At 43.1% G+C, this 122,760-nt stretch overlaps 2 protein-coding genes across 4 annotated transcripts; one reads left to right on the plus strand and one right to left on the minus strand.

The window, feature by feature from the left end:
- Positions 1–31,038: 31,038 nt before the first annotated feature.
- SUPT7L (SPT7 like, STAGA complex subunit gamma) lies at positions 31,039–82,332 on the minus strand. 3 transcript variants are annotated; one of them, XM_065058170.1, is made up of 7 exons: positions 82,044–82,181; positions 81,058–81,711; positions 73,853–74,177; positions 71,735–71,972; positions 68,142–68,270; positions 31,924–31,996; positions 31,039–31,183 (listed from the first exon to the last, which is right to left on the minus strand). In XM_065058170.1, the coding sequence occupies exons 2-6, from the start codon at positions 81,468–81,470 to the stop codon at positions 31,953–31,955; spliced, it is 1,149 nt and encodes a 382-aa protein (XP_064914242.1). In that variant the 5' UTR covers positions 81,471–81,711; positions 82,044–82,181; the 3' UTR covers positions 31,039–31,183; positions 31,924–31,952. The 3 variants fall into 3 exon arrangements, with proteins under 3 accessions (XP_064914242.1, XP_064914241.1, XP_064914240.1); XM_065058169.1 differs by lacking the exons at positions 31,039–31,183; positions 31,924–31,996; positions 82,044–82,181 and adding an exon at positions 82,201–82,332 and having other exon boundaries at positions 63,065–68,270; XM_065058168.1 differs by lacking the exons at positions 31,039–31,183; positions 31,924–31,996 and having other exon boundaries at positions 63,065–68,270; positions 82,044–82,265.
- Positions 82,333–82,338: 6 nt separating this feature from the next.
- On the plus strand, positions 82,339–99,896 carry SLC4A1AP (solute carrier family 4 member 1 adaptor protein). Its single transcript, XM_013367415.3, has 14 exons — positions 82,339–82,887; positions 83,996–84,182; positions 84,883–85,005; positions 85,949–86,009; positions 86,879–87,018; positions 87,155–87,315; positions 88,446–88,515; positions 92,189–92,378; positions 93,208–93,313; positions 93,883–94,120; positions 94,823–94,897; positions 95,922–95,992; positions 98,170–98,242; positions 99,447–99,896. Exons 1-14 carry the CDS (start codon positions 82,351–82,353, stop codon positions 99,494–99,496), a joined length of 2,082 nt encoding a protein of 693 aa, XP_013222869.2. The 5' UTR covers positions 82,339–82,350; the 3' UTR covers positions 99,497–99,896.
- The last annotated feature ends 22,864 nt before the right edge of the window (positions 99,897–122,760 follow it).

A 122,760-nucleotide genomic window follows, 5' to 3' on the forward strand; every position in this document is an offset into this window, starting at 1 on the left:
TGATGTAAAGTAAAAGCTACAAGAATTAAATAAAATGGCCAAAAAGCAGAGCTGATACTTCCAAAACCAGTGGCTCTTCCTATAACAAAGCAAGTTCCTGTTGATGACAAGCTGTACACAAGTGCAGGTTCAGTGGAGTCAGGAGAGAATCAGGAGAGCCTAAAACAGCTCAGCGTGGCTGTGGAAGAAGAAGATTGCACAAGACCGGAGGAGATGCTGTCACATGCCTCCTGAACGGTGTTCCTGCAGGGACTGGGACACTTCACTGCCACTGGAGGTTTCTTCACTCCTTCTAAGACAGTCTAGTTTTGCTTGACCTCATTTTTCTGAAACCAGTCTGAAATCCATACTCTTCAGCCAGGACAGAGGCTTCTGATCATAGGAAAATCAGATGGTTCCCTTGTCTGTTCTATCTTTTCAGAGCCTTTTATAAACATTAAGCTGGGAAATGAAATGGTCAAGTGATCCAACACAAAGAGTGGTCATTACCTTTGCAGTTGTTTGAGGTGGCACAGCCCTGAAAGGATTGAACGGTTAACAACAGATTTGGCCTTGTGTGGTTTTCATTTCAGTAACACCATAACAAATGGCTTTGTAACACCCAAACAATAATTTGCATCCTGGCTTGAAGCAGAAGATTTAGGAGCTCCTTCTCCTTCAGCTGCCATTGCAGCCATCTGATTGGCACATCGTATAATTTATTTACTTTACTGATAGAACCTAATTGGGTATAATTGCTGAAGCATCTTAAATAATTCTAAATACAGGAATTGATTTGGGGATTAAATGGAATATGATAATTGCGTAATTGAACAAAGTAGCTCCAGTCCTCACCCAGCTAAGTGGATTTTGTGATTGTGGCTGATTGCATCAGAATATAAATCAGCCTGATTTGCATGGCTGACATCAGCTCCCCCTCCTCCTCTCTGGAGCTGGCTTTAAGTAGGTCACATCCAGCAGAGCAGAGAGAGGGAGTAGAGACCTTGGAGAGAAGCCCCTTGGATTTGGTGCTAGATGATGGAGCACCCTGCTCAGCAGGAACTGATGTTCCTCTGGGGGCAGGTGCTTTTCCCAAGGGTTTTGGGTGTTCTGTCACTGGCCAAGCACTGTTCAAGCCCCACCTGGACCTGGGGGAATTTATGATGCTGCTTTTCTAATCCTTAAATCTCTTGATAGTTTTGACCATGTTTTCCTGGGGTATTTGTCTTGAGATCACTCTGCCAAGGTAATTTTTAACAGAAGTGATGGAATTTAACCAACTTGACCCCAAGGGAAGTTAACAGTTAGTAAAGCACTTCATGAAAGAGTCTCTGTCTCTCTGATGTGCTTCTAGTCCCAGCTGAGTTAATCCGCAACTTGGATCTGTTACCCTTCTTGTTTTGTTGGAGGACTCCTATTTTCCAATGGGAGTTGGCCAAAAAGCTGACTGAGGCTGGAGTAGGGCTTTTCAGGAGGATTAGCTCTGTGGACATATGCCAGTCTAATTAGGAAGGCTGTAATTTGTGCAGTCCTTAAAAGTGACTCAACATGAGCTGCTGGTACTTTGTGGATTTTTTAAATTTAGGGAAAACACACTTAGTTCTAGGATAGGTGCTTTACATTGTCGACATCATCATTTACATTTTATAAGTAATAACATATGCACACTAACATTAATTCTATTTGGAGAAGCAATATAATTCCCAACTCTTTTATTTTTCATTTTGTTTTTGTGTCTGTGTGTAACTTTGGCTCCAGCTACTGATTCACTATCTTTTCATGGCAGTTTATGTCTATAACATTCCACATCAATGTTTATAACCACATTACTGTATGACTGCACTGGCTGTTAATCGTTTGTTAGCATCATAAAATCAGGCATATCAGTTGTGTACCTGTGTTAGAACGAACATGAGGAATAGAATGTCATCTCTATAAATAAGTTGTTTCTAATATTAAGAATGACACTAAATTCTATTAACTTTATTAATTATGGGCATGCATATCACTTTGTTCTCAATGAAGTAAGACAACATTTAGAGGAAGATGGAAGTTTCTTCTGTTGGATCAATCAGTCTGAACTTGTCATCATTCATTCCTAAGTCTTTTTGAAAGGAAAATTGTCCTTCTTTTCCCTTCAAACCAGCATATTGATTGCTTCAGTGAAATGAAGACGTTAATCAAAGGAAATGAAAAGAAGTCTGAGGCTCTGAAGTACTCCTGGCCTTCTCTTTGAAACATTTCTGTTCTCCTTTGTGTTCACACATGACTTCAATCTGGACGTGCCAAAGCTGTATTAGGAGAAAAAGAACACCTTCCTGGGACCATCAGACCTGGTTTCAAATGACAGGAAGGACCTGTTGCCCTTCACTCTGCAGGATCTTCCACTCCATGGGGCAGGGTATTAAGTCCCTATGCTGCTCCCTGCTGTTCGAAGCTAGAAGTCAGCAAAGTGCAATAGTACACCCCTGCAAAATTAATAGATTACAAAATCTCAGCCAAGCTAAAAACAGGAACATCAGTGTGTGCACAAATTAGAAAGAAAAGGGGGAAAATAAAGTAAAATAAAATAAAATAAAATAAAATAAAATAAAATAAAATAAAATAAAATAAAATAAAATAAAATAAAATAAAATAAAATAAAATAAAATAAATTTTAAAAAGACAAAAACCAGACAAACATTTTGATGCAGCTACTAGCTATTTTTAAGCTGCATTGTAGTTTGGACTTTGAAACAAGGTTTTGAAAAAGAAGAGGAAATGATGGCTAATTGAAGATCTCATGGTATGCTGAGCTACAAGGAGTAATGATGTCAGCAGGGATGTTCACCATGTTTACCTTTGTCACGGGTGCTTGTAACCTATTTGTAGTTACAGCATAAGCAAGGAATGAACTGCATGGTAGGTGCCCAAAAAGCAAGCTCAGGCTTCAACTCGCACTTCAGAAATTGATAACTTGAAGTAGGGATTGCTGTCAGCAATGATTAGTAATTTCCATTTGGTGAAGGCATCAGTCATTTACTTTCAGCCATTGCTAAACCTAGAGACCATCTTGGAATTTGCAGAAAGTCTCTTCCTGCTAGGCAGGCTACCTCTCAATGTTTCTTAACATCTTGGAACATTTCCATACGTATGCATGCAATGGAGTATAATGTTTCTATTAAAAATTTTTACTCGCTGAATTCCATAGCTAACATTTTGACTAAAGGTCTTTCAGAATTTTTTTTTTTTATTTGGAGTGTTTGTGTTGGAGGATAAAATTTATCTTACTTCTCTAAGTTCAAAATTCATTCAGTGAAGGTATCAGCAACTGAGGTATCATTTTTAGGTTTAATTAAGGGTGGGGATTGGAGGAGGAGACAGAAGGGTAAATAAGCCCAAAAACATAGGTTTATTGTCAGATTTTCTGTGGTGCCTACTGTTATCCATTGAACATCATTAATTACACATTTTATTTATTGTAAGACACTATACAGCAGTTAGGATCACGAGTTTTATACTTTCAGCTCACATAAAAGGACAGAAAAATAAGGTTCAAGGGATTCCAGATTTCTTTTTGTTAGCCTGTGGTACACATAACCATTGTTAGTAAGAGCTTAAGGATTACTAAATTTCACCTGACTGTACCGATGCTACTGTTATATCCAAGACTGTAGTTAGTGTAGAAATTAAGTCTATAGTTTGAAAATGGAAGAGCAATTACTTTGGTTTATTGATGGGTCTTCTTGATTCCAATGGATTAGGATGAACGTTTTTGCCTGAAGGGCCTAAGTGATGCTTTGCAATTTTCATGCTTATTCTGAAATTATAAATCCTGGGCTAAGGACTGAAGCTGTGAAAACTATAAAACAAGGAGTCCAGTTTCATGTTTCATCCTCTTCAGAACATGCACTGAGAGTAAGGGCTGATGTTTGCAAAGGCTAAAAGTTTTCATCTTTCTATTGTTCTCTGCTGTTAAGTAAACCTTCAATCTAATCTACACCTTCATTTAAAATGTATTGATGGTCAGATGATTAATATGAACAAACCAAAAAATTTTCCTTGATGGATGAAATGTCCTAAACTTCAGCCTGTTGGATTCTAAAATCCAGCAAGTAAATAGCATTTCTTAACCTTCTACTTAACACCAAGTTGAAACAGTATATAGCCACAGTGAAAATTGATGTAGGTTCCTTCCTATCTTCTAACATGCTCCTGGTCTTGCTGGAGCATTGCTAAGTCCCTGCATTGCTCAGATAAAGGCCTTGCTAAGGCATTAAACACTACAGACCTTCAAGAAGCTTTAATGATAGATAACTGTTTATACGAGCTTAAATATCTTAATATCATAAAGTGGAGTTTAAACCTACAAAAGCACAAGATGCAGGATGATTGATGGTGCATATAAAAGGTTGTACTAACTTTTTTGAATAACATAACTTGCTTTTATCACTTTATGGAACAAGTAAGCAATTGTATAGTTTTGTGTTGATCTGTGAGATGCAGTTTTGAGCTAACACCTTAATGGGGGCATTCGTGTATTGCCGTCTCAAAAGACTAAGCATACTCATATCATTATTGAGGTTTTCGAGGCTACAACACACATTCAGATTAAGGCTTTAGAAACCTGGACTTAAAAAGGCTTGCTTATGATCACAGATTGGGTCATTCTTACAATTAGAGTACTGCAAATGAATGACGGAAGACATATTATTGCTCCATCTGTAAGGATCCCTGGGCTACTATGAAGGCATCTGAGAGCTAAACACAGCTCAGAAATAGATGGCAACTTCTTTCATGCTTACAGATTTCCAGGGCAGTTCCAGCCCCCTTGTGGCAGTTACACTTCACCCCCCTCCCCCGCTCTGAGAACTGCTATGGCAGTTGCACTCCCCCTCTCCTTCAATGTGGCAGTTAATGGCTCTTTTGTGGGATCCGGAGTTGGTTGAACAGGGTTGTTAGCAGAGGAGGAGGGGCCCAGAGAAGCCGAGAAGCTTCTGGAATGCCCACGGCTAGATCTGATCAGACTATAAAACTGGGCTCCTGCTGAAGATTCCCTTTGTGTGGTCCTCTCGGAGCAGCAGGTCTGCTGAGCCGGAGTCCTCCCCTTAGACTGGGACGCCGTCTAAGGAAACTTCCCGGGATTGGAAGTGCCTCACCTCCTCGTTTGGGTGAGTGATAATTTAAGACCTTGCCAAGCAAGCAAGTGTAAGTCCTTGCCAGATCAGGCAAGTGTATCCCCTGCCTAGCCAGGAAAGTGTAGTATCCTGGAGTCAGAGGGCTCTGGCTTTGTTTCTTGTGAGGGCATGCATGCATGCATGCTGTGGATCCTCATTATTCTCATTTGCTGCACCCCAATATTCTCCTCAACTGATATCTGAACCTTTTTCTTAGGTTATCGGAGGGCTAACTAATTGTATAAACCCTGTTTTGTTTAGTTCATTGACTGTACTTTTCCGGCCAGAATAAAGTCTGTTTTGGAACTTGTTTTGCTGCCTAAAACTGACTTTGGGGTCTCCCCATGACACCCCTGTTGGAGCATTTTTAGTCTCAGACAATGTCATAAGCAATTAATTTACAGTCCTGCAACAAGGAGCACAGCATCTTATGCATGAAAGTTGTAAAGCAAGTCCTGAGAGCTTGGGCTGGAGGTTTCTATGCACTGGATTTTGACAATTTTTCCTACACACAAGTCCTGTTGGGGAGATACCTTCTTTTTCTAAATAGAGGTGACCTTCAGAGTTTTAAGAATTATACTGCTTTTGGCACCAGGAGCTGTCGAGACTGAAAACACCACTCCAGTCTTCAGTCAGTGATGTCTAAAGCCTGGCCACTGTATTTTTGAAGGAAATATTTAACCATGTGTTTTCTCTGTCCACACAAACACTCGGGTAGACATTGTGCATATATGTAAGCAAAGCTAACATTCATTTATGGCGTTCTTATTCCTTGATGGCTTTTATATCATTCATTTAGGTCTTGCCCTAAGGAATATTTAGAGGCCACCGAACCCAGAGTGGATGCCTCCCCTTTCCCACCCAGCAGAAACATGTCTCTAAGCTCCAGCAGGGTCAAGAATTGGAAATAATACTCAGATTGCCACTGGGATAGCCATTGGTGGGAAAGTGCTCATTCTGCATCGATATCTGTTCTCGTGACAACTCCCCTAAGTCTCAAGCTGAGAAGAGCGCCTAATGAGGAGAGATCAGGCTTTGAGATTTTGTGACAACTCATTTTCTTCACAACGACAGCAACAAAAATGGGAAACAACGCAGCCCTAATCTCATCCTCTGACAGCTTTAAGGCTGTAATGACAACAGACAAGTGCAGAAAATGTTCCCCTTTGCTTCTGAAACTGAAGTCTTGTGTCCCTGATATGGAGAACTGGTGGTAAGCAAGAAGAAAGACAATATTAGTGCCAAAACCATCACTGGCCTAAGCCCTTCATGAAGAAGGTCACTAGAGCTTCTTCATTATGTATAGCCTAAGCATAGGTTTAGTACTCAAATAGTAAAGCTAGAGTCCCTGCCTTCAGATGTATGTTCCCCATTCCTTGTGTCTCAGCTGATTCACAAGTGTTTTTCTGCCAAGAGCACTTGCCAGGTCAGGGAAGACAATGAAGCCACAAGTAGCTGCATCAGCATAGATAAGATCCAATATGTCTTGCACTTTTGTAGCCTGTGAATGTAATATTAACAGAGAAAGAGGCTCACAAAGAGCACACTAAAGTAGGCAAGTTAAATATCTACAACAGATGGTGTTAGGCAGGATGATAAAAGACAAAGAAGCTAAAATATTTGGTAAAATGATTGGCAGATAGACAGGTTCTTTGAGGAAAAGAAGTGTGCAAATAAGAGCCTGATTTGGAAGCATACTTAACCCTGGAAAGCAGGGGAGTGTTCAAGAGAAAGGATTTGATCTGGGAGGAGAAGGCTGAAATAACACAGTATGATAGCACATGCATGAAGGGACTCTGGGTAACAAAGAGCTTGTCTGGGATTTATGAGGAAGCAGTTTTGCACCAGGCTTTTATTTTTTTTTTTTTTTGCACATCTTCAGGATAAGACCATTTATACAACAAGAAGAGCAAAAGAGACTTTGTATGTATATACATAAAAAAATACTTATATATATATTCAGATATGTGTACACACGCAGTTTGTAATAAATAATTCAATACAGTATTCTGAAAGCTTCTTGCATGGAGAGTGGACTTTTTTCCAGGCTATCCAAGACAACAAACAATGGGTCAAGCCCAAGTGAGCACAAGGAAGTACTGAGGTAATACAGGTCAGTATGAGAGGTGGAAGACCCCTGCAAATCTGGCAGCCTAACCTTTTGTAGGCTGCACAAAGGGGAGATATAATGAGAGTCCTAGCAGAGGATAATGAGATATTTGAGGATGTTTACATGCAGTTCTCCGAGAACGCTAAGAATAATATGGAAAAAAGGGCTTGCTGAGCACCTTAACCAGCAACAGGAGAGACTGTCTTTGAGGGCTGATCAGAGACAAGATGAAAATTCTCAGCCTGAAAGAGGAGACAAGCTCATGTTTGATGCAAGAGGGAGGGGGTACCATTGCTGCCCTGTCATTCTCTGGTGACTTCCAGTGTCTAGACCCTGCTCTTTTCTTTCACACACAGAGTGACATTTTTATCAGATTTGATTTTTGTTCTTGTGACTTATCAGCGCTCTGACCTGTGAGCAGGATTTCTTGCAGTTTTGATGATTTGAACTGTTATTGCACATTTCTCCAAGTCAGATTCTGTATTTAAGCCTACGTGCATACATGATTCCATACAGGAGGAAAGCACAAAGAGACAATAAAAAAACGTGTATTCCCTCAAGTCTGAAGTTGCTGGGGCATGACATGTCTCCCAACATGCATGAGAATCTAATTCATGTCAACTCCCAAAATACAAAAAAAAATTTCCCAGTCCCATCCACTGTTTTTTGCAAACACATTCAGACAGTCCATACTGCTGCATCGTTTCTTACTATTATTTGCTATTTTCTGACCCATGTAGTTTTGGTGGGAAGTCATGCAAATTTAGGTGGTTACTGAGTGTAGCTTTGAGGTTTGGGGTCTTTTCACAGAAACTAATAGCACAAGGACTCATTTGGCCTGAAAGCTCCATCCAAATAATCTAAGATGACCTCTTATTTACCACCAACCAGAGGACATATTCAGATTCACTGTTCTTTGGATAGATTCAGCACTGAAAGATAAATATCTTGCCTAGATTTTACAGTCTACAATGGAGCAGAATTCACCATATGCCATTTACATAATTCTAATTTTTAATTACTCTTATGGTAATAAACCTGCTTAATATTCCCAGGATAAAAGAGACCAGCTTTAATTCCCAGTCATTGACTTTTTTTGTTTTGTGGACTGAACACCCAACTGATGGTGGACCAGATCACGAGTGTGCATCTGTTTGAGCCACCTTTATGGTCAGGATGACAAACGGGCCCTTTCAGCATGGTTCAGCTCAGAGATAGACACTTGCGTGGACATCTGAACTGCAGAGACTGAAAATTAAATGAATGCCATGATCAGACTGCTCGAGCCAAACTTTAATCTTCTCTCTTGAAAACTGAAGCAGCTTAAACTCCTAGGGCTCTTCTCTAATCATCCCTTCAGCTCTTCTCAGAACCCTTTCCTAACTTTTATCCCTATGTTATCTGAATACCTTTCTTACAAATCACATTGTTCACAGCATGCACACTCTCAAAATTTATGCAATCTGGTTCCTCTCCTTCTGGGCAACATAGGTACCTCACTAAGAGACAGTTTTTAAAGTTAAGGCCAAAAAAAAAAATAATATTACTGTAGCAAAAGCAATTGTGGTGAGAGGTCTTGGCATGACTGAAGAAATAACATGGAAGCCAGCAAGGAACCTGAGCCAGGCTCCATGTGCTCAGAGCAATTATTGTTGTACTGTATGTGATACATTCTGCATCAACAGATTTTTATGCCAAAAAAACAAACGAACAAAAAAACCCAACCAAAGAAACAAAAAAATGGGGGGGAAGGGAAACAGGCAGGGTTGGGCTAGCACTTGTTCAGCTTTCCTTCCAACTGCCCCCTCTTCTGTGCCACTTTCAGCACAATGGTCTAGCTGCAAATGAAAAAAGGCAGTGAAGATCAAAGGGAAACAGTAAGACTTCAAACATCTACGTTTGCAGAGATAACACAATTATTCTTTCATTTTAAAAAATTAAATCTCACTTCCAAGAAAACACCATGCGCATCCCCCATGGGCTCCCCATCTGCTCCACTGGAGGAGCACAGGATCACTGTCCATACCAATCTCAACAGCAGGGGTGAAGGATGGAGCACCAGCCATCTGGAGCATTCCCCTGGGACCTGGCTTGTATCAGTTAATTATAAGATGTAGCAGGTTTCCTCTTCAAAGCACTTTACAAATATTTATTAATTAGACCACACTGCTCCCCCCTTAGGGACAGAATTGATGCAGTCTCTGTATGTACAGAAGAAAGTAACAGATGTAGATTAGCTGACTTTCTCAAGACCTTCTGAGGAGTCAGTAACAGGGCATGTGTTTGCTCCAGTCCTGTGTTTTCTCATGTCCAAAAAGTCCATTCAACCTACATGTTGTAGTCCCTACTCCACAATAAAGGGGACAGGCAGGTTTTGCTCTACTGCATGAACAATACAAAACATGTTGCAGTAACCCCAAACCTGACTTTATGCTACAAACACAGCAACGGCAGCAAACCTGCATGTTCAGTAGCAAATATATTTTTAGTTAATCGAGCAGAAAGAGTGCCATTTGCTTCACAGAGAAGTAAGAGAAGACCCTCAAGTCCTGAAGGCATCTATCAATATCTAGTACAGGGTAGTGTCATGGTTAAACCTGAGCCAGCAATATAACCAGCTGTTTGCTCACTCCCTCCACACACACACCTGAATACGGGAGAGAATCAAAAGAGGAGGGAGAAACTTGTGGATTGAGATAAACACACTTGGATAAAATAACAAAATAACACTAATACGCTACTACTACTAATAATATATATATATAAAATGAAAACACCATATAAAATAAAAGATGCCCAATGCAATTCCTCATGAACTCCATCTGCACTGAGCATCCAGTCCCAGGAAGCAGCACCCTGGTCTCGAACAGCCAACACCAGAGAGAGAAGAGAGGAAAAGGCAGAAAGGCCCAGAGGCCTCTGCAAATGGCAGGATTGCAAGAGGCTGAAGTAAAGAAACTCCTGAACAGAACACCCCAAAATGGAGCAGAACCAGAACTGGGCTCTAACCCCATCTGTCTCAACCCCGTTCAATCCCGACTCTCCCTAAATATGAAGCACGACACTAGTGCCATGGATTATTCTTATTGATCAGCATGGATGTCAGTCAAGGTCTGCCCCATCTATGCCCCCTTCCCAGCTGCCTTGCAGAGAACTCTGGAAGACCTTGGCTCCCAGACAACAACAATTAAAAAAATTAACTTTGTCCCAGGGCATTATCTTCTTGTTCTCAAACTAAATCCAGACAATGACCATGCTAGCTACAAAAAAGAAAGGTTTCTAACTGCATGAAGAAAATTCACATGCTTTCAGTCAAACCAGCACAGGCTGTTTCCACACAAGCAGCACCACAAGTAGGGGTTACCAAGGAGTGGCTGAAGGACTTGGTGAGTGTATCAAGGCAATAGCTCTCTGAAGTGCCCTGGTCAGCACGGTGAATCTCCATCTCGTTTATATTCTACTTAGCAGCAACAGAGTGGTGTCATTCACCACTGAGTACATCTCTGGGGAGGGAGCAGGACCTGCAGGAACCTGGGAAGAATTATAATGGAGGGTTTGAAAAGAAAACCTGTTGGCCTGAAATCTTTGGAGGCAATATAATGGCTGGAGACCAGATTCTCAGGAAAGTAAATCAGATTGCACAAGCACATGCTGACTGACAGTCTGTAGATAACTGTAAGAGTCCTACATCTGCATTAAAATGCAGCTGCCTCAGTCAATTTGCTGTACAAACAGCATTATGCACTGGCACATTTTCAGAGGAAGAACTAAGGATAACAAATTTTTTTAAAAAAGTACAGGTGAAATTTTAAGTAAGAAGAGGATATGATTAATCAGCTTGCAGCTTGAAAATAACCTGAGTTATGTACAATATTAATAAAAAGTGAAATTTCATACTCAGCCAGTCACAGTTTCATTTTGCTATTGCACCTGTCAGATGGCAGCACCAGTGCCACAGCAGTTTCTGGTCATTTCCTCAGTCGTCTTTTCCACCCTGAGAAGGCATCATCCTTGCAACCAGACCTCAACTCTGCAACGCCCCTTGGAAGGCTTTTATTCATGAACTCACCTGGCACCTCCCTAGGTTGGCAGCACCAGTTGGATCACCCCTCTGATGGTGGTGCAACAAAAAGCAGCAACAGGTGTGATCCTAGCGGTGCCTCAGAAGGGCTCCACTTTGAGGCAGGACCACAAACATGGGCATGAGAGTAGGACCAGTGGGACCAGAGGTCCAAAGAGTCTCCCCTCCTTTCCACTCAATGAAATGTCACAGGTGATTTGAGGAGTAAAAGAAGCTGCACTATCATCATGATGTTTTCAAAGCTGTGCCCATTCTCTCGACTGATCCCTGACTTTGGCACAGATCATGAGCAATGAGGTTACACCTCAAAGAGAAGATTTTTCACTGACACATGAGACAGTATTGGGTGATCAGCTGCCTCTGAAACAATCAGACAAAATGACTGAAGTGTAATTCTGAAAAAAAAAAAAAATCCCAAAATGTTTTGAACATACACAGTACAGACAACTTGCGGTAACTAGCAGAAGGCTCATCAACTGACCTATCTATTAGACTGAATTAATCGAATTATACAATAAAACAAGATTTATCCCTGCCATCCAGACTCAATTTTTTTACACTAGTATTATTAAGAAGGAAAAATCTGAATTTCTTTGTGTCCTTTGTTCAGTCATGGTTGTAATACAGAAAAAAACACAGTCCCTAGATTTAAATAGTGTGTGTCTGTGCATGTGTTATTTTTTTTTAATTATACTAAGTAGCTTTTAGATCCATTCAGAATCTCTCCCCACACAATGGCTTTTTCTGAGGCACCTGAAAATGTTTCCTCTCAAGAGCTGTACCAAAAGAAATGTCAGACTCACCCCATTATTGCATTTACCAAAAAAAAATTTAAAAAAATAAAAAAAATGCATACATCATCCAAGACTATCCTTCTGATCCTAAGAAAACCTCACTCTCAAATGTTTTTCCTGAATCTTCAATTACAAGGTCAAGTAATAATACTCTGAAATAACCATGTCACTGCAGAAAACTGACTTGCTCCACTAACGTGCTATATACACAAGAGAGTGAAAGACAGCTGCATAGGCTATAAAGAGCAGCAGCCTGCAGACGAATCGTGTGCTTGTGATCCTCTCAAATCCATTGGAGGAAAGGAAGGAATAGTCACCCTGTGCTGCGCTCTCTGAACTGTTTGAACAGCTGAAGTATCTCCTTCAGTGCAGTGTGGGTCTCGTTTCCCTTTCCCCTACACCACTGTCATGCCCTTGGTATTAAAATCACTGCAACAGTTAGTAAATCAAAATTGTTATATTCAAGTTAATGCTTTGCAACTTGTGGATCTTGGCATAATAGCTCTAACACATGAACACCCATTGACTGGCAGAGCCCACAGTTCAGAGGTTGATTTCATTTAAGAGAACATTTTATATTTTATTTTACATTTTCCATTAAACTATATTTTCAGTTCAGCTCACAAGTGTCTTTGCTTTAAGAACAACAATACTAAATGGTCAGTTGATGTTCTCCCCACAAAGGTCTTCCTCTACAGAGGAAGCTTGTTTCAAATGTCCTTATGCCAATCACACATGTGGTCAGACTCTGCAAAGCCACAGTTGTTTGAAGGGACATCATCATGTAAACACAAACATAGTGGCACAGGTTTCAGTGTTAGCCACTAAGTGAAACAGTTCATTTCCCTTCACAAAGAGTCCCACTAAGGCTTCTACTAAAGCAAAAGCATCTTTAGGGAGTTTGCTTTGTGCCATTTTAACCTTCACGCCCTCAATAAAATTACTTGTGGTTTACACCTATAAAAGCTATAGTGGAATTCCAGAGTAAGATGCTTGGATTGATGTTTATTGGAAAATCTGAAGTGTAAATCACTTTTACCTGTTTCTTTAGCCTTGACACTACACACAGATTTCCTGCAATTAACTGCAATTGTTTGCACACAAAGCTGCCACCATAATACAAGCTTCTGTAAAATCATAGTCAGTGTTCAACCTTGAAGTATGCCACTTTTGAAAATATATAGATGCTATTACTAGGTGGAAAAGCCAGCTTTTTTGAAATATTAGGTTTAATAACCACTCCTTGTAACAGACTTTTTTTGCTCCTCACAAGGGAGAAGAATCGGACTGACTGCAGTGAAGGCCAAGAGTAGGTTTCTTAGCTGGCACACATCAAATTATCACTCCCAAGTTTGGTTTGGAGATGAGCTGATTTGTACCAGAGGTGTCCTTCTTGTTTTTCTTTTTTTTTATTATTATTGTTCTTCCCTCATCCTGTAGAACTTGCTGCCTTTGCAATGAAAACACAACCTTCCCGAAGCTCCTTAGTTAAAAAGTATAAAAGGATACCTTATGATTAAGACTTGGACTGAGATCTCCTATTCCCTTTTGCTTTGCCTCATGTCCTTTTGCCCAGGACATTAGCAGCCTAACTTGGAAGAGTTCCATGATCAAAGTGTTGAATAAATCTTGAGGGTGCCAGTTTGAGGAATTCAAAAACCAGAAGCCAGTTACCCAAGAATCACAATTGTAAAAACAATGAGACTTTTGAATCAATGCTGGTCTCTTTTTGTCTCCCTTCTGAATTGTGAGAATTAGCATGTGGCTTTATCAGACTTTCAAGCTTACTGTTACAACCTGAGAATTTTAGACCTTAAATTTATTTTTGAGGAGAGCAGAGGTTCTCATGTAATGGCTTCTTTCCAGGAGCTGTGGCTTGGAGAGACACCCTGCTGATCACAAGACCCCCAGTAAGCTCACCAGTGATTTAAAAATTAATCCATGAAGCAACCCAGTTCCTGTAAAATTATCATTAATTAATTAGGTAGCAGGTGGTGAGTTCCAAGGGTTTTATTAGTATTAATTCAAACTGGAAATTAGAAATAAAAATGAAGAGTCAAAATAACTACAAATCCATAAGAGAGGTTTTTATTAATCCTTTCAGTTCAGTGCCATGGAAGATTAATGAGTTCTGCTCATCCCATACAGAACCTTCCAAAATATGTATCTCAGAGCTAGGCTGGGGAGAAACATCTGACAGAAAAAAGGGAAAAACCTCAACTCGAACTCAAAGAAAATTTAAAATTAGACTAATGCTGCTTCAAATGTGCACCTGTATTTTTATATGCATATCCAGAGATTATCATTAAAATTGTAGAAAGAAGATTCCTGTCACCATGATTCAGTATCATTGTGGGTTATGTATGTGTAGAGGAAACACTTGGGAAGTTCAGCTCAAAGTTCACCAATAGCATCCTCTCTTTTCTTTAATTTCTAGAATTTAAAATGTTTTATTGCGCTTTTTTTCAAAAAGTGCAATTTATCTGCAGGTAAGAGTTACCTAAGGATTTGTTTCAAGTACTAGTATTTTAAAGAAGTGGAAGCTGACTGAAATATGTGTATGCAAATACAGCATTTTCTTTCTTTACTTTAGATGTGTCCAAAACAGCTCACTGTAATTTGTAAAGCAAACTGTCCTTTGTTCACAGTTCAACAGCTTTGTCAGATTTAGGATACAGTAGGCAACTTCTGCAAAATCCAGCTGTTCAAGACTCAGGTTCAACACAGTACAAACATCTGAAACTTGATTTATGTTAGATATTCATAAATTGGTGGTCTCAACCTTACACAGAGAACTTCAGCTAGATATATGGAGAGGCATGACTTCCCTGAGGTTACCTTATCATGTGCTTAAAGCCAGGGTCAGCTCAGCAGCCAGGTGAGGTTGTCAGGCTTGCTCTAAAGCACAAAGGAGGCTTTGGATGCTCTTTCCAACCAAATTTCAAAACTCTCTTGGTGAAAATGAGAAAATTCTTTGCACCTTTGCTTTCCCCAATGAGCACATCTCTAAGAAACAGAAGATACCTAATGGGATTCACAAACCAGGAAATAATTTAAGTCTGAAACAGCTGAGACAGAGTGAAGACGGAGTAAACAGGAAGACAAAGTCTGGTGTTTTGCAATGTTGACAGCTGTTCACAAGAAGAACTTGGGTGACCTCAGGCAAAAAAAATACCTGAGAACTCATCCTAAGACAGGAAGATGATTTATTTAATACCATGCAGCAATCCTCCTGGCATCAAACAATGCTGTCCTCATCTCCATAGGCAACAGTTTTTCCATAATGAAGCGAAGATATGAACAGATAAAGAGCCCTTGTTTACATTTCTGCTCAAGCCTCCTGCCATGTACTAATTCAGTCCCTTTCTCACTTACCATACTTCTCTTATTTGTGATGCTATCTCAGTGATTTGATCGTGCACACTTCTTGCAACTGCCCTATGTCGTTGTTACCCAACCTCTGTGTGTATGTCCTCTAAGCAGCAGCTGTTTCCTTGGTCAAATATGCTCTTTCGGTGATACCTCCTAGAAGATAACAAGCACTCCTCCAGGAGCAAGTGAAGTGACCAGGAAGTCCCAATGCTTGTGTCCTTGTCCTCTCACTTTTTTGTACTTCCTTCTATCTCTCCAGCTCCATAACTAGACTTTCAGCTCCAGTTGCCATTACTTCTGTACAGAACTAAGAGTAGCCTCCAACCTGTCATAAAAATAACTAATAAAAACTGAGACACATAAAGGGGACAGGCAAAAGGCAGGAAATTATTCCAGAATCATCCTCAGTGAAGCTTCTACTCTTCCCTTGAAAACATCTAACACCCATGAAAATCGATTAGTACACTAATCATAATGTAGCCCTGACAAAGTCTGGCAACTTCTGTTTTACCTGATGAAAAGATTAGATTATTTGAGAAGCTCACTCACAAACACTTCATTGTTAAATATCCCTTAATGTTTTCATCAAGATGCAGGTCCCAGTCCCCCTTCTCTAGCAAGGACTGGAAAGCAGGGCTGGGGTCACAAGTTTTCAGACTCCCCTTGCATTGTAACATGTGCTTCAGAGGATTCACTAATTCACTGTCAAGTATTATGAAAAATAAGTTGAACAAAAATCTTTTCAAATCAATTCCAAATATAATAAATCCGCTTCAGGTACAGTTTTCCTTATGGGTCACTGTATTTTTTTCTGTATATATTTGGTTAACTAGTTCACGAATGAATCAATCTACCCTGGGATTTTGGGTCATTAGTGCAATTTAATGAGGCTCTTCTGTGTACAAAACTAACATTCAAGCCTGCAACAATATGTATTTAAATCAAACCTCCAGTGCTCTTATGTTTTTAACAAATATTCAGCAAGTCCCACACTGAGATAAAGAAGTTGAAATGACAGATCCCTTGCCACATTCAGCTACACTTAGAAAATTCCTGTTGAATGTTCATGTATTTTCTGTCTTTCCTATTGGCTTGTTTCGACTTTCTTTCCTTTTTCCTGCCATGGCAGATGAAGTGGATGTAACAAATTCTGTCCTTCACTGGCAGAAGACTTTGCACCCAGGAGAACAGCTGACCTTGAGAACCATAAAGAGAAGCCCGTGCTCCTGACTGTCACTAGTCTCTTGCTGAAGGCAAGGATCTGCAAATAGATGTTGGCAAAGCAGGTGTCTCTTCTCCCCACACAGAGAATTAAAGCTGATGATGACATTCTTCTGCTACAATAAATTCCTTTAACCCAGAGGGCGGAGGTCCATGCTGTGTAACTGAAATGTTCCAAACCTTCTGATGGTTTATACCCAGTGTTGTATTGCTACATGATGGAAATCTTGTTTTCAGCTAGAATATCACATATATACATTCATGCACACGTGCACACCTACTTGCAAAGAACATTCTTGTCATTTCAAATTCAGCAAAAGCAAGCAAAGGAAAGAAATGTTAGAATTGAAGATGCATATGCAATGCTTATGTGTGACTTCAATATAGTCCCTAGCTGGCTAATTTAATTTGATTTTTTCAGCTCCCTGAGGAGTTCTCTGATGCTACTTCATTCTTAATTTTTATGCTAGAATTTTCCCTTAAAAAAAAAAATAAATTCAAAGATTTGCAGAGAATGAAGACAACTATTGCAAACACAAAAATGTTGTTGAACGTTGCACAAGCAACCTAAAATAGTCTTTACTCATGTGGTTATTTTCTGGCTCCCTGATATGTTATCTGAGGGTCTGGTTGGCAGAACTACACAAAAGCAGCTGCAGACAACAGTGGCACCACACTGCAAACAGAGCATTTATCACATTACTTGTTGTTCTCAGTATTACATATGGGCATCCAAAACTAGCAGCCCCTTTCGACTCTCTTCCTTCATCAGCTTCCTTGCTCCAAAGAATGGAAAACAGCACCCCAGTTCAGTCTACCACATCATCTGAAGACGAAATAAAGCGGGAAGTGTTCGGATACATCAGTGGCATCAACTCAGGAAAAAAAAAGTGGAAATGATTCATGCAGTTCTCAAAGCAGGGTTTGATTAGCTCCCAGTAATAAGGAAAGGGGATGTATCTTCACCAGTGGTGGTAAAACAAAATATTGAACAGCTGCTCATTAAATGGACTCTGTGTATCCTGAGCCCTGAAAGGAAGCATAAAACATAAAAGATAATGTAATTAAAGACTGTCAGAGCACAGGTGCACAAAGCACTAAAGGAAGTTGCCTGGACAGTGTTAATTCAGGAATGACTTCCATTTTGAATGCCTGCTTTTGTGACCCTGTTAATATTCTCCGATCATAGGTATGACTGTGCATAGGCACACATTTGTGTGCGTAGCTCTTATTTACAAACGTAGTGCTAATGCCATCTTCATAATGACGTTCTTTGACATGGTCCTAATGACAGGCAAATGATAAAACGAGTTAAGACACAGTTTCATAGCTTCCACATCCAAGTGGGGCAATTATGCTCATTCACCAAATAAAAGAGACCAAAGAGTTTTACTTAAATGAATGTGATTATGAGCAATTGCAGTCATCCCCTCTCTATCCTTGACTAGGGGCTTTGTGGTTTTTGTTGCTGCAGCTTAGATGGCTGCTAGTTAAACCAGTTCATATGCTGCTTGGTACCTTTCAAAGAGGAGCAGCACAGTCCCATGAGACTGGAAGCCAGAGGCTCAGACTTCAAATCTTCTACACACACACTCCAGAATCACCTTTTCCAAAGCCAAAATTCAGCTTCCCTACTTGCTGCTATCTAACCAGATTATCATTCCTCCAGACACTAAATTAAATCATAAAGCACTTCCCACTGCAGCACGAGGCTCACGCTAGTTCACTGTCACAGCTGCATAATGCAAACGATTTCCTCTTCTCCGGCTCACTGACTCTCATTGCAGGCAGCGAGAAATCGAGGCTGTCTGAACGTCAAAGTGAATTTACACGGCTGTAACACATAGCTGAGATCCATGATGCCTCTCAGGGCTGTTTCTCTAATTAGTTGGTGGAGAGATCAGAAGAAATTACTTGAAAGAGAGCACAGCAGCAAGGGCAGGTAAGGGACTATGTCACAAAAGGAGGGAAGATGATGCAGGGAGAAATGCAAATAAGGTTTTTTGGATGCCATGCTTCAGTTAGATGCTAAATACACAATTGCAAGTCATTGGGCTGTTTTATTAGGTAAAGATTTTTTATTTTACCTTTAGGGAGCCCCAGACTTTGATGTAACAGGGAAAGTATGTTTTCAAATAACAGGTAAAAGGAGATCTCATTACATGGAGTATCACAGGTTTGCAGTTATCCAGCTTGTACCCACAGATAGCCACTTTCCAACATGGTAAATATTGTGGGGACTAATGCAGGCATACACTTTGTGTAGTCATTTAAGTCAGGTAGCAAGCTACCAGCTCAGAGCATCAGTACCTGATTCACACTGTGCCCTGTTGCAAACCACTGCACAACATATTAAGTCGTTCAACTAGGTCATTCATCGAAGCCTAACTATCAAGTCTGCAGGAAAATGAGGAAAACTCATTACTCCTGACTCCACATTTAACGAATACAGAAAGATTTTGAGATTTCCTTGCTGAGAGTAGGGTCCATGTTTACAGACATTAAAGCTGATAAGTTGGTGACAAACCAGGTGGGAGGAAAATTGTACTCTGGCAGCTGGCTTGCCAGCCCCAGGGCCCTCCTCTTCCCTTGCACAGCTTCTGCAGCTGCTGTTTCTGTCACGAACTGAAGAGAAAGTTGGGCTTGCACCCCATTTTTCAAACTCCTTGTACCATCATCCAGGTTCCTACTTATCTGCTCTGGTTCTCTGGAGAAGCGAGAGTGTTATGAGTTATACATCTAGTACTAAATCGAGGCTGCCTTTGGGGATAAACAATGGTTTAACACATGAAGTAGGTCCCATATTCCCTGGTCGACACTTATCAATTTAAGTTGGCAAGCCCAGAGGAGGTAGCAGCAGCCAGCGGTGCTGTAGGACCATTTATTGACATTTCAATGCATCTGGCATGCACCAGTAATGTGCTCTAGGGATGGGGGATGTTTAGAACCAAAGTTTAAAACTAAAACCATAATGACAATAAAAGACAGTGGGTAAAAGGAGAAATAGGAAGAAATGCTGAGGAAAAAGGTCAGGGGCACCTAATAAATCTGCTTTCCTATCAGAGAAATTGCAATGTGAACACCTGTTCCAAGATGTTACCTCCTCTATGTTGCACCAGTGAGAAGGGCACCTGTAGAGTTAAAGGGTTGTTGGGACCAGCTGGGTTTCCCTCCTGACACCCTGCACATCTGGCCACTCCCAACAGCTCACTGCAATGCACATTAACTCTCTGACCCTTTCTTCCTCTGCCCTTTTTGCACCATGGGGAGTAGCTCACCAGGAACACAAGTGAGAAGTGCCTCTTACTGGAATGAAATACAAAATGATCCCACGAAAGCCCAGCCCACAGCTGATGAAAGCACCTTGTGCTGACATCAGCTGCTGCAGAGGGAAATGTCGATGGGACTATTACCAGTGATTTCACTTGGCTGATGGCAACCTTGACCTTTGCTGTGCCCACAGGCAATTTGTTTTCCTGGCTGCTGGAAAGCTGGTAAGTCCCAAGAGACATTACAAAAGTGAAGCATGCCCTGACCCTGTGTCATCATCGTTTGCTATCAGAGGGCTCTTTCCTGAAGGCTGTAGCTGCCAGCAGTTGTGGCACAGCTTCCCACTGCCTCCATATGGTGACTCACGATATGGTGCGTGGTGGGGGTTGTTCCTGTTGGACCATCTCACTACTGAGCAAGGAGCAGGGGGACAGCAGGCAGCAGGTTTCACAAATCTCCACTGTTCCCTTGCTGTTAGATAATGCAACTTTTCTTTAAGCTCTGGATACAATTGCAGTAATAAACAGTGAAACATCACTTCTAAATAGCAGCTTAGAGACACTTGCAGCAGACAAAGTGATAGCCACAGGAAATAAATTTCAGTTCCCCGGAGCAATCTTTTCAAAATCAATCTGAATACCCATTCAAGTCACATGCCTCCAAGACATCCACGCAAATATCCTTGCAGATAATCAAATCCAGTTCAAGATCCAGGGCAACACACAGTCCAGAGGACAGCTTCTGAAGCCCTGTTGTTTTGACTGTTGAAATCTTCATGTACCTAGGAATCTGAGCATAAAAATACACATAGACAAAAATCAACACCTTGACCTGAACTGACCACCCATGTAATCTGGGCACCTCAGAGAGCTCTCACTATCTGGGCAAACAGATAGACAAACACCTCCCTTCTGCTGTTCCCAGAGAGCTGGAAGTATCTTCACTGTAGTCACCCAGTGAGGGGATTACATAGATGTGGGTCAGTGGGAAGATCCTGCATTTCATGAAAAATACAACTCCTGGCAGACCAGATGAACAGGCATGAGCCAATGATGTGGCAGAGGAAAGGGAGAGGTTCTAGTTGTCCCATGTTGTTCGCTCAGAAAGAGGCTCCCACCCATGCACCACTCCAGCAACACCAGAAAGCCATGAATTAATTGCAGTGAAACGCAGGAAATTCTCCTAGATAAGGAGCATCATGGACTGAAACAAGGGCTCTGTGGCCCCTGGCAAGGTGCAGAGCAGGGAGGGTAATAGGAGTATGACGAGACATCGGGAAACAGGGGCACATGGCCGCACCACTCAACACTATGTCTGTCGTCCACCATAAGACTGCCCTGGTCTGTAGAGGAAAGACTTTGCCTCTTGGCAAAAAACCCTTTACCAGAAGACCTCTCACTGTTGTCCAAGAAGGATCATTACAATGGAGCCAGCTTACAGCTCACAGGCATTAGGTCTTCAGGATCATCATGCTACAGAGTGTTTCTGGAAAGCAGAGGCTCCTCCCTGACCCAGTTGCCACCATCAGCCCCAGTCTCATGTTCCGTGTCAGCGTGCAAAGATTGCGTGAGAATAGTCACGTTAAAAGTTTGCCTAACAGAAGAGATCTAAGAGTGAAGTAAGGTGAGTTTGACCAAGGTCAACTTTTTCTTCTGTCTTCCCATGAAAGATACATAGGGTTTATTTGTTCCATCTTTGGAAATCTTCATATTCTGTATTTATTACAAGAAAATTTCCCTTCCTCAATTCCTTCTGCCTACACAAATGTCACTAAAGACAACAAGAACTGAATAAATAAAACTTTTACTGGGCTTTTGAGAATCCAAGCTCCTACATTAGCACTGTCTCAAGTTTTCTACAGCAGTCACAGATCTTCCTTAGGAGACTAATTCAGATGCCTCAAGCAGCAGAGGAAACTATTGTTATGTTTAATTTTATTATGGATGTGACATATAATGAACATAGCCTTTCCATCCTCTGGGTTGCCACAGAAAAATTCTTGCATTTTTTTTCCCAATAGCTGCATTTAGAGGATAGGATGACTAGACTACCATTCAGATGTCTGGTTTTATTTCCAACTATGTCTTCACTGTTTCACTTTTCCAGGTCTCTTCATCTTTGCGGGGATGTAGGCAATCAGCTTTGTAAAGTGGAAGTCTTCTTGCTATGCACACAGGCAGCAGCTAGTACAAAGGGACTGGGATCCCAACTGCAATCTCTGATTCTAATATAAATGTAATTAATTCAGTGTCAGTATATTTTACTATTGATACTGTTTCATGAAAGAAAACAGTCAACTCCTTTTGGGTTCTTGGTATGTCTTGGGTCTCTGAACCATCAGAGATTTCATGACAATCCTCATTATCTTAAAAAAAAAGAAGAAACTGATAGACTCCTTTGCCTCTGAGTCCAGTGACCACGGTAGGCACCTACCCTCAGAAAAGCTGCCAGGTTTGCACTCAAGTCCAGATTTGTCCAGAATTACATTCAGGCAGGAATTATACAAAAATTATATGAGAGGTTGGCCCTTTCAGTGGCATAAATCAGGAACATTAGGTCTGACTTAAAGGCACTACATCATTTATAGTTGTTGAAGAGAAGGGTCCTTCATATTCAGCTCTAGCTTCTAAACTATGGATGTGGAACAAAGCTGTAGAAGCAGCAGGTCTGCCTTGGCAGGCAGAAGCACCAATGGCCACAACCACAGTTAGAGAAATATTTGGTTAAACTTCAAGTCTGAGTTCCTAAAGTCTCTTTTCAAAGGCATTTTTCAGGTTCATCAGTTTTGGTCGCAGGTATTGGACAGACTGCTTAGCTGCCAGATCTATGTCAATCAGACCTTCCATGCTAAGTCAGCCTTCGTCCCACTTACTGAGGAGAAATACAATTCTGCTGGAACTACTTTTATAGTGTTTTTGCTTTTTGGAGCAGGACTGCAGCAGTATATGAACAGCAAATGCTGCAAACACTTCCTTTCTGTTCTGCTGATGCCCTTCAGTCCATGTTGTGCAGTGACCATTACTACATCTGAGTCTACTCAGCACCCTCCCAACTCATGAGCTGGATTAGCCTCTGTCAGGTCATACTCCTTTTCTCTGTGACCAAGGTAGCTTTTGAAATGAGGTCTCCAGAGAAAAATATGTAGAACCTTCCCTTGCCACTCTCATATCATCCCACTGTTGTATTGCATTCAGAGAGGGCAGAGGAGAATCCTTTCACAGGAACTCAACTAGATTTATACATCCTAAGAACTATTAAAAGACACTCTAGATTTACACATCTAAGAAGAATCACAGGCCATTTCCTAAGAGATAGAAGTTCATCCTCTGGAGCAGCTGGAGAAAAAAAAAAAAAAAAAAAAAAGGTGAAAGGGTGGAAGAAAAGCCTGAAAAATGAGCTTGTTTAGGGTTATTTGTTCACATGCCACCCCTCATCCCCTCTGACAGTGGGGTCTCTCCTAGTGAACAGGTCTCACAGCTTCCTCTGACAGGGGTCAGTAGGACTCTTCTGTTGCCCAAACCTTTCCTCACAGACCCTTCTCCCTGCAGCAACAAGAGAGATAACACCACCTCCCTCCACACAGCTTTGTAAGAGGACATTAAAATTTCTCAGGCAGAGCTGAGGTGGACTCACTATTTTCCCCTTGGGATTGGGAGCTGGAAGCTGCCCAGAATGGAGTAGTCTTTTGTCATTAAGCTATCTCACTCATTGCACAGTAGATCCAGACAAATCAAGCAGCATCTGCATTTACAGAGGGCACTGGCTCACCTCTTATGTCTGCTATCAAAGTGAATTCTCTGTGGCCTTTTTTTGCTTAGACATCATCTAGGGAAGAACATGATTGCTTTAAACAGGGGTACAGATAATGGAAAAGTCTTACATCATTTTCTCCTATTTACATTCTTTTACAGAAAGAAGTGAAAGAGGTGGTTTTTGGGAGGGTGGATATGTCACATTTTCTCGGACCTTTAGCAAATGTCAACACTAATCTTGGTGATGTTTAAAAAAAATACAGTCTGCTACCCCTTGCTGATGATGGCCTTTTCACCTGGGGAGAGCAGAGCAAGTGGAACAGGCATCTGTATTGATCCACTCTGTGATTAAGTACTTGAGTGCTACAGAATACAGAAACAGAAAATAGGGCTGCTGTTTAATTGTTTCTAACAGTGGTGCCTCTTGGGATGAGGAAAAGGGTAAGGAGTGACAGGTGAGAAAATATATATTAAATTAAAAAATAATGCCTGCAATGTGGCATACCAGGATGAGAGTCACAAACTTTGGACCTAAGATGGAACCAACAAGACATAAATTCAAGCCCAGAGAAATGAACTCCTGAGCTATTCTGATAAGAAACATTTATTACCTTCCCATCAGGGAGATTTTTTTAAATGTGTTGTGTTCAAGACTGCCTGTTGCTTGACAAGCCCTGCAATGGCAATGATCCCTGTACCACCCCTTTCAAAGGATCCTGAGGGTCTCCCTGCATCACAGTGTGCCCTGCGATACATGACCAAGGCACAGCTCAGTCTCCAACATCAAGGCAAAGAAATTACACTGGGGAAGGCAATTTCTAAATTTCTATGTGTGAATGGAGCCATATATATTTACAAAATAGCTGAGGCACAGCATAACAACATAGTAACTCCTACAGCAAGTGTGGTAAGAGTATGTGTCTTCAAGCCTCAGGAGAAGAACATGAGCAGGCTCAGATACTCATCTAACATTGAAGTGCATTGGGCTTCCACTGAAGCTAATAGAAGCCTGCTATCAATATTATTGTGTTTTTCACTGGTGGAGAGGAGCATACCTGCTAGAGGTCCTTTAAAAAAAAAAAAAAAAAAAGAAACAGATAAAATATCAAAAAAAAAAAAATCAGGTTTCTGATACTTAGAGTTTGGCTCTCTCAGTGGTGATTTCAGTGCAACCCACATGAGAAAAGAAAATCTCCTCTATCTGGCAGCCTAAGGGCCAGCGATTCTACACAAACACTTTATTCTTCCCTGAGAACAAGATTGTCACGCAAACACAACTGCCTCCTGGAGGCTCCCAGAGCTGAGAGGGGATAAGTATTCAGCAAATAAGTACACATCTATACATAACAAATCTGCATCTGTTCAAGATGAAGGCAGGCTGCTGGCTGCCCACATAATCCAGCATTCATGCCTACACAAACCATTGTCATATTCCTGGCACTTCTATGCAATCTCAGAACCACGTACAACTAAATCTGTATAAAATCAGATAATCCATTCCAAAGGAAAAACATAGAAATTGAATGCAGCTTGGTGGGAGAAGGGAAAAGAAGGTTGCAGAAAAAAATGAACAGAAAACAAATGTAAGCATATTCAAACAACTGTGGCATTTTTGTGGACTTGTAGCAGGAAAATAGGAAGAACTAACACCATCCTATTTACAGTGTCTAGCCATCTATGGTAACTTAAACTGCCTGTCACCATTTCTTCTTGCTCAGTTAAATGCTGCTTCATATCCCCATCAGACCTACATCAAAGTGGGACTGCTCTCTGTACTGATTTCTTCAATATTTTGACCCGCTTGCTCCTGGGGACACTTAGTTATGTTTATCTGCCCACTGTGCAGGGCAGCTCCCACTTAAGTAACGAGGTTCCCTCAGTGATCCAGTGCTTTGCCCTGACACAAACAGCTACGACCATGTGGACGCCTGCAGCTTAGCTTCTTATTTTTTCAATGTCTGATCAATCTGCAAGTTGTTTCTTCAGGAAAGGGGCATGGGATACTTTAATTGGGCCTCAGAGATTTATATTTCATATATCATTTCACCGAGAGCTTCAGACTTTCCTGAGCCAGCAGCAGGTGCAAAAATGGCTATTCTAAGTCAGGCCAAAGATAAAAATGCTCCAGTGTCTTGTCTCTAATAACTGTCAATAACTAAAACCGAGGTGAACAGCATAAGAAGAGGATGAAAACAGAGTGACCCTTTCCCAGTTATATTCTCCTTCCTTCTGGCAATCTGCTGTTCAGAAGTTTTCTGTAACATTATCCTCTGTGCTTAAAAATAGCCTATGACAAATTCTTCTATAACTTTTTCTAGCAGCATTTTATCATTTGACTGTATGCTCTGCATGCAATGTAGTAGCTGGTTAGACAGACAGTGGTAGATGCAGCAAGAGGCTGTGTCTGTACTTGAAATTTTGTTCTGCATGAGCAGTGCATGACACATGTGTTGGCATTGGGCGTTTTGGGGGTGAGTAGTTACCAGACAACATCTAAGTGAGGCAGAAACTGAAATTCAGATGAAGTACCCAGACTGCAGACACATTCAATTAATTTCATTAGACAAGGGATCTTCCCCAGGCTAAAAGGCTTCAAAGTGGAGGAGGAGATAAATTATCCTTCCAATTCAGACTCATGGCCATTCACCACCTGGGAAAATGCTTGGATTATTATTAATTTCCGCCTCCCCCCTCCACCCAATAGCAGTGGAAAATATCTGTAAATAGATTCAGGAAAAGGGGACATTTCCAGAATATAAACTTGAGCTTTCCCTTGATTGCTTTCAAACTTGACTCTTGCAACATTCTCAGTTCCCCCTTCCCTGTCCAAGCCTATCAGGTTTTTTTACTGTTTCTGAGGACTTGTTTAAAAAGAATGCCAGACATAATACAACCTCATCATTTCCTCCACTAGATAGATTACTTTTTGGGGGGGCAGAGTACAGTGATTTTCACTGACCTTACAAAGAGACAGAGATAAATAGCCTGTAAGGGGAGAGGTTAGCATTCTGTCATAAGATGACATCAAAGAGCCTGGTAAAGCACAAATCGATCTTAAGTTAGTAGGATAGCATAGATGTGGAATGACAATCAATAGCTGCAGGAAAGTATTGTTCCATTTTCCAAGACACAGAAAAATTCACCTGCACAGATGTACAAGCTATTTCCAAACATATTTCTTCTGCAGATGGTTCAAGATCAAAACATTGGAAAGGAAAAAACAAGAGAGGGAGGTATTTTTTCAGAAGCTTCATAAACTTCTTCCCATATATTTCATGATGAGACAGATCTTGGAGAAAAAGAAGGTGAAATTCTCATCCTATTCTGGCTCACCAACCTAAGATAAAAGGCCAGGCTAGAGCTAAGTGGCCTCACATGTTTACACCTACACCCAGCAGTGCACCAGACAGCAAGAGACTGTTCCTTGTAAGAGGCATGTGAAGAAAGAAATAAAGAACAGGAGATGGAGAGAGGGCTGCATCCTTGGCCTCTGTAGGACTGCAATGACCACAGCAAGTGCTGGAGCCCAGAACGCAGCCTGAGATGGTAACTGCGTCTTACAAAACTGCTGATATTCCACTGCAGAGGAGCCCTGGTCCCAAATCAGTAGAGGACAAGAAGGCAAAGTATTGACGTTAGGGTTCATACTGTAGTGCAGAAACCCCCAAGGTGCTGGTCAGGACTGGAGTACCCTGGTGCTGCTCAGCATCATACAAAAACTGTATGGGAGTGTTTTGCTGTTAAACATCTTGCAAATTAGGCAGGTACAGAGGAAGAGAAGGGCGTCTGTATAGACAAAGTGCTCTGGGGACAGCAGATGTGTTCCACCTTTCCCCTCCCTTGCTGCATAAATCTAAAGAGTGTCCAGATACTGGAGAGGTGAGAAGGCCGGACACACACACATTTCTGATGTTTGCCTCACCGGGTGTTTAAAGACTCCAATCAGAGAGAGGGCTTACTTAGAGGTAGGGCTACTGCAAGCCCTGCCTTAGGTAAGCAAAACCAAAGCAGCCACCATCCCTTCCCTTCAGCACTGGTGATAAGTCACTTACCTGCTGGGCAGGAGCTGCTCCATGTTGCTGGGCTGCAGGAGGTGAGCAGGGCAGCCAGCCCTTGGGCTGTCTGAGCCACCCATCCTGCCCACTCAGCACCTGGGAGGAGATTAGCAATGTCCCTACCTTCCCTAGGGGAACTGACACAAAACGCAAGTGTTTTGGCTTGCACTCTCCCTAATCCCATGTCTCCCTCCTTCTCAAGGCCGCATGTGTATGATCTCCAGGGAACCTTGGAACAGAGATCGATTTTGCACTAGTCACATTTGTGTCATACCAGTGTCTTACAGAAAATACAGAATGTTAGGGATTGGAAGGGAACTCAAAAGATCATCTAGTCCAATCCCCTGCCGGAGCAGGAACACCTAGATGAGGTTACACAGGAATGTGTCCAGGCAATTTTTGAATGTCTCCAGAGTAGGAGACTCCACAACGCCCCTGGGCAGCCTGTTCCAGTGCTCTGTCACCCTCACTGAGAATAAGTTTCTTCTCAAATTTAAGTGGAACATCTTGTGTTCCAGTTTGCACCTGTTACTCCTTGTCTTACTATTTATTGTCACTGAGAAGAGCCTGGCTCCGTCCTCGTGGCACTCACCCTTTATATATTTATAAACATTAATGAGGTCACCCCTCAGTCTCATTTTCCCCCAGCTAAAGAGACCCAGCTCCCTCAGCCTTTCCTCATACGTTCCTCTCCCTTCATCATCTTTGTTGCCCTGCACTGGACTCTCTCCAGCAGCTCCCTGTCCTTCTTGAACTGAGGGGCCCAGAACTGGACACAATATTCCAGGTGTGGTCTCGCTAGGGCAGAGTAGAGGGGCAGGCGAACCTCTCTCGATCTACTAACCACCCCCCTTCTAATACACGCCAGGATGCCATTGGCCGTCTTGGCCACAAGGGCCCAGTGCTGGCTCATGGTCATCCTGCTGTCCACCAGGACCCCCAGGTCCCTTTCCCCTACACTGCTCTTTAATAAGTCACTCCCCAACTTATACTGGAACCTGGGGTTGTTCCTACCCAGAGAGCTAAATTGCTGCTGAGGTCATGGGAAAGCGAAGCATTTTCACCCTCCATTATTTGGTCAGCCCTGTACCACTGTTTTAGACTATGCCTGGAAGGAAGTCTAACACATAGGCGGGTTTCAGAAACTGAATTGTTTGGCTGCAGACAAAAGTGTAAAGACCAGGAGAGAAGGAAGAGGAGCAGAGCTGAAGTAAGGATGAATGACAGGAGGGAACAGGAATCAGTTTCCCAAGTCACACCGAGACTGCACAGAAGCTAAGGCTGCCACAGCATCAGAGGTGACCATCTTTCCCATTAACTGACTTCACTCACATTTCTGCTCCCAGGAGAGGCAGAACCAGGTCTTCCCCTGCCAGACTCACTGCCGCTGTTGGTGTGGTCTCCCCACAGGAGGTAGGGAGAGGTGACAGCAGTGGCAGCCACATTCTGCCAACAGATTTGTTGTCTTCCTCCCTACGTCCCACTGGGTATCCATGTATACCCACACATACACGCACGCACACACTTGCACAAATTACAAGGATAAGCTGCCATACATTAATAGCACTATTAGTAATATGTAATGGAATTGTCAAAGCTACCGAATGCTGACATAATAGGTAATTCTTCATCATTAACAAAAACTGCCAGAACAGCTACCAGCATCCAAATGTTTAATTTTCAGACTGAGGAAGCAAAAAGCTCTCCCTGGGGCTGCTCGACAGGGAGGTGACCCTGTGGCTGGCATGTCTCAGAGGTATTAAGGAAGTGTCATTGGCAGAGACAATGGCAAGCTGATATTGATCAGATCAGAGCTAATCACCAGACCCCAAAATGAGACTTTGCTAACCTATGAAGAAATTATGCCTGCAATAAAAATGAAAAATTATAATTTCATTGTCACATCTGTGGCCCCTCGTCCCAGTGAGGACAGTAACATGGCAGCACTGGGACACCTGCAGTGTCTTGAATTCTCTATGCACTTCCAAGGCTGTGCTCCCTGCAGTTATTGTTAATATTGCAACTGCAATTCGGGCCCTGGCCAGGGCCTCTTTCTGCTCATTTCATGAACAGCATCTCAAACATTATGCTGGAGACTCATCCAGAAGCCTCAGCAACAAAACCACAGGCTGCTTCTGCCTGAGCTCACACAAGAGGCTGCTCCCAGGCTGCAGCATGATAGCCCAGTCCATGGGGCACCTGATGTGCAGGGTGGCTCCCTGTTGCAGTGTGTCCTGTGGCAAACACTGTGGTGAAGCCTGTCAAAAGGATGTCTGTTTGGCCATCAGGCATGGGGATTATCCTTACTGAAGACGGATCTGATGTACCCAACAGTGTCAGATTTGGGGCAGGACTGCTGTCAGGCAACAGCTGGCAGATGGTATCAGAGTCAAAAAAGGACCTCTTAGCAAGATGGGCAGCAATCTCAGTGAATGCAGGTATATGGCTCTGAAAATTGAGATAATCAGTCAACACAAATGGATGGAGTCCCTTAGCTGCCTGTGAAAAATGCAGTTGTGGTTCGTGCTAAGATGTTTAATGTTTACAGATATAACCAAATGAGGCACGGGCTCTGAACCTGGAAAAAGGTGGTTAAGTTCTATGTAAAAAGTTATGAAACTTGCTTATGAAGTTATATTGACAGAGGGAACTAACATTTTAAGGGTTAACTAAACTTATAATGGGTGCCTACTAACGAACTAACACTTTAAGGCTTGGTCACACAATAAATGCTTAGTTTAGAGCTTTATGTTAAGAAGAACAGAACCCCATCGAATGCCAAGATAAGAAGTTTTACTGCACCTAGCTGTAAACTTGAGGAGACAAGATAACGAAGATTTACAGCAAAAGGGGGCGCCAGTCTGGTTTCATTCAACTTGGCAGCTTGGGTCCCAGTCAATTCAACATGATGAGCCAAAGGTAAAAAGTTCACTGTGATGAAGCTGAAGGAGCCTTCATCCAAAGACCCCCAAAGACCCCTTCTCAAATTCACCAAGTGGCACTGCGCAGGCGCAACAGGGGAGCGTCTATGGAAATGGTTATCTGAGACTCATTTTAATCAGAAGCAGGGAAAGGTTATCAATACGTATAGGTGTTCCTGGGGTCATTATGAATATGTAATACCTTACTGTATTTAAGCACACTTCTTATTGTTTAAAGGTGTGCGTGTTGGGCGGAGCGAATCCCCCGCGCACCCAGCGCTGTTTTGCTTATGCTCTAGTGAACACGTGTTTAAGGAATACAAGGAATTGGATTAAATGTTGTTTATTCATAGAAAAAAGTAAGTTATTTATTTCATGCCCAACAGACAGTCACAGAATTGTTTCCAGTGCCCAGCTGGTGCTGTGTCATCAATCCACCATGATACATCACAGGATTGTCTCTCTTTCTTGTCTGAAAAACATCTAGGAGTTAGGTTATCCAGCAGCATGTAATACACAACAGGATGCACTTTCTCCAGTGTTTCCCAATGAACAGCAGTCCAGCACAACAGCATGACTCCTTTCTCTGTCCTGCCCTCCTCCAGCCTCTCTAACAGCTGTACCACCACTGCAGACATTTCTCGTATGAAATCAGAAATCAGTCCCTGAGCCTTTGCTCCTCTCTTCCTGAACTGCTTTCTGTCTGTGATCTTCTCAGACACCTTCTTACCCTCAGCCACACAGCCTGAGACAAAGCACAAGTGCCGTGTTTCTTCCAGTGTCTTCTCCTCTTTCCTCAGACTGCTTGGCAAGTTCATTCTTTCTCTCTTTGGGGCTCCACTTCACACCTTTTCCTCATCCTACCCCTCTCTGCTTGCTTTCTTCTCACTTTCTATGCTTTTTTCCTCTCCTTTGCCCTCATTTTTCAACCTTTCTATCTTCCTCTTCACCCCACTTCCTTCTCTTCCTTCTCATTTTTCACCTGGGAAGACAGTGGATCTCCTCTACCCTGTTTAAATCTCTCCTGGATATGCACCAGGAAGACAGGAGGCAAGGAAAGTAATGCCTCTGCTTAGCAGGGTTTTTCTGGAATGGATTTTTTTTTCTTCTTTTTTCAGTTCCCTCCTCTCACCCTCAGATAAATAGAACTGCTCATATTAATACAAGCAGGGGTAGAATTAAATTAAGAATGAAAAGGGCAAATATATTTACCTGACTTTTTGTAAATGCAGCTGATAGCATCACAGGGTCTGCAGGATGGATTTCCAGAACCTTCTGGAGAAGACTGAGAGAGAAGATTGAAAAAAAAAAGAAGAGACAAGGTTGTACTTAGCAGAAGGAAATCACTAAATTATAGAGTTGGCTAAAAACTTTCTATGAAAACCATTATACAGAAAAATAGACATTTGTCCAGAGAAATATCCTTTTCTTTATATTTTAAGGATGTTATTAAAAACAAAAACATCTAAAACTAAACCAAAAAGCACTATGATATGACAACAACACCACCACCAAAAAAATAAAAATACCGGACAATTTCCAGAAGAGAAGTAAAAATAAAAAGGAGAAAGTGCTTGTTTTGTAAACCAAAGCATTTTCAGTTTATTGGAAAACAGTAAATTTAATGGCAGACACTAAAATGCTGGGGACTTTTTGTATTGTATGTAAAAAGCACTTAACAGTTTTGACTCAGATGCTGTCCTTTAACTACCTACAGGACCTGCTTTTGCTCCTGAGACCATGCAGGCAGCTGCAGGAAGGGTACATCCAGTGGGCAGCCTCAAAAGCACGCTCTCATATGCTCACCTGCCTGCCTCTGGGTGCCCATGGCTTTTTGTTGAGCTGATAAGAAATAGGATCAAAACCTACATGCAAGGAAAAGGAGGAGAACCTGACGTTTCACATCTTCCATGCAGCAGATGAGGGAGGCAGGAGGGCAGCCCACAGGGCAGGTGAGTGGCCTGGATGTGCTCGGGGAGGGTAAGCGATAGCGAGGAAGAATGGGAGCTCCTAGTGGCCAGTGACACCACAGGTGATGAGGTACCGCCAGGTTGTTGGGATGGGAAAGTACAGTCTGGCCAGGAAAAGTCCAGCAGAATGAAAACAGATGGAGGATTGCACATGGCCTGATTCTGAAGTTAAAAAAAAAAAAAATGCTTCAAGTGAAGCAAAGACAAGATGAAGGCTAAGATCAAGAGACAATGCTTCTGCACCCCATCTCACCAAGGAGAAGCTGAAGCTTGGTTTTCTTGTGTTTACAGATTAACAGAGGCAGCAAAAGGGTGAACCGTGGCTGGCAGCAGGCAACAATATTAATCTGGCACAACAAACATTAGAAAAGGAGTAGAACAGGGACAGACAATATGCTGGGTTGTTCAAATGCTTGGGGCATTTGTTTCAGTGAAGGAAGATGCTGGTGGAGCAACTTTTCTAGGCCTGATTGCAATCAGCAGGTAGCTACTAGTTAAAAATCTCAGCTGGGAAGTCATTTGGGTGCAGTCATTCTGACTTGCTGGCTCCCTCTGGTCTTTGAAAGAGGCAATATTAGCAGAAGCACAAGGGAAATGCAGACTCTCCCTCTCAGACTCCAACAAACTCAGCAACATGGCAGATAAGGTCTCCTGAGAAGGGAATTTAAACACAGAGGAGAGCAAAAAAAAAAGGCCATGTTAAAATACAATGGCAACCTATCTTATTGTGATAGAAAGATAGGAAGCAGAATAGGAAACCATTATAAGCTGTATCAAAAGCTCCTTAGGGACCTGATAATCAAAAAGAAATTACAGAAAAAGTGGAAACTAGACCACAAAGCTAAGGGCAAGCATAAAAGAGTGGCATAGAAATCAGAAATGCTAAAGAACAAAATTAATTACAATTAGTAACGGGCATAAAGCTGCAAGTAAAAGTGCTAGAGTATCAGCAGAAGCAGAAAAAGAGAACATACAGGCTATTATTTAATGGGAAAATAGGAAACAATGGCTGATATAGAGAAGGATGAAGTAGCCAAATCCATCTCTGCTTCAGGCTTCATAACATACTTCAAAAATTAATTTGAACAAGGGGACAGAAATGCAAGCCAGAAAGAAAAAAAAAAAATCTTGAGATAAATGAGATAGGGTCAAATTATCAGGGCCTTCTGAAATCCACCCCCAAGCACTGAAGGCACCAGCTGTAGAAATCTCTGATCTGTTCAGAAATCATCCCTGAAACTCATGGTATGGGAGAGATCCAAGGAGACACAGGGAGGGCAAATATAAAATCTTTAGTTAAAATAAGGGAAAAGGAGAACATGGAAAAAATTAGACTAGTCAGTCTCCCTGGAAAAAAGACTAGCACAGTCCTTTACCTGATCAATATATAAAAACCCAAAAGAAAACCAGTTGATAAAAAACAGCTCAACATAATGAATTTATCAAGAAAAAAAAGTCATTTCAGTTGCTCATTTCAACTGAAAAGATGTTAAATCAGTTGTGCATTCCAAAGAAAATTAATTTTCCTCTTTGAAAAGGTAACTAGCTTTATGGGCAAGAAGGAAGCAGTTTAAATATATGTTTCAGCAAAGCTCTCGATATTGTCCCCCATGGCCATAAGCAAACCCAGGAAGTACAGTCTAGCTTAGCAGTACTTCAGCTTTTTGGACCCTTGAGCATAACTGGACATAAATTTGGTTGCAAATACTGTATGGCCTTAGCATCATACTCCAAATAGGAAAACATTCATAAGGAAGAATGCTTCCTTGGGTCAACTGCAGACCACGTGCTACGGCTATGCAGCTCATCAATTCACAGATGATAGTGTGGGAGTCACGGGCCTACATGAAATTGCCTATCAGTGCAACTAGGTAGGAAAAAAAAAAAGACAAAGTGTCAGTGATTAACTAGCAGTCTGAGACTTCATCTGGAACCCAAAAGAATCTGTTCCAGCCCTGGATCTGTTCCAGATCTTCATCAGTAACTTGAGCAACAGAAGACAGTGTGGATTAAAAAACCTGCAGATCACTACGACTTAAAAGTATATTTGTAGAACAGGACCTGAATTCAAAATAATCTCAATAAATTGGAGAAATTATCTGGAAGCAACAAACCACAATTCAATAAAGCCATCAACAAAATATGAAACTAGGAAAAAAGAAAGCAAGTGCTGAGACACCAGACAGGGAATAACTGTTATGTTAGAAGTGTGTATTTCAGGATACAGTGAAATACAACTTAAGTTAAATCTGCCACACTATCCCACCTAAGTGAGGGCTGGGTTGGTGTCTCGTATCCAGGGCTGTGCACCAGATGTGAAGATAGAAGCAGATGAAAATGTAGAAGACAGCTGCAAGAAAGACAAAAGCTAAGGAAGTATGGCATGGAGATGGTGAAGCATTATTTCACCTGGAAAATGGGAAAAGTATTTTTAGAAGAAGTTGTTAGAAAAAGGTTTCCAATTGAAATTGACCTTTTTACCTTTTAGGGGTTTTGATGTTTAAAAAATAAATTTAAAAAATACACATTCTTTCATCATATGTGCTTTAGAGCTTAGTGGAGAGTTGGATTCATTCCTCTATTATTTTCCCTTCACTCTACTGAGGAAAAAAACAGGATGATGAAAATGAAAAGAGCAGGTGAACAGGAGAGAGAAAAGTCAAAAAGTTAGAACTAAAATCTTGCTGTCTTGTCAGTTTTCAAAGATGGTCATTAAGCAATAAAAGACAAAAATCAAAATAATTAATGTTATTTCCCCTTTCTTTAAATATATATATATATATATATATATATATAAAAAAAAAAAAAAGAAAGAAATAAATGGAAATACTTCATCCTATTTTCTGTGAAACCATAACTGGATATTTTTCACCAACTCTGGATGTTTTAGCCCTTCAGCTGTCTCAAGAGCTGAGACCTCTGCCACCAAAGACAAGTGCAGATATCACAGGACCCTCTCCATGACACTTTCCTCTCTGCTTCCTCCCAGTGCAGGTGCAGTCTGAGACTTTATTGGCAGTACCACAGTAGTGATTTTTTTCTGTTTTGCTGTATTGGTTGGGCCACCCTATTAACAATATAGTTCCTCATCAGAGCTAATCCATCATCTTTGATCATCCTCCTAGTTTACATTTCTCATGTCTTTTATTCACATCTCACTACCCTCATTATTATACACATTTCCAAACTTCCATCTCCCAAAGGGCAGAGGGGGAGTAACGGGGAAGTTGGAATTTAACAAGATTTGGCACTAAGCTTTGATTTACTGAATCACAAGCCAGGGGGAAGGAACAGAGAAAGGAAAGGGCAGGAGAGGAGTAGTGCACAACAATTATTTGCAAAGACCTTATGTGCCACCAAAACCTTGACTGGTAATGACCGACTACTTTCTGCAATGCTGATGGTGAGGCGAAACCTCTTCAGCCTTCTGGCTCTACAACTTCCACCAGCACACGGAGTCAGGCAGGTGGCTGAGATGGAGTCCAGCCAGCGGCTCCAGGGCTGTCACCCTCCCCATATGCAGATACAGACACCCCCTGGGAAGGTGTCCCCCTGGGTTCAGCAAGGCTGGGCTATTGCCCATCCCACCACTACCACTCTCTGAGGGCAGAGATTCACAGGCATATCTCAGCTTGCCCTCTCCCTACTCAGCTGTTTGGGAAAATTACTGAGCTCCTTCCATGTCCCCCCTCTGCCTAACAAAGCAGCTCCACTCATCAGAGAGAGCAAGGTCAGCTCAAGGGGAGGGAGCCCTGGTGCGCCCCAACACCAACTGCATGACTGCAGCAGCAAAATGGGGATGCACTAGGGGTGCTTGGATGGGGCCAGAGAGGGTAGCAGCTCTACACCACCCTCCCACTGCCCAGCAAGGTTCCTGCTGGCCTTGAACAGCTAAACATGGTGGTTTTGATGCAAGTCCAGCCTCCAAAAGTGTGCAGCAATGTTTAAGGCCCCATGCAAAACTCCTGCTCCTCCCCTGACAGGAGATGCTGCTCCCCATAAAACCTTATCTCCAGTCACCCCTTCCACAGATTAAGGATGCAAAAACTGAGCTGCCTGCTCCAGCTAAACGAACAGCAAAACGGCCCAACATTTTGCAACTGTCAGGACAGAGGGGGCAGCTACCGGGAGCCCACTGTGGGGTCACGGAGGGAGACATTGATGTTGCTCCCTCTTTGCACAGCTATTTGCCACCTAAAAATAATAACGGCTCCACCTGCAGGAGCCCTCTAGCTGTTGACACCTGCAGATACACAAACGCTTCGCTAAAGACAGACAGACACATTTCTCAATTTTCATATAATTTCCCAAGACACTGGAGGTATAGGGAGCCAGTCTGCACAGTCGGAGAAGGCAGAAGTCAGCATAAATTTATCAGAAGCGTTGAGATCCTCTGTGCAAATATACTAACCATGTGCAAAACAGAAAGATTAGACTGAGCATGGGAAGAGATGGCATTAACACCACTTGTGTTGTCCCTGTTTACTGGATAAACAAACACTTCTGTAGATAAACAAAAGACTGTGAGCCTAGCATTTTTCACACTGTCAGATTTAGAGATGAACACAACAGTGAGAAGTGTTTCTTAGAATAAACTGGACTGGTTTGGGCTTTTGGCACTGGAAATGACAGAGATTTGTGTCAGTGGGACTCCAGAGTACATTAATCCTTTATAAATGTTTTTTTAAATAATACATGTGCCCTGAAAGAACATGGGAGGACTGCCTTATTAAACTGAGATCTAAATTTAAAGGCATATTTGGGAAAAGACATCATTTATTAAACTGTTGCAAACATCTTCCAGTCTTGCAAGAAGCTCACAGCACAAACGCCCCCTTCCTGCCCTCCTGGATCACTCGCCAGCCCCAGTGAAGCCTGCACTACCCTGCCGAAGCAGAAGGGCAAGGAGCTGCATGGCCCCTGGGCACTGGGATGGTCTTCCCATGGCCACTGCCAGATTAGACCAGTGTCCCCAGCACGGGGAGTCCATGCCAAGCCAAGCTGCTGTGCCCACAGGCTTGGTGCGGAGCCCAGCAGCAAGGGAGACAATGAGCAGCAACCTGTGAAGTGCTCGTTTCCCTCAACAGAAAACAAATAAATAATGAAATGTATATTAAGACATCCCTGTGACTTTTGCCATGGCTTTTATGTGCATTAGCTTTGGCTTCTGAACTTCTGAGGTAGAATACTCTGTAAAATACACTTGTTGAAAGCACCTGGACAATTTTCATGCTTAAGGCAAAGTTCCCAGAAAGTGTTTTACTCTCTCAGGGACCTGTTGATCTACCTTCAGAAGCAGAGTATATGTCCAGAAGCTGAGTTCTCCAGACAGACCCTGCCATCCATCCCAGGCCCCAGATAGATGCTGGGCTGGTCTCTTGTAGTTAACTCCAAACCCAAAGTTTGGTTCTGACAGCACTGTGCTGCCCAGATTGGTTCCTTGATGCCTGACTTCATGACTTCCAGGGTACATATATGAACACCTGGAGTTGTGTCTGTGCACCTCAGGTTTGATCTGCAACAGTGTCTGCTTTTCATGTATGGAGTCATCCTCTCCCTCTCTTTGGTTGCAGGGTGCTGTAGCAGTGGGCAAGTGAGAATGAGGACAACCTGTAAACACCTTTGATCCACTTGTGCTTTACAGAAGCTCTAGACCAGCAAAGATTAAGATCTGGTACCTCTGGGAACTGATCTAGATGGAGACATAGCATGGATGGATCTTCTAGCCACCAATAAGCCACAGTGGTGATTCTCCTTTAGTTCTGGCATGATCAGCAGGAACACCAGTCTCCTATTCGAGGGTGCACTGAGAGATCCCCAAGTGCTTTGGCTTTAACATCACTGTACTGGAGGAAGCATAATCCCCATTTTATTCTCCAAAGGAGAGCAGAGCAATTAGCACCCAGCCTCCTGCCATGAGGCCATGGCATGGTGGGGAGCAGAGCATCAGAGATGTGAACTGCAGGCCTGAGCCCCTTTCTCGTCCCCTTAGACCAACACAGGGTCCACCTGGCCTGGGGTTTGCTGACAGCACCAGCCGCCCTAGTTTACCTGCTCAGTGACAGCAGTTTTGACAGCATTTATTATCAGGTGAACAATAATGCCCAAAAAAATCATCAAAAAATAGAGACAGAAAAAGAGAAATTTCTCACATGGCTGAGGTCTAACACCAAGCAGGGCTGCAATAAATTGGAAATTTTCTTCACACAGCAGAGATCAATAAATGTAATTATTTGGACTTAAACCTCATGAATTCTGAAGAGCTTCTCGGATTACTTGGAGAATAAGTGCTATTTTATATGATGTCAAAGCTGATCAGAATAACAAAGCTCACAGCAAAGACCCCATCAGTGGGAATGAAACCTTACAGTATCTCGCTGTGCCTCGCTTTTCTTAAAGGAACATTACTAGGGCAGAAATCACGTTAAAAGAATTGATGTCTCATGTCTTGAGCTATTAACAAAGTCAGCTGGGCTTGTAAAGCTCTCATCACTCCAGTCTCCATCTCTGATCTTAAACTTGACACATTCTTCAGATTTCATTTGTTTTCCTTGGTGGAACCAGCTGTCCAGGCTTATGCTTGGTTTAAGATGGATGGTAAAGTTAGACAGGACTGTATGTCAGAGATGGGGCCCAAATCCAAACCATATTTCCACAGACCTGTGTTCTGGGATTTGAGAGAAAATAGGATTGGCATCCAAGTCACCCTTCATATTGAAAAATTAAAACGTGAACAGCAAGCTAAGTCAGACAGAAAACCCACCCTGGTTTGGCCTGTTTCTAGGACATTTACGTACACTGGTATGAATCAGGGGTAATTCCACTAAAGTCAAGGTACTGCTCCGCTGGAAAACCGGCATTAGAGGAGAATTTCTCAGGCCCTAAGGTTGAATCACTTTCACTTCCCATTAATCCTCCCCTGTTTTCCAGCAGTGCACAACGTGGCTGCACTGAGCTCACAGCAGTACAGGACAAAGTCTGAAATAAATTCACTTCCAGCAGCAGCCTACCAGCCCAGAAGTCTATGCATTTTAACCAAGGCTATGTGCAGGAGCTGAAATGCCATCTGAAATGTCTGAGTGTTCAGGCTGCATTTGCCTTGGTTGCAGTAAAAGGAATTTTAACAAATTTAGGTGGTGCATAACCTTGTCTAAGCAGAAAAAAACAGGTCAGACTCTCCTGTTGAGCTGTCCATTCCTTGCTCCCAAACCCACGTGTCTGTCTCTGTGCACCACTCCTGGGCTCTGGCACCCACAACCTGCCTGAACACAATCTGATGGTCACTGTTAGGTCTCTAGTGTAGGTTTAGGTATATTCCAAGTTACCATTTGAAACACTCAAGCAGAGACAGACCCCAGATCCCTGGCTTTTATAGTTCCTGCAAGACAGGCTTCGTGCCATGCTATGTGCAGAAAAGACTGTTCTTTTCCACTTAACTAAAACGTGGGGGGAAATCGCATCCCAGTCCTTTGACTAGAGCCTGAAGAAGCTGCCACTCTACGTGTTCGAAAGCTCCATGTACAATGAAAGGGGCTGTTCATTATACACACATAGCTGTAATTATCCCAGCAAGTCTTCCTGAAAGAAATACAGATTATCTTTGTTTTTATCAACCTGGTTCAGAGCAGTTCCCAAACTAAAATAAGCAGCAAAGTCCAGAAAACAACTATTTAAACTGTTAGAACAGCATCATTGGCTTGATTCAGCCAAACCACCAGGGTGCAAGGACAGACCCAATAGGCAAAGAGCAGGTCCCTGTGAGACAATGAAAAAGGATGAAAGCCCCTGCAATTCCCCACATTTGAGGAAAAAAGCAGGAAAAATCTTCAAAGCAAGAATAAACTTGAAGGAGAAGTAAACTAAGCAGTGTCCTTCCTTTGCATTTCCAGCCACTGCGGGACAAGCTGCTACTGGAGGTGAACCCATATTGGGATGTGAATCCTGACACTATACAGTGTCATTGAGAGATTTTACAGAAGCAGGAATTAAAACTGAGCAGGACCAAGTCAGGTGGAGGAAAGGGAATTGATTTACTTTGTGCCAGAGCCTTTATCTACCCCAAGAAGTCCAAAGAAGATAAAATATTGAAGTAGCTGGCGGTCACCCAAACTTCCTTTCCTTGGGGCTGGACATATCTGTGCATCTGTTGTTTACTTCTTGGAGATGGCTCCCAAGACATCACCCACTGTTTGTAAAGTACCGAGGCTGTACCCAGACTGCCAGTGCACAGAGACCTAGCCAGCAGCTCCAGGCAATGGGCTCTGTGAAGTGCCCGTTGTTCTCTGACACTCAGATGTGGGACACCTGGCACTACATTCCATTCATCTCAGGTTTCTCATCCGAGAAGTGGAGCAGGAAGTGCCTTATGGGGCTAACAGAAAGACCGCTGTTGCCCTTGTCCCTGGGCACACATACAACACGGACACTCTCAGCACAGGTGAGGACAGCCCCTCCATGGAGAGACACAATAGAGTAGTGAGATGGATTGCAAACTGGCTTAAGGAGAGAAGCCAGAGAGTGGTAGTCAATGCTGCGGAGTCTAGTTGGAGGCCAGTATCTAGTGGAGTGCCTCAGGGGTCAGTACTGGGGCCAATATTATTCAATATATTCATTAACGATTTAGATGAGGGAATAGAGTGTACTATCAGCAAGTTTGCTGATGACACCAAGCTGGGAGGAGTGGCTGACACGCCAGAAGGCTGTGCTGCCATCCAGAGACCTGGACAGGCTGGAGAGTTGGGTGGGGAATAACCTGAGGAAATTTAACAAAGGAAAGTGTAGAGTCCTGCATCTGCGCAGGAACAACCCCAGGTTCCAGTATATGCTGGGGAATGACCTATTAGAAAGCAGTGTAGGGGAAAGGGACCTGGGGGTCCTGGTGGACAGCAAAATGACCATGAGCCAGCACTGTGCCCTTGTGGCCAAGAAGGCCAATGGCATCCTGGCATGTATTAGAAGGGGGGTGGTTAGTAGGTCGAGAGATGTTCTCCTTCCCCTCTACTCCGCCCTGGTGAGACCACATCTGGAATATTGTGTCCAGTTCTGGGCCTCTCAGTTCAAGAAGGACAGGAAACTGCTGGAGAGAGTCCAGTGCAGGGCAACAAAGATGATTAAGGGAGTGGAGCATCTCCCTTATGAGGAAAGGCTGAGGGAGCTGGGGCTCTTTAGTTTGGAGGAGACTAAGGGGGGACCTTATTAATGTCTGTAAGTATATAAAAGGTGAGTGCCATGAGGATGGAGCCAGGCTCTCCTCAGTGGCAAACAATGATAGGACAAGGGGTAATGGGATCAAGCTGGAACACTAGAGGTTCCACTTAAATTTGAGAAGAAACTTATTCTCAGTGAGGGCGACAGAACACTGGAACAGGCTGCCCAGGGGTGTTGTGGAGTCTCCTTCCCTGGAGACATTCAAAACCCACCTGGACATGTTCCTGTGTGACCTCATCTGGGTGTTCCTGCTCTGGCAGGGGGATTGGACTAGATGATCTTCTGAGGTCCCTTCCAATCCTAAACATACTGTGATACTGTGATACCAGGATAAGGGGTTTTAGAAACAAAGCAAAACAAAAAACAAACAAACCAAAAATACTAGTAGAAGTGTTAAAGCAAACTCAGGAAAGACCAGTGTCTAAGTAGATAACATTTCTCCATAAAACACTCTGGCAAAACCACACTGTGCCTGGTGCCTCTGCTGGTTGCACTAATTGCTCTTGTAAGTCAAGAGCTTATCACCTACAACTGCATCTGATAAGACAAACAGCCTGTATGGCTTGGTTACGAAAGCACTCAGGAAGCAGGAAAACAAATAGGATAAGGCTAAATTAGTAGAGAGGATAAGGTTGCTGGTTTTGTTTGTTTTTAAAACAGGAGCCAAAAATGTCACAGGTGACCAAACAAGGAACCTCCAACCTTCTGCATTGCACCAATTTTACCACACTGATCATATTCCCTCAAGGCATGGGCAAATGTTTCCTGCAATCAGACAAATGGGAAAGATGATAGATGACCTGACTGCTCAAAGTGAACATGTTCCATCCTTGGCAGCCCCAGGGAAGATGCAAAGCAAGGGCCTGGCTTCACCGGTCTAACAGAGATGGGAGTCAGGTCTAAGAGCTGACAAAAACAGTAATATCAACATCCTGATAAAATGAAAAAATACCAGCTTCTACCTGTTGTTAGGAGTTATATGTAGTTAGATACCCACAAGGATGTCCAGCTGTGTGAAAGGGATCAGCTTTCCAAAAACCTTGGAGATGGTGGAAGGAAAGAAAAAAAAAAAAAAAGCCAAACAGTTATTTGTTTAGGTTTTGGGGTTTTTGTTCATTTTGGTTTTTGTTTTTCTTTTCCTTTAATTTTTTTTCAAGTAAATAGAGTTTTTCAGCAAATAATGATGGAGGATCTTTGGGGGATAGATGTCAGAAGTATCTCTGTATGTGTGTGTCATGCTCTCGTTTCTATTATTCTTCTTCTATTATACATCTTCTGTTTCAACCTGTCTGCATTACAGACAGATATTGCTTTCTGTTCTGCGGAGATCATTACATTTCTAATTGGAAACCTCAACAAATTTTTCTTCCCTCATGCCCTCTCAAGAACAGCTGACAATAGAAACTTTGGTGTCAGATTGTCATTCAGATTATGGGAAAGGAAATATAGCTATGGAAATGACCTAGAATCTTTTTCCCCTTCACTCTCTTCCTTCAGGTACAGTTAAGAGCCAAGAAAGAGGTTGCATTAAAAGCCCCGAGTAACTAGGAACAGGGTGAGCATAGCAATGGTAGATAGAGATAGATGGTCTCATCAAGTGTGATGCAGTTCTAAATTCAGATGACTTTATATCCAGCTAATTTTCTCTTCCAGTCCATTACAGGCTGATTCTCCTCCAGTTTGGAGCTCAGAAGGAGAAATGTCCTTCCTTGGGGAATCGCTCTTTCCTGCCATGATGAAACCATGCTTAACATATCTGCTTCATCATGCCACCCCTATCTGTGTTGAACCACATAGTATAAACTGAGACTTTTTGCATCTGGGAGCAATAACTGCCATTTTGTCTTCTGTCTCTGCAAAGCTTGGCCAAAGTGACCTTGGTCACAGACAGGGTCTCCTGGATGCTCTTGCTCTGCCAACAGCTGTATTTCATCATCCTAAGAAATTGCAATAACCATTAATAATAGCAATGGATATTTGACACTCCTCCTTCTACTGGTTCCACCACCTTATGCTTGAAGTCTCTGAGGCTGTGAGTGGAAAAATGGAGCAAGAGTGAAGCCTGGAGTGGATAATAGGGGAGTTGGCCCAAGCGGAGGGACAGCAAAGAAATTTTCCTGGGTAGAAAGAAGGAAAAGATGAAGTGGAAACAAAGGTATAAGAAGGGTTTCCACTTCTGCAAAAGAAAATTTAAAAAATAAAAAAATATATTAAATTTGGGTTTAAATGCCTGGTTATAGGCAATCGCCATCAGTAACTGAGGCAAAAGAGCTTTCTGTCTAGCTGTGGTAGAAGAGCCGTGGAAATACTTGAAGACCTTTTTTATATATAGCTGAAATGTAGCATAAGGACTGAATTAAGTAAGTGAGGAAAGCATTATGTAACAATGGAGAATTTTCTAATGGGAAAACAAATATGAGAGTTTCATCAGAAATGAGACAGGAGAAGTGAGAAAATCTCCCTACATCACTAGCCAGCTTAGAAATCTCCTGCAGTACCTTTTGTATTGATAATTTCTCATTAAAAGTTTTGTCTGCTTAAAAGATAATGAGCCTTGAGCTGCACACTGTGTCCACTGTCTCTTCAAGTCAGTCTGAAGCCCAAGCTGCAACCTGTCATGCTGTACTTATCACGTGTCTATAGCAGGCTGACACACATGATGAGCTGTTTCAGAACGCTGAAGAAGGATGGAGCCCGATCTCAAGATCTCATCCTCTGAGAAAATATGACAGAGGTTAATAAAAGAACAACAATTTGCAATTTAGGTTTAAGGCTCATTCTACACTGAGGCCAGTTTTCCTCGCTTTAGCAATATAAAGAAGACTTCACATGGTAAAATGTGCAATTTATGATATGTCTTCTTTACATTTTCAAGATAGCATAAAGAATCTTTGTATAATACATATAAAAATCAATCTCCGATGTACAGATCTGAGTAAACAACCCAGGAGAAACAAACGTCTAAAAGGATGCTACAAGTAGAAAGAGAAATGCTGCCATACAGCCAATGTTTCCACACACCTTTGGCTTTTTCTGCCTTCAGGCAGCTGGAATTTTCTGGCAAAGCCAAGACACTACCTCTCTGCTCAGCATCTGCACTGTATGTCACTCTCTCCAGGATCAGCACTCAGAGAGCTCAAGCCCTAAGCAGGGGAATGATCTGCACTATGCGTGCAACCTGCTGTGGGCAGTGGGTTCCCGTGGTGATCAAAAACTTGCTCTGAGGACAAAAGGACCCTAACATGAGCATGCAGGGTGATATCTGTTTGTACACCCTGGGAGACAAGCTCTGGGCAGCACCTGGAGCCTGTCGGAGGAGGCAGGCCTGCAGAGCCTCACCTCCGGCTGCTGGGAAGTCTGAATGGACCCTGTTCATTTTCCCATGTGAAACATTGGGAAAACATTTTTCTATCCAATTACCCATGCAGATCTGGTGATTAGGAGGCATTCTTTTACACAGCTGACAACCCTGGACATCGCGGGATCCCCTGTGTAATGTGAGTCTCTCCTAACTTCTCCCCCCACACCTTGCCCCATCCTTCCGTCCCAGAAAGAACACACCGGCAATATGTAGCCAAGCCATGCTCTATCCTCACAAATATGGTACTTACTTCATGGCTCTGCAAGCTGTGCAGAGTGAGGTTTAACACTGATTTGTGAGACTATCACACCGCGGCCCAGATTCCCATCACCTAGTTTGTATATCTATGTAACCAAGCCCTATCTCTGAGCATTTTTCAGCATATGTTGCTCTACTAGATGCAGTTGTCAGCAAAGGATCCTTGATACTAAACAAAAAAAATTTTACTGGGTTCTCTAATGCAGTGATTCATCTTTTTTTTCAGGTTTCATCTGTTATTGTTATTATTGTTTTTATAATTTGTTAAGCACATACAGCATATTTTCCCAGACACAAGACTAAATTATGGTCCTAATCTCTGAGAGGCTGTAATTTAAGTGGACAGATTTTTCCCACAAACTGCTGTCAGCTCATCATAACTTCTGCAATATTTACAGTATGTCTTAAAGGCCCACCCCCTATATTTTCAGCTTTCGTTATTTTCATGGATGTTTCTTCTCCTGTTTGCAATGAGATAAATGACACTTAGAAACCTAACAGGTCTTAACAAAAACACAAACACACAAAAACAAACCAACAAAAAGCTTTAGTCTTTTATTATTAATCATATGATTTCCCAGCCAATCTCAGGAATTTTCAAGAACTACAGAAGACTCATGAGAAAACACAGTGAAAGCCGATGGTGACAAAATTACACTCTCCAAGCACAACGAAAAGAAATATCCCATGTTTTACATACGTGATCATGTTTCCTATACTATGGCTTGTGCTACATGAGGGTATACAGAGGAAACGCACTTTGATCTCTTCTGGACTATACATGTGGTTCACATGTGCTAAGTAGTCTCTGATCTGGGAGTCCAAGCTTGGTGTGGTTCCCACTCATCCTCTCCATCTGACCACAGTATATCAGGGCACATGTACTCTCCGTGCACTGGAAAGTGAAAAACAATCCAAACTTCAAGGCAAGGACTATGCTCACTAGGTGGTTTTACCTATTGCCTTCATGGGCCTTGCACCAAGCATTAGAGTTTCTAGTTCAGAGCCTTCTTTTAGACATAACAAATACAGGAAATCATTTCCACGGCTGTGGACTGAGGCAGTGAGTACTGGGACCTGCTATGCTAAAATGGCTGGAGAAGAAAAAGCAGCTTGCAGCAAGGAGTAATGACGGATGTGAAAACTCAGGTGAAAGAATGGTATTGCAGCCTCTCCATGCATCACCTTTGAGAAGCGAGATCTCTCTCCAAGGCCTGGAGGCAGAAAAAGAGTTTGGAGAGAGCTGTAGTGCCTGTTTCTGCTGGTCAAACATCCCAGCACAGCACCTTTCACTGTTCCAGCCAAGAGCGATACTATAAATGAGGCAGGAGAGACACCTGTGGTTATTTATCGTTTTAAAATGAACTAGGCATATTGATTATTTTTTCCCTTTTCTTTCTGAAAGCACGATTAAGTCAGTATAGCAAACAGCTCTGCTAATGGACTTCGTCAGTAACTGATGTCCATCCTGAGCTGAAATGAACTGCATCCTTCTCTGCTCATTTCACCCTAGTGTTCCCTGCTCTGGCAGCAGTCCACATATTGACTTGTGAAATCCTTCCAGACGCACTAGGCAGGGTTCTCCTCCCAAAGTGGTGTCACCAGTTTCTTTTCTGAGAGGCTGTGGTGTGTGCAATGAGCAGATGCAGTTCCTTCATCTGGCACTGACTCCTTATCTCGTTTGAACAGCACAGGGCAGCCATCACCAGCCAGAGGCTCAAGAGGGTGTTCTGTGTCCATTTGGAAACTTTTTGTTGGGGAAGCACAGGGAGGTAACAGTCCCCTCCTGCTAACCCTCCCACTCCCACACAGAAAACATGCCCAGAGTGGAAGACACCTCTCACAAAGGTAAATCAGAAAGAGGACAACCAAAGACATCCAGCCACCCAGTCAGGGCTCCAGCCACCGGCTCCCTGGGATGCATCCCAGAAACCAGTCCCTGTTTTCCTGAGTCCAAACACGAGACTGAATTGAGTGAGAACATCCTGACAGAGCTCCCTCAGGCAATGAGGGACACTCTTTTTTCCATTCCTGCTGTTGGATCCTTCTAGGACTGCATCCTCAGGTTTCCATCACCAAAGCATCACAGTGTCGTGACTTCAAGACCTCTTAGGGGCTAACAGCTGTTAGGCTTATGGCAGGCCACAGGATGCTCTCTGCACTTACAGCCAGTAGGTCCAGGCAGTGCTCAAAGAACAACAGCATCAGCGTGGACTGGCTTTGCATGGGGTGACACACTGCAGCTGCCCAAAGATCTTCTGCTGGTCCATGATGCGAGTTCAGTGGAAACAGTCACATCCATGAACTGAATGACAACCTGGTGAGGCTGTTTTCACACCTAAAATGTGGCACACGATTCAAAGTGCCACTGAATCAAGCTCATGTAAGACACAGGGAGTGCCCCAGCTGGAAGCACCCCACACCGTTTTGAGGGATGAAAGCACCTTGGGCAGAGAAATGAGCATCAGGCTGATCTGGCAGGTCTGAGGGTGTCAATCATCTCTTTGAAAGGATTACAGAGAGTGGCTTTGCATATAAATAACAGAAATGCACAACCAAGGACTTTCTGTCTCTGTCAGACAATCCTTGATATGCAGTTATGAGAAATACAGCAGTCACACAGTAATAAAAAAGGGGGTTACATTTGTCACCTCATTGAATCCAAAGCAACAAGTATAAGATATGAAAAATCTTTCTCCAGCAGATGATGTCTTCCATTTCATCTGTGGTCCAGGTTCAGGCCCGCTGAGGCCCCTGAAGGAAGGTATAAATGATACACATGCATATGTATAGGAGCACTTCCGTGAGCACCAAACATGGTGAATTCACCACTCATCTGGAGGGGAAACTGCTGCACAGAGGATTAAATAGCCTGTTCCACCCCACTTCTGCCCATTTATTTCTCCTGCCTTCAGTGAGAACCATGAACATCTACTCAAACACAGAGTCAGCCTATAAGTCTCTGTCTTACGTGTCTAATGAAGCAAAAAGCTATATTTTCAAATAATCCAGCTGTCATGCAGGTATTCCTAGAAATTGCTCTGAAAGTCCAGCTTTCGGTCTGAGTAAATATTTGTGTTGGCACCTAATCACAGCTACCTTTCTCAAGTGCTCCCTGGGAATGCCTTCATTCATATTCCTCTGCACTGTTCTGTGTTTGTGGTTAAGAGCCACCACAGACTCCTCTGCACGTACCACTGAAATGGGGTTACTTCATGCTCTGGCAGATAGATGGGATTGTACTGTGTATATTTACATTTTTTAAAAAGATGTTGCTAATGTATTTCAGTAATGATAATTAAAAAAAAAAAATAAAGTCTTTCTAGCCATTACAGTAATGGCTTTGAGCTAATTGCTTGCATTTGCACTCAAATATGGTTCTACTCTCTCCGACTTGTTCCCATTTTTATGGAAATCAGCTTGCTTGCTAGACTTTTAACTCACAGCTCTTGAGGACCAGCTGTTGCCTGACTTTCTCACTCAGGTAGAAACTTACTCCACTGATTGCAGTAGGAACACTTATGGAGGAAGATGCTGCCTAGTACAGGTAAAATTGCCAGAAAACAGCTTACAGTCCCTAAGGCTGTGCTGGGAGACGCTGTGTGATTTCAGTGTCCGAGGAGGTACATCCTGAGATGTAAGGAATCACAGAATCACAGAATGTTAGAGATTGGAAGGGAACTCAAAAGATCATCTAGTCCAATCCCCCTGCTGGAGCAGGAACACTTAGATGAGGCTACACAGGAATGTGTCCAGGCAGGTTTGGAATGCCTCCAGAGTACAAGACTCCACAACCCCCCTGAGCAGCCTGTTCCAGTGCTCTGTTACCCTCACTGAGAAGAGGTTTCTTCTCAAATTCAAGTGGAACCTCTTCTGTTCCGGTTTGAACCCATTACCCCTTGTCCTACCATTGGTTGTCACCAAGAGGAGCCTGGCTCCATCCTCGTGACACTCACCCATTATATTTATAAACATTAATAAGATCACCCCTCAGTATCTTCTTCACCAAGCTAAAGAGACCCAGCTCCCTCAGTCTTTCCTCGTAAGGAAGATGCTCCACTTCCTTAATCATCTTTGTTGCCCTGCACTGGACTCTCTCCAGCAGTTTCCTGTCCTTTTTTTACTGAGGGGCCCAGAACTGGACACAATATTCCAGGTGTGGTCTCACCAGGGCAGAGGGGAAGGAGAACCTCTCTCGACCTACTAACCACCCCCCTTCTAATACACTCCAGGATGCCATTTGCCTTCTTGGCCACAAGGGCCCAGTGCTGGCTCATGGTCATTCTGCTGTCCACCGGGACCCCCAGGTCCCTTTCCCCTACACTGCTTTCTAATCGGTCATTCCCCAACTTATACTGAGACCTGAGGTTGTTCCTGCCCAGATGCAAGACTTTCCCTTGTTATATTTCATTCCATTTTTCCCCGCCCAACTCTCCAGCCTGTCCAGATCCCGCTGGATGGCAGCACAGCCTTCTGGCGTGTCAGCCACTCCTCCCAGCTTGGTGTCATCAGCAAACTTGCTGATAGTACACTCTATTCCCTCATCTAAATCATTAATGAATATATTGAATAATATTGGCCCCAGTACTGACCCCTGAGGCACTCCACTAGATACTGGCCTCCAACTAGACTCCGCACCATTGACTACCACTCTCTGGCTTCTTTCCTTCAGCCAGTTCACAGTCCACCTCACTATCCGATCATCCAGACTGCACTCTCTCAGCTTAGCTGTGAGGATGCTGTAGGAGACTGTGTCAAATGCTTTACCGAAGTCAAGGTAGACCACATCCACTGCCCTGCCATCATCTATCCACCTCGTTATGTCATCATAAAAGGCAATGAGATTGGTCAAGCATGACTTCCCCTTGGTGAAGGCATGTTGACTGCCCCTAATGACCCTCTTATCCTTGATATGCCTTGAGATGGCACCAAGGATAAGTTGTTCCATCACTTTCCCAGGGATGAAGGTAAGGCCGACCAGTCTATAGTTACCCAGGTCCTCCTTCTTGCCCTTTTTGAAGACTGGAGTGACATTTGCTTTCCTCCAGTCCTCAGGCACCTCTCTCATTTCTCAAGACTTAGCAAAGATAATGGAAAGTGGTCTAGCAATGACCTCAGCCAACTCCCTCAGCACCCGGGGTGCATTCCATCTGGACCCATGGATTTATGGAGGTCCAGATCGCCTAATTGCTCCCTAACCCAGTACTCATCAACCAAGGCAGACTCCTCCACTGTCCTGACTTTCTCTGGGGCCTCAGCGGTACGGGGCTCCTCGCGACAGCCTCCGGCAGAGTAGACAGAGACAAAGAAGGCATTCAGTAACTCTGCCTTCTCTCTATCTTCGGTCACCAAGATACCCACCTGTTGGAGCGAAATAAGGACTCAGCAAAACAAGTCGATTCAATGTGAATCACGCTAAAGCCACTTATTACAGAAACCAGCCTCCTTATATATGCAACTATATTCTAATCACGCGTCCACGCTCCAAGCATGGATTCGCTAAATGAGTATCATGGGCTGTCCATGCGCTGGAGTCTCACTGATGATACGTCCGATGATTCACGCCATGCCAGGACCCCGCTGATTAAGGAACGCCCCTCTTTCTCACAGCAGATTCTGTTCTCAGCTTCTCGAAGTGGCCTTGAGGTTCCTTTGAGCCTGACTAATTCAGCAACAAATCTTTATCTATCAAAACCCCTCCACACCCACCTCATTCATCAGTGGGCCTACATTGCCTCTAGTGTTAGCTTTACCTGACATGTATTTGAAAAAGCTCTTTCTGTTGTCCTTGACCCCTCTCACCAGGTTTAATTCCAAGGAGGCCTTAGCTTTCCTAGTTGCCATCCTACACCCTCTGACAACAGCCTTATATTCTTCCCAAGTGGCCAGCCCCTCCTTCCATGATCTATAAACTCTATTCTTCCACTTGAGCTTACCCAGCAGCTCCCTGTCTAACCACGCAGGTGTCCTGGCTCCCTTCCTTGACTTCCTACGCGTTGAGATGCTCTGATCTCGAGCCTGGTAGAAGCAGTTCCTGAACACTAACCAACTATCTTGGGCCCCTTTACCTCCAAGCAGCCTTGCCCACAGGATTTCCCCTAGCAATTATTTGAAAAGGCCCAAGTTTTCCCTGCTGAAGTCCAGGGTTGCAATTCTGCTTGCTATTCTGTTCCTGCCACATGAGATCGTGAACTCCACCATTGCATGGTCGCTGCAACCAAGGCAACCCTCAACCTTTACTGCTTCAGCCAGACCCTCCTTGTTAGTGAGGATGAGGTCCAGCAGTGCACCTCTCCTAGTAGGCTCCTCCACCATTGTTATTAGAAAGTTATCGTCAAGGCACTGGAGGAACCTCCTAGACTGTGGCTGGCTGGCTGAGTAGTTCTTCCAGCAAACATCAGGCAAGTTAAAATGCCCCACCCCACAACAATCATGGCCTGTGACTGTGAGGCAGCTGTCAGCTGTCTGTAGAAGGCTTCATCAACTTCATCACTTCACCAACTTCTTCCTGATGGCCTGTAACAGACAACCACAACAGTATCACCCCTGCCAGCCTGCACCTTAATTCTCACCCATAGACTCTCAACTCGCTCCTCATCTGTGCCTGGACAATACTCAATACATTGTAGTTGCTCTCTCATGTAAAGAACAACTCCACCACCAGGCCCGGCTGGCCTGTCTTTCCTGAAAAGGACATAGCCATCCATGACCACATTCCAGTCATGTGAGCTGTCCCACTATGTCTCTGTAATTGCCACCAGGTCATAATCTCCTGCCCGACCACAGGTTTCTAACTCTTCCTGCTTATTCCCCATGCTGTGCGCATTAGTGTACAGGCATTTCAGAGAGTGAGCTGAGCACACTGATTTCACCCCAGGGGTATGGAAGGCCTCCCAGTCTTCATCAATTCTAGAGTGCTGCTCCACTTACGCAAGCCCAGCTACAACCCCAACCCCCTTCAAAACTAGTTTATAGCTCTGCAAATGAGCCCTGCTAATTCCTGTCCCAGCATCCTTTCGCCCCTGTGAGATAAACCCTTCCCACATATCACTGTTCAGACTAGCGTCTTGTAAAACCAGCCATTATCAAAGAATCCAAAGTCCTGCCTGTAGCACCGGTCTTGTAGCCAATTGTTTATGGAATTAATTTTTCTATTCCATCCCATGTCATCACCAAAAACTGGAAGGAGGGAAGAGAAAATCACTTGAGCCCCAGCCTCTTTTACCATCCGTCCCAAGGCCTTGAAATCTTTCTCCATTTCGCTCAGACTGCGGGATGCAGCTTCCTCCACATCTGTCTGGAAGATCAGCAGTGAGTAGTAATCTGTTGGGTGCAGCAGGTCGGGGAGCATCCTGGTGTTGTCCCTGATCTGGGCTCCAGGTAGATTATAAACTTCCCTACAATGAGGATCAATTCTGCGTATTGGGCCCTCTGGGGAATTGCCTAGCACAATCACCCTTCTTTCTTTCTTATCTGAGGCAGTCTTGAGGTGTGATACAGACAGCCAGAGCCCTCTCGCCTGTGAATTACCTTTCCTGCTACTTTGTCTATGGACAATGGCATCAGAAAATAAACAGGGAAGCTCTTAGAGACTCATTTCATGGGCTGAATATGCAGCTACTACAGAAAGACTTCACAGTGTGGTGGTCCCTGTTCCCTCAGTCTCCTAGCTGATGACTGGCAAAAGGTACCTGGTGGCTAATTAATTTCCATGTTAATATGCCAATCATTTTCCACAAGGCTCTGTGCTATGCTTGGCACAAATGAAAAAGGGGGACCAAGGTTGCTCTAAATTCCTTTGAACTTCCTATTTGACAAGTTATCGGAGACACAGGGAAAGAAAAAGGAGTATGAAGCTGGAAACTGTCTTTCACTAACCTACAGATAAGACAGCCTGCTCCACAATGGATAAGCTGAGGCCACAGTCCAACAGGCTGGCAGTCCTGCTCCAGTAACTACACGATGACTTCTTTACCTTCAAGCATTTACTGATGAACACAGTGACTGAGTCTGGTCAAGGATGTTGCACTTTTCACAGGGGAGTACAAAGCCTACCAGCAAGTGTGTGCTGCCTAAATGGTGCAAAGCTGCCTCTGCTACGAGCACACCCAAGCTAGCTTGGAAAATATACAACCACAAGCAACACACTCTGAACACATGGGAGGAGAACTCCAGCTCTGAAACATGTGCTGGACACTATCTGCAAAAGAGGGGAAGATATTCCAATGCCTTTCCAATGTTCACCTGCTCTTTTTCTACATGCAATGTGACCACACAGAACCAGAAGGGAGGGAGAGCTGCCTGAAAGAGGGATATATGCTGTGCTGGTGTCTTTTCTTCTCCAAGGTGATTGAAAGAATAATTAACACCTGCTGAACACTTGTGTTGCATCTCTGCTCGGCCATTGGGAATCCTAGGAATTATCATGGGGAGGGGAGCTGTTCCTGAAATACCTGTTAGTGTTGCAGTCAGACTCAAGTTTGGGCTTGAGTACTGAGAGCTAGATGACTATACTCAGGTGCAACTCTAGCATGACTTTGGTCATGTTGGGTGAATTTCCCTAAGTGCCTCTGCCAGAAGAGTGGAGTTTGTTGTGGTCATCTTCCCTTTCCATTCAGCAGCTCCGCTGTTGGAGTACCACCAATATTCCCTACATCTCACTTTGCACAGATCCATGTATTCAAGATTCTCTGCACCCCTTTGCATGTTATTTACCATTATTTTCGTTCATTCAAGACTTGGAAAAAGCCTTCCGGTGTTTCCTCAGGCAAAGCATCTACAGGTGTCTCCAGGAACTATGTCTGAAGGTTCCTGTGTCTGCTCCAATACTGGACATAAATTATGTGACTGTACCCCTGAAAACTGAACGAAGCTATTTTATTACTGTGTCCTACTGCATAGATGTGACCCTTTGGTCTCACTTGTGAACTAGCTGAGGGAAAAATTAAATTAGCATCTTACAGATCTACATTCCCAACACAGAGTTTGTTGCTCTATGTCCTTAAGTCTATCTGCCAGCTTCTATCACACATCAGGGCCATTGTGAAAAAACAGCTCCACCATTCTTAAATTAGCTTTCCTTGTTGGTGTTTAAATGAAAAGAGACATCTAATTTGTGAGTGAAAACGTTTGTCATTTCTTAGGGGGATCCAGACACAAAAAATACAATTAACATCTCTGAAGAACATTGCACAGAGGTTCAGAAGCAGCTGACAGGGAAAATGAAATGAAAACAAATAAAATCAGTTTTTCTAATACCATAACTCAAGTGGCAAGTGTAATCTTCTCCTTTTATCTGAGGTCGGAATTGCTTTCCTGCAACAGCTTTCATTATGAAAATGCGGCACTTCTCAGTACCAGAATATTAAGACAACACATGCCCACAGGGGCCCAGATCATTTTAACGAGGAACAAACAATCCAGAATGCAGCTTTTATGTCTTTTTCTGAGCTAACACCTGCTTTGCAGAAAATGAACAATAGTAATGATAAGCACGACAACTCGCACATATCTTGGCTGAGATGTGCACTGACAACATTTTTTTCTTCCTACCAGCTAAAAAAGAGCCTGGTGGCCAGTGTTACTTTTAGGACTGCCAAAACCCTTGGCCACAGGCTAGGGACAAGGTCTGTGTTTTGTCGAACTGTCAATCTTGTAGATGGTCCTGATCTTCTCAGAAGACTGTAAAAGCAGCTGGGCTACTGAAGGTCCCCCAGGCTCTCAAGTAACTTAGTGAGGGCTGAATGGATCTTTAATCCTATTTTACTACTGCGGCTCAAGACTCATAACACATTTGCTTATAGTTAGCATGAATTAATGACCCAGGCAGAGGAGAAACCAGAGGTCTGAACCCTGCTTTGTGGTAGCTCCCAGAGGGTCCCCAGCTGCATATTTCACACCCCCCTCATCAAGCTGGGAGTGGGAAGAGAGGGACAAAGGAGGAAGCTGCATACCTAGAGTTCTCTACAAGTAGTTATTTCAGATACCTTTCTTAAGGCCTTAGTGAATGGCATCAGCATGCAGGAAAAAACCAACCAAACAAACAAACAACAACTTGTGAGTTTACTGATTCTTAAATCCGGCTTTACTTATTCTCTGAATAAGCAGGTACCAGCTATGGCTGTGAAACTTCTGTGCCAGAGCTCCTAAAAGTGAGTCTCCCATCCAGACCAGACCTGATACTTTGGGGCTGAACACTGCCAAGATTTACACTGTGGCACGTTTCCTACCTTCCTGGGAAGACTTTGTGTTTTCTGCCACTGTCTCTGTTCTTCAGAGAGCAGCTGCCATGTGCTGTCCCTGTTCTGGCTGGTGAAGGCACTTCATGCCTGGCTAGCACAGCCAACCCGGAGCCAGTGCAAAGCTTCCTGCAGAAAGATGCAGCACATTTCAGGGGGAGATAAACCACCTGGATGGAAGTGACCTGAGGGCTGACCCAGGCTATGAGTTGAGCCATGATGTCCTGTGCAACTTAAGAATAATAATAACAATTTAAGAATAGCAAAACATAACCTAGTGATTGAGACCCAAGTGATATGACAGCTAGTGAAAATATTATTAATAAAAAATATATTTAATTCAAACAGGAATTTCCCACATAAAGACATCCTGGCACTTTCTGCTGGTGGAAAAAAAAAAAGTATTAGCTTTAAGAATCATACAACCTGCCTTCAGTTATCTGCCCTCATTCTTCCAAAACTGCTCTGCGTGTCTTATCCTCAGCCAGCTTCTATCAATTTTTTTCACTACACATTGGAATATGGAATAGACATTATGCTTATTAAGTTTGCTAGCACTAAGCTGCAAGGGACTGCGTTTACAATGGAGTACAGGGTCAGGATTCAGACTGACCTCAACAGGCTGCAGAGAAGGTCTGGGGAAGGAACAGGTTAGATAAGGGTCACGCATAAGGTTTTACAGTGTTGAATAACCAGCAGCACAAAAACAGGATGGAAGTGTGTAGGTCAAACAGAAAATGAGCAACAGACCCTATGGTACCTTAACCTGTACCAAGAAGCATACAGGCTGCTCATTAGAAAATACTTTTTAAAAAGTAAGGAAAGCAGCTTGGTCACACAGGTTGCCTGGGAGTCTGCCATCTGTGGAGTCTTCCATCACTCAAGAGCTCCAAGAAGAAATTTGGACAAATGTCAGTCAGGAATTATTTACATACCAGAGCTCCTGGACGACAGAAGGCAATGGACTACAGGACCCTTCTACACCTCTTCCAGCACTATATTTCTATGGAGCTATGAGCTAGATCTGCTGCAGGACAGCTCTGTTGCTCCACAGGAGGTTCCAGCCAGGCTATGGGAGAAGGAGGACTACCCAGTTCATCCAAGGTGCGGAGATGGGCAGAGGCTTGAGATTTGGGACAGCTACAAGCACAATCAACCTTGTAACCGTGACAGAATCCTTACTGTAGAATAAGCCCAGTGAATTCCCCAGTAGCATCTGCAGAGAATTAAAGACTAACTTGACCTAGGGATTATTTTTCCTCTAGCTCAAGACTGAATCACAGTTTCTGGCATGCTCTGTAAGATGACTGTTGTCACTTAGGTAGTGACTTGCACAGGATTTGCAATGCTGTAAAGCCCAGATACTTGCAAAGAGTTCATTTTCAGAGGGAACTCAGATAACTGAGCAGCCAGTCTGTGATCTAGTTCTCCCTCTGCATGTCAAGTCCCTCGAGCTTACAGGTCTCTCACAGACCTCCTACCTTCAGCTCAGGTTATAAAGGGGGTCACAATTTTAAGCTCTGGAAGTTCCCAGGTTCAGTCCCTGATGTTAGCCAGCACAGCAGTCATCCCAGTCACATTGCTGCTGCATTATTATTGCTCTGTGGATGAAAAGAGGATTAAAGTCTTCAGAGCTGTCAATCCAGATTCTTTTGGTAGCGGTCCGCTCATTTATGCAAATAAAGCCCGCAAAGCTGGAAGGAGACTGACGCATAAGATTGAGAGTGGAACGTGGAACAGTGATGCTGCATTTTGCCAGACAGCAAATCTATGTGCATCTCACTGGGAAACCAAGTGGAGATCTTAAAGAAGATGAAGGAGAGCAGAAAGGATGCCACAATTCACCCACACACATTGCAAGGAAAAGGACAGGAAGACCCTTAGGGCCTAGAACAGACAAGATAAAGAAAGAATGTAAATATCTTTCACTGAGAACAGGTTTCAAAAACATGTGAAATTATTTCTGTGCCCTCTGGTTACTTCTGTTTCCCTTAAGGACTCCATCATAGTCAGTGGGACAGCATCAGAAGGGACAGGATAGAATACCATTTTTCTGTTGGCAGGACTCTCATTTTCCACCCTCATTTTCCTTGGAATGAAATCATGACACTTTCATTCTCCACAGCCCGCTCCATTTCTCCTTTCCCAGAAACTGATTTCAAGATTTTCTGGTTATATAAAATAAATAATAGAACCCAATTCAGATGCATGAACTACAGATGTCAGCTCTGCCTCTCCTCTCTCTGTCTTGTCCTTATTCAGGTGAGAAGCTCATCTCTCCTTTTGGAAAAGTATAGAAAAAAATATTTGCAAAATAAAGGAAGCATTTTACTTAGTCTTCAAAGAATTATTGCTCAAAAATGAAGGTCTGTTTCAGGATTACACACTGAACATCTACATGTAAAACAGAGAAATTCCAGGACAATTAGGTATTTCTCAGAAGGGTCTTGATATATAAATTTTTATAAAAAGACCTACTCTTGCATGAGCTTTGCTCAGTCTACCAAAAATTACTAGCTTTGTCTTATCCGTCATAAGACATGATACATCAGAAAGCATGACACAGCTTAAATGAAGGGTGGTATTTTGTAAAAGCGACTGACCTCCTGTCAACACCCATCTGCTTTCCCACTCTGCTCACATCCCAGTTTTGTCTCTCGTTTACTGGGGGCTGGAGCCTGCCCAGAGCACCAGGCTGCACACGTGGGCACCCACGAGCAGAAGAAAATGATTGAAAGCAAACGATTACTAGTGGCTTTAACTTCTGTGTGGGCAAACTCAGTCCTGGCAGGAAATAGTGAGAGTAACAGCCCTGGCTGTTGAAAGCCTCTCTGGACCGAGATCAGGGAGCATAATGTGAAAGCAGAAGTTGTTATATATTCACAGACTGTCCCAGTGCTGTTCTGTGGGGAGATGGGCCTTCAGCTTCCATTCAGACTTTCCATGTTCCCTCGAGAGTACAGAAAGGGAGCCAATTAGCACTAACGATGGCAGAGGTGATTTAGTGGTATGGACACTTGTGTATAAGAAGATGATGCGTTTTGTCAGATCAGTGGAATAAAAAAATCATTCCTGGAGCAGCACAGTCATGCCAGTTAGCCAGAGGCATCAGGTGTCCAGAGAGATGAACTGCAGATCCTGACCTAAATTTAGCCTGATGAGCTTTTTTTAAAAAAAAAATTTGCTCATTAAGCTGCTGTACTGCTCTTATTCAGCAAAGCATTGAGGTATACACTTAATTCAAAGCACATCCACACCTTGTTGTTCATATACTTAAATTTAGAGGTGTCTTTATCTGCATTGCTAGATGAAAGACCAGGAGCATTACCTGGTTATCTCAAGCACCCAAAACTCCTCAGGTCACATATCCCACGAAGCCAAGATGCTGACAGAAGTAGCATGGGAACTGCTCACAGTCCTCTGGGAATGGTAAATGATATGATGGTAACTGCATAGCCACATATATAACTCTAATATACATCTCTGCACAGCTAAATGCATATACAAATACTAACTATATCAGTATATCCCAAGTACGTACCTACACAGGTTGCCCTCTCTGTTTCTTCAGCCTTTCCTAAGATCACTTTGAATCGCTGAAATCTCATGAATGCACAAGGGCAGGGGGAGAGAGAGAGAGGAATCAAGACTTGTAATTTTGAACTTCTGCAGTTCCTAGAAAAATTTGACTCATCTTTCCCTTTTCTTTGCCTTTCCTTTCACTTTCAGATCCTTCACCCCTGTACGAATTTTTAGCAGATGCTCCAAGAGCTCACGCTTTGCCTCCGGGTGAGGCTGCTCACAGATCTGCTGCACAGCCTGTCACTATCTCTTCCATCTGCCTTTCCAAAAAGCAGCTTCAGTTCTTTCACAGTCCCACACTGGCACTCACAGGTACACATCTACTTGCAGTCTGACTCTGCAAAATTACCTCTGTGCCTCATTAAAGCACCCCAGAAACTCCCACAAACAGCACCGGCGTCTGTGTCTGTAGGCTCTGAAACTGTTTGAAATTCTGGAAGTTGCCAGGTTCATGAAGAATTTATGAAATGGAGCAAATAGAGTCAATGCATAAGGGTCTGTGCCAGGACAACAAGCAATCTTCTTTCTGGTGCATAATTGCAAGACCAGGCATCTTTAATCCACACTTGCTTCAGGAGTATTTGGTAGGACCAGGCCATTCTAGTTACATGCCTTATAGGACAGGTATCTTATCAGATGCTCTATAAGAGGAAGTACATTCATTCACACCCAACCCAAGCAGAAGGCAGCTTATCAAAACCGAGCCTGCAAACAGAATTGCAAGACACAGAGAGAAAATGAAATCAGTGCTGAGACCTGTAGAGCTGTCATGCAAAGATCATTTTTTAAAGACTGGAAATGAGCGCAGGAAGGTTTCTGAGCTTTAGGCAAGAGGATCTGAGCACATGAAGGAGAGCACCTTTTTATCCATTTAATTTCTTTTTTTTCTTTGAAGTCATGGTATAAGATTTGGATATACTGAGATGTAACAGGTTTGATCACTCCCACAGAAAAATCCATTCAGTAGAAAAACAACTATATTTTATCCTATCTGCCTGTTCGAAAATGCACTGTATTATAGGGCACCTGTAGTCAGTAGGGCTGTGACATCTCAGCCACATCAGACAAATTTAAATCAGATATCACAATATAAATGCAAATACTTTTCTTTCAATGCGACCATCAAAGAAGAAGGGAAGTGGAGATGTGTGTTTGTTTCCTTAGAAGGCATGAGGAAGTCTCAGAATATGGGTTTAGATAGTAAAGCTTTTTAGATTAGAATTGTTTAATGTCATTTTCTGTAGGCATTAAGAGTTACCAGCATTTGCCTTCCTCACTTCTTTATTAGAGAAATCCAGGACTGCTATACAATAGAAGAGTTTATATCGACTTGAAAATCATGGTATTACAACAGTCAGGAGAATTACAATGGAGGAAGATGGAGAGTGATAAACCGGTCTGGTTACGTTTATTTAAGCCCATTCACTTATAGGCATTGCAGATGAAATATAACGTTTTTATTAAACATTCAGCATCACTGTCTTCAAAGGAGCAGCAGCAGCCGCCATGTCACGTTTACCAAGCACACTAAATTTCCTCCAGCAAGATCAGGAACACCAAACCAACATTGTGGCTGCTCCATGCTTGGAAAACGTAATGAAAAGAGGGAAGAAAAAAAAAAAAAAAAAAAAGGCCTGCTTTTCACGTTTGTTTGTGCTAGTATTGGCAAACACTATCAAGTCTCCAGCCTTTCTCAGAATATTCTGAAATTGATACTCAGAAAGAGTAACCTATAATTCACAAAATCTTTCACAGGGTTGCCTTTTAACAAATGCCAGATCTGACAAAGCAGGGTAACCCTAGAGCATGCTATGTGCCCAGCCTAGGCACCTCATCTCCTCCTGTGCAAGTCCTGCTCCTCCCCATCCTTCAGCCTGGAGGCAACAGGGATGGAAGAGCTTTACGCTGGACCTGGCATCCAGCACACCTGCCATGCTGGGCCACCAGTTTGTACAGCAGTAACAAGACTGAGCAGCTGAGAAGAGTCATTAGCATTTACACCAGAGACAAGAGCTTCATTTCTCGCCAACCTCCACAGTTTCTGAGGAACATAAATTCATTAGCACTCACTCTACACCGATAGCAGCCCAGATCTCCACACATGACCTGAAAATCCATAGTTTCCCTACAGTCCAATACCCCACGTCTCCCTTGCCTCCCAGTCAGATGGACTCCATGGGCAAGGGTGAAGATTAGCCCAGGGGACTGCATAACGCTCTCAGCAAAAGGATAGAGGATCACCTCCCCAAAATCTCATCACAACCAAACCTGGCCTTTTTAGAGAGCATCTTTCCTTCAAAGCATAACCAAGTTCCAACTTCTGGCTTTGGCTAAAACTAAAATAAGTAATCTTATCAGATTTTCTTTTTTCACTTGGAGGAAAAGGTTTTTTCCTAAGACTGCTTTGCAATTCAAGATGGGCAGCAACAGTGTGCCATGAGAAGCTGGGCACAGAAATACCGTCAGGAGCTGGGGAGGAGAATGAGCGATGTGGGTCAAAGGAGGGCCGGGGACAAGCATAGCTGAAGGTCCAAAGGTGGCACAAGGTGAGCAGAGGAGGCAGCAGGACACTGGGATGGGGCACAAAGGGAGAATTTGGGCTCAGAGGCAGCAGCCCACATCTGAGAGAGAATTGTAGAGAGTATGCCAGGGCTTTGACAGGCACCAGGACCAAAGACAACCCCTCACAACACCCAAGCCTTTTACCCCGCTCACTGACAGGGCCCCATTGCCGACTGCAGTGATGCCCCCCACCCCAGAGCAAGGGCACAGAAGTGACACAGCCACGTCTCCTGAACCAATTCCCAGGGGGAAGGGCTGCTCTAGGAGCAGGGGCTGTTTCTGGAAAGACCCACCCCACCACCATCTCCCTGTCACAGATCTCCCAGCCCCACTGCCTCCACTGCAAGGGTGCTCCTCAAAGGAGCTTTCATCATAATTCTTAATGAGGTTGGCTTCTTTCACACGAGCGTTTCCACGGCAACAAAGAGGCAATTCTAATCTCCAACATAAACTACAAAGCAAAAATTACATGGTTTGGGGTTTTTTTGGGGGGGAGGTCATTGTTGCAGCTGCAAGCAGTCCTCCCTGAGCTGCAGCATCCCCCCCATCAGCAGCATGAGGCCACAGCCAACCGGCCCCATGGATCAGTGACCCAGCTGCATCCACAGCAAAAAGGGACAAAAGTCATGGCAGAGAAGAGCCCATGAGCCAGTGCAAGGAAGCAGGGTCCCCCACTGAACATCCTCGCCCAGCTCTACTATGACAGGCAGAGCATAGGGGAAAATACACTGTGTTTCATTCACTGCAGTCTAAAGCAGTCCCCAAGAAAAAAGCAATATGTAGAACAAGGAACCAGCACATGAAAGAGCAAAGCTCAAGGCTTGGAGCAAGGCTCCTACATAGTCTGGTAATTTAAGTAGTAGAAGTAAATATAAGTAGTCGCTTCAGAAATAGCAACCTGTTTATGCTAGATGAATACCAATACTAGCACTGCGGTACTAGTATCACTTCTGAGGCACACTGGCACCTGTGAAAAATAAGCCTTATATTTTCTCTGGCCACATCCTGGAATAATATTTCTTGTCACCCTAGTTGTGACCTCAGTACCTTATTCAGGCCTGCAAAAGGTCAACTCCAGATCCCATGTAAAGGTGGACAGAAACCCAAGACTGGCCTTTGTGTTCACAGCACCATTCTTCAGAACAAAGAAAAGAATCCACACAACACCTCTAGGATTTTTATTTCTGACTTTTTTAATTTTCTTAGAAATTATAAACAAACTCTCTCTAGGAGAACAAGGAAAAAAAAAAAAAAAGCAAACCCACAACTCTGAAACATTTCCAAGCAATTTTGTTCCATATAAACACAAGAAAAGTTACATATTTCATTCACATGCATGTACAAAAAGATTTTAAGTAAAGCATCCTTCACACATAACATGTGCATTAGACTCAGAATTGAGTACATAATCAGATTGGCCTCACTTACCCTACTTAATCTTATTTTCCTTTTTTCTTTTTAAATGGTACATTTCTATGCAAGAAACATCTCCTTTTCTGCACAGCATTATGCATATTCAAATTAGTATGGATGGTCTTGGAATTAAATCCCTAGGTAGCGCAGTCTAACATACAACTATATACTCAAGTTGTTACACTGCCATTTACATAGTGAACTTTGTTGGATATCAGGCAAAACTCTTCAAAAGGAATAAAAAGGTATTGCTAGAGGGGAAAAGGAATATGATACACAGCACTCTCTCAACTATAATCTTGCATGATTTCCATGCAAAACACTTCAAAAGCCAAGTAATACACAGATCTTGCTCTCCAAACTGGTATCAAAGTTTCCAGCAATTTCAATCATGGCAAAAGAAATCACTAAAGACATCAGTGCTACTGGACATGGATGTGATCAATAATATTCCAATTTGCCAACCACCTACCTTTGGGAAAAGAGAGAAAGCAGAAAGAACCAATAAAGCCGCATGTTACTGAAGGAGGTGAGTTGGCAGAGCACTTTACCAGCAACCAGCATAAAACTACAACTGCAAGAACTGAGCTTCATCCCAACCCACTGCATAATCTAACTGTGGCTTGAAACTTGAGGATTACACGGTCAATGAACTCCTCACTGGTTGCAACAGCACCTAGCAAAATTTTACTCGATTCATCAAAAAAGCATATTGTCTATATCCGACTTTGTAAGCTAGATTTGAAACTTCACTATTTCATGCATGATGAACATCACTGTAAATCTAAGGATGGTAAATGTTCAGGTGGGAAGGGCTCACCCAGAAGGTGAAGCTTCCACATGCATGAAAGGAAATGTCAAGCACATAAATGTCAGAAGCAACACTTACCATAATGAGGGGAACACGACGCACAGATTTTACTCCGTCATCATTTTAAAATGTACAAGCGGTGCTGAAACACTTCTCATCTCTGCATAAACATGCATCCCAAAGAGAATCAGTAACACCTCCCTCTTACACTGCAACAACACAGCTGAATCAATGGAGGGTGAATTTCCACTGTATTTAAATATACTCGAAGCAGTCAGGCTTGGCTTGTTGCAGAGTGTGTTACAGGGTGAAATGCGTGTGGAAAAAGGATGTGAAATAAAAAAAACACAATGAAAAGTAAGACAGAACATCTGTACATGAGCAATATAAAGAAAGCACTTAAGACTGATGCTTAGGAAATTTAACCAAAGCCCTGGAGAACAGCACGTTTTCATTTTTAGCTCACCTGAAATCTTGCAAATGAGCAAGCAATGCTGGCAGCAGCCACTCTGTCTTCTAGCTCCTGAAAAGAGTGCCAGGGACTTTACACAGTTGCCCCAGCCTCAATAATACTTTATTATAACAGTTTGGCAAAGCATCTATGGAGAAAAGCCCAATGACAGGTGTTCTCACACAGTACCAAAGACACAACAGCCAAATCAAGATGAGTCTTGAGGCCCCAGCCCAGCACATTCTGTGTGTTGTGGAGAACACTGGATCTGCTAGTTTTGGTTAAGACAGGCAGTCTGCTTTTAGCCCAGTACTACCATTTCAACGGTAAGATCTACAAAACGTGTAGGAGACAAAAAGCACCGGCCCAGCAGGAAGAAGCCTCCTCTGATTCCCAGATAGGAACAGCTAAACTCAGGTCACTTAACTCAGACATTGATGGCGTGGGAGCCTTCGGCTGAGGTAGCCAAGTTGAACTCACTTTACGGGCACACAAAGGAAAAATAGTCATTTTTTAAAATGCCATTCATCTGGCCTGCTTTATACTTCTACTTCAAGGCCAGAAGAATGGTGACCTAAGAATGACTATTCCTCTTCAGCTGCAAATGGGGCTCAGAGGAATAAATTCAGCCGCAGATATCTAAAGCTGATTGAGAAGATACCACCCCAAATGCCTTCCTAGTACCTGGGCAGTTGAACAGCACAACAGTGCTGCATTTCTTCGTGATAAACAGTATAGCTTAAGACCAGTATCATACAGGTCAGTAACACTTCAGTGGCCATTCTAAGGATTCTCCAGCCAGCAACAGTCCTACACAAATGGAAGAAAAGTTCACAATTCTCACAAAACTTTCTGAAGGATCACAGTGCCTCTTTTGAATAGTAACTAAAACTCAAACACACTTTTGAGAGACAAACACAACTATTCTCTTTTTTACAGCTGAGAAAACAGAGACATTGCAGCATGCCTAATGGTAACTCAGAGAGAATCAAAATAAGGATCTCCTTATACACAGGTCCACTGTTCAACTACTAACTAGGCTTCAAATACCTAGAATTTACCCCCCAAGGAGAAACTTTTAAAACTGTAATGGACACTTTTAGGTCCAATGTCTATAAAAGCCTATGGTCATACATTCTTACTAGACATTGAGGAATTTTATATTTGGCTTCCACTTCTATAAAGTGGAAGAGAAATACAGTTAGGAACAAAGACTTAAGGCTAGACATGTTATACTGAAACAAAAATACTATGCCTGAAGCTCATTCTTTCAAAAGATAAACTTGCAATTGTAAGGACAAATGGGAGGTTTGGTAAATCTCCTTCAAACATCCCAACAGCTTACGGGTATAAAGCCAGTTTAAGTGGCTGTTCAGTCTTGATTCATGTTCATTCTAGCTTTTTTGAGAGAGATACTCACTGAATCAAGTTAAAGACTGAGTTGATCAACTGAGGATTGTGCAGAACAGAAAAAAAATGCTATCAGTCAGCTTGAGCCATAAAAGCAAGCAGCAAAATAGATTCTGTTTCAGACTACATTGTCACGATAAGAACTTTGAATAAGAAAACTCAGACAGCCTGAAGTTGCTGCACTGAATCCAATGAAAGTAAAGGAAAAGTTCACATTGCCAGCACGGGCTTACACCAACAGTACAATAAAGCTGCTTCCTTCTCTCTGGAAAACCACATCAGCTTCTCTGACTAGATAACCAATTAGAGAAGCTCTGCTGGACTTGTTACTAACAAGGAAGAATTAGTGGAGAATATGAAGGTCTTGGCTGCAGCAGACATGGAATTGTGGCATTTAAAATCTTGAGAAACATGTACAAGACAAAGTCCTGGACCTTTAGGACAACATATTTTGGTTTATCCAAGGATCATCTCGGCAGGATCTCACAATGGATTGCTCTGGCCTCCCAAAGGGGCACAAGAGTGCTGCCTTATCTTCAAAGACAGCTTTCTCAAAGTAGAAGAACAGTCCTTTCTGACAAGCAGAAAGTAAAGCAGGCATGACAGAAGGCCACCACAGACAATCACGGAACTCCTGGACTGAGTTTAAACACACAGAAAAAAACAATGCAGAGGTGAAAGTGAGGATGGACTGGCCCAAAGGGCCAGTCTAAGCATGCAGGGACAGTTCAGAAAGCCAAAGCTCAGCTGGAGTTGAAACTGATAAGAAATGTGAAGGACCTTTTTAAGTACACTGGAAGCAAAAGAAAACACGGATTAAAGAAAACAAAACACGGATTTACTGTTCAACAATGCAGGCAACCTGGTGACAAAGGATGCACTTCGTACTTTGAGGATGATGTGCTCTACACCTTTTCTGCCTGTTTTCATCGGTAATGTCTGCCTTGAGGCAGAGTGAGTCACCTGGCAGAGCGTAACCTACAGCAGAGGAAGATCAAGTTAGCAAGAACTTGAGCCAGTTGAGCATACCTAAGTCCATGGAAACAGACAGGATGCATCCGAAGGCACTGAAGGAGCTGGCTGACAGAGCATCTTTGTGAGGCCAACATCATTACCATCACCCGCGACAGCTCCTCAACCAGTGAAATATCCTGACTTAAGACTGTCTTGTTGCCTGCAACAGTTTGCACAACTGTAGCCAGCACATTGATGGAAGTTATTATTTTTTCTCTATTCAGCACTTGTGAGACCATATCTGGAGGATTTCAACCACGTTTGTGCTCCCCCTTGCAAGAAGGCCGCAAAGCCAGTTAAGGGGCTGGAGCACAGGATGCACAAGAGGAGGCTCGGGTACCTTGGTTTCTTCAGACTTCAGAAGCGAAAAGGCTAAGGAGAGATCTCATTGTATACAACCACTTAATGGGCAGGTTAGACAGAGGTAGACTCTTCTTAGAGATGAACAATGACAGAACAGAGGCAATGAACACAAGTTGGAACACAGGAAATTCCAACTGGATGCAAGAACATGTTTTTTCTTACTATGAGGGTAGTCAAACAGGGAAAATGCCCAAAGAGGTTTGGCATCACCATCCTTGGAGAAATTCAAAACTCGACTGGACAAGACCCTGAGCAACCTGATTGTAATTGGCTGTGCTTCAAGCAGGGGGCTGGACTAGAGACTAGAAACCTCAAGACGTCCCTTCAACCCAAATTATTCAACGATTCTAGGACTTAGCAAATCTCCTCACAAATACCTGCCACTGGTAACTTCCTCATTAATCTGCCAAAGCAAGCCAAGACACCATCAAACATATGGGGTGAACTTCAATCTCATGTGTCAGGATGGAGTATGGAAGCCAGCAAAGAGGGGCAGGGAAGGGAACAACACACCAAATGTCTCATAATAATTTTATGCAAAGTCCCTCATACACCAGGGCCAGCCCTGTTCATAAATCATAGCTATCATAGTGCTCTCTTAGTTCATTTCAAGTCTATTACATACCACCAGGATTAAATAAGAAGCTTGTCTATTTTCACATCTTCTTCAGCTTCTTCTTGCAACGCTGGTTAAAGACAGGCGAGGATCCCATCAGACTGTCAGGAGAATGAGAACCATAGCTGCTTTCAGAGCCATTGGGGCTCTGTGGCATCCCAGCTTCACTCATACCTGACATCGGTTCCTCAAAGACATCACTGCCAAGGACCCCATGGCCATGTACATTGGCCTCCTCATTTTCCTGCGGCTCCATTTTCACCTGTGCCAAGTTCCAGAGTGGGGAAGCATTCACCTCAGCCCCTAGAGAAAGAAAAAGCACACAGTAATAACTCAGTAAAAAAATTATAAATGGCATGCAGATGCAAGAGACAGTGGCATTGGTAAAGAAGGAGCAAAAGCAAAGCCACAGGTGAACTAGGCTGGGCAGCAGAAACAAAAACACACCAACCAGTTGGCTTTTTCTTTTTTAAATAGCCCAGTAATTGTCACTCTAAAACATATGATGCTATCCTTTCGCGACAATTCTCCAGGTGGTTTTCTCCATGAGAAACAACAACTTAAAGAGTCCACAGCACTCTCCAGAAGGAAAGAGTGTCTCAGCAGCAATGAGCACAACCTGGACAAGACCCTGCATAAGCAGGGCTTAGAGGCAGTCCAGAAGTCATTCATGATGATGAGGTCCTTGCAACGCCAACACCCTCCTTTAAGCTGTCAGACATACTGGACTTCTCATAGTTCTGCAGGGGAGGTGAAGTGAGAGGGCAGAGGACTGGGCAGATGAACAGTCTCAAATACCACTTCCAGCACTGAAATACAGGGACATCAGAGCTGCAGTCAGCCAACCAACAGCCTGGCTCCTTGGACTCAGCATCCATAGGTCTCATCACAGCCTTCAGCAGAATGGAAAGAAACCCTCTTGGCCCAACCTCACAGACATCCTGCTGGGAAACAGCACCCTTTTTTTTTTTTTAAAAAAAAGGACTAGCGTGCAATCTGAGCAGATTGAGGATTTTCTTTACAAGGTTACAAAACCCTATTTCTTGATAACAGCAAATGCTTTTCTCCCCAAGAGCAGTAATTATAGATTGTGTTCTTTCTGCTTATTTACAGTTTTAAGAGAGACAAAAATCCTATTAAAAATACACTAATTGGGCCCCTTGTTGAGATGGGCATAACAGCCCAGAACTGAAGAAAGCCTGAAATCTTCTGACTTTTAAATCTAGTCCCTCTTGTGTGGGGTTAAACTCACATGAAAACAAAACAAAACAAAACAAAACCACCACACACCTAGGAAACGTTTTCATAGGTTTTCCAAACTTTGTGTCTCAAGGAGCTTGGCTACAGTTTGAACGCACAACCAACCCTCTCGTACTGAGTCAAATCTGGTACTACTCCCTATTATCAATATACTACTAGCAATAGTCCCGTATTACTAGCAATTACATGGGGAACGAGTTTTCCACCACAGGTTTGTACAGGGAATTCTCCCTTATGAAGGCATCGGGCACCTCTCCAGAGCAGCTTAGCTTAGCCCAAACCAGGGTTTGGGAGGTCTTTGTGGTAACACAGCCTACATTAGCTCAGCAGTTAGACACCAAGCCAGGATGAAAGCATATGCTGGTGTCCAGTTGCCCTAATGAAAAGTCCTTTTTATGCTAATTATAAGTAAATGTGTTCTTTTCAACAACAATGGATGCATCATTAAAATGCTATCAGTTCCTGCAACTCCAGTCTACACAATAATCAGTCACTAAACTTACTGTGTCTTTCATCAATTGCTCTTCATTACTCAGCCTTATTCCTTTCAGCTCTATCACCTGTCATTGAGGGTGTCACTAATAAGTAGTTAAGCATGATACAGGAGATTTCCTCTTCAAAGTACCTTAACTTCAAAGTACTTTACAAATGAGCTTATCCTCATGTTATCCTGCTGGGTGGAAGAACAAGGTCCCCAGTTTTCACCTCCATTTCCCCAACTGCAATGAAGCAGCTAGTCCACAACTGCGACATCAGGCATAGGCAGAAACACCAGCAGAACACGAAAGGCTGTAACGAGAGTTTTGCCCTCGGACGCTGAAGCCTTGCTGCCCTCTCCGCGGGCCTCACATTTGTATTTTTGAGATGGAGGTGTCCTAATTGCAGCACTCCTTATGATATTACGCTCTCCAGTGTGCCCAGCTTTAGACTGGGCTGTCTCACAGTGACGAGATTTCCAAAGGCCCTTGTGAAGTGAAGAGGGATTTTCAGGGATGAATAGAGCACTTGTATTCTTAATTAGAAAACATCAATTCAGTATCAGAGAGACAAGAGGCATTTAATATACAGCTACCGTGCTAACCTCTGGATCTCAAGTGGGACATGCTAATACAAAGCTTTCTAGATGAATCACTTGCAACCCCAGATGGGCCAAAGGAACCTGCTGTTACCTCTCCCACAAAAATATGAGCACTTCACATTTCAGACGTGCTATGGAAAACAATACGAGATTCCAGAAAAACATTAGATGGATTTGTGCTTTTTTAAAGTACAGCAAAACATGTTAAAAAATAAAAAGACTCAGAGGTATAGTCTAACCTCAGCATATATGCTGCTTAGTTTAGGTTTAGTAGGAGGACAGGTTTCATTGTTTTCTAACCAGATTTTTAAGTGAAACAGTTATTATTGCAGGGATTTCCAGAGTTCAGAAGGTTCTATACAAAAATCAAAACTGGCTTTCTTTCGTAGAAGAATGACTTCTTCATTTTCCTGGAAATATAGCACTACTAAACAGTACACAGAACAAAACCAGCACATAGATACAGCAAAGGCACAGCAGAAGCAGATTCTCCCACGCTGGCCACCAGTGTGCTTCAATGCCAACATAATGGGATAACACTTTGTGAAAAAGAGTGCAGTCTCCGTAACCCCACTACTTCACTCACCATTTCACTTTCCACCACCTCAGCTAACCACAGCAGGCTTGGCGGTAAAGATGCTAGAACAGGAGAGACTCCCACAAGCCCATTTCACACGAGTCACTGAGAAGCTTTCATAAAACAATGATTATCAGTACCAGGGTGACTTCTGAATATGGACGGCTTCACCAAGTATCATTAGTATTTCCACAATTCATTCCATGCCTAAACTATATATGGTCTTGAACTTATTTCACGGACAAGGAACATGGCCTTCAACTTTTCAGTGACGTGAATCTCTGGACAAGAATCCAAAACTACCCAGTTAAACAAAAAAAAAAAAAGGAAGGAAAAAATATCTGGTAGCCTCCTTAATAGAAATAAAGATAAAACTCTCGTATCTTTTAAACAAAAATACATATATAGAAAACCAAAAGTTCTTTTTGTCTTTGTTACATTAGACGGGGAAAAAAAAACAAAACAGTGCTCACACCTGCAGCAAATACCCTAGTTCACAAAACAGGAGTAAAGTCCTTGGGCCATCACTGTAGAAAAACAATCTATTTCACACCAATAACAAACACAAGAATCTAATGATCCCCTAAAAATAAACACCATATAAAGCATTTTGTGTTCTACAGGGTCAATGAACAGAGTAACTATTTAACAAATCCTCATAATTTATACCTTTGACTCTTTAGTTTTGTATTTAGAAAGCAAGAAGAGGTTTGTCTCTCATCCAAATCTTTTCATTAAAGCCTAAAAATCCTTTCTCCTTCTTCCTCACATTGGGATCTGCTATTAAACATGGAAACAAGATCACACGGAACAGCTGATACACTGTTTCCAGCAGCAGCAAGAAACCCCTACCTGAAGTCTGCGGAGAAGCTTCTACTTCCAAATTGGCAGAGAAGCGCTCGCTTTGAGCTCCAAGGACTCCAACAGGCAAAGACTGGTCTCCAGAAGCCAAATCACCTTCCAGTTCCTCACTTATGGGAAAAGTAATATCACTAACAGGTTCCTCCTTAATCTTCACAGGCTTTGTGTCTTCGGCTGCCTTTTCTGGGTTGACAATTTTCTCATACTCTTCAGAAAGCTGCTTGCTAACCTGTCAAAGATCAGTGAGGGTGAAAAAGTGGCCAAAAAGGTCAGAGTGACTTCAGAGACTCTGAGGGTGATTACACTGCAGTGCGCTCTGTTCCCAGAATATTATTAACATCTGACCTGAATGAACAAGTAAATGGGTTATCAGCTACACAAATTTTTTTTTTTCCCCTTTAAGAACAACTCTTGTCCCGTAACAAGGGCTTTAGTAACAGGTTTAATCCATTAACACATCTGCTTGATAAATATGAGCACCTTTACTTCAAAGACAGTGATGATAAGGCCCAGAAATTTAAATAGGGCACAAAACAAATGCAGTGTCTCAGTCTTACTTTTTGGTTTTACCTATAAGATGATCCCCCATCTGCCAGTAACAAATTTATTCCAGCATTAAAAAACAAGCAGCTCAGACATTCATCACTGCTGGGCAAAGCCTGGGTACCCTCAGTCACATTTACAGCAAAAAACACAGAAGTTTTCTCCAGTCAGAGAAGTAAAACCAATACAGGAATGAGATATAGAACGACCCTGTACTTCTAGAAACTTAACACTGTAACCAATCAAATTTAAAAATTCAGATTTCATCTGCTTCTAACCAATGCTTGTTTACAGCACTGAATCACAACAGTCAGTCAGCTGTGCTCAGGAAAAGCTCAAGGGTTTTAACAGTAGAAGCAAGAAGGAAAAAGAACAGCAAAGGGTTTTCCCCCTTCCTAGATATACTTCCAAATACAGAGGCTACTGTAGACCTCAGTCCCGCATGAAGAACAGAACAAATAAGACAATGACCAGGTGGAGGATAAGAGTGAACTGCATGAGAAGAATGATGCAGAAAACCCAAATTCCAAAAGGAGACATCCCAGCAAAGATATTTGAACAAAAATTAATTGTTTTTTTGAACAAAAATGTTTCTAAATGAAGACAGATCTTGATGATGTCATTTTTATGCACAAACCTCAAGTCCATCACAATTTACATACCACGTGTGCTTACAGGTGTCTCTGATCTGTCCTGCCTCTGTAAGCCATTAGGTGCCAACCCTGGGAAAGTGAGCACAAGATAGCTGCTCAACTGCCACCCAGATAATGTGACAAGGAGGAAGGGATGGCAGGCTTTGCCTCTGGTCACAGGTTACCTACTTGTTTCAAGTCTTGTTTTTTGATGAGTAGGAGTAAAATTCCCGCTTCAAATCTTTGCATTTCTGTAAGTCCACAACAGGCAGTCTTATATTGTTCAAATAAAATGCATATGTTTAATTTCACAGAATAACTTGTCCAAGAGAAGCCAACCCCTTATTCTTACAATCTACATTGATATGGCACCTCTTATTCCAAGGAATATAACAATTCCTCTTCTTTCTCCACAGAAGCACAGTCACGTTTAGAGTGGAAGGCACCACCCGTGTGACAACTCTGATCAGCACAATACTACCCGATGCTCTTAAAACTTAAGCAAGTCACCCCTCGCTTAAGCAAACACAAAACCATTGCACAGTCAAATAATTTCTGTTTACCTGCTTACTTGTTTTCTGAAATGGTAAGCAGCCAAATATCCCATTAAAGCAGAAAATTCAGCTAATCAGTCAGTAGAGATTCCACCTCTACTTGTTAGTTTTGTCTGGGCCATTCAGGAGCTGGGTGCCTCCTCTTAAACCCAGACAAACCATCAGTAGAGCATTCTTAGCCTCAGCAGGGACACAAATAAGGGGCTCTGTCTTCCAGTCAAAAAAACCCTGTTTATCTTTTCCTTGATGACTCCCCTCCACAGTCAAGAGGTTTCCTGTTTGGATTTCACTTCAGCAAGACCCAGGACTTGCTACTGGAACAAGCAATTGTAATGGGGGCACGTTTATTGGTGCCATCCGGTCCCTACTGCTCTTCTCACCTGAAGCATGTAGCTGTGATAATCCTTAATGCGGTGTTGCCAGAACTTCTGTAGCGAGAGCACACTGCCAATGCCCACCTCATGGAAGACCTGCTCCATGACATCAGGGAAAGGGGTGTGCCCAAGCCGAGCTTCTCGATCCACAGCAAAGCGCAGCAGTTTGGTGAACTTCAAGCAGTACTCGTGGGCGATGTCTGTCAGGGTCTCCAGGACACTCTCATTGGCACACTCAAAGCCTGTGTGAGCCAGGATGGTGGCCATTGACTGGTAGAGAAGCTGCCGGCAAGAGGACCAACTCAGCTCAGTCACTGGCTCCCCTTTTCCTCTAAAAAGCAGAAAAGACAAAAATAGCACACCTTCGAAAACTGAAAGGAATGTGTCAGTCAAAGGGATATTGTCAAAAATAAGGTGACGTACAAAGGGAAAGCAGATTGTTTGGGGTTCTCCACAGCTTCTCTATTACATATGAACACTAAATAGAGTAAGGGTTTATATGCTTTCCCTTCTTCCCCCCTCTCCAAATCAGCACTGCTGATTCTCATTTTCCCTTCTAATGCGAGAAGATTCTTTGGGTGATGCACGAATATGAGATGCAATTCTTCTGAACCCTTAAGCAACTCTCTTCCCACCCAAGAGCCTTTTTTTCCTGGAGATGTGAAATAAATGGGTTCTTAACACAAACAAAAAAAGGCATTTTAAATAACATGAATGCAAATAATTTCTCCTCTCAGATAATCGCATTTCTCTTCCTTATCTCTGATGTCACAGACCTAATAGTAAGATACAAAGGCTTCTGCGATAAGCAAGATCTGAAATGATAATGCAAAAGACACACATAAAAAGCAAGAAACGGGATACACATACATTTCATAAAGGTACACTGTAGCCAAAAAGACCACTTCCTTGCCCTCATTTCCAGCAGTCACTCACTGATGGAAATATACCCATATGCTACCTAAGAAGTGAACACCAGGCCTGGAGGGGTTCTGTCGTTGAGCAGCATCTCTCAGCCTTGGGTTTGAGATTTCTCTTCTCAAGGAAGAAGTTGCTAAGCAGGAAGCACAGACCATGGAGGATGAAGGATATGGCAGAACAACTGACATGTCAAACATCATCCATTTATAGTCAGGCAATTGAATTTTTCATCAAGATGAGTTAATAAATAGAAATTCCACATAGGAAAAAAAGAAGATAAGATAAAGCAAGGCCTCTGAAAGGTAAACAGATTTCTCAACTCACAATTAGATGCCTGTGATGTATTTGCCCGTATCAGTAACACGGTCTTCAAATGCTGATGTCAAAAAAATCAGATTTCCTTTCTGCTAAGTATGGTATTTATATGCTTTTTTACACTTCATTCAGCACCAATGGCAGAATGAAGCTAACAATTTCACACTTCATTTGTTTCTGATCAAGTCCTCTTCCGCAGCCCAGCCCAAGATTTGCCTCGCTCTCACCCTACATTACTTGCCTATCACCACACACTCATTCCAGGAACAAGACCTGATTAAACAGTACACAGACCGCACTGATGCCTTGATAAAATTCTCACTACTCTTATTACTCCAATAAGTGCATTAAGTACGCTTCAGTCTCGCTGAGACGCCAGGTCACAGAGAGCTCCTCCTGATCCTCAGGACTGACCCATAGAAAACCACTGCCACACAGCAGTAAAAAAAGGAAATATTTCAGGGCAGGAAACATGGAAGGTTAAACGTAGAGCTATCAGGACCAAAATAATTTTCAAGAACAGCAGATCAGCACTTTGATTATTCAAATAAAGGGAGGGATCACACTATATTGAGAGCTGCAGATGATGATATTTCTAAATGGATATTAAGAACAGCATGTGGCTCTCAGGTCACGGATTCATCCCAGTTATTCATTGCTGGAAAATGACTCACATCCCAATTCCTACTCAATTATGTAACTACTTTGTAAAGAAGACAGCAGGCACTCTGACAAGATGAATTAGAAGATCATCAGTTCCCTTATAAACGAAGTGTCACCCACACTGGTTTCACATCTCACTCACTCTCCCCTCCACTTTCCACCAACAGATTTCTGAACTTCGCAAACAGCCATATGTCTCATACAACACCGAGACCAGGAGGTTACAACAGAAGAAAACAACCATCAAACCAAACCAACCAGAAAACAAGCATCAAAATTTATGCCTATGAAAAGCATCTCTTCTTTTTCAACACATATAAAAGGCATACCCAGCTCTCCAGCAGCCATCAGTTGAGAGCATCTTATGCTACCAAAACTGCCAAACACCACACTACTATTAACACGGAGACAATTAAAGAGCCATTACTGACACTCTGTCATTCAACCAAAACACTCTGTACAAACTTGAACTAGACACAGAATTTGGCAAGCCCAAGCAGGATACTCAGTCACTTGTAAAGCAGAGCACAACCACCATTTAGCAATGCATATCACTGCTCAGAAGCAGCAGAGAATGTTATATCTCTCTTAAACTCCTAGACAGAAAGAAACTAATTGCCAGCATTAAAATGCAGCTAGGTCACTATGCTGAAAAGGATATAATCAACTTGAAATCTGATCAACTGAAGACAGAGAGAAAAGAAATTTCAAGTACTGTACTCAAATCCAAATCCCCACCTCTTGCTCTTGGTAGGGTCAGGCAATTATGTTCTGTTTCTCTTACATTTTCTTCTCTTGTTTTCCTGTTTCCCACAACAAACAATAGAGGAAGATGATTAAAAGCCCAATTAGAAAGCAAAAAATGAAATATTTTTGTAGATGTTAAAGGAAAACAACAAATGACACAATATCTTCTTTTCTTCACCTCCTTTAGCCTTCAGGTACGGACTGATAAGAATGCACATAAACAGCCATATGGAATAATTTAAGCTGAAAGCAGCTATCTAATGTCAAGCCTTGCCAAATGGAGCAGCCAACTTCTTTTCCCTGATGATCATAAGAGCTTTGGTCCTCAGTCTCATCCAGATACCTAGTACCAAAAAAGCACCCTTCCAGATACAATCATAACACAGAATGCCACTCTCTGCAGCACTTACTGCTTTCCTAAAAGTCTCCCCATCCAGCTCCCATCCAAAACGAAGCTTCCATTTAACATACCACCAGGGTCATATAGCTGCGAGTAAACGAGCGGTTTAATCCCTAAAATTCTGTCACTAGAGACTAACAAAACTGGCAGTTAGGCCCGTGATTTGGAGGTGATCATCTCTACAGAATATATAGTATGAAATTTATCACAAATACTGGCCAACTTGTTGCTCTTCAATTTTGTATTTCCAACAGGATCTACTTATCTATACATGGGTCACCAACACTAAATGATGTGCCAGACAGAAACCTACCTGCCAAGCCATGAATTCATCAGAGCCAAAGCCCAGGCTTTTCCCATTACTGCCAGCAAACCTTTAACATGCAGAACTTCACAACAGGAAAAAAATGTCCACTTATACCAATTAGGCTTATTTTCAGGATTAATGTTTCAGAACCCACAAAAGGCCCATCTTGTGTGTCAACAAGACATTCCCCAAAGGCACCACAAGCCCCTCTCCTATAAGGCTGTTTTTCTTAGAGGGAAGGAGATCTCATGATTCATTTCCCATCCAACTGTATTCAGGGGAAAGTGTTTAGGACAAGTCAGTACAAGGATTGATAGCCAAGGCTCACTCAACTGCGGTAACAGATTGAAGTGCTCTGCTCCCTCCTAGGTGAGCATAAGCTAGCAGCAGATGGAGGGAGGGGATGTTTTCCCTATGAACACATCAATTGTATGAAACATTACATTGTGGAGTTGAATTTCTACCAAATGAGGTGCAACAAGGTTGCTTCACAGCCATTTCTCCCAAAACAGTAAAACAAAGCAGAACATTGGAAAAACGAGATTATACTAGTCAGTGCATCAAAGAACACAACAAACTCAAACCAGAAAGCTGTTTCCTTTTGCAAAAGGGCCTCTTTCCACCTCATCCTGAGCAAGCCTTCAACTGTCTCTGCTATGTCTACAGAGGGTTGAACAGGTGTAACAAGAGGCTGCTCCATAGGTAATGGCAAGAAGTAATAAATACTGTTTGGAAAATGAATTGTGTCCCAGTGGCCCAAGCCAGAAGACCAGACAGTTTAGGGGCTAAGCCAAAGTGCTTAGTCAAGCAGGGGAATTACATTCTGCCTGCTCTGATTTCCACTGCTCCAAATCCTTCCCAACATTAAACCTGCTATCCCACCAACACGAGCTTCCCTACTTCTGTACAGACATTTTTTAACTACAAACTCTTCTGCCATGAACTGTCTTCCCATTGCAAGCTCCCCATTTCATTCACAGATTATCTTTCAATGCAAAGCACACGTCCCATGTGGTCAGAAACGCAAACGAGAGAACAGCGGAGAAATCTATTAAGAAACCAACCATGCACACACAAGAAAAAGAATCTGAAGAGGCACATAATGAGTAGGTTTGGTTTCGTTTGAAGACTGATTCATGCTAATCAGGGGAAGCTGAACAGAGAAGGAAAGCTAGCAGCTATATTATGGTAAGAGCCTCCTGTTCAAATGGTAGCTTTGAGTCTGCAATTCCTTACTCATTCTTCATTGATTATGCTTGAAGCTTACCTTCTGTTTCTATACACACCAAAACCAAATTATAATCTTTTATTGTGTATTCCAAGAACTGAAACATCAACAGCTGCAAATCACCAGAACCAGATGGTAATTCATCCAGGAATACTAAAGGAATTCAAGGATGAAATAGTTGAATAGCTGTGGTGAGTCACCTCTTGCATTAAACTGGCTTGGTCCATAAGGACCAGAAGACAAAAAAACATGAAAACATTTTCTTCCAATAGCTTCAGAACAGATGTGAAGAACTGCAGGCTGGGAAGCCTCGTATATTCTGGCGCAACAGGGAAATTCAAAGACATGATAAGAAGAGAATTAGAGGACACATGGGTAACCATGATACACTCAGAAAGAGTCCAGACAGCTTTTGTAAATGGAAAATCAGCTTCACAAACATATTAAGGTACCTCCGAATCAATCAACAAGGAATTACATAAGAGATCTCCACTGTGGAGCCTGGGTCCTCCCTCAAGGTCTTGTGCCAGAACCATGTTTTTTTTCAACACATTTATAAACAGTCCAGAAAAATGGAGAAGGGGGATAGCTTTGTGACTAAAACTGCTGGGGGTACAGATTTTAGGGGGTTGAAAAGACCAAAACAACAGAAAACTAGCAGTAAATTAGGTTCTGACTTTTCCTCATCTCAAAAGGGACAAGGAGGCAGGGGTTACAGGTACAGGGCAGGGCAGAGTGGGGGGAAACCAAAATGAATCCAGGGAATAACAAAATAAAAGATAAGGGTGTGCAGTCCAAGAATGAAATCGAATAACAAGGAAACAGAAGAGGACATGACTATAATAAAGAAACTTGTGGTCTGATTCAGGCTGGCCCCTCTCATCTTCCTTTCTTCCTGTGCCTAAATATACCTATACACTGATTTTCAGACCCAGGTTACTGCCAAAGAAAATGGAATTAAAATATGGATTCAGTCAAACACTGTAACTCTGACAATGGTACTTCAGAAGGCAGCATAAAATTAAGAACTACCATGTTTCATCAAGGGAAAGAATAGCCTTCCTTAAATTGTTTTTACACACGAAGAACAGGCATCAGCAAATCATGTAACTTTATTTTTACTACTATAATACCAGCTGCTATTCTTATATGAAAGTTTCTTTAAACAGTTACAAACATACCACAACAAATTCAAAGCTTTCCTCCTGGAAAAGCATAAATGTGTTTAGTTTAGTAAACACACAATTAAATTCTAGTCTACACTGCAGCTCATTATAATTCCACTCTATCAGTCACAAAGCATTTAATTCCAAAATTGTCTATCCAGTTTTTGCAATCTAGTCCTTAAACTCCCCCACGTGGTTGATTGCTAAATAACATTTCCTTACTCGCAACCCAGAAACTCCCAAGGGACAACAAAAAGACAAAGCAGCCCGCAAAACAGGGACAGAGCCACAGAAAACTGAGCTTAAAGCTGAAGCTCCTCAGCTCTACAAACCACAGGGATAGAAAGAGCAGCAGTCACAGGGCTCAGACTTAATCCTCACAGGACTGGATCTCCGTTTACCCCTCTTGGCTAACTACTTTATTTCTTCCTCAAAATATGATGATATTCCTCCACAGATAGGACTAAAGGAGTGCTCAATTGTTCAGAGACTATGTTACCAAAAGCAACATCTTTCAGTAAAATGCACTTTATACAGCCTCAGGCCATTAAAGATCTCTGTGGCATTTAACTGCTACATTACATTTTATTGATGCACATTTTCCCTATTTTAAAAACTAAAATGCATTACCCTCTCCCACATCATGTTCACTGGTGCACAGCCTTTAATCTAAGAACAGAAAGTTATAGTAGTGAGGATTAATCCCTAAATTTAAATGCCCATAACCTACAGAGTATCACGAGATCCTGCACAAAATGCAACACCTCCTCGTGAATTTAGTACTTATCAGAGGGGTTGACAGGGTGGTGATGGCAATAATAGTTAATCAAAGATTGGCTGCAGAGGTAAAAGCAATGCAGCCTTCCTTGACATATTCTCCAGCCCTTGGCTGGTGGAGCCAGTATCAGAGACAAGAACTCCCTTTGCCTGTACTCATGATCACCTTTGACCTGAATAACACAAGAAAGAGGGCAAAATGTGATAGTTACTAGTCGCAGGTCCTTGGCCATTAAAATCTTACAAATATGTTGTCAAATCATATTTTCAGAACCTACAACTAAATAGCCAAAAACCTAGTCATGCGTCTTCTGGATTTTCAGTTACAATAATGCAAGTTTAGCTGTAAGCGACCTAAACAGAAGAGACTTCATATCCTGTAACCAAACTTGTCAAAATACCATGGAAGACAGCAAAATCATTCACAAACATGTAGCATGGCACTAACAAGACAGAAGTCAGCACTACACATTCACATTTCATAGACAGGCAACAAAAGCACATTTATTTTAAACAATGTGCATGCTATCCACATAGAAGAAATTTAAGTTTTTCCTTTTGAAGCCTATTTTATACTTCACATACAATTGACCCTTCAGCCTAAGGGAATTGACGTAACTACATGTATATTTAAAAACACTCAGCTTTCCTTCAGCCAAGAACTAACCCAAAGAAACAGCAACACACCTGTAGAAATCACTCTCTGGGTCACTGTGCCTCAGTTGAAATGGCATTTTGGGGGTTTTGCTATCCAGAGGAAGCAGGTCATCAGGGAGAGGCGGAGAGGCCGGACAAGATGGCAGAGGTTCATTGTCTTCAGTTTTTATGCCCTCTGCTTGCTGCTGGTTTTGAGCCTGGGCCATGGCTATAAGGCTGCGCAGGCGTCTGTTGTGCTGGATGAGCTGAATGGTGTGAATGGTGAGGCTGCAGGGCTCGGAGGGGATGTCCAGCATGGTGGTGGGCCGGGGCTTGTTTGCGGATGGCTGATGCAACGGTGGATCTTGCACTTCCACCGTGCGAAACTCACGCTGGAGCAAGTCAAAGGAGCTGCGGTTGGCCTGGTTGGATGAAACCGGAATCTCACCCCAATATCGCAGCATTTTTACACAGGTCACGTATTGTCCTCAGAGCCCAGAAGGGAGCCGCCAAATACTGTAGTATCTGTCACAGGGAAAAGCGCTGGGCCTTGGGCAGCGGCAGGAACTGGAGCTGGGACGCTCCGAATGAAGTGAACTACGAATGCGGAGGGAGCTCCAGCTCAGCGCCTCACCCAGCAGCGCGGCTCCCACGGCAGCATGAGGACACAGCGCCGGCCCTTCACAGGTTACATTGCTGCTTCTCCTGAGGGGGAAGAAGAAGAAAGAAACGAACCCGCCAGGGGGAAATTATTTATGTTTGTAACTGGGACTCGTGTGGTTGTACCTGGGCCCCACTGGCCCCTCGCTGCGCGGCACCCACGGCACTCCCCGACTTGCGTGGAGCAACCCCGGGGACCGCAGCCCGTTCGCCTGCCGCTCCCTCAAACCCCGCCGCCCGCCCGACCTCCCCAGGCCCAGCTCCGGGCCCCCGGCCGCCCCTGACCCCGGCCCGCGGCTCGCCACGACGGCGCCCAACCCGCCAGCACAGCGCAGCGCCCCCAACCCAACCCAACCCAACCCCCGCCCCCGCCGTACCCCGCACGACCCCCGCCGCTCCGCGCCGCCGAACCGGAAGTCGGCCTAGGTCCGCCAGCAGAAGAGGCTCCCCCGCCACCAGCGGGCTTTATCGCTGGGAGGCGGGGGAAGCGACTACGGCCGCTGCCTCCTACCCCGCCGTCACCTCCCTCCCTACCTCGCCCCTCACGCTATCCCTGGTGGCGGCTGAGGCAGTGACGCTTTTTCCCGAAGATACGCGACAGCTGGGGCTGCGCCCTGCTCCCGGTACTGCAGCCGCGACGGCGCTCGTCCTCGGAGGACTCTATTTAGGGACGGACCCGGGAAGATGGCGGACGCCATGGAGACGGAGGCGGCCGCCGAGACCACCGGTTTCAAGCGGCCGAGCCACCCACTGCCTGCCGCGACCCGCTCCGCGGAGGGCGGAGAGCCGGGGCCCAGCCCGCCGCCCCTCACCCGCCCGGCCGCCGCGCCGGTGGCGCCGCGCTACGAAGAGCCGCCGTGGGGCAGCCGCCCGCCGGCCAGCGCCGGCTACGGGCTGGAGGTGCTGAAAGGCGGCGTGGCGCTGGGCTCGGTGCGGCTGGAGGGCGGCAGCTGGTTCCTGGTGGGGCGGCTGCCCGGCTGCGCCCTGTCCCTGGAGCACCCCTCGGTGTCGCGGCACCACGCCGTGCTTCAGTACCGCGGCGCTGCCCGCAGCCCGGACACCGGCGCCCCCGACGACGCCGCCGGCTTCTACGTGTACGACCTGGGCAGCACCCACGGCACCTTCCTCAACAAGGCGCGGGTGCCGCCTCGCACCTACTGCCGGGTGCGGGTGGGCCACGGGCTGCGCTTCGGTGGCAGTTCCCGCCTCTTCCTCCTGCAGGTGGGTCGGGGCCCGGGGGCCCCCGCCGCGCTCCCCGCAGCGTGTGGGGGTGGCTGGTGTGGGGAAAGCTTCCCCGGATCAAGCTCTTCTAGATCTCCTTGGCGTCTGGGGGAGGCGTGTGTGTGAAAGCTTCTGCCTTGTGAGGGGGTTTGCATGGTTTGAAAGCTGCTAAGTGCTGTTGTGGTTGTTTTGCTGGGGAGAAGCTGTCAGTTGGAGGTGTCCATGGTGGGCTCTGCAGTGAAGTTTGGGGCTGGGGGCTTCCCTCATCGGGGTGCACTGGACGCAGGGTGGCTCTGCTGGGGTGGGGGCTGAGCCTGAGAGCAGGCACAGCAGCTTCTGCCAACCTGCAGTAAGCACAAAAGGCATTTCTCTCCGTGGGTACGGTGTATCAGGAGTGTTTCTCCAAGAGTGTGATGCATCAGGAAAGCTCTAGTATTTCTTTGTGATCAAGAGGAGTTCTCGATAGTGAGGGTCTTGGTCTGTTCTCCCAAGTAGCAAGTGATAGGACAAGAGGAAATGGCCTCAAGTTGCACCAGGGAAGGTTCAGTTGGATATTAGGAAAAAATTCCTTAAAGAAAGGGTTGTCAGGCATTGGAACAGGCTGCCCGGGGATGTGGTGGAGTCACCGTCCCTGGAGGCATTTAAAAGACGTTTAGATGAGGTTTTCAGTGCTAGAGTTCGATTATGTTTGAACTCAATGATCTGGAGGGTCTCTTCCAACCAAAATGATTCTATGATAGTGGGAACTTAGAAAGCACTTGGCGTGGCCTACATGCACTTTTGAGATTTTAGTTGCTTGATTCACCAAATTTCCCACGTGGCACTGCTAAAAAAAGGTTTGAATTCTGCCTCTAAAATACAGTTATATCTGAGACTAGCCTCTCTACAAGTACAGAGTAAGGTTTGTTTCTTATTTCCCCCCCCTTTAGAAAAGATGTTAAAACCAATATATTTAGGGATGCAAACCATAGCAAATGGTCTAATAATTGCAAATTTTGAACAGCACTGTAATGATTTATGTTATTGTATATAATCTGCATCTGTGTTGAAAATACTTCTTTTTTTTTCTTTAAAAAACATTTCTGTAAAGTTACCATTTGTGATGTAGGGACCTGAAGAGGACCAGGAGTCGGAGTCAGAACTAACTGTGACACAACTGAAAGCACTGCGTAAGCAGCAGCAAGCAAAATTAGAAAAGACAATGTTGGGAGAGGACTCTGATGAGGAAGAGGAAAAGGAGGAGAGAAGAAGTGAGAAGAGTCAGAACAGTGACATGAGCTGCTCCTGGGGAATGGGTAAGTGATGATGCATAAATCAGCTGATCCATTTTGGAAGGTCTTTATGCCAGTTTCAGTGAATACTTGAGTTGAAATTCCACCTGGATGGCAAGTGTCCCAATCCAGTGGAAGTTCCTCTTCATTTTAAATAGAGGGGAACTGTGACAAGACAAGCTTATATGTGGTGAGAACTATGCTAGAGCTTCTTTTAAAATCTGGGATAAAGTAGTTTGCCTGTGCCTATAAAGGACATTAAACTGAGAGTTTAGGTTAATGCTGTGTGTTTTGTTCATGTGTGTCCATGCTTTTGCATGAGAGGTGAAATTTAATTCCTTGAGGCTTCTCTGCTGTACAGCTGTCTTTAAATTTTAGCAGGAAGTACGCATCTTAAAGCTAGTTAAATCGCAATTAATGACTTTTTCAGTATAAATAAGTTGTTCTTTGGAATGGAAATGTATAAACACATAAACTCTCAAGGTCCTGAAACTGCAGTGACATTCATCTGCAAAACTGTATCCTATAATGGAATAACCAATAGCAAAAAAGAAGCAGTTTGTTTTGATTTGTTATAATTGGATGCAGAAATAATATTCAAACTAAGGGAAATAATTTTAGGGTGATGTAGCTGATATTTATTTCAAACTAAGAAAGCTGAAATATACTGATGTTCTCTTTTTAACATTTCACCTTTTTTTGCACTTTGCATGTCTTCTTGTAGGAGAGGATGCTGAGGAGGATGAGGTTGAAGAAAACCCCATTGCTGTTGATTTTCAGGATGTACAAGATGCCTTCTATATGAAAGATCCAAGGAAGGCCTTACAGGGCTTTTTTGAAAGAGAAGGTACTCTTTATTAATTAAACTTATTTTTTCTTTCCAAAATGTGATGGTTGTGCTCATGTTTTCCTTCGGGAATTCAGGTGTGGGAGCTAAGTTTTTCTATGATATTATGGGTAACGTTTATTGTTTGGTCAGGTTTTGGTGCGGGTTGGTAGTGGTTTGGTTTTTTTGTTTCTTTTTTAATTAAAATATAGCTCATCATTGTATATCTGAGACTTAGTTGCTGTTAAGGAAGCTCCTGTTATCCAACAGTTACTAATTTCTGCACTGGGAGTTGCAGAGAGTACCTTGAATTCCTCTGGAGTGATACTCAAACCACACTCCTGCTTTGAAGCTATGCTGAAAAATCCAAACCCATCAGGTTAATGTGACTGTGAGATAGAATTGGAAAGTATAAAACGACAAAAAATAACAATGAGTTGCTCTAAACTTTCAATGGTTGCCAGTGAAACTTACAGATGACTCACTTATTTGCTGAAGTGAAAGTTAATCTTGAAGTCTTGAAGTTAAACAATATCTATGAATCCAGATTGCAAACTGTCGTTACTTCAGTATCAATTACTTTAATGCATACAGAGACAAGATTATTTTTTCTTTGAACTATGTATTCCTGACCAGGCCACTTCAAGTTTGTTGGTTTGTTTTTGTTGGGTTTTGTTTGTTGGTTGGTTTGTTTTTGATCTGAAAAAACCTTGATTCTGAAAAACAGCCAAATGAGCGTAATACCAACTGAAGATCCCATGGCTTTAAAAAAAAACAAACAAAAACAAACAAACAAAACAAAACAAAAAACACACAAAAAAAGGCAACAAATTCAGTACTTTGATATGTAACAAGGGCATTTTACCTCTTTTGTATAACCATGGCTTTTTTCTCTGCTGTAAATATTATTCCTGCTTATTTCAGTTTTGGTTACTACATCACCTTTCTTTCTTTTCCTCTCTAGGAGAAGAGTTAGAATACGAGTACGATGATCGTGGACACAATAGCTGGCTATGTAGGATCAAGTATGTATATCTCCATACACCTTTTGTACATAGGAGTTGGCATAATTGAATTCATGAATAAAATCTGAAGGAATTACTTGTCTTGTCACACTTGGCAAGGAGGTCAAGTAGAATTAGACCTAAGCCCTGATACTGAGACAGGATCAGTGCCTAGTTCGGTGTCTGGTCTCCTTTCGGGTCTAGCAGCATTTGGTTTTCCTTAAAGAAAACAATTGTGAAAGTCTATATTCTTTCAGTTCCCTTTGTTTTGAGAAATACATAGAATTGAAATACGGGAGAAAAAACTAGGAAACAGTGTCTTTCCATCCCTGATGGGAGAGAGAAAAAAAATGTTCTACACTGTACCAAATTGAGTTCTTTTATGATATAAGACAGTTTTTAATGGGTTAATGTGAAGAGGCCACTGACATTGTTCTTTTGTAAGACAGGAGAATGTGAGGTGAAAATTAAGGCAACAGGGTAGGTCTCAAATGTGTAGTTAAAATATTGCAATGATTGCACTGCTTAAGAAACCTTTGCTTCAGTGTGGTGGAAAATATTTGTTACTGGTTTTGCATGGATGCAAGATACTGGTGCTTAAAATGATTTGGGGGGTTGACATTTGACCTTTTAGCTTCTTGTATTCCCAATGGAATGAATATAGGAAGAATTTTTTGTGTGGAAATAAAATTTACTTGCAAGTTTTAGGAAATCAATGCTTGTGTTTTCATTGGTACTGTATGAAATGGAAAGTGAAAATATTTGACCCACAAAAAAATGACTAGAGTGAAATGTAAGAACAATGGCAGCATGATAAATATAATATCTAAGGAACATCCATGAAAAGCTGTTTGTATCTGAGCTGTTTTCCGATCCTTCAAATTGAACAGATTGCCTGTGGATGATGCATCAGGGAAGCAGCTGGTGGCAGAGGTTCTCCACTCAGGAAAGAAGAAGGAAGCAATGATACAGTGCGCACTGGAAGCTTGCAGGCTGCTCGATGCTCGGGGAGTGCTGAGGCAAGAAGCAGGTGAATAACTACTCAAATGTTCTGATCATTCTAAAAGCTCTAAATTAAGAATTTGAGAGTGCTATCTTGAATTTGTTTTATTGCTCAGTGGTATGCGAATAATTTTGTTCCTTGCCTTCTCTCTTACCTTTCCCAGTATCCCGAAAAAGGAAATCAAAGAACTGGGAAGATGAGGATTTTTATGACAGTGATGATGACACCTTCCTTGATCGAACTGGTGCTGTAGAAAAGAAACGACTAAACAGAATGAAAAAAGCTGGTAAAATAGACGAAAAGCCAGAGACCTATGACTCCCTGGTAAGAAGAATTATTATGACATGCCAAGGTTATTCTGTCATGTATGTATTATTACTAAGAAAAAAAGTAAAACGTATTTCTTGATCTTTCTTTGTTAGTCTGATAGTTATTATAATTTCAGCCCTTTAGCTACCAGTTGGCCAAGTTTGAATAAAATCAGACTAAATTTGGTGATTGTACCTTTCAAAGGTTTTATAGGAAAAAAAAAATAACCTGGGATATAGATGAAAATTTAGACTCTTTAACAACAGCAACAAAGTAATTTGTTATTTCAGTTTAGTACTTAGTATCCACATCATGGAAACCCTCATTGTGCCTGGCAGCTGGCACACATCTGTTCCCGTAAGCAACAAGGATGACTGGCCAAAGAGAATGAGCCACCCTGTTACCAGGAGGTGTCATGCCTTAAGACCAATGAATCTGCAAAAAAGCAGTCTGCAGCTCCTTGTGTTGTCCCTTTTCTGGAGAGCAGACTTCAGTCCTTGAGGTTATGTCACTGTGTATAAGACCTAATTTGTCATAAAATAGGGGAGGGAAGATAGCTTTACAACTCTGAATAGTGTGGAGTTTTTCTTTGTGAACATCTATAAATACCTGAAAATATTGCTTGCTTTATTATGCTGCAAGTGTACTACCTTGCTTTTACCTATGTGGTATTGGCTTCTACTTGGTAGATCATGGGAATGGATGAATTCAATACCAGAACAGGATACTTTTAAAATACTTTAAAAGCATCAGAAAATAATTGCAAGCTCTCAAGTGTACAGGGTACATCCCAAAGAAGGATCTTGCTCTTCTTCAAAAAGTAAGCAGCCTGCACTGAGAGGGGTATGACGATTGAAAGTCCTACAGACAATAGAGTGGGAGGGGTCAGGGATAGGGAGGTTTGGAGGATTGCAGTGGTGGTTTGACATTGCTGCAGAAGCATTATACGTATTTTTGTGTTTCAGAAAGAAAAGGACTATTAAGTTGTTTAGGAACAATCTAGACAATATTTTTTCAGCCTAGAAACTCCTGGTTAAAGATCAGAAGTAGAAAAATTTAGTTAATTTGGTAAGATATTTGAGTAACTCTTAAAAGGAAGTTTTAAGAAGATAAAAAGATCTTCTAAGCATGTTGTTCTTTCATAGGTCAAAAAGCTAAATGAAGCTGAAAATGAGCTTTCTGAGATAACAGAGAAGCTGAAGTCTTCAGGGAAAGGTAAGGCCTTAAGTTAATTTGATTGTAGTGCTTTCTATGAAGAACACTAAAGAGATGAAAATGTATCATGGATATCTGTCTTAAGTGCTTTTTTTTTTTTGGTAGTGTCTACTTTTCACAAAGGGGTGGGAAGGTCTGCAGGTTACAGAGTTATCTGGAGATGATATTTACACTTTTCATCCAATAAGTTCTGTACTCAATGTCTGTAGTCACTTGCTACTGAATGCAGCTCTTTCCAAAGCAAACATCTAAGTTAAGGTAAGGAAGTGAGTGTACAAGTTCTTGAAGCTTAAGAGGGCTGACCGTTATTACTTTCATCTGCGCATCTTAGTGAAATGGGCCTAATTTGAGGAACGCTTTTTTCCACTCTCTCCAAAATTATTTGTAAGAGAAGAACAAACAACTGACAGAAGAGAGAAAATCTTTTATTTTACTTCTCTCATTGCAAATGCACCCTTAAAAATGAAAGGTGAGAAAAGAGAGAGGTGGAATCAAAGCAGTTGACACTTAGACTATATGTTCAGTGAATTTGCTAGCTTATGAGGATTCCACTTGGTTTCTAGGATTATATCTTCGTGAACAAAGGCAAAGCGTTTCCAAAGTGGGGGTTGTACCTGGTAAGGAGTTAGATTTAGATACAAATAGCTGCTTTTAGTTTTCTGTTGCTACTGGTGTCTTGTGGAATAAAAGGAAGGCATTAAGGAAATGTATTTAGGCTGATTCATCATACAAAAAGCTTTTTAACGGAGTTGGTGTTAATAAAAGTTGCAATGTCAGTTTATCAGAAGAATTTCTCTCCAGGAAGCCTAGCAGCAATCTGGGAGCTGGGCTGCCTTTTGTGCTTTATACAGGTTTGTTTATTTCTAGTACTTCAGCCCCACACAGAAATTTGTTTGTATCAACAGTTTTGTTGGTTATTGATTATACCAGATCACTGTTCAGTGAAACTCACTGTTCCACTGAGCATTCTAACTGATGGGTCCGTTCAGTGTGTTTGAAGGAATTGTTTTCAGCATTACTGTACTGATAAGTACTTAATGATTGGCAGGAGAAGCCAATGCTTCCTCTTGTCTGAGATATGCAATTCCAAGCTTTCGTATGTTATGATGCGTTTGTTTCTGCTGATACTGTTTCTCAACAAGAGTGTTATATTATAGTAGAGGCTGGGAGAAGGAAGAATCAGTTCATTTATAGACTTCTTCTAATAGCATATGATTCTGATATGTGTTATTATGGATTGGTAAATTGTAGCTAGTTACACAACCAGTTTAGAGCCTTGGAAAAATCGCAGTCTCAGCACTTATTGCAATACAGTGTAATTCAGTATTGGATGGAAATGTCCTAGAATTAGGCCACGATAAAACAGAGAGAGTATTGCATCATCAGTTACTTTGCGTGTCTTTGTTCTAGATACTTGTGTTTTCTCTGATTTCTTTGGATGCTTCAGGTTAATCACAAATATTAATTACAAGTGCAAGCCAGGAGCATGTGTATTGATCATGGTTGATTCTTACCACTTCCATAAGCTGTCTGGCAAAGCTGCTGCATTACATACAGTTCTGAAACCTTAACCCACTTCTGCTTGCTCTAAACGACTATTTGTAGCCTAAGGGCAAGAGTCTGGAGAGACCAATGAGTGAGTGGCAAGCTAATTGCTACACTTCTCACCAAGCACTTGGAGAAACTAAGTGGTTGTCTAAACAATTGCTGTGGAAGTTCATAAATTGTTCTCTGGAGTTCTTCAGAACTAACCACTGATAGAATGACTTTGTATCTCTTATTCGCTGATGCAGCTCAATGAAAATCAAGTACACAGAGCTCTTTAGTCTCATCTTTGGTTGCCTTTTCAGAAGAAAATTATCAATAAGTTGATGGTGCAGTAAATAGCCCTGTAGCTTTTTTCCCTGGAATATAAAGTATAGTAACCATGATTGATTGACTTCCTAGTAATGTCAAATTTTACTTCAATAGTGTAGAAAACAGCTGCAACAAATATTGAATGCTAACAGTAATGCTGTAAGCTGAGCTACCTGATATTAGGTGCTGTTGGTGGAATTCTGTTTGCAAGAAGGGTAATTGACTCTCTGAAGATCCCTCACTGACTGAAGCACTCTTACGCTGCTCTGCAGCTAAAGAAGCGAGCTGTAGAACTTTACCTTTAATTTAAAGACCAACTTTCAAGGATAAGGTTTAGTGTGTAAACAGATAATAAAAAACAATTAAATCATCACTCTGCTCAGCTCCTGCCTGCTAGGAAGTTCAGACTACTAACAATACCTTTTTGTTGATGATTTTTCTCTCTACTCATACGAGTAGCTAAGGGGAAAAGTATTTCTATCTGAATTTCTTTTATGACATGTTTTGTCATCATTTATATTTGTGTGGAGGTGGATGCTGCAACTGTTTCTTATCTTTTGGAGCCTTTTAATTCTGTATATCTTTGGACATTTACTGTTGTGGCTTTCATATATTTGCAAACTGTAAACTGTTTTGTTCTAGATAAGAAATATCCTTTTCAGTTGAGTCCATTTGTAAACACGAGTCTTATTAGGCTTTCTCTAAATATTTAAGTAAAATAAAGCTGCTTGAATATGTACACTTAACAATAACTTATTTTATTTGTACACATTTAAAATTTCAAGTGCTATTCCATTAACTCAAGCTAAACCGAAAATAACTCATTGGTCACACAATTATTCTTGTGCATATATAATAATACATAAATGCTTATAGTGCAGCAAATAAATACTAGTTATGACACTTTTCATATAATACTAAAAGGCAGAAGGCTGCCTGTCAAAAGGCTTGTTAAAATTCCAGCAACAAGCTTTTTCTTTGTTTGCCTCCAAGTTGTCATTGAACACAATATAAAAACTTCTGAAGCATTATTCAAGCCCAACAAATGAGTTTTCCTGGATTTTTTTTTAAGTTTATTTTTTATTTATTTAAAGCCATATGTTACAAATCTGTATTTATTTTTCTTAGTCATTAGAACTTTAGTTTCTCCTCCTGCGTTTTGTTTTAATTATTCAAATATGCATACTGTTCATATTTGAAATTGGGTGGAGTAGAAAAACTGTCATTACTCTTTTTCAAGTACAGAACAGTGTTTTCTTGATAGAAAATCAAGTCAAAACAAGGGTAAATTTTGTGCGATTGGCCTAACATATGAAACTATTCTTGTATGCACTCAGTCACCAAGCGGTAGGAGGCAGCATTATGTGCTGATTCATTTCGAGCTTTGCAAATGTTATTGCATAAATATTCCAGGAAAGCCAAAATGGGATTCCACATGCAGTGGTGTGGGATTCTTTGTAGCTGTGTTTATTTTAGCCTGTGCCTACAAAAAGAACCGGTAAGCTGCTTTTTTAGGGACAGCAGATCTTGAAGTGAGATGAACAGTGTTGAATAGAGACACTTACTCATAAAGACAGGTTCAGTTTTAGGAGAGGTTTTGTTATGTAAGTGGATTAAGGTTTACGGTTGGGCTTTTGTTAGAAGAAATGTTTTTATCTTTTCAGGGCTAACAACCTCCATTACTTCACCATTTGACAGAAATTTGTAGAGCGGGTAGTTTTTCCTATATGCCTTTTTCTCTAAAGGTAGGATTCGATGAGTACAGCTCTCCTCTCCCCACCCGTAACGATGTGTATCTTCCCTTTAACTTGCCTAGTCCAGTCCCAGCCAGCAGCTCAAGATTCCTTGGACGAATTCATGACTGAAATAAAATCAGGATGCACTTTAGACAGCGTGGCACGAAAGAAGCTGCATTTGCGGTCATTTGAACTGAGGAAAGAGCAACAGAGACTGAAAGCATTAATAAAGCTTGTCAAGCCTGCAGAACTGCCTGAGCTGAAGCCCCCGTAAGTCTTGGCAGAAGTGTAGAATGATTACTTTTACCATTGTTATTGTCCATGGGCTGTTGTGCAAACCCAGTAAGTAGTCAGCTTTCCAAAACCAAGAGGGGGGACGGCTTTCCAAACTACCTGGCTCGTCTCTTCAAAGAACGGCTGTGCCTTTTGGCCCTTGCTGCGTCTGCAGTTGAGGCAGGTGCACCACAACAAGGGAGCAAGATAAGCCCACACAGGGGAGATGAGGGGAGGTGGATTGGAAGCTTGTTGTCAGCTTTGTTATTTTATTTTATTTTTTTTCCTAACCTGCATCCAAAAGGAACTGATAAATAATTAGTTATTATGTGCAACATGAGAACCACTTTCACTCCGTGAAACGTACCTGGAAGTCAAGTATAGTGGCTGTTCATCTACTGCCTAGCAAGGCTGCTGCAATTCAAGTGGGAGTGTGCTGGGTTTGTAATTTGCTAGTGGAAGCTCGTTTGGAGGTTTAATTACTTAATTAATTTACTTAAATTGTGTTTTGGCTTCTGGGTTTGTTTTTATATATACATATTTAAGTATGTGTGTGCAATTGAATTTGAGGGAGTCTATCTGATAGTGATTTTTTTTTCTTTTTTTTTTTTTTCTTTCTTTTTTGGATGTGTATGAATTCTACACCATGTAGATAGGACAGAGGAGTCATCTCCTGCAGCTTCTTCCTTGGGTGCTCCAAGTGAGAGAGAAATAATAGGAATTTTTTAAATGCCTACTTCCAATTTGCAGATTTTTTGCATTTTTAGATATAAGACTTGTTTGATACTTCGTACACTGTTTTCATTTGTATCTATTTTTTTATTAGGAGTTACAATCTGGAAGCAGAGAGCAAGACAAAAAAGATTGCCCTGCCTCTCTTTGGTGCAATGAAAGGAGGGAGCAAATTCAAGCTGAAAACTGGAAGCCTAGGGGTAAGTTGGACCAGTATGTATTACGAGTCGGGGGCTTTTTCTCAGACACCTCCTCAGGCTGTGGAGACTGTAGGTGGCAACCACAGAGCATGGAGGTGGAAACACAGGGCAGCAAGCAGTGGCTGTTGGACACTGTTGCTGTTCTGTTGGACACTGTTGCTGTTCTGTTGGACACTGTTGCTGTTCTGTGCCTTTGCACAGTCAGTGTCTTGGGGCATGGCTGTGGTCAAAGGCAGGGGACCAAGTGGAGGAAGCCTGGGGACATCAGGATGAACTACTGCTATACCTCAGCAGCTGGTCCTGTATGTTATTCTGTTTTTCTTGATCTTTTAGCTAAGATCATATGCAAGATTGATTCAGTTTCCACTATCTCTCTTACAAAGAGACTTCACTCCTTGTCTATGAACTGCATGTATTTTTTAATCTTCCATTTCTACTAATAACTTTTCTTTAAAACCGTAATATTCTTCATCCCAAGAGTGTTCCTTTACCAGCTGTCTCTATGACAGTAGTATGTGTTTTTTCCTCTATATTATCTTAGCACTGATGCACAAGTCTTTCTCCCACAGAAGTTGCCTGTTAAGCGTCCAGACATCCCCGAAAGCTTGTTAAAAACGAAGGATGATGGACCAGAGGAGGAGGAAGAGGAAGAAGAGGAAGAAATGGAGGAGGAGCAAGAGGTAGATACAAGAAACAGCAGAGCATCAAACCTGGAAATGAAAAGGACAACAGAGGAAGAAACAGGAGAAGAAAATAATGCCGCTGGTGGTTCTCCTTGCAACAAGAATCAAGAATCCCTTCAGGATGGTAAACCACTCGTTTTGATTTTTTCAGTAATGAAGCAGAGTCTGTTACTGATGAATTTTTCAGAGCTGCGTGAGTCTCCAAAGGTTTGAGTCACAGGTTCTCCAGCAAATTTCTTTTCTGTAGATTTTTGCCATGAGTCCAGAGTCTGTGTGCCAAGAGATGAGTTTCACATGGTTCTGGTTGAAACTCTGCTTGGCTGTCTGTTTTTCGTGCTTTTGGTGGAAATGTCCTGGACTCAAGAAAGATACTATAAGAAAATAAATGTCTGTGTAAAACTTCAGATCAGTTTGTAAGGAGGAAAGATAATTTTAGAGGTGGTAATGGAAGGGTGTCTTCCTTGTATCTGTATGGTTTATCTCCAGTCCATCCTTTCCTGTATCAACTTGATGCATTTGAAAGCTCAGTAATGATGTTTCTCAGTAAATAGTGTGTTTGATGACAGAAACCTGATTCTAACTTCTTGTCTTCATGCTGGACAGGTTGCTCTTCAAAAGTATGTTTTAACTGGTCACAAGTTTTTTACTTAATATTGTATTGGGGTGGACATGGTGGGTGAAATAGTTTGGAAGACTTTTAAGAGAAGAGCTCTTCCTGAGACAAATGTAGCTGGAAGTTCCCTTTTGTACTTCGTTTCAGGGGTGCTGTAGCGCTGTACTCATCATAGTTACTACGGACTGCTAATTTAGCTCTTTTTTTTTCCAGGTGTTCAATTTCTGCCTGAGCCTAAAATACTAAGGAATAAATCTCAGATGGGACCCTCACAAGAGAAATCTCAAGGTGAGCATTACAATTTAGACTCTATTATACAGTAGCATGTGGGTTTAGATACTGTCTAAAAGAGCTATAGATGTCTTCAGTCAGTAGGAGACTAAGCCTAATCTAGAGCCTACAATAAGAATCTAGAATTCAAATGAAGGATTGTGTTTTACTTGAAGTGGTAAGTGTATGGTGGAGACAGGTCACTTTAGCTGTGTTTCTGTTCTCCTTGCTTTTCATATTATTAAGTGCTTTGAAATCCTTTGTTTAAAAAAAATATAGCACAACGAGAGAACATATTTTAATTTAGGAGCATAAACATAATGCTTCCCCCCCCGCCCTGTTTTTTTGCAGTAGCTCTTAACACTACAGAAAGACAGAACTTTCCTTTATAAAGTGACAAACACTACATAGCATCAGATAACAGTCTGTTAATGACTCAGATGACCCCTCTACACGTACACAAAAAAAAATCATATCCTCAAAATGAAGACTGTGTTTGATGTACTGACTATCTGTATAAACTTTCTGGTTTTCATAACTCAGACTCTTAAGAATATGTTGTCGTATCCTCATAATCTTGTCCATAGACTTAATCTACAAGGCTCTCAGTATTTCACAGATTAAGTGGCAGAAAAAAACAAGCATACTTCTGTCTTTGTCTTCCTCTCATCTGTGTTACTGTGAAACTACTTTGGCCCGTACATCTCCTACTGTTTCATTCCAAATTGCTCGCTGCAGTGATCACACAGAGTATCTTTTTAGAATATAAACACCTGCCATTAACTAAAAGTGTGTTACAGAATCCCAAATATAGGATCTTATTAAACTGCATTCAGGCAGTTGCCTGACAATGCATTAAACATAAGTTAATCTGTGAAAGCCAAAAATATGTTCAACAGTCTTAAGTATGAATTTTGTTGCAGTGAGCTGTCTTTAGTTTCCTTTTAGACTTATCCATTTTTATGTGAACTTTCTATAAGCTTATTTCTGATAGAATTGGTCATTCATGATGTGTCATAAAACAAATCTTCTTTCTTGTCAGCATCGGAGGCAGCATGTAAGGAACCTGAAGAGACATCTGAGAAAGTTAATAAAATCAATAGCTCAAACAAGGTCAGTTATGATACCATAACTCCTGTAGTGTAAGACTTTCAATGAATCATTTAGTAGGTTTTTGTCAGTGAAATAGCAGCAATTTCATTGTCACTTAGTGGTAGTAGTACTTTTATGCTAAGACCCAGAGGTAGAATTGTACAGATTTTTTGAGTCTCCAATGAGAAGGTAGAACACAGCATTTCAAGCATGATAGAGGGTCTCAATTCAATCAAATTTATTTTTTTTGCTTTTTCAGTTAGCAGTTAGCCCCTGCTAATTGCTTCTTCTCCTGTATCATGACTGTTGTAGAACATAGATGCTCTCTGGGCTTTGGGAATGGCATTGCAGAGCTTTCCTTGGAGAGTAGCTTGGGAAGGATGTATTGGCTGACACAGAACAGGCTGGGCTGAAATTACAGCAAGCCTGTATTGCCATTACCAAACCTCATCCTTTTCTGTAGGTGTGGAAGGAGAGAAGACTAAGAGATTATTGTCTTTTGCAACCCAATTTTTACTAAATTTTAGTACATGTACCAGACAACGTTCTTCCTGTGCATAAGATTTGTATTAAAGTATACGAGCCTTGCACATTTTGGGACGCAGGCAATTGTTGCCATCCTGGAGCTGGGAAGGAACTTCAGTGACAGCATGCTCTTAGCCTAAAGATTATAGTGAGCTGAATCCCATCCTTCTGCTGACAGCCATCAAAGAAGATTATTGAGCATTGTGGGCCATGAGTACTGACCGTTATGACAATGTCTTAGTGGTGGCCATCCAGTTTTAGCCCTGCACCATTTACTTAAAGTTAACACCCTGCAGCCTGTGTGTGCTAACCACTGCCTTGTTAGTGCTGGCAAAAGACCTAAGGATTGGGTAGGCACAGCTTTTAGAATTGTCCTTTGTTGCTGGCCCATGAAGCATGTTGATAAAGAAAGCAAGAATAAATTTGTACTGTTAAAGCCCAAGTTGTAGCATTTACCACACAAATATGGGAGAACAAGGCAGCTTCTCATGCTGAGGCGGTCAAGTCAGCACCTCTCATCAGCACAGAGTTCACTCTTAACACTGAGCATTCTCCAAATGCCGGATGACTTAGCTGTATTCTCGCTCCCATCACAAATCACTTATTCCACATGCTGTGGGCTCAGATCTTGCATGGAAAATACCAACCAGAAGTCAGCTTTATTTTGGTTTGTTCTTTTTCCTCTTACAATATTTGAGGAATAACTTTGAATCATGTGAAACTGGAAAAATAATTTTAAAGGTACTGTTCACAAGCCATATTTAAAAACTGTTTAACTCTGCAGTCTCCTGTTTTGGAAAACAGTAGTCTTCCAAAAGAACGGATTTAGAGGTTAATTTGGGGAAGGAAAGTTTTTTTGAGGGAATGAAGAATTACTTCAGCTGCATAACTTAAGACTGTGTCATGATACTACAGAGTAGTGCAAATCAGTGCTGAGTAACTTGGCTACATTTTGAGCTCTTAAGTCTCGCACTCTACAGTTGTATGAATTTTTTTGATAGCTACCTGCAGTTGTTGGAAACAAAAGTTCTTGAGAAAATGATGCTGATGTGGCAAAACTTAAAAACCTAGGAACAAAAAGGCATCGCTGTGTCAACAGTTGAATTGCAAGTGACCTGTTTCAGTTTGTTTTAAACATTTCAGCGATGCCAGTGAGACATGAAAAAAATTGCATTTTCTTTTCTTCTGGAAAGTTAAGTTACCTGAACTGTTATATATTCCAGTTTGAAAGTCACTTTAAACCCCGAGTTTTCAGTGGGATTTGTGTGTTGAAATCGGTAAAGCCCTTGCAAATCCTGCTCTAAAGCTTTTCTCTGCATAAATAAATTCTGTCAGATGACACCACCAAACATTAGGATGACAAGATTAAACTGTGCAGTAGCAGACAGTTGGTAATGGTCCTGTTTTGATGGGGAGGTTGGACTGGATGACTGGACATCCATCGGTCCCATCTAACCAGCACTGCTATTGTTCTGTGACTCTGCCGGCAATAAAGTGCATCTATTGGAGGGTTTGATATTTCTTCTTTCCTCTGTATTACTGTTTTCATCTCTGATTCTTGTGGAAAACACCCTCACCTTTTAGTATTTGTTTCTGAATTAATGAGACATTTAATGGCTGTGACACATTGTTGGAGGGGGGTTGCACCTTAAAAGTCTTTTCTTCTTTTGCAGATCCGACCACCTTTTTTCTCCTCACAGTACCCAGATGATGACCCAGACTACTGCATATGGATTCCTCCTGAAGGTATCACCCTTTCCTTACTGTTTTAAGTCTTAAAACTCAAGAATCTACCTAATAAGTAGTCAGGGTGTCCTTGTAACTTCTTGAGAAAAAAAGTATTTCAGGAATACTTTACCCAAAACCTGATGTTTTATGGTGTGTTATGCCCCATATTTGTTGTATCGCAATGCAAGTCTTGCAGTGAAACACAAACTATATCTGTAGTAGCTTCATCTCAATGGACAGGTACACCTGAAGTTTTTCAGTTTTGTATCATGTGCAAGCTGTAACTCCATATATAGTGAGATGATGATCTAGTTGAAAGAGAAGCTCAGACCTTCACTAGGGATAAATGCTCCAGTGATCTTAGTATTCTTTCATAGAAACCTGTGAAATCTGAAAGTCTTTGCAGATTTTTGAAAAAATCATTGGAATACAGACTTTGGGTCATGTGTTTTGGAGAGAAGTGTTGGCAACACTTTGCTGAAGTCACTGAATAATTGATGCACACATCCAGTATATGTTAAAGTTGAACAAATTTTTTACTTCAGTTCCAGAGTGTTCTTAGCTAAGTGAGGTTATTCTTAAACAGAGTAATGAATTTTCAGTTCGTCTAAAATGGAAAATTCATTTTCATGCATTGAGGTTTTCATTATAAGTTCAAAGCTTAGCTTTTATTTGGTAGATTCATTACTATAGTTTTTATGAGGTTGTTGTGGGCTTATAATTTGGATACCCTCCAAATGGAATAAGAAAAATTAGAATAAATTTTGCTGAAGAAAACTATGATCTTGTGAATCATCCTGCACTGAAAAGGCTGCACTTCTCTGGCATATGAATCCACTGGAACAAAGTTCCTGATTCAGTAACTCAGGGGTCTGATCTGGGATAGCCAAGTGAGCTGTGCCCATAAGAGGGAGCTCATTTTTCTGTTCCTGCCCCTTAATAATCAGACTCCTCTTCTGTCTAAGCTTGCATAATGAGGACACCAGGAAAAAAAAAAAGGGGGGGAGGGGGAATATATGATGTAATCTTAACACTATTAGTAAGATTAAGAGGAATTTAAAAGTATAAATCAAAAAGCTAATTGAATTGTTGTATCCAGTCTGACTCATCCTCTTTGTGCTTGTCTGACTGGTTCTACATAGAGATTATTTCATACTTGAATACAAATTTATCTTGTATGAGAGGGGGAAAAATAATGCAACTCTTCCTCTTTGTCCCTTAGGTCAAAGCGGTGATGGCAAGACTCATCTCAATGAAAAATATGGCTACTAAGTTTCAAGTGCCCCAGGGTACACCTGAGGTTTGAAGGACTGCTCTGTTTTGGACTCTTGGACCACATGTTAAGTGAGGAATAAAGGAGTTGGTTTGTTTGGACGCTGTTCCAAATTGAAGGGCATCAGTAGCCACTCTGGCTGTCAGCTCTCCCTGCGTGTTCTCTGTTTGTCTTCCAGATACTTTTTTAAAAGTAAAAGCCGACACATTCTTCTGTTTCTTCTTCCACTTTTAACCTTGTCCTTTTTATTTGGCTTAAAACTGTAGGCTCATTTTTCCTTTAGTAAATAAGAATATAAAAAAAAAATAAAAAGGTTTTTAAAAAATACACCTCTGTATACTTACAGGCTTGGTAAAATGTATTCATTTTGGTTTTATGTGATTAAAATGAGAAAGATTATTGGTTTGCTTCTGTGGCTGCTATTTGAAAATACTGTCATGGTAAACACAACCTGAAACTTGAGTGTTTGTTGCTTTTTTCTTCCCTATGGAAGAAAAATTTCTGTTTTCAAAGGAAAACTGTTTTTACTTCTCCCTTGTGCAGTTGCTGGAATACTTGGTATTGAGGGGACTGGAAATGCTGAGTGTATACTGTTATAAAGGTGCAGAAATACTAAAGAACTGAAGAAGCTGGCACAGCTTATCTTGAATCAGTGAGTAATGGAAGAAGTGATGGAAGGATATCCTGGAAAAGGTTGTAATGAAGCCTGTTCTCCTGTCACAATGCAAGAGCGAAACGCCATCTTAATGCAGTTTGAGGCATGCCAGCTCTTTAACTCATAAAGTTCCAGAGTGTACCAGGTGTCTACAAGGGATTTCTGTTCCTTGTGGTGGATGCAGAGGGCCTGGCACCTTTTTACAAAGTGTAGCACAAGGGAAACGATTGTTTGCCTTTTATGCTTGTGGGAAGCACAGGGGAAAAGAGCCCATGAGGTGCACACACATTTACTTTGAGCATCCCAAAGTAGGTGGTCAGTGTGTCAAAACTATCAAAAAACAAAAAAAAAAAACAAAACAAAATTAAAAAGACTTTTTGGATTTTTTTAGCTTTGCTGATGAAAGAATAGAGACTAGCAAAATCATAGCAATGTATCTTTTAGTTGGAGGCTGCTTTGTAGGAGAGACAAATGGTATGTCTCCTGCTGCCAAAAGCACATCTCTGGGGATCGGGGCCTGGGCAGTTGGGTCGTGCCTAAGACCATGAGCTCCCATGTGTTTCTTTTCATAGCAGGTCACTTGTGCTCCCATATAGATCTGATATTAAAATCTGCTCTCTTTTGGTGATCTGTCTTTTGTTGCATTGTGTAATATGAACACCCAAAGGTAGTCCTCATGGGATGGTTCCGTTCCTTTTCAGGGTAGCATTCAATACAACCATGGAAAAATCACCCATTACATTTGAAAGCTGTTGGCATCCCATGAGTGATCATTTAGCCATCCCAGAAGTAGGTTCCCACTTGATACTGATGTCCATGTAACACATGACAGGTTTGAGTATTTTCCTTTTTGGCCAAGTATAGACATCATTGGTCAAGTATCTCTTTTTCCTCCAATGGTGGCCGTAAACCAGTATGTGGACATGTAAGTAGAGGCCACAATATTATACAGAAAGGGTTCTACACAGCAATAAACATTTTCATCACTTTCTCATACACTGTGTGACAGGCCATTGCCATCATCTTTCTTCTATATGATCTGCAGACCTACCACAAAATTTTTACATCTTGCAGTTCTTATTGCAAATCAAAGATTTCCTGGTGGTCTGTGTCCAAGAACTGCTTGCTTGTTTTTTTTTTTCCTCAGGCACCATGCTGTGCACCCTGTAATAATCCCGTTGTGGAGGAGGGTGTACACAGCTTTGATTTTGCAGCAGCACTGAAAAATGAGGGAATAGCTTTTGCAGACCTCGATACCAAATGCTCAGGGAAGACTGCTTAGTTTCATGGGTAAAAAACTTAAAAGAGTCTGTGAAAATAGAAACTCTAGTTATATATCAGCTTAGCACCCTGGGTGATTAATTACACACTCATTTTTTTCTTTCAGAAGCTGGCTGACAACTGGGCAGCCATCATAGCCCTTGGTGTTAGAGAAGTGTATCACTCAAACTTTGTGTCATTAAGCAGCTGAGTAAAGTCCACATGTCCCCTTTAAGCTCCCATTCTCCTTCAGTTTTCCTTTCCACTCCTTCATCCACTGGGCATCTGGCACTAACTCCATGGCAAAAATGTAACTTGGGCTGAGTGCCTAGTTTTCTGCATGAATCCCATCGTGGAGAAGAGAGCCCTGCCCTGTTCTGCTGCTGGCTTGCGTCACAGGTCTGGTCATGGCACAGACCATGCTTACAGCCTCCACCTTTGAGATGCTTTCCCACATAGATCTCGCACTTTTTCACATAAAATCAGAGCCAAACAATCTGGGTTCCCCAAACCCACGCAGCAATCTGCAGCTAGGACACCTTCTTCTCATGGTGGTGTTAAGTGCACAGGCATGGAGGAAGCAGAGCCAGAAATAATATTTACAGCTATAGGTGTGATTGTAGTGTATATGGCAAAGTTTACAAAGGTTTCTCACCCCAAATACCTTTCCTGACCTCCCAAACAGTCCCTGTGTCAGAGAAGGAAAGGGGTCTGGGGATATCTAAAACAGTTACTTGGCTGATGAATCCCACAGCATTTTTTTTCTACTCATGTAGGAGGACAATCAGTACATTAACACACAGCAGGGTCTTCAACAAGGGGATCTGGCTCAGCACAACCTTCCTGTGCCCAGAGCACTCTGTTTTTTCATGGAGTTCTTATTCTTCTCGAGAGTTCTGCATCAGTCAGGCCCTTCACTGTGGTAAGTACTGTGAGACCTCCAGCAAAACAGAGAAAACCATCACTGGTGGGTTTAGCTCATTCATACAGCACCACTTTTTGTCTGTAATGTTAGCACAGGGATAGGCTGCAGGGTGCTGTATACCCCACTCCCAACAGCTTTTACTGTAAGAGTAGCCAGGCAGAAAGTCTGATCACATCTCAGCTCTCTCAGACTTTATACAAGTACTGACACAGTCTGCAACTTTTTTTTGTAATTCATAGTGCTTACATTAACAGTGGAAGACCCCAGTGGAAGCTGTGCATGCAGACAGCTTTGACACAGAGCTAAGCAAGATCACCAGGATCAAACATCTGGCGTAAGTCATCAGAAACTTATTCTACACTCCAAACAAGCGCTTTGTGAGCTTCATGCAGCAATACCTCATCAGAATTAACCAACCTATGCTTCCTGCCTAGCCTTGAACCTCTGGATGAGCCGTTCCCACTGCTGTGTGCACTCTGTGGAAGCCACAGCTTGAGCTGATGCCCCTTCTACCACCACCCTTACATTTGAGGCTGGGAGTAAAGACAGACTTTCAAATACACACCCTGGGCATTTGGGAGGGCAGCTGCCTGCGCCATAACCAGTCTAACAGGAAAATACCGCCTGCTGGGTTTTCTGCCTCTTCTTTTCTACATTGAGCAGTGGAGAAGAAAACATGCAGCACAGGCTACATCTCAGGCATAACTGTATCGTCCCTCACCACTATGGGCAAATGGAAGTCAACCCACCACCCGCCATTCTCTGCATGACACCTGTGCATCAACCAACTCTTCTGGTCCACAAGGTCACTTTTTTCCAGATGCCTCTGGAAATTGGTGATTTTTGACCCAGCAGAGTTGCATTTTTCTCTCCACTTCTTTCAAAACCACAGATTAGACCAAACAACCTCCAGATGGAGCTCATGATGCACAGACATCGCTGTACCTACCTTAGGTCGGCTGACCACAAGGCATCCCAGCTGTATCTGTGGGGATGGTCCCCTGAAGAAAGCTTCCTCTTGCTTATCTAAAGAAAACTGAAGCTGCCTGTAACACTCCACTTTCTGGAATGGAAAGGAGCATTCATAAGGTCCTTCAAAGCATTTAAAGGAGCATAACACCTGTTCAGTTGCCTACTTGTCAAATTGGGTTTACAGCGCTGTAAAGAGCTACAGGATGCAGAGAGAGGTCATTAATAAGTAGGCCATCCTATAGCCAGCTCTCAGGCCTTGCTTCAGTGTGCAGGATGTTATTGTTTAAAGCTGCCATTTCCTGCACAGAGTGCATGATTAGTTGCTATTTTCTTTGCAACATGTGTTTACCTCATTATCATACTTACTTTCCACTGCTACAGAACTTCCAGTTCTATATTCATCTAATAAATACCCCTAAATTTATGGGGCACCAATGCCCTAAGGCCCATGAGCACCTAATATTTGAGCAGCTGGCTACAAGATCTTTTGGTTTGCAGTTTTATGCGTAAAACAGTAGATATTTTGATACCTGTATAGTAACACATTCTGCTGTTCTGAGGCATGGAATTATACATAAACACTCAGCATAGATGTAGGCACGATATGGGGGTTTTAATTTTTACATTCTGGAAATGAAGTGCTGTCTTAGGAGCTCTCCGTTTCATTTTCAAAGTGAATGTGAGGTGAGATCTGAAAAACGTTAAAGGTCTATACGTCAGCCCGATTTGCGTAATTATGCTTTTAAATTGTGGAAGTGTTTTGTTGATTGTGCAGCTGTGTGGATGTATATGCAGGTGTATGCTCACTTTCAACCATGAATATATTGCTGTGTTTCTCTGCTTTGACCTGTTAAACCACTTGAAACTCAAGTTTATGCTTTTGCTGGACGCAGTCTGCTGAAACTGCAGTCTTAGGGCATTTCAAGTGACTTGGCTGTTTATGCTGAGTACCTGTTCCAAATCCAGTTTCTTGTAACACCTAGAAATGAGATATGCAGGCTAAGAATAGCACAGGATATGAATCCACCTGCAGGTGGTTACTCAGGGGGAGTCTAATTGAGATTAGGCTTGTGGAACAGCAGATCAAAACTCACCTGTGCTGGCCCAAGCAATGAGAACACTTGAATGCCCCACAGAAGGTTCATCAGTTCCCTCCAGACTCCAGGCAAAGGCTTCAAGCCTCCCTGTTTTGTTGGGATCATGTTTATGCCCCTGTATGCATCTTTATGATGCATTTGCTGAATTCTTGACCAGATGGTCAGTATGCAATGTGTGTGGTACTTTGGTTTAAATGCAACACGTGGGCTGTGACAAAAATTGATGTTTATGTGAGCTGCAGAAGTCTTCATATGTAAGGGAATTTTAAGAGCTACCACATGTAATACCAGTGGAGCGGAGTCTGCTCCAAATTGCAGTTCAAAAAGGCAAAAATTTATCCGTCTTCTTACACTTCTGTTTGGCAATCGATTATTTTCTTCTCATGCTGAAGCCAGGGACTAACAGACACCTTTTGAAGCCATCCCTTCACAGTAGCTTTTCCTGATTTAGTTTGATCTTGTATCTTTTCTCCCACCAGACTTGGTTGGGTCTGTTCTGCTGCTGCTGGTGTTCCTCTGTTCTGCTGTTGCTTCTGCTCTACATTGAGTCCAGTTCAAGCCTCATTGTTCCCCGTGGGGCTGAACCACACTGTGCAGAACCTCTGCCTTTGTTCATCCTCATCCTCAAGCCAACCCCCACCTCACCCACACCCCAAAACATCCTCTTCATGCTTTTGGCCCACTCCTGAGTTGCACAAGATTTTTTCTGAGAGTTGAACTTAACAAGAAACCAGCCTGAACCATTATTTGCTCCCTCCTCCAAGCAAAAGCGGAATCTGAATCTGTATTTCGAAGTTTTGAGTGGAACCTGAATCAAATATTTTTTTGTTGGGTGCTTGTCTCCCCAGTGCCCCTTTTCTTTGGGAGCATTTTTTGGGGGTTCATCCAGTGCAGAGCAAAGTGGGCAGAGTCTCTAGCTAAACCCGGTGTTGCCTGGTTTAACTCTGACCCCTGCCTGGGTCTGTGGGCTGTGTGCTCAGCCCTGCCAGGAGCAGCAGGGCTGGCTCCCAGACCCACAGCTGTCCTGGGCAGGGCTGCGCTTGCCTGTGGAGCGGGGCTGAGCAGGATGCTGGGCTCTGGGCTGGCAGCATGGAGCAGCACAACACTGGGCAGCCAGGTCGCTGAATCTCTCCCGTCTTGTCTTCCCTAAGCAGAGCGGAGTCAGCGAAAGTCTGAGATTTGCTCTTATAAATTTATTCGGGGGGAAATGGCCAAGCAGACAGCTTATGTTTCTCTGCAAAAAGCCAGGGGAATATTGATGCAAAATCTCATCACTTACTCATTCATCTCCTTATTACCCAACTGTAAATAACCACCCATTACACCTCTTCAAGAAACAGCAATCCAGACTGCTCTCTAACAGCAAGGCAGTAACATCCTAATTGCTCTTACATGCTAATTATAACGGGGTCTGTGGTGGAAAGATGATTTATTTTCTGGTGTTGAAAGCCCAGCTGTATGTACACAGATCTTCTCTGTGCTTCCTCCTGAAACAGCTCTCTTGGCTTCTCAGGTGTCTCACTGCAAAACAGATGAAACCATTTTCTCTCTCCAAATTAGCAGATTTGCCTGAGAACTGTCATCTGCTCTTGCAAAGCAGTCAGACACGGAGACATGCTGTGAAGCGCTGATGCTCTGCAGGTTCTCTTCTGCTGCTCAAAACACATAGACAAGTATCAAACAATTTAGGCTCAAGCCCAAGCAGAACCAACTACTGAGATTGCATATTGATTCAGTCCCAACCTCTGACTTTCCTGTGGCATTTACATCTTGCTGCCCCATGCATCCAGCAGTAAAATGTGTCCAGTTTCACTGAAATGTAGCTGTATTCAAGTGAAACCTTTATCTCTCTGAAAGACGCTGGCAGTAGGGCTAGGACATTTGTGAAGAGCTTTGTTAGCCAGGCTTGAAAGGTGGCATCAAATGTCTCCTCTTCCTGAAGATGGAGGTGGTTTTGGGAGTGGGAGGGAGAGGATGACAGCATCTCGCTTGTGTAGGAAAAAGCAGAATTCAAGTTATCCTTGAAATGACAACAGAAAAGCTTTCTGGATGCTTAGATGGGCAGCTGAGGGGGAGCAAATGGGCAGGAAATACAATTTTATTATAAAAAAAAATTACCCTGGTTAGCTGTTTTGGCATCTGGGTAATTAAAATCCTGTCTTACATTAGACCCTGGCTGTTCCCCAAAGACAAATGTGAAGATGTGTTCTTGTTCCAGTACAGAGTAATGGTTAGAGGTTACAGCACTGACTGTGTGATTGCTTTCATCTTAGAAAATGAGAAAAGCATGAATAAAAGAAATCTCTAACATCCATTAGGGAGAGAATTGGCTGGGTGGTCCACAGGTACAGACAGTTTAATCTCTTTTATACTCTGTCAGAAATAGATTCCGTGCCTGTGAATCCTGGCCATATATTTCTCTCTAATCATCCTTTCACAGGCTAGATCACACCAGCTATGGTCTGTTTGAGGACAGAACAACTGTGAAATCTGGAGCGGCTTCCCCAGCAAAAGGGTTGCTTCTCGATCAAGTAGCATCCTCATTTTCGCATCTATGCTGAGAGATAATTGACCTTCATCCTTATGGCTGTGAGCCCAAGATATATGCATCTGTGCCCAAGAAAATCCTGTATCCAGCAGCGGTTTATGATAGCTCTTTTCCAGTCCTGTAGAGTTGATCAGTGGTGGCTATATGCAGAGAGGGATGCAGAAGATCTACAAACAGGGTTGTTATCTTGTTTAAAAATTATATAAATTCTACAGCAAATCAGATTTCATTGTTGTATTGTGCCTCCTCTCTATCTGGGATTCACTGAAACACATCTGTAAGGTTAACTCAAGCCGGTTAAATTCCTTCAATAATGACTTGTCTTTGTCTCTTGTAGCTGCAAAGACTTGCTTAGTGTTCTGTTCTGTTTTTTAACAAGCATCCAGTGTCAATGGAACTTCATTAGAAGAGGGTTTTTTTTAACTACAGTTCTTGCTCCAATTTGTATTTTGTAATAATCCTGTTTAAAGAGGAAAGAAATGTCATGGCCCAAGCCATGAGGGATGCATGTGTCTAAATAATACAAAAGCACTGGAGCTGTGCAACAGCAGGAGAAGAAAGAAAATGCCAGATCCTCTCCATAGCTGCTCAGAATTTACTAGAAACAGGAATAGATGCACTGGGCCAGACCAAGGCTCCATCTGGCTTGTTACCTCTTGGATGAATAGAGGAAGAAGGATAAGAAACCATGTATCTGTCTATGCTTATGTGCATATATTTGTGTGTATGTATATACACACACGTGTATGTGGAAGACTGTCCTCAGAATTGCACAGTAGTAGGACAGAGGCAACAGTCACAAGCTGCAGGAAGAAAAAATTCCAATTACAATATTAGAAAAAATTCTTCATACGTGGAGGGGCTCAGCATTCAACCAGACAAGGGCCTGAACAATCTGACCTAGGTTGGGTATGCATACATGCACATGCACATATACATTCTTAAGTATAAGTATGTACGTGGTCCACTCCATATTCTGTATGGAAAAGGGTGACTTCATCTGTTGCATTGTTGGCTAGTCTTTTCAGTGAAAAAAGATAAGACCCTTTGGACATGACCCTCCAGACATGCTTGTTCGGTGGCGTTGCTCATGCAAATTTCAATGAAGAGATTGTTCCTCCTGAATCGAGTAGGGTTCCTGGCATGGGCCATTCTCATTAATGGGTTTGCAAAATCTGACTTACAACTATAATTTAAAGTCAAACAAGGAAAAGCATGCTACTAAACAGATTTCTGTGACCAGCTAAGCTGCTGGATCTTTATTTTGTCAGTCTGAGTAAGTGTTTGGCCAACAGATGAGGATGGTTGTTGTGGAACTGCAGGGTCAGATACTGGGGAAAATTCTGACCTTTCTTCTGTAAGGAATGATAATGTGAAATGAGCACCGTGCATGAGGGAGTGAACAGGCTGTTGTCTCTTAAACTCTGGTTTTGGTTCTTGCTTTGGATCCTATTACCTTTTGCACAGAAACTTAGTTTATTTCTGCATTCCCTTCAGCCTAAAGCAATTTATAGCTCTTGGTCTTCCCCTTGTGAGTGGGTGGGAAGCTCTTATTTCAGAATCCTTTAAATAACCAGACTCAATTTCACCCTCATAAATTTGATCTCCAGCACACATCCCCTTACTAAATAAGCAAATATTTTTTCCTAAAACCAGTCTGGCTTATTCCTAGGTTGACCTTTTGTCAACAAAGCATGAAGATATTATCATTATTGGAAACACTTCTCTCAAGCCTATAAACCAGACAAACAAAAAGGGGAGAGGGACGGGGGAAAGGCTGGGGCTTAAAAACTTCATTTTGGAAATGTCAACTGGGTAACCAAACAGCATGAATCATAGAAAACAGTGAAAGAGTCAGAGAAACAACATATGAACAGTTATTGCAGTGAAAGAGCTGGTAATTCATTGTATACATAACAAATCTGTCCGTTAAGCTGGGAAACAATATATCACTTAGTCCCATGGCACAGCCAGGGGTTTTCCAGACAGCAGGCTGGGTTCCGATGGCACGGCCACCTCGGGTGAGCTGGGGTGGGGACAAGATGATGGGATGCTTTGCTGTCCTCAGCTCCTTGCAGCAAACAGCCCGCGCTGTCTTTGCCAGGAGGGACACCAGGGATGTGGAGGTCCCTTCTCCAACCCAGCCATGGCTGCCAGCCTGGGAGGCAATTTTCAGGTGCCTCAGGTGAAGGAGCAGCTTCTACAAGGTGCCTGTCACCTTCCTTTGCCAGTGAAATTAAAGGTAAAGAGTGTTTGCTCTTCATTCCTCCAACAGGAATTATCCTGGCCAGGGATGCCAATCATGGTGCCTCTTCCAGAGGTCCTCTAGACCTCTGCTGCCTCCACTGGTCCCCAAAGGTCCAAGCACGGGGGTTTGACCTCTGCAGTGGCAGGATGCTCCGAAGCAGCCAAGTGTAGTTGGTGGGCACAAGCTGCTCTCTGTTTTTGCTCTCACATTCCAAGCCCAGTCAGGTGTCAAATGAGGTGAGTGGTTAGACATAGCCTGTTCAAACAAACTGCTTCTTAAACCTAAGTAAACGTCTTTCCAGAAGCTAACAAATGCTGTTTCCATGACTTTTGCAGTTTTAGCGTTATTGCAAGGAAAGGCCTGGGGTAAGAGCAGGATAAATGGTTTTGTAAGCTCCAGAGAGGCATAATTCCTATTAGTGAAAGCTTTCTACTCATCGCACAGGTCTTCAGTAGCAGCAGGACAGAGTCACTTATCTCAGTGACCTCTCTTGGACACGCCCTTTCCAGGATGATCCAAACCCCTCTCATCACAGCAGAAGGGCTGAGCCAAGAGGCAGCATGGATTGCCAAGTGTGTGGTGTTGGGAAGCTGGGAAGGACATTACCCATCACCAAAAGAGGTCCCTTTGCAGGGGTCTGAGATGCAGCTGGATGCTGATATAGCTCTTCCTCATCAGCCCCCAACACACTAACCTTCTGGAACAACCAGCAGCTACTGATCCCTCCCTTTCCCCATGATACTGACTGAGCTGAGTAAACCAAACAAGATTTGGTGAACAGGAAAGTCTAGTGTGGGCTGTGACCTCCTGGGGAAGTCTGGGTGTCACATCTCTTCAGGTAGCCATCCTCTCTTGACCTTTGCTTTTGACTTTTCCCCTCCCTTATAGTGGCACACGCTTGCTCTGAAATACACACAGGTGTGGCATCATCAACCAGAGCATGGCAAGTGAAGGAGAAGGAACATGCTTGAGTCCATCATGGAGTCAGGTTAGGTCTGTTCCACCCTCACAAGCTGCTCAGTTAGAGCAGAGCATTGCAAGAAAGAGATCGGCTGGGCAGCTGCAGGAGCAGGCAGACCAGGGGCTGTTGGAGCTGACTGCTCACCCGGCTTCTCCATCCTGCTCCCATCTTTTCTTGCCTGCCTTAGACAAGCTGCACCCTGGGCTGGCCCTTGCGCATCACCACCAGTGTCATTATCAACTCCAAAATGACGTAGGAGTGTTGGTGGAAGAACCAAATAGTGAGTGTACAGTGCTGCATTAGACCGTGAAGATATCACAAAAACTATATGCAGGATCAGGTACATGGCAGATAGTGCCCATTATCTGCCATGGTCAGTGGAGTGACAAGGATCTGTCTCTGTTTTCATGTCCTCGTGACAGTTTGCTGTGTTTCTACTGGATGTCTCCCTGCCACCACAGAGGGTAGAGAGGAGGGGGAAGTGAGAACACAGTTCTTAACAAATTTAGGGAAAGGCTGAAGCTGTAAATCAAGATCTTCAATGCATTTCATCTCCTTCCTTTTCAGTATTTAGCAAGAAAACAAATGCATACACAGGAAATAAGGAACAGATGCGCAAGCGCATCTTGGGACAAATGAATTAACGTGCAAGTAAGCAGACAGGCCAGAAATGCAATAAAGGGTAATTAGACCACACAGGAACCATCAACATGGGGCTGTATCACCAAATATTGCTAACACCTGAGAAGACCTCAGCAAAGTGAACTCTTCCATTTTTGGGTGTGGTGGTCCCAGGACAGGACTTTGGCTATCAGTACCTGATGCTTTGATGACTGGCTAGGTAGTGAATAAACAATCACTGAGGGATATGGGAGAGAACCAGATATAGAACAAATTCTCTCTTTCCACAGCAACTAAGAAAACTGGGCAGAACTTAGGGCAGTTACTGGAAAGATATCAAACCCATATGATCTTCTTGGGTTTGAGGGTGGCCAGCATCTTTCATTTCCCACCCTGTATACAGAAACGCATTTCTTTTTCTACTGGATCTATTGAGGTTGAGACATTCTTCTCTTGTCACCAGCACTCCATGAATCCTCACCCAGCAGTGTCCCAGGGCACCAGCCTGCAGTGCTGTGCAGAACACGATCCTGCAGCACCCACAGAAATGCTGCACAGCCTTGATGAACTGCTCAAAGGCAAACAGCAGCCCTTAGAGACTGTCAGTGCCATCTGCCATGGCAGGGCTGGGCTTGACTCTGAGCACCTGGATCATCTCAGGACCATATGCTTATCACGCTCCCATCTCACTCTCCTACTTTTTCCGCCTTGTGTGCCGTAGCCCAGCATCTCTGAAAGTGTTTTAAGCAAAAGTCTGCCCAGGTTTTCCTGAATAAACTGAAGGAATCACATGGCACAATCGCCACAGTGATATGTGCTTTGGCTCAAATGAAAATGAAGTTCAACTTTGAGTGGCCACTTATTTCTTTGCCTTCCCCCCAGTTTGGATGGCACACGTGGGGCTGCATCTCTAGAAAGGCTATGGTTTGTACTGTATTTTGCACCATTCGCTGAGCACCTTTGGATGCCTGGAGAGCTGCATGGACTGCAGGCTGGAAGATACCATGTTTCATGAGAGGAGAGATGTCTGCCCTGCCATAAGGATACCTGAGGTGTTACAGCTGTCAGAGAAAGGGAGAAACAGCCATACAAACACAGCAGCACCTGCGTGGCAGTTCTGTGCCCAGCTGCTGGAAGGACAGCTCTGTTTCTCAAGTGCTGTGGGAGAGTTGATCTTCTTGGGTCAACAGGGCCCACCACAGCTCCCAAAATGTCCTCACTGCTCCACCATCACACCATGCCCACCCCTCCACACACAGCCCTCCAGGCAGCTCCTTTCCAGCTGTGCTCAAGGACTGAGATGGAATTTCTTTACCCAGGTCCATTTTCAAGGTTTCCCCAAGATGGTGTTTGACTGGGGCTTTTGCCCAAGGTCTGGAAGGTCCCCTGTTCCTCACCACCCTCAGCGGTGCTGCTGGCGGTTCAGGGAGACCAGATGGCAATGTCCTTTGAACCTGGTGAATTAGAGAACTGGCAAAAAATGTTAACGTTGTCTCTGTGACCAGTGCACCTCCCACTGCAGAAGGGAATGGGGAAGGGGGATCTGCTCATCCTGCCTCACTTGCTCTGGTTAACTGCACTCTGCTTTCCAGTGAGAGCAAAGCATTTGGTTAATATCTGAGTTAATTCCTATGTTCCCAGATAGGGCAAATGTTCGTCACCTGGAATAAAATATCTGTGCAAGGCTTCCATTCCAAGTTACAAATGACACAAGCATGCTTGCTCTTTTCCTCCTTCCCCCCAACCACAACACACATTGTTCCTCCTAGGCCTCCTTTATCTGTCATTTACCTCCCCTGGACCTTGTTTTCCAAGTCCTAGGATCATTGTCTGTTCTCCTGATCCTCCCTTCTCCCTGCTCCTGCTGTATATTGCACAGAGCCCTCAACCGTGCACTTGGCAGGAGCTGGGCTTCATTTGGTCTCTTTAGTTATCATGTTCTTTCATTAGCTGCCCAGAGACATACTGAAAGCACATTCCAGGCTGTCCTTCAGTGGTCAAGACTTGAAGGTGTTCACAGGTCAACAGGAGCAGTCTGAAAAATAAGTAGCACCAAATGCTGGACATCTTAAGCACAGCACAGAGTGCATCCAGGAGTGAGGTGGCACTTTCTGTTATCAGAGGGTCATTTTCCTCCATGTCCTCCAACCTGTTGCTGGGGGAAGTACTTCGTTTTTCCTGCACATCTCCAGATCAAAATGTCTATTGCCCCTTCTGCCAAACAGACCAGCTTAATGTCTGTGCATGGGGTCTCACAAGTTATTTCCCCACAGCAACAACCACTGAAGCTTCTTGCTGCTGTGTGGAGGATTCCCTGAGCAGCCTGCTCTGGTGAGTCGTGCTCTTTAATCACAGGACAACATGAATGGAAGGGACCTGCTTGGCTGTATCTAGTCCTTTGCTGTCACAGGCAACTAGGCCACAAAATCCTCAGCAGAGACTTAACCTTGGCTCTGTGGAGATACTCCAGGGAATGTTTCGTTAACAAGAGTAATATTTATGTTAAGCATGAACCAGGATCAAACCTCAAGTACAGGTTTCAGCTCTAGTTTTGCATTTCCTGAAGCTAATTCCAACAGCATATGAAATCTCTAAACCTTCAGGTTTGCATTTCAGACCCTGTCTTACGTGTGTGCCTCCAACCAGGCTATTTCAGTATTCTGCAGTGTAGAAATAACGAGCTTGTATTTAGCTCAAAGACCCTGCCCAGGACTCTCATGTCTCACCCACTGAGTGGGTCCCTAAGTGCATGATGGGCTACAGAAAGGTTTCTAGAAACCACTTGGGGTCCTGCTGAGAAGCAGACACCTCCGAGCACATTGCAGCACTCACTGAATGGCTTCCAACAGTGCAAGAGCTTCATTTGTGAGCCTCCTAAGGAAATTGCATCCAGTTGTCATTGCAAAAGAGGGAATTTAAGGCATGCACAATGTCATTATTCCCACTGAGAACTACCAAAAACAGCAAGGGTGGCACCACATTGCTATGAAGAAAAGAAAAAAAATAAAAGCTGTAGTAGATCTACAGCTGTGTGTGGCCAGGACTTCGATGTCCCATCTCATCTGACCAAAGCCCTTCCCCACAGCTGCCCCTCCACCAGCCTCCCAGCCCCTCCAAGTACCACAGCAAAACACAGCACCCACCAAACTGGAGGCAAAGGTGAGCCCCACTGAGCACTCACAAGCTATTTGGCTGCCCAGTGTCAGAGCACGGACCTGTACTCTGGCAGACAAAGATGCCTCATGGCTAGGCCACCAGCTAAACATCTGGAAGGTCAAAATCCCATTGACAACATGTTATCAGCAAATCACTCAGGTCCAGGTAGGTATTTAGGTACTGAGTTCTCCTGGATCTAACTGGGAGTTTGATGTCTAAATACTTTTGTGGATCTGTAAAATGAAGATAATAGCACCTCACATTTTCACAGAGGTTTTGTGAGGGGACAGAAACTCCAGCTGGTGAGGTGAGCAGCACAGAAAGGTATGCCTTAGCGGTATTGCCATTCTTCACCAGGAGTTCCTGAGCCAGGAGCGGAGCAGGAGGCTCAGTGCCACCATGCTGCTGCTGCCCTGTCATCCAGAGGACCTCCCATCCATGTCCACAAGCCACAAGGCTTCCTGCTCTGGTAGTTCACTGCTTTTGCAGAAGTCCTGCCTCAATTAGCCAAAGATACATATCACTGGGCTGTCGGGCTGGAAAGACCAAGGAAATTACTTATCTATAAGCTGTCTCAGGCTTCCCCACCACAGTCTGGGCTCTGCAAAATGTCTTCTGATGTCACCAGAGTTTGAAAAGACCTGGGAAGCAACACCTGGATCAGATCGGCTTCATTAAGCTGTAAAATATCCTTTTTTCTCTAACCAAGTTCTTCTCCCACCATACAAAGCAGAACATAGCAAAGAGCTCTGGGGGAGGCTGGGCCTGGAAGAGCCTCAAAAGAACCTAATCTCATTCTTCTGTGTATGTTTTTGCTTTATATAGTCTTTTGTGTATGCTTTTGCTCCAGATGTCAGCAGCAGAACTGAGCAGCCAAGCTGCGGGCCAAAAAGCAGCTGTAGAGGCTGCAGGGCTGCCACGGGCACAATGACCAAGCGGGATGTGCATCCCTCGCAAAGGTGGCATCGCTCTCACTCTCCCCCACGCAGCACCTGGTTTTTGTTGGTGTTTGCAAGGCTATTCCCAGCACTGACTCTGTTGGTATGAAGGACAGCCCAGCCCCAGTTGTTAGGAGCAGCTATGTCTCATCTGATCTCCCATGAGGATTCCTGTGGGTCTGATCAGTGGCTGGAGCTGGACATCAAAGGCATGGCACAGTCCTAACAGCTGCCAAAATGTGGGAAATCTCCCACTGATAATCAGTTGTACAGTGGAATGGCCAAAGCCCACATTGAACACTGGAACAGGCTGCCCAGGGAGGTTGTGGAGTCTCCTTCTCTGGAGACATTCAAAACCCACCTGGACACCTCCCTGTGTAACCTCATCTGGTGTTCCTGCTCCAGCAGTGGGATTGGACTAGATGATTTTTCAAGGTCCCTCCCAATCCCTAACATTCTGTGATTCTGTGATTAATCTCCAGCATCAGCTCTAGATTTCATCAGTTGTTTTGATCTGTGTGTTAAATAATGCCAGTGCCTGACTGAAAGCACATTTACAGAGGTTTAACAGCAATTAAACTCATATGTATCTCTTGCTTGGGAGATCAGCTGCAGTGAATATGGTTTCAATAATCAAGTGGTATTTTGTTTACATGCCATAATTATGATATTAAAATCTATACACAAACCTCACTGGATGCAAAGATCTTTTAATGTATGGCAGTCTTCGCAACAGGCAGCAGGATGCAGAGATAAAAGGTGACAAGATGAACATGGTGTGAGCACCCATAAGATTGACTAAGACTACAAACATAGCTGAGTGGTGTCCCTGGCATCTGGAAAGATGGGCACAGCTTCCAGCTCTTCAGCTGAAAGCTACTAGATGGCTGGCTGCAATCCTGGAAAGATGAGCACTAGCAGGAGGTGAGTTTGGGATGCTCTGTCACCCAATAGGGTCACGGCAGGGGTGAAGTATTTACCCTGGTAGCTGTGGTTGTAAGCTTGACACAGCTAGGGCTCATATTCAGCATGAAGATGATGCTCGTCTCAAGCAACAGGATGTAGAATCCCGAATCTTAGCCCTGTAAAATTGCTGTGGGGAGCCAGAAAGAGCTCAGAGTTGCACAGGGGAATTTACCTTGTGGAGTAAAGCATTTTGGAGAACTGGAGAGAATTTCAGAGGACTGACAAAGACAGTATGATTCAGCATCAAAGCACAAGTGACTGAGCACTAGTTCTGGTTCAAAAGCCTTCAATGCTTCAGTTTCTCTCTATGGATTTATATCTATCTCCAACCTCGTGGTTGTCTTCTCCAACTGCAGTGTGAGATTTTAGGGAAAGCAGCTCTGTTGATACTGAATGCTTGACCCAGAGATTTTGCCTAGCAAGTCATAGCCAGCACCCCAGTGAGGACAGAGCCAGCACATTTAGCCTAGGAGATTATCAGAAAGAGGTGGTGAGGAGAAGTGTCTTGAGATCTTATGTTCTCCCTCAGTTCTGAATGTCAAGAACCCTGCCCCGCTCCAGAGTAAAGTCAGATCATGATGGTGCAAACAAACCTCTGTCTTCCTACTGGAACTGGGGGAAAGACCTTAATGCAGGCAAGTAAAGGTGAAAAGAAGCCATATTTTCATGCTTTTCTTCTCTCCACCTCACAGCCTATGCCTTTCTCTGCCACCCCCATAATCACCCCCACCACACTGCAGAAAGTGGTGACTGGAGACTGCCCAGTTGAGGTGTCCTCCTTCTCCAGTCTCAGCCCAGTGGGGTGGTAGGGAAGGTCAGTGTACAAGGTCTAAGTGAGGGCTGAAGCTCTGGGCAAACCACCTGCACGGACCCAGGCAGAGGGTCTCCTCAGCAGCGTGGCTACACGCCGTGACTGCTCCTCTCTTTAAAATCTGTGACCACAAAAGAGGATTTATTTCTTTGTCATGTGTTAAGTTGATGATTTTCATCCAAGCGGAGGAGTTGTGGGGAGAGAAAGAGTCAGGGGCTGAAATTAAGTGGTACCTCCAGTAATAAAAATGAAGCAGATTTGCCTGTAGTGAGTTTTCCTTTCCGAGAGCCATGCCTGGATAATCTCAGTTTCTAGCTAAGAGATAGCAGAGCTGTCAGGACATACTCCATGTGGCCACACAAGAAAACACAGACATGACCCCTTGGTTCTTAGGAACAAATGTAGCGGGGGGGGCGGAGAAAAAGCACTAGCAGGAGGATAGAAAACAACAAAACCCAAATTCATAGAGCAAACAAATGTAAAAGCACCTATTTTTACTCAGTAATTTACATGCCTGCCCCCCTTCCTATTTCTTTCTTTTTTAATCTACAGCAAATATCTCTGAACTGTGCTGAGACAATAAATCTAGGTCCCTTTGAAGACCTTGGGTGGCAATGCAACAACAATACACTTTGTAAACTATTTTAGAGATTAATTTTCCCTTTGATCTGCAGCATGGTACCCCCACTGCATACGTATACACACAGCAACGCACAGACACATCCTGCTGAACCCACTGTGCCGCAGTCTAGAGTTCCCCTGCCACAGGTGACGGACATCAGAGAGGTCATAGCTGGACATAAAGCGCAATATATACCCTCACAGAGATGCACATGTGACCAAAATGTTTTTGGTAAAAGAATACCATAAAAGATGTGGCCACTCCAAACCCAGTAAACAGCAGAGTTTAAGGTCACAGTGGAAGAATTACTTTTTCAATGGTTGAGGCAGGAAGTGGCTGTAAGCAATTTTAGAGTTTGTTTATTTTTAAAGCACAGTGAGAGAAAAGGAAAGAAACTTTACTGCATGATATCTTTCTCATACCCCCAGGGGCCATCAGCAGGGTCATGTCCATAAGATCTACTATGCAGATTTCAGCCCCTGAACTAGCAGAGTAAGTGAGGGAAATAGCTATTTGTCATCCTGTGTGTAATCCTGGATTTAAAAGATGATTGTTGACAGTGAAAAAATAATGAGGCACCGATCACTTCATCACTCTGGTAGCTGTACATCTAAGTCCACGTGCCTCCCACAGCCATCAAGCTGAAGGGATGCAAAGCATTTATGAACTTCATGTTACATCATCCACCTGCCTCCCAAACACAGGTTCCCCCAGGCCAGCAATATGGCTTTAGATTAGCAAACAAGCATGATCTCTAGGCACAGAAATTTGGGGCAAGAAAAGAAAAAAAGCACAGCTCGGAAAAAGAGACTGAATTCTGGTGTGAGACGAATGCATGGCCCATGGTCATATTTCCCAGTCACGGTGATGCGAAGCCCCCATTTCATCAGAACAATCTCCAGGAGTCAATATTCATAGAGCCCTCTAGTAGCTGGCCAGGGTGAACAGTCCTACTCAGCCAGAAAAGTAATTGTCACATCCAGTGACATCCTCACCTCTCCTCTGAGGACTGTCAATCAAGAGCTGACCTGGATCAAAACTTACAGGAACTGACAGGATCACCATAGGAGCAAGGAGGTCCACGAACACATCTCCCAAGCTGCAGATAGATCACCTACAGCACTTACTGTCTGATGTGTATGTTGGAGATAGAAGCATGGAGTTAAATCCTGAGAAACAGACAGAAGGTCACTGGCTCTCAATGCTCTTCTTTTTCTTGATAATCTGGCCTTTTGCTACCCTGCCATTCTGCAAGCAATGATTCAAGATCCAGAATACCAGCTTCCACTGAAGATGAAGAGTACAGCTCCCGTGCCTATAGGAAAACACACTCAGAATGTGAGATGAGGTTCATTAAAGCAATGTTGCCTTCCTGAGTCTGAAGAGAGCCTGAAACAACAGCTCTGAGAGGTGGAAAAGCCTTTATTCCACATTAAGTTCCTAATTCTGGGGCAACAATTGAATCAAATATCACTGTTTGACTTACTACCATTTTAGCCGAAATATCTAGCTTAGATGCCCATGCCAGGTCTTAAATAATCTTCCACACTTTCCCTGATGTCATATTGCCTTTTGTTCAATTGCCTTTTGCTTGGTAACAAGATCTTCAGTTTCTTCCCCATAATTTTTAATGGAGATTCAGTTTGCCAGTGCATCAGTCTGGTAGTGTGTCAAAACAGGGACCCAGTCAAAGGAGTGAAGAGAGCCAGGAAAGAGGGAAGGATGCCTAAACCTCATTGAAGAACAAAGATGCTTTTGGGGCTCATTCCTGCTACCTGTGCTCAAAATGGTTGGGCTGTCACCATTTTTCCCCTAATTTGCTTGCTGCCTGGGGAAGAGCTGCACGAGGCACATACAACCATAGGGCCAGAGGAGCAGGGCAGTAGCTGCAGCTTATTGAATCAATAGCGTCCTACAACCCCAGCCTTCCAAAAAGCAAAGGAAGGACCAAAAGCAATTGTCTGACACAAATTAATTTCCTGTAAAGACTGCAGAGTGAGTTAAAAGCACAGGCGAGTGCACACACGCAGAGTCCAAACCCTGAAATCTGACCTGGCACAAGCTGCGGTGAGCGAGCCTGACATGGGGGGATCTGGAAAGCTCTTGGTCCCTGCGGGAGATGGATGCACATCGTGCTGCCCCCTCCTTGTTTCGAGACAGCAAGCAGAGGGAAGCACTGGTGTTTGCACAGATGCAGGTTTATGTCATAGGCAGAAGGGCTGAGCAAAATGCTGCATCCCCTGCTGCCCATGACAGGTTCCTCTATGACAATTTTCCAGGCTCCTCTTGGCTATCTCACAAGAGCTTGGACCTGGTGCTGCTCAGGTCCCCGTCACACCAGCCCTGCCTTGGTGTAACACAGCAGATGTCAGCAAGGACACCCCTGATTTGTCAGGGCATTAGCAAGAAGTGATTCAGGCCTTGGGTTGCCCACTGATCTTTTGGAGAGGAGTCACAGACAAGAAAGTCTTAAAGAAATACATTTCAGGCTTTTCCACCTTGCTTTCAGGGTTCAGAGCAGTGACAGTCTTCAGAGCTCAAACACTGAATTTTGCAGCCCAGTAGTGAACTACCCCTGAGAAACTGCAGAGAAAGCCCAGGCTGTGAACTGAGTCTTTCAACCATCAGGACCACCAAAGTAAAGCTTCAGGCAACTCTCCCAACCAAAATCAGAAGATCCTTCTGAAAATGTGAGATTTCTTTTCAGAGGGTTGAGTTCTTTGTTTAGTTTTCTTGCTTTGAAGGCTACACGCAATCTTTCCTCTCCCCTCCGGAGCTCTGTTGTCACTGCTCTTAGGACGTGAGAGATGAGAGGCACAGTAATCACAGCACTCCAAAAGCTGGAGCTTCAAGAGTATTAAAAGAGCGAACCCCAGAGGACAGGAAAGGGGGAACATGTTTGTCTCTGGTGTCTCAGGTCACATACTGGGGCTGGATGTACAGTGCCTGGGAGTGGCTGGGGGTGGACAGTATTTTCCCTCAAGCTATTAATTCTACTTGGATGAATAAGTGGAGAATGGAGAATAAGTATGCCCTCCAGATGCCCCCAGCACACCAAGCCATCACATAACGGTTACTGGACATCACACAGCAAGTTTATGATGCCGATGAGCACGAAACAGAAGTCGAAGTACAGTGAGCTGCTGCCACTGGAATCACCAAAGGGCATTCCCAGGTCCTGGCTGTCATGGTCTCTGTTCAGGATCACAGGAGCTCAGAAATTAGGGCTGGAAAAGACCTTAGGAGGTTGTTTAGTCCAACACCAGTCCCAAGACAGTATCAGGTATGCCTACACTGCTCCTGACATGTGTTTGTCCAATCTCTTCTTTAAGACACTTCCACTAATGGATTTCCACCAATCCTTTGTGTGATCCATTAGGAGGAATGACCTAGGACATGCTTAACTGCTTGGACAGGGAACAGAGAAAGTAAGCACTGGAGTGACTTTACTTTCCAGGCCAAGAGAAGAGAAGAGAAGAAAGTCAAATAGAAGTAAGGAGAAGGATGGGAATGCTGAGAGGAGGAGCAAAAAATCTGCGAAGATTTTTGTTTGTGTCTGCTTCAAACCTCCAAGAGTTACACAAAGTCCAGTCCTCCCCTCATCACATCTGGAGGCCCAAGAGGCTTCCAGATGGACTACAAATGAAGAGTCAGAACCATGTCAGCACTCCATGAGGTCACACCACCACTGGGAGGTGTAATACCCCAGTCTTTGTTACAACCCGGCGCTGACCCCAAGAGTAAGGTGGTGTTGGGGAAGACAGTCACAGGCACGTGGCACCGCTCCCTCCCATTAAAACAGCCTCTTCAGGTTGTCAGATGTCAGTGGTGCCAATGCCAGGCCCTCGATGCTGCAGCAGCTCTCTAGCAGTCGGCTTGTTTCAGTCCAAAGTTTCCAAGCAGTTACAGCCCTGGAACAGCAGAGCAACTCCACTCAGTACACTACGACATCACCACTACTGTTGATCTTGGCGTATTATTTATCCATCTTCCCAGCCATAAATTTCCTTCCTGGACTCCAGGACTTGCTTTATAACCACACTCTTTGCGCTGAGACTGCACAGCCCTGGGGACAAGACCTTTGCCTCCGCACTTTCTATTTAGGGCTATGCAGCTTTATGACACTAACAGAAAGAGTAACTTCCCAGATGACTTTGCAGCCAGCACAGAAGTTTTTTGAAATGCTACTTTTTGGCTACTTGGAAAGTCACCGATAAGAGCAGGGATAAATCTGAAGCCTGAGCTGCTACCACACGGGGAGGAAGAGATCCTGGTAGCTTGCTTGCAAATACGTCATGCAACAAACCGTAAAGTCTTTCCTCTGTTCTCCCAAATGGATCAGCATGAAATTCCACCCCAGAGTCTTACTACTTGGCCTCTGTTTCTGAGATTTAAAGCCTTGAAGGAGGTGAGTAGCCCCACTGTATTATCACCAGAGGCTCAGCTGTCTGCACAGATCTTTGAACCACGCTTTGGGAGCTCAACCAAGACCAGAGTCTGGACTTCACATGTTAACGCCTGTCCCTCAGAGAGGCCTGGAGCTCACCAGGCTCCTGGCTCGCACTGATGACCTCAGAAGGTATCTGATGGCAGTGTGAGCCAGCATTAGTTGGCTCATACCCCAGTCCCTCTCCCAAAGTCAGTCCTTCCTACCAGCCTCCTTGCTCTGGACCTCTGCGAGCAGTCTACTGTGGGTCTCTTTTCATTGGAGTGAGTAAATCTGAACAATGCTTTCCATCCCTGCTTGTCTCGGCTAGGAGGGATCTCTTGAGCGTGCCATGAAAGGAGAGGCACATCTGGGCTGGATTACAGGGTGGTGCAGTGGCTTTTATAGCTACAGATTCCTGCATGTGTTTTCCAAGCAGGATGTATATACTCCTACATCAAAATGCAGAGAGCCCCCAGGGTTGAGCACCCTCATTTATATGAGTCGTTCTGGGTTGCCCTCTCTTTGGAGGGCTCACCTATGGACACCGTGGCAGGCTGGGGTCGGTGGGAGGAGATGTTACAGGCTGCTGATAGCCAGCTCTCCCCCCGGGCATGGAGAATTGCTTTCTTTTGAGAAGAGAGGCCAAACGGAGGGAGTCATTTACACCATCGAGAAGTGGGTGTAACACTGTGATTTACTGGCATGTTACAGCCACATAGGCACTGACTTCGCAGGGATAAGCACAACTGTGAAGAAAACAAGGGAGGAGGCAGTGAGACTCAGAGTAAATCCACAGAGATCAATAACATTACACCAGATTTATGCCAGTTAGTAAACCAAAGGTTGCAGTCTGCTCTCTGCAGCATTGGTTTATCACAGCTCCAGATTTTACATCACTGTCACTGAAACCAAGATCTGTCCCCTGAGGTTTTAGAAATAACTTCTTCCTCTCAAAAATCTCGTCTTTAGCTATCCGTGGGTTGAGAAAAAGAGACAATGATGTGTGGATGGAAAAGCAACAAAAAATATCTAAATTAAAATTAAAACACAGCAA

Source organism: Columba livia, chromosome 3, assembly GCF_036013475.1.
Source record: "Columba livia isolate bColLiv1 breed racing homer chromosome 3, bColLiv1.pat.W.v2, whole genome shotgun sequence".
NCBI lineage: Eukaryota > Metazoa > Chordata > Aves > Columbiformes > Columbidae > Columba > Columba livia.

Bases quoted from the DNA above. Each gene is read 5' to 3' on its own strand.
- SUPT7L (XM_065058169.1), bottom strand. From the start codon at position 81,470: ATGCTGCGATATTGGGGTGAGATTCCGGTTTCATCCAACCAGGCCAAC. The intron at 71,973-73,852 runs GTGAGAAGAGCA...GATCTTTGACAG, and splicing joins ATCACAGCTACATGCTTCAG to GTTAGCAAGCAGCTTTCTGA. The intron at 68,271-71,734 runs GTAGGGGTTTCT...TTCTTTCTCTAG, and splicing joins AGCTTCTCCGCAGACTTCAG to GGGCTGAGGTGAATGCTTCC.
- SLC4A1AP (XM_013367415.3), top strand. From the start codon at position 82,351: ATGGCGGACGCCATGGAGACGGAGGCGGCCGCCGAGACCACCGGTTTC. The intron at 86,010-86,878 runs GTATGTATATCT...CAAATTGAACAG, and splicing joins AGCTGGCTATGTAGGATCAA to ATTGCCTGTGGATGATGCAT. The intron at 93,314-93,882 runs GTAAGTTGGACC...TTTCTCCCACAG, and splicing joins TGAAAACTGGAAGCCTAGGG to AAGTTGCCTGTTAAGCGTCC.